Source organism: Denticeps clupeoides, chromosome 15, assembly GCF_900700375.1.
Source record: "Denticeps clupeoides chromosome 15, fDenClu1.1, whole genome shotgun sequence".
NCBI lineage: Eukaryota > Metazoa > Chordata > Actinopteri > Clupeiformes > Denticipitidae > Denticeps > Denticeps clupeoides.
In genome coordinates this window covers 18,920,236-19,049,033 of record NC_041721.1, presented here as the reverse complement: position 1 = coordinate 19,049,033, position 128,798 = coordinate 18,920,236, and the positions used below count along the sequence as shown (strand labels likewise).

Genomic DNA, 128,798 nt, shown 5'->3' with positions numbered 1-128,798 from the left:
TTGATATTGACATCGATACTAAATTTGAGTATCGATTAGTATCTATTAGTATCTAAGAACAGGGAGACATAGTTTCAAGATGGGGGTCCACTATATTTAGAATTTATATTTTGAACTTGCACAAACTGCCTGATATAAAATGTATATCAGCTTTGTTTATCTTGATCTATAAATGTTTTTTCTGTAAGATGATTTCTCAGATTCTTGTATGTGTGTGCGTGTGTGTGTGCACATGTGTTCCTCTAAGAAGAAGTTCTGTGTTCTGGCCATGTGTAGCCCAGCATGTATCAGATTGAGTTAAGTGGGTTTGACAGTCGTCTAAGAATGGGGGAAATATGGTGTCCCCTGAGGAATGTGGCTTCAGATGACAAAGATGAAGATGGTTTATGGCAACATTTGTGCCAATATGAGATACCAATTTGGCTGTAACATCCCTCTCTCTCTTTCCCTGTTAGCCTTGAGTTATGGATATGACATAAGAATGGTATTTGTGCATCTGTGGAGTCATCCCAATTTTTGTATTTAGTAACATAAAAATGAAGCTAGAATAGAACTTGATCCAACTGATTGGCCGAAAAGCAGTAGAGATCTGAAAGTAATTTCATATGACACTGACCTAGTATTTTTCAAAGTTGTATACCTGTCTAAAGTATTTTTTAACTAACTTGCAAAACTTTAGAATTAATTATCTTCTTCAAGGGTTATTAGATCTAGAATTCCGGTTGTGGATGTGGAGTGTGTGCAAGTAACAATAAATATTGTTGTTATTCACAGTAGGAGCTCAGTGCTGTTTGCATGTGTTCCTGTGTTGTAGACCACCACCATAGACCAACAATGAGTTTTGTCCCATAGATCCATCCAAGTTCAAGTTCATGTCAAATTGTCATTTCAGCTACGACTACATGCTAGACAGAAAAAAGCAAGTGTTCACATGTCTGTGGAAAGAAGCTGTTGCATAGACTGGGAGTGAGGGTTCGAATGCTTTGGTAAATTTTTCCGGATGGCAGGAGGCTTTTGCATGACAAAAAGACAGACTTTCATTGCTGTTGAGTTGTTGTTGAGGGTCCAGGAGAGGTTCTACTCTAGGTGAACAGCAGGGAACTTTGTGTTATTGAAGATATCCTCAATGTTCAGTGGAGAGTTGTCCCTCCATTCTCATCTGAAGTCAACAATCATCTCTTTCATCTGTCCACGTTCAGAAAAAGATTGTTGACCTTAAGGGTGGTAGTAGCCTAGTGGGTAACACATTTGCCAATGAACCAAAAGACCCAGGTTCAAACCCCACGCACTACCATTGTGTCCCTGAGCAAACCACTTAACCCTGAGTGTCTCCAGGGGGGGGGGGCTGTCCCTGTAACTACTGATTGTAAGTCGCTCCGGATAAGGGCGTCTGATAAATGCTATAAAAAATTGTACACCAGTCTGTCAGTAGTTCTCTCACATCCTCTCTGTAAGCTGACCCGTCGTTCTTGCTGATGAGACCCACCACGATTGTGTCATCGGTGAACTGATTCACCCCTACTGACCACTTGCCTCAACCACTTATCTTACAATGGAGCAAAGTTGTGAAAAGATATTTATATTGATAAATCAAATTATTTATCAAATTATAAATCAACTTAACTACTTAAGTGTAACCATTCTACACGTGCTATGCAGAAAATTTTACAAATTACCAAAGCAGAAAATTTCATTTTATTGAGCATCACTACTGACTACAGTTAGTTGTAAAGTCTATGCCCCGCTTAATTAAACAAAGGTGGTGCAATGATCACCTCATTAAAAGACACACCCACTTCACTCACCACACCTGTGCACCCCTTAATCGCCACCCTTTAAAGTTCATGTGCACCCACAAGTAGGGGTCTGAACTGCAACCAGTGGTTTCAGTTTACGTATGTCCTTCGCCTTCACTCTCTCCCCTCGGCATGACGCAATGTCAGCTGCAGTCATAGATGTGAGTCCAAAGGAGTTCAATCGACCAACTTGGTAGTGTTATCTTCACTGCTTTCATGCAACTCAACTATAGTTTAACTGTTTACCAGAAATACACCAAGATAGCCTGTCAAATTGAAGAAGGTCTGACCGTTTTTTTTTTGTAATAGAGTCTAGGATGTGGAGTGCACTAGTGGCTGCGGCTAGTTGTTGACCCGCTGCTGCTAGGGAGGGAGCGAGCAGTCTGTGTAGTGATACTGGAAGGTGGCTGGCTGTAATCGTCATCTATAGGCTTGGTTGGTCTCGGGGGCAGATGCAGTATCAGAGAAGGCGGAGGGATAAAAGTCATGGTCAGAAGAAGTGGTCGGCCACATCAGGGTCAAACAGAAGACAGAAGGTTAATCCAAAGTCGTGGTCGGGGTCAGAAGGCAGTCAGAGGTAAGGTCAGATCAGAAAACTGCTTAAAACAAATGGAAGGTTAGTCGACAAGTGAGTTCACGCCTGCTGTCTCTTCTCTGTTCCATTTTATGCTGCCGGTTGTCCTAGGCATGGTGTCTTTGTCTTGGGCATGGCACCCAGTTCGGCGATGCTGAGACTGTGCCTGCGCCCTCTGGTGGTCCAGCGGACAAGTGACATTTTTCCTTCATTGGTGACTAGTTCTGAGATTTAACTTGTAATAGAGATGTAATAGAGAACTAATAATTTTAGTACTTCATGTTAGTAGATTTAGTTTATCAATAAAACATTGAATTATGCCAAACATCAGTTAAAAAGAAGTGAAGCCCACAGGGCCTGTAGGGTTTCCAACAGGGACATAGAAGAGCATCAGTCCCAGTTCTTTCCATCCTTGTATGTAAACCATTTCAGGAGTAAAGTTTCAGGGACGTGTTGATCTGCTGTTGCTTTATGGGTGATCCCTGACCGTCCCTGAGCAAGACAGTCTCCAGGGAGACTGCCCGTTGTAATTATTTATTGTAATTTGCTCTGGATAAAGACATCTGTTAAATGCCATAAATGTAAATTACCCTGCAGGTAGGACAATACAGGCTACATCTCTAGCAAATTCTGGAATCATTTATCAATTAGTAATGGGAAAGAAAGCAGTCAATCCCTGGTCAGCATGTCAATGCACCACAACATTGATAGCAAAAGAGGTTCACACCAGGGTTGTTTTAATGGGACTGGTGCAGAAAATGACTAGCCTGTGGCAGATATATTGCTGCCCCTTTTTTTTCTTATTTAAACAACCTTTCCCTCAGTATAGGGTGGTAGTAGCCTAGTGGGTAACACACTCGCATATGAACCAGAAGACCCGGGTTCGAATCCCACTAACCACCACTGTGTCCCTGAGCAAGACACTTAACCCTAAATTGCTCCAGGGAGACTGTCCCTGTAACTACTGATTGTAAGTCGCTCTGGATAAGGGCGTCTGATAAATGCTGTAAATGTAAATGTAAATGTATAATTTGGCTGTCGACAGTATAGTCAGTTGGGCGTGAATGGTTGGCCAAATGGTTCTCACTTTCATCTCACAGAGATCCTACAACATCTCCTACTGCTTTCATCGACTGAGCAATTAAAAAAAGAGAGAGAGAGAAAAAATATATTATGCCATACCTTTGAACACATAGGCTGTGTGTGTTTAAGGAGGGTAGTAATTGTAACTGGAGCTGATGAGCAAGCAGCGGTTCCCTTGTGACCGGGAGCTGTCGTTTGAAGTACCCCCAATGAGAGTTGAGCAGATTAACTCTGAGGTCAGGAGGCAACTCAGATGGGGAAAGACGAGAGATGACAGGGGAGGAGGAGCAAAAATGTCAAGAATCCTCCTCTGTGGAAACACCAGCACCTGCCTGGACTAACCTGACTTTGAACACCTGTCTCATGATGTTAGTGTCTGTGAGCCTCATCATCTCCCTTTCAGATTTGACCATTTATATTGTGCAGGGAAAGCATGTGTTGTAATTGTTGCACTTTACTGTTAAAAGCTAAATATTATTTATCTACCTAATGTTTTAATTCAAGCCTTCTAATGGCTGATCTAGTGGACAATGGAGCAATGTCACAAGCTGCGACCAAAACAGCACTCCAATGCAACAGCCAATAGCTGGAACAATTTCTTCACTTCATCTAAAGTGTTACTGCTGGGAGCAGATCCCTCCGCAGTTGTGGAAAGGCTTGCCGGTCAGTGTTCGGAACTCAGACTCAGACTCACAAATCTAAAGTGAAAACCCATTTGTTTTCTCTGTCCTTCAGTTAAAGTCCCAGACACAGTGTCAATTATTAAGTTCACTTTATCACACAGTCACCCTGCTAAACACAGACAGTGCTAAATTTATCCTAGTTAGGCTGTCCTAGTTAGGGTACCGGGCCACTGTTGCACAAATATACCACTATAACCACATATTTCAGTATCAGTCATACGATGCCACCGTCTGCCGCTGCTTCCGTTTGTTTTCTGAATCAAGACAGCCTACTGGCAGACTCCAGTGAAGAGACCAGCAGAAACGACAAGTTTTTTTTTGTGCGCAGAAGGGTCAAGTGTGGGGGGTGTGAACTGTAAGGCCTGGTAAAGCCCATTGAGACATACTGTATGTGATTTTGGGCTATATAAGAAATAGATGCAGTTGTTGTTGTTGTTACTGTTTCAGTAGTCCTACATAACTCTTGTTAAGTGGTGTTTAGTGAAAGTGATAGTTTTGTAATTGTGATACATTTTGTTGTGTCACCGTGTGCTGTGCTCTGTATATCACAATAATAATCACTATTACATTGGGACATGGCACTGTTTTTCTCTTGTGTGTTAGACAAAATGTGTGGTTTGCCTAATTTTGTTAGAGAAATCCTTTTCTCATATAAATGAGTATTTATGCCACTCTTGGTTTTTATATTATATTGGAAATTACCTGCACAGTAAATATAGATGGTAGTAGACTAGTGGGTAACACACTCGCCTATGAACCAGAAGACCCAGGTTCAAATCCCACTTACTACCATTGTCCCTGAGCAAGACACTTAACCCTAAGAGTGAATAAAAAGGTCCTAATGAACCAGAACTGATCACTTCAATGATGATAACTTGAAAGTCGCTCTGGATAAGGGCAGCTGCCAAATGCCTTAAATGTAAATGTAAATGTATTACTTTTTTCAGTAAGCTAAATTGCAGTCTCATTAAACATCCATCTGCATTGGCAATCACCCCCTTGAAGCAAGGATCTGCTCTCCATCAGCAGTTAAGGCAGTTAATGCCTCACATTTTTGGTCTGATAGGGGTGGTGTCCACGTGACAAGTCACAATTCATCTGTATAGCAGCACGCAGATCCTGTCATGAAATCACCCTAATTTCTCCAGACATTTTTCTATGCCTCCCTCTTTTTTTTCTTATTTGCAGTTCCCCTGACTTGACCTTTGAATCGACATCACCATCATATTATTACAATAATAGTAATCATAGACCTGGATGATTTTCTTACATACACATACACATGCTGAAAATCATGTAAATTTTTTGTTTCCATCTGTCACGACTACGGACTTACGGGGGATGGAAGCACAGAGGTTTGACATACTGGGAATGGGGTTTTATTATAACAAACAATAAAGAAATACAAATAAACAATGGCCGAAAACAATTTAACTTAAATTACGAACATAAACTAACCCGTAGGCGTGTGGCGATTGCCAGAACTCAAATTACAAACACTGTTACCAACTGAAGTTCACGAAAATGCCGGAGACCTAGAAGGGGCGGAAACATCCGGCATTTATGGGGTGTCAGGATTGGAGTCAGGTGTGGAGCCCAGCTGCAGGCAATCCTGACACCATCTGGAATATGGAAATACTTCTGTAAAGGTTGTTTTTTTTTACGCGGTACAAAATGAAATATCAGAATTACCGCTGGGAACATGGAAATTCAAATGGAAGGCCTTGAAATGTGCTGAGAAGTCTTATTGAGGGTTTGCACTGAATGTAGCTGAGCATTACGGTGGAGTTATGTAAACCAATGAAACTAACCAAGGCCACAGTCTTGAGGATTTTCCTGCAATTAGTCCGTAGGAACACGGATTACGTATCTTGGCTATGTAATTTCTTAAATGTTCTCTGGAGCTTGACGGTGTTCTGTACACTATGAAGAACATTCATTAAATCAAGTATGATTCTTGAAAAACATTAATTGTAAATTAATTGTCATTAAAACTTCCACAGTCACACAGGTAAACATGATATTCTTTGCTGATTTCACAAGTCCCATGTGGATGTCATGCCACAGGGCCTGGCATGATAGCCGAACACACAGTATAAATGATTGGAAAAAGCAGTATGTGTTTGTTTCATTTTGACCTTACCCAGCTGTATGTATATTTAAAATATTAAGCATATTTTTGTATATTTAATAACTATGTGTGTGCAGATCTGCTATTGCAATTGTAGTAATAATATTGTGGCCATTATAATTTGTTGAAAGGTACATTCAGGCGAGCTGCAAATGTTAATAATACTTCAAATATTCTTTAAATTATTTCTGCATATGTTTCATCATGCCTGGATTATTGTAATTTGTTGTATACGTGCCTGAGTCAAAAATCTTTGGTACGGCTCCAGTTAGTGCAGCTGCTCAGCGTTTAACAAAGATTAGGCATTCTGAGCATTTTAGTCCAGTGCTGGCTACTCCAGTAAAAGTCAAGTTTGACTTTAAGATTTTAATGTTTGTAAGGCTTTTCTTTGTGAAACTCCATAATATCTGAAAGAGGTGTGGACTGATCATGCGAAGAGCCAGTATTTAATGTCCTCATGTTAGGGACTCCTGACTCATAGGACAAGGTTTTGGTTTTCATATGTTGAATGTGCCTTGTTGTGCCAATCTCATTTTCATCTGTACTTCAGACTATATAGTAAGTACTATATAATTAAATTTACTTACTTACTAATTTGGCAGACTCCCTTATCCAGAGCAAATTACTTGCTTCCATGTTACCTTCAATGAAGTAATCAGTTCTGGTTCACTAGGACTCAAACCATGAGCACAATCATTTTATTTACTCTGTTGTAGTTTTTCTTGAAGAAGTCAGAGTATGCACGTTTCTGGCTGCCACAATATGTGCCTGTAGCCACTGTAGCTCGGGATTTGTCATCTCAGAGCCAATTTAAAAAAATAAGTAAAATCTCGGCCAGCTTTGATCAGCAGTCGGTGTGATAGTGGAGATGATGTAGGCTATGCAGCATTCTTAGTTCATGACTGAATGGTTCATGACTGAAACCAAATAATATGTGAAGTCAGCTGAATAAGCCAATTATAGAGTTCTGTACCTCTGTGTGAACCTCATTCTTTATCTAGTGAACAGACCTTTGGTACAATATTTGTACAATATTTTTCACTCAATTTAGCACAGAAAAAAAAAAAACATTCTAGGTTTCACACGAAATACCAGGACCATCAAACATAATTGTCACGGTGACCGGTGCTGGCCTGGACCTGGAGGATGCAATCAATCAGGGGAGCACAAACCACAATCATCTCATGGATCCCGAGCACTCTGCAATGCCAGTCCATGACAGTACCCCCTCCTCAAGGCACGACTAGTAATTGGTATTTTATAACATTATAAAATACTATTTTATACAATTTTATGGCATTTATTGCACTTGAACTTCAATTAAAGACTTGAACATAAACACATAAACTTTTTCTTGAATTAGCACTAAATCACCGCTCAACATTTGAACTGAACAGAGGAACACATTTGTGTTTCTCCAGCTGAGTATCACAGGAAGTTACAGGTGCTTTAAAAGTGTGGAAAGGTTCCTTAGTGCTGAAAGCCTCCCTTGCACACTGGGGTAAACTCAGGAGGAATATGTCTGGATGCCAGAAGAATGATGACAGGGGTTTTATATTTCATTCCCATCTGCCTGTCAGATGCACCATTTTTTAAAATATTTTTTTTTGTCTTCATGCAGATTTCATGGTGTTCGGGAATCTCTGGTTGTAAATCTGATTGTGCCTCTGTGGAAACTGCGTGTGTGTGTGTATGTATGTGTACATATTCAGATCATGCTGTTCCAATTTAGCTGGGTGGAAATGTGAAAGGGTGGTAGTAGCCTAGTGGGTAACACACTTGCCAATGAACCAGAAGACTCAGGTTCACACCCCACTTACTAGCATTATGTCCCCACTTAACTACTGATTATAACTCGCTCTGGACAAAAACGGCTGAGAAATGCTGTAAATATACATGAGGAAAATGGTGTATCAGGTGAAAATATACAGCATGCACACTGGGCGTACTGGCCGTTGGTATGTGTGTATAAGTGTGCCCTACGGTGGGCATGAAAGAGACTTCAGATACAATACTAGGGGACCACTAAGACCCATATAAAAGCAAAAGAACATAATAGTGGACATTTAGCATTCCTGCCTATATCATAAAGACTGGCATCAATCATTTGCAGTTCTGGATACTAGTGTTGCAGTCAAGACCGCCTAAATAACAACAACAACAACAACATTTATTTCTTATATAGCCCAAAATCACATACAGTATGTCTCAATGGGCTTTGACAGGCCCTACAGTTGACACCCCCCACACTTGACCCTTCTGCACACAAGGAAAAACTCCACACAAAAAAACTCTAGGAGAGAGAAAAAAAAGAGAAGAAGAAACCTTGGGAAGGAGTGATACAGAGAGGGACCCCCTTCCAGGGTAGAGTGAGCCAGCAAATGGTGTCAGTGCAGGGTTTGATATGATATAATGATAAGTCCTACGGTTGTAGGGTTGGAGAAGTCCAGGATGTATTCAGTGTCATGGTCTAGATTACGTATCCATAATCATGTTACTGGTCCATTTGAAGATCCCTGAAGCTGTAGTTGTAATGGTGGTGGTGGCTGTGGTGACCCTCTGGTTTGTTTCATGTTTTGTCCTTGTAAAGCAGTTGTCAGGAACCAGGATTTATTTGCTGGTCTGATCACTGGGGCGCTTGTCTGGGCGCTTGATTCCGTGTCTCGGAGAAAAACAAACAGAAGCAGCGGCAGACGGTTGCACTGTACGACCGATACTGAAATATGTGGTTATAGTGGTATATTGGTGCTACAGTGGCCCGGTACCCTAACTAGGACAGCCTAACTAGGGTGAATTTAACTCTGTCTGTATCTAACAGGGGGACTGTGTGATAAACTGGACTTTATAATTGACACTGCGTCAAAATCAAGTGAAATGAGGGTCTAGGACTTTAGCAAAAAGCCAGAGAAAACAGATAGGTTTTGAGATTGGATTTAAACACTGAGACTGTGTCTGAATCCCGGACACTGACAGGCGAGCTGTTCCACAACTGCGGAGCTCTATAGGAGAAGGATCTGCTCCCAGCTGTGACCTTCTGCACCTTTGGTACCAGTAGTGACCCCGCACCCATTGATCGAAGGGGGCGTGGCGGTTCGTAAAGAACCAAAAGTTCACTCAAGACCAAGACATTGCAGAGACCGGAGGGTATTAAGACGAAGACACTGTCAAGACTTGAGGGAACTGAGACCAAGACAGAGACAAAGACAAACTAAGGCGAGACCTAGATCAAGGTTGGTCAACACCAACAGACTAGGGCTCAGATCAACTATAGAGAACTACTATCAGTAGTTACAGGAACAGTCCCCATGGAGCAACTTAGGTTTAACCCATCGAGACTGCTATGTCCGAGAGCATGACAAGACCGAGTCAAAATAGACAAGACAACAAAAACTGGTGTCCTTGAGACCAGTCTCGGGAACTACAAAACTACTGGATACCGCACACCCAGTGAGATCACCCTTCTGGAACTTATAGAAGCTTTATATAATGTGAGTGCCCAATGAAAAGGGTTGTTTGGCTGGGATTTCACAGGAGTTTGTGCGTGTCTGTGTATGTGACAGTTGTGCAATAAATATTGAAATATTTTAAAAATTTACAATTGTCTTGCAGAGGCTTGTCTTGCAGAGTCTGGTTGATGTAACAGTTTCTCAGAGGATTGATCTCATCTAACAATCCCCTGACCCTGTCACAACTCTTCATACTGCCAATCTTCTTCACTGGCTGTGATCAATCTAGTAAAAATTTCATTTTTTTGACAGTATGGAAACAGTTTAGTTCCAGGTCCAGTAAAGAACAATAAAATTAATTCACCCCAGTTTATGAAGTTGGGGTGTAAGTGTGATAGGATTACCTTAACCTCTGTTGCATGGTACAAAAGCCTCTGTTTGGGATCAATGGAAGTGTGAGTGCAGGCCAACAGGGTGAGTGCAGGCCCTGGGACTAATCGCTGCCTGATGCCGACTCTGGAGACTTTTCCATCTCACAGCAGGAATTGCTGCAGGCGTGCAGCCTCCACCGCTGGTTATCATTATTTTAAATTCCCACAGGTTATTCAGGGGCACTGTAATCAGCTCCACTTTACAAATTCACTGTTGTGGCCTATGCATCAGCCACAAATTCTTCCAATGCTCTGTTCTCTGCTGGGAAGATCAAGAACAGGCGTTCAAGGTTGGCAATGTGTCTGGCAGGGGGTCAAAGTCATACTCCAAGGCTGATGAGGTGGACATATTGTTGCCTTCTTGCTTAAAACCTCTGCCAGGTCCTGATATCAAAATGGAATAACAGCAAGGTCAGTGGATACAAGGGTCTGTGGTCCACAGATTCAGACTGGGGTAATAGACAGGTGTCCCCACTGGAAAATATGACCAAATGACCAAAAGATGTGGGGATGATGGTGGTGGTGAAAAAAATGAATTTCTTTATTGGTGGAAGTTGGGTGATAATGTTCAAGAGTTCAAGAGTTGATGGAAAAAGACTGGCAGAAGTTCTCAGTCACCAGACCCAACTGGTCAGTGAAGTTCACAGTTATAATAGTTTTGGATTTTTCATTAGTTTTATTTTTTATTTCGTTTACATTTTTTTTTTTCAAATTGAGTTTGTTTTAATTCGTTTTTTGAGGCAAATTTACTAGTTTTTATTACTTTTGATGTTTTGAAATTGCTTAGTTTTAGTTTAGTTTTTATTAGTTACAGTGTTAGTTTTTTTTTTTTTTTGTAAATTAGGATATTTGTCAGGTGCATGAATCAAAATCACCAGAATAGCCTTATCCATCTTAGCTCCGATGAGGTTATTGACTCTTGCAGCTCCGGGTGTTTTGAATTTTGGTTCGAGTGAAGTGGTGAACTTTTTGAAGGCAATCGAGTCACACAGTCGTGTAGACATTCCAGTCTTAATAAACATATTTACCAATGCTTCTTCTCATTTGTGGTGTTCCTGCGTATTTACTAGCCAGCAGCTACTTGGTCGGCGGTGGAAGCAGTCCATTATGGATGCTGTAGTATCACGTTCCTTTCCCATGTTACCTGGCCTGGCTACTGTACTTTCAGATTCGTGGGGTTTTACCCCTTGAGAAGTATTCCACATATTGTATCACCTGCTTCTACAACAAGGCACTTACTTTTATTTTTGACACTGTCATAATCAAAGAAATGCCAAATAGGACTCTGCCGCTTTCTTCCGACTATCACTGCAGCCATCACGCTAGCCGGCGTCAAGGACAGACTATGGACACATGACATCACAGACTACGTGTTGCCATACTGGTCAAAAACCTGGCTTAAAACTGGCAGCGTGAAGTAAATAGATTTTAATTCAACCCAAATGGCTTATTACAAAGACGAAAACGAAGGACGTTTTTGCTATAATATTAGTTCATTTAAGTTCGTTTTGTATACACACAAAACGGTTTCAGTTAGTTTTCGTTTTTTTTTTTAACTCTCGTTGTTATTTTTGTTTCAGTTAACGAAAATGCTTTTTCAATTCTAGTTTTAGTTTTTTCGTTCGTTTTCGTTTACTATAATAACCTTGGTAAAGTTCCCTGCTGCTCCAGAGTCAACGAAGGCAGCATTTGGTGTGCAGGAATTGGTTGCCCCCCCAGTTCCCGATGGAAGAGGAAAGTGCAGAAAGAAGAGCACCACGAGAAATTTCTTTTATACATTTGACTCCCAAACAGTTCCCACAGACAAATCAGGATTTGTTCTTTGAGGTTTCTGCCCTGTCTCTCTCATCGCAACAAGCCATTTGTCCAGCCCTTGATGCCTCCAGTTTGGTGAATGCCTGGATCCATGACCGAGAAACTCCCCGAACTTGTCATCATTCCTCAAGAGGCAGCTGGAAAACAAAAATTCTGACAAACTCCAAGCCCTGATTATGAAGGAATGGGTTGCCATCAGTCAGGATTTGGCTCAGAAGTTGATTGACAGCATGCCAGGGTGAATTGGTTTTGGCGGGGAAAAAGGAACAACACTGCAAATATTAACTCTTTGCATACGTTAAGAGAAATGCAATGCTCGATCACTTCTCAAACCACTGATATCTATGCTCAAGTGTACAAGTAAGAAGGCACAAGAACAAGTTGGAGATGTAGATGCATGGTTTCGTAGTCAGTTAATCTTTGCAAATGGTTATATACAAGCATGCTACAGTTAGCACAATGAGCCCACATTTAGCACATTTTACAAATAAATAATCTTGCTGATTCTCAGTCAAATTGTTCTCTCCATGTCAGCATGATTTCTTTGTGTAAGTCATCATATGCAGAATAGTCTGTTCAATTGTAAAAATTATTAAGCATAATCCTATGAACACCATATATTAATTTCTTGGAACATTTGATAAATTAATGACAGTAATAGACAGTCAGCTGAAATTAAAACTTAACTAACGAAGGATGAGTTTCACACATCTCAGATGAAAAATCAAAAAGTTTGTTTAGTTACCTGACAGGTATGAATGGTTGTAAATGCTGAATGCCAAACAAATATTTGGCCAGGGCCATTACCATTTGCAGTATGAACATGGAGATGCCTCGCTAAGTACATTAAAAGGACAAATTCCTGCAAGATGAGAAGGAGGAAGAAGAAGAGTAGGAGTGAGGATTCGTGGTGGTGGAATAGGGGGAAGGGCCACAATTATAGACCATGTTGTCAACCATCGCCTCACAATGGCAGAGACATGTCGCCGAGACTTCAATATGAAAGAAGGAAAAAAAGAAGAAAGTGAAGTGATTGTCATTGTGATACACAGCACAGCACACAGGGCACACAACAAAATGTGTCCTCTGCATTTAACCCATCACCCTTAGTGAGCAGTGAGCAGCCATGACTGGCACCCAGCGAGCAGTGTATGGGGACGGTGTTTTGCTCAGTGGCACCTCAGTGGCACCTTGGCGCTTTGGGATTCGAACTGGCAACCTTCTGATTACAGGGCCGCTTCCATAACCACTAGGCCACCACTGCCCAGAGTATACAGTACTATGCATACTGTAAAGCAAGACATGTAAAAACTATTCATTCTGGTGTGTGTGTGTATTACATTGATAACTCATTCTGTAACAAATACATAGAGCATACAGTACAAATTGACATACAGTGTTGTCTTCTATGTCTATAGGCTTGGACAACAACCTTGCAGAGGAAAAACATCTAAATGAGTGACAAGAACAAGAGACATGTCCAAGGTGATTGGAAATAATACTATCACATTGAGACAGATCCGTGATGCAATCCTGCAAGACAATGCTGTATTCCAAAATGTCAACTTTATCAGTATCTCCACAGTAGAGTAAACAATGGTATTTTTGGTATCTTCTTTACCTTCAGAATCCAGCTTTATCTGAGTACAGCATTTTGCCAAAAAACTGCAACAGACTTCAGTATTTCTCCCTCCTCTTTGTGTCAAATACTCCTTGCAGTATCTATGCCTAAGCCTTAACCCCAGGTTTGGAACCAAAGGACTAGTGGCCAGTATTAGGCTATATTTATCTGTTGTGTCTGACTCCTCTATATGACTTTGCTCTATTGTAGAGAATAATGACATTAGAAGAGAATAAAACACCTCACATCCTTGTCATTGTCGACGAGGCTGGGTTCAACCTGGCCAAGGGCCTCAGACGTGGTTGCAACATCATGCATCGGTGGATGTCCCAGGCCAGCGAGTGGGCAATTTACAAATGCGTACTGTAATATCTGAGAATTGCGTGGCCTGGTCCCAGAAAATGAGAGAGGTCTCAAAGGGCCTCACCTACCACATTGTGATTGTGAATGTGAAGTGATTGTCATTGTGATACACTGCAGCACAGCACACAGTGGCACAACAAAATCCTCTGCTTTTAACCCATCACCCTTATTGAGCAGTGGGCAGCCATGAAAGTCACCTGGGGAGCAGTCTGTGAGGATGGTACTTTGTTCAGTGGCATTTTGGCATTCTTCTTCATTCTTCTTCATTCAACTTCCTTGGCCACCACGGCCTTTCTTACTGTAAAATCTTTTCAGTTTTATACATAATTGTATTCTGTTAGCTTTTTCCATAATGGCAAAACATCCAGCCATTTTGACTAGTAGTGCTTGCACAATGGTCAAGCTGTAGCAAATTGTCAAAATTCTTTCAGAAATACTTTTGTAGTCAAAGCGCCAGTGGAAGATTCCTGGAGCGGTATTACTTTTTTTTTTTTTTTCACTCTTTCACCTTCTCAAGCTATAGGAATGATTGTGTGGACTTGTGCTGGGAGGATGAGAAGATTAGAGAGGCCTGTACAACTCTGTTTAGTGGTTTAGCAGAAACAAGAATAGCTGTGGGCACAAGGACTGCTTGCCTGATCTGATGTCTGCAGAGCCGGGATTACATTGCTCGGGGTCACGGCGCTGTTTAATGCAGTGCTTTGATCAGATCCGATCACCACCCTGGAGCTGCTGTATGACCTCAGCTGCCAACTGTAGCGCCTCTCAAGAAGGAAGACACAACTGACACAGATAAGAAACTGTCATGACCCGAACTTTATCTGGTACTCTGGGCCAGGTTTTCCTACTGTTTTGTGTCTATTGTGCTCTTGATTACCCTGTGTTACCACATGTATTTTAGTATAAATATGAAATTGTCCAGTATTTGTGCCAGCATTGTTTCTGGCGCCCGGTATGTTTCATGTTCCCTGTGGTGTTTCTTGTAATTAAATCCCTGTTTTTGTTTGGAGTCGAGCATTTGCCGCACGATTGTGACAGAAACTCTGTCTCTGTCTGAATCAGGTTTCAGTGTTTAAAATGATTCACATTGCAATATTGTTAACAGTCTTTTTAAAACATTTTGGCCCATTTCAATGTCTGTAAATGCATTTACATCTTCCTTCTTTCTCTCTCCTTTTTTGTTTAGCAAAAATTTACTGGACCTTGTTATTATGTATTTACAACATCCAAAGGCCATTTAAAAAAATATGTAATACTATGTAATATTATACAGTACATAGCGGATGCACAAGACACATAGTACACTTTTACTACAAGGTTCATTTTCTTAATCTTTAATTAATCATTATTATTATTAATATTTTGTCAGAAGCTGTGTTGAGATCTAATATTTGAGAGAGTCTATTGTGTTGAAATCCCAATAGAGACACCTATAATAATTATGTGGCTTTACATCAATTTAGATTTTTTTTTATTCAAAGCAGCTTAAAGCAGTTTTCAGAAACAGGATTTTGAAAGTGAGGGAGAAGAGGAGATATGGATGAATGGGGGGGTGGAGACCGGAGACACCAGTGGCGCACAGAATCATCTTTTTTCCTGCTTTCTTGCTAAGTATGCTCTAATTATACACACATCTCTCTCACACTCACTTTCTTTTACATTTCTGTGAGAGTTTAAAGATGTGCAGGAGAAGAAAGGGCCGCCTGGTTTCCGCTGAGCCGATTCTGGGCCACTGGCCCTCGCAGGCCCTCTGAAGTGAAACTTCAGTCTGTGTTTGCGTGTATACACTGTGCGCAGGTATGTACAAGAAAATCCCTGTTAAGTTGTCTTGTGGCACTTTGTTGAGAGCACCATCGGGCCGGTGGGGAATGTGAGGTTGCCGTGCGAAGCCCCCTCAGCAATGTGCAGTGGGGTGGGAAGGGTGTACCACAGCCCCTGTGTAGTGCTGCCAGACCTAATGGCTCCCGTGGGGGACCCCAGAGGTCACCGACATAATCGTGTGCCGTTGTTCATCTCGTTTGAGTTGGTTTGACCCCTGACCTGTAAATGAGGTATGGCTATGAGTGGGCATGTGCTTGACAATGTGGACGTTTCACCCCTTGAAGCCAGGTCAGAAGGTAAAAAAAAGAATGAGAGTGGTGGATGGGACAGAAAAATTGGAATCACTATTTGAAAATAGTGATGGCAAAGGAAGCGATGGTTGGAAAAACTTTCATCTTTAGTGTTAAAGCTGAAAGATCAAATCCCATGCAGCAGCTCAGATGTGGCTTTTCCCCATGTCTCTCCAGGACTATGGCCTTGTTGTTTGGCCAGATCAGGATGTACATTGACTTTATTTGTCAGGAGATGTAGGTAATGAGTTCAGGAGTTATAGATTATGTGATTATGGTTCCAATGTCTTTTTTTACACAGTGACAAACCGCAAACATGCACCTGAAATAAAATAGTCTCAAAACGAGTAGAGAACCCTGACAATCAGATATTATAATTGGCAGAAAGGTAAGCTGGGCAGCAGGTCTGCCTTTGACCCTTTGACCCATAACCCCTTGGGAAGGAAGAGGTGTTCAGGTGACTCAGTTAGTTAGATTTTTCCACATTGTCATTACATAGCATTAGCATTTTTTTTTAATCTCAGGAACAGGAAGCTTATAAAATGGTCTATATCAGATGAGGCTATCAGGGGAGCTATATTATAATACCTATTTCAATATATGCAAATGAATTGGGAACACTTAAGTATATTACAATCAAAACATGAGAAAACAAGAGAACATTATAATCAGCATGTACAACATTTCCTGCCTGCATTCCTTACAAAAGGACTGTAACTGGCACCTGGTTCTTAACAGAACATATTAGACACCCACTAATTGTAATTATTTCATTACACAGAATCAGTGTCATGACACTTGGTAAAAGGAGGTGGTACAAACGCTCGACATTGAAAATTAAAGGAGTTATTTTAATAAGCAAAAAGAAAAGGGCACGGTGGCCAACAGAACACAAACTTAATAAGATCACAACATTAATAAGGCAGAACCAGGGGGTGAAGGAGAAAGGGTTCTAATCACTCACACCAAATGAGCAGCAGCAGTGGATGATTATAAAACAAGAGAAAATCATTAAATTTGTCTTATTCCTTTACCGAAAATGAAGAAAATGGCTGTCCAAAAAAGAATAGTGTCCAAACTCCAACAATCACTGCATAAACTGCTTTGAATCATTCCTTTGAATCATTAAACTCATATTTTGTTGTGCAACCACCGTTTCTGGGAACAGCTGTTTGTTGCACGGAGTCGATTAACTTCTGGCACCTGTGAACAGGTATTCCTGTCCAGCGTGATTGGACTACATTCCAAAATGTTTCTGCATTCCCTAGTTTTGTTTCACTGTCTTCACAGTGTACTGTGATTAGAATTCTCCGGCCACCGGACCCAAAAAGAACAATATTGCTTTTGCCAAAAAGATTCACCTTTTTTTCTAGGCCAGTCAATAGTAAATTTAAACACCTTCAGAGTGTCTTTTTTTTCTTTACAGTGGGACTTTGTGGGGGCTTCTTGTCTATAGCTTGGCTACAGATAGGCATCTTCTAATTGTAACAATATTCACAACTTTAGACTTTATCTGGATTTATCGGGAGCTGACCATTGGCTGAGTCTTTTCCATTTTGGCTATTCTTTGATCCATTCAAATAATAGTTGTTTTTATCCATATCTTTCAGATTCTGGTTGCCACTTTAAAGCATTTTAAAGCATTTTCACACCCACAGAATTCTGCCTTTGAGTAGCTCCCCTTCAAACACCGGCTCCAATGCCTAGGCTGCAGGACACAGAGCAGGAAGGTCACCTTTGTTCTGCACCCCCCCCCCCCCCCCCCCCCCAATCCACTATTATCACCTAAATTTGGGATTATTTTAGCCAAGCTAATCCTTTTCTGCACTATATGTTCTCCCTGCTACGATCAACCTGTTATAACCAGCCTTATAACCAGCATGTGCAACATTTCCTGCCTGCATTCCTTATATAAGGGCTGTAACTGGCACCTGGTTCTTAACAGAACATATTAGACACCCACTAATTGTAATTATTATATTACACAGAATCAGTGTCATGCCACTTGGTAAAAGGAGGTGGTGCAAATGCTCGACATTGAAAATTAAAGGAGTTATTTTAATAAGCAAAAAGAAAAGGGCACGATTGCCAACAGAACACAAAGATCACAGCATTAATACTGCAGGACCAGGGGGTGGTGGAGAAATTAACTTAAAAAAGGGTTATAATCACCCACAGCAAATGAGCAGCAGCAATGGGTGATTAGAGCCCTGGTGTGCATAAGAACTGCCTTGGCATCACAATTTCATGCCTGTTGGGTCTGTTGCTTTTCTATTACTATACTACACATTCTAGTAAATTACTTGTCATGTAGAAATATAATTTCTATCTGCGAAAATTAAAAAATTGTCTGAAAATATTTTTTTTAAGTGTAACTAGTGCCATTGTGATGCCTTTGGCATTTTTACTAGGCCCACTTGTCTTCCTGGCAGTACTGATGTGCCAGCCCTTCAGGCTCTCTGTTGGAACCCCCAGACAAAAGGCTGTCTGGCTGTCTTGTGAATATCATAAATTGTCCATTGTCCATACAAGGTTGACTGTAAAGTGAATACATTTAAGTTCGACAACAAGAAAATGACAAAATATTCTTTAAAGAGGAAGGTCTTGAGCTGTCGTTTGAAGGTGCTCAGTGACTGAGCTGTTCTGACCTCGAGGGGAAGTTCATTCCACCACCGAGGAGCCAAGACGGAGAAGAGTCTAGATGAATGTTTTCCTTTTACCTTCAGAGATGGGGGGACCAGGCGAGCAGTACTGGAGGCTCGGAGTAAACGAGGTGCAGTGCGAGGTGTAATAAGGGCTGTGAGGTAGGATGGTGCTACTCCATGTTTGGCTTTGTAGGCCAGCATCAGTATTTTGAACCTGATGCGTGCAGCTACTGGGAGCCAGTGGAGGGAGGGTAGAATTTGGTAGGTGTGGGAGAATTTGGGAAGGTTGAAGATCAGTCGTGCTGCTGCATTTTGTATTAATTGTAGAATACATGTTTCACTGTGTATCAATTAGTAATAAATTGTAACATTGTAACTATTGTTACATTGCATTTAGCTCATCCAGGTGGACTTACACCTTCTAGTTATAGGTTTGGGGGTACAAAGTTAAGAGGATTTTGTGTTGTCTCATTCTTAAAGGAGATGTGGTTAAAATGTAATTTGTCAAATAGAATTGTACCTCATATCCAGTCTGGTTAAAGTTTCCATAACAAACCTATTAAATTCCATTAAGTAGGACTATATGCCATACAATAATATATATGTTGTGTGAATGGTTTCATTGCTCAATAGGGTCCTAATTGTAATTTGGGATTTTCACTGTTTCAGATTTTTTGTTTTAAATTCTGTTCTATGTGTAGAACTGATTTCTGAATTTAACAGCACTTACACAGCTTTCATAATGTTTTAGTTTTCGGTTAGTACTTTCACTCCACACGCTGAATATTATAACATGTTTAGTTAGTTAATTTATTCCTAATTAAGTGATTGTCATAGTGAAACACTGCAGCACAGCACACAGTGACACAACAAAATGTGTCCTCTGCATTTAACAATCATCCTTAGTTTGCAGTGGGCAGCCATGAAAGGAGTCAAGTGTGTGGGGAGGATACCTTGGTGTTTCGGGATTCGAACCTTCCTCACCCACTAGGCCATCATTGCCTGAGCGATATATAAGTGATGCTCATATGAGCTATTTAAATAAACCAAGAATAATTTACATGTTTGATTTACATTTATATCTTACATTTATAGTTGCTTACTGTCACGCCCGCAAGCTGACGTGGGAACGAAGCGCAGAGGTGGGACATACTGGGAAACATGGCAGTGGAATACAGTGGAAATAAAGGGGATAACAAAAACTAACCTGCAGGCATGTGGCGTGTGAAAACAACTAACAACTAAGTCGTACGGTCCAGATAAAATATCACAGCCCCGTCCAGCTGCTCTGAAGTTCCTTATCACCTGGCTCCAGCCATGTCCCTAAGTACTCACACCTGTTCCATGGCTGGAGCCCTGATGTCAATCAGATTGGTGCCAGGTGAGTCCCCAGCCGCACCCAATTGTGACACATACAATCATTATTTACAGTATTTGCGATCTTCTGGTTCAGGCGAGTGTGTTAGATAAATAAATACATAAATACATAGTCTGTCATGAATTATTTAAACCAGTATTAATTAAAACCGAAATATTTCACAACTGATTTAATTTGGGCACATTCATCACATAAATTACTTTTATCTGTCAGTCTGACCCATCCAAAGTATGTGGTCTGGAAGTGGAATCCAGGAGTCATTTTAAAGCATTTTCACATGCATTTTGCATTGAGAATGGTGAATGTTCCATGAGCTCAGTCCATGGTAATGTTTTCAACCCACATGAGGGAATCAAGATAGTCCAAGCTATGTTGCAAACATAAAAACATCCTCCACACCCATAGCAGCCTCCCTTCTTTAATGAAACATAATTGTGGATTTTTTCAACCACATACTGGTTATAAAAAACATATCATTTATTACGCAAATAGAACATGTTAACAATGAGGTAGTCTGCACAGTATCCCAGTATTTGGACTGAGCAGCGGTCTTTGGCGGTGCAGTCAAAAAGTAAAGGGCAGAGATCCTTCTTTAAAGAGTATATTCAACAATGTTAGATTGCTGTCTTGTGCCAATCACATAAATGAACTCAGATGTCTCAGACATGCAAGCTTTCTGTAACATTGTGTTGCGCTTTGCATTCTCACAGAGCTTCTGTAGAATCTGTAGAAGCTTCCTAGAAGAATAAAGTTTTATTGTCACATTAATATATTCATTACATATAATCCTACATAATCATAATATAATAATTACAGTTTAATCATATATCAAGGAATTACCAGAAAGCAGAAAAATAAGATATGCATTATCAGGACATGGATTTGTTCGACAGGGGATTTACTTTCACAACATACAGGACATGGTATGAACAGAAATAAATTGATCCAATGTGGACTACATGACATGAGGCAGTATTTATACACAGAACATCAGGAACAAGACAGTCAGGAAATTGGGACAACAATATTGACCCCACGAAACTCCAGAGCGCCCCCCCAGTTTCCTACCTCTCTCGAAAGCTATTGCTTCTGCATTTATTAATGTAAATTATTTGAGTTTGAATGAAGCTCTTCTGACTGGAAATGAGGGCCTGGACCTCTGATAGTAATCTTTCCTGCTAAATAATACCCATCCTCACTGACAGCTGTGAGTGAAAGTCCTTTATCAGCATCTGGTCTGCTAGACTGTGCAACAGCTTTTTCCCCAAAGCATGTCCACTTGCTCTCTACAGTCACGTCATTGTCTTAACCAAATGCGTACTTGCACAATCTGATCAACATTGCAGTGTTTACTGTGTTTGCAGAAATTTGCACAAATATTTGCAATATTAATACATGTTTAAATTGTCATCTGCACATAATGTACATTATTCACCACCTGCTGTCGTTAGCTCATAGTTTAGGAGACCAACTGTAAGAAAAATATGCTGTCCTGATTTTCATTGTTATCATTTTTATATATATATGTATGTATGTATGTATGTATGTGTGTGTGTGTGTGTGTGTGTGTGTGTGTGTGTGTGTGTGTGTATATATATATATACACACACACATACATACATACATATATATATATAAAAAGGATAACAATGACCAGATCTTTTCAGATTTTAATAATGTGTTTTAACAATACTTAACAGCAAGCTCAGATTCTCATTCTCTCCAAGATCTACTCCCTCCTCATGAATCATTTTCAAAAGAGTCAGTTAGGTTTTATTTAGCTGTAAAGTTGCCCTTATGACAAATCAGCAGTTTGGATGATTATGGAGGTGCTGTAAAGTGAGAACTGGTAGCAGATGTTGTGTGCGTGCAGGTAAGCGAAAACACATGCTCTCTTTTTTGCATTGTCCTAACCATTAAAACGTTATTGTTAATTTGAGATGCATTATTCTGAATTTTATCAGTGCACAGTTGCTCTCTGAAGAGCCTGTGTTCTGTTTGTTGGCATTTTATGTGTGGACACCTGGCAGATGAACCAGGGACGCTGGAGGGAAGCAGCAGTCCAGATCCTTTAGATGTAAGGGGACCTGTGAACCAGGTCTACTCCGAGATCCGGCTCAGCAGGCTGTTTGCAAACAGCAGATGATAATAAGTTTCACGCCAGTACTGAAAATGAGAAGCTGTGCAGGAGAAGATGGAACTCCCAGAGTTGTTCCATAAACTGACTGAAGGGGGTGTGAATAAAGAGGCCAATGATAAAGAGGGCGGGGCCTCTGCAGTGATTATGGGCATTTAATACATCACTGTGATCTACCTATGATCCCTTCAACTTACATTTACAGCATTTATCAGACACCCTTATCCAGAGTGACTTAATATCAGTGGTTACAGGGACAGTCCCCCTGGAGCAACTTAGGGACACAATGGTAGTAAGTGGGATTTGAACCTGGGTCTTCTGGTTCATAGGCGAGTGTGTTACCCACTAGGCTATTACCACCACTGAAGATTGATAGTTTTCAAGAGTAACTTTCTCTCCCTGCACTTGATGTCAAAATGTAAAGTTTTCTACAAATGCTATATTAGTATGTGCTTTTCATACATACCACATGGTTTATCAACAGCTGTATTAATCTTTTTTGTGCAGTTGTGTGAAAATCTGAATTTTATGCTGCTTGGTTGGCTGCAATGCGTGACCTATTTGCATTGCTGTTGAGTTTTGTCGCTAATTGTTACATTGCTATTTCAAACCAAATATACATAATTTCTGATAATTATGGGTTTGTGGAAATTGTTCCAGCAATTGTGTTTTCTATGCATACATGTCTGCTGACTGAGAAGGAGGAATATATTTATTCACAACTAAAATATTGATGATGCACCATTTGAATTTTGTAACATTATCACTTTAGTTTTTGTTTTTTTTACATATTTGTTGGTGTGCACAAGTAATTATATTAAAAGTCTTAATGTAATTGCTTGTACACATCATGAATATGTAAATTTTTGTGATTTTTCCCAGAAGATTTAAAATCTGCATTCTGTTGTCTGTACTATCAATTAGTCTTGTAAATTACTTAAATTACTAATAATAATTCTGATTTAGCTAATGGTGTTCATGAGACAATATGTAAGCACATATCACACATCTTACACTTTACAGTTTAAGTTTAACATTTTGAGAAAATGTCACAATTTCACAACCCCCCACCCCCACAACCCCCCACCCCCCAAAAAAGATCTTACATTACCATAATAATTATTATCATAAAGTAGGAGCTGCTATATTGCCCTAATTTCTGTTTCTAATAAAACTGAACTGAACTTGTCTTGCGATAACCCTCTAGCTTTCATAAGGAATTTAACGGAGAAGATGTAGCTGTCTGCCTGTTCATGGCCGTGACCCCATGACTCACTTCATTTACTCTTCTTCCAGCTACTCACCATAAACAAAAGCAGCACAATAGTTTTATAAACATATATTTAGTGGGTAATAAGAATCATTATACAGCCCAATATGCATCATGAAAAACTTCAAATGAGTGAATGTGTTAGCCTTTTATTTCCTGGCAACACTGACAGTTGTCAGACAGTAGGTCCTTCAGATTCCTGCACTGTGTCAACAGAACTTCTATTCGTTTAAATACTATTACTTTTTCTATTTATTTATATGCAATGCACTATGTAGCTACCATTTAGGTACAGTACATAGTTCTATTATATTTCTAATACAGCCACATTTGCACGTTATTCTTTCTACTTGGCACCTTCATTATTCATTTCACTGTTTTTAAGCCCTGTCTGTGTTCTATGTTGTCTGGGGGGGGTTGTTTTATTTAAATGTACTCTTGCACCGCCTGCATTAACCGTGCACCGCCTGCATTAACCGTGCACCGCCTGCGTTATTCGTGCACCGCCTGCGTTATTCGTGCACCGCCTGCGTTAACCGTGCACCGCCTGCGTTATTCGTGCACCGCCTGCGTTAACCGTGCACCGCCTGCGTTATTCGTGCACCGCCTGCGTTAACCGTGCACCGCCTGCGTTATTCGTGCACCGCCTGCGTTAACCGTGCACCGCCTGCATTAACCGTGCACCGCCTGCGTTAACCGAGAAACTGTCTAACATGTATGTAGCTGAAATGACGACAAAGCTCACTTGAACTTGAACTATTGGTTCCTATTAATCTATTCCTTTATAACACTAAAATTGCTGGGTTATAGTCTCTCTACTTGATTACATATTGCTGCATTACGAGTGAGTTTGCCTTTATTGAATTGCTTTCAGATTTATTTTAGATAGAACAGTACAATTAAATTATTGTTTCATTTCAGGAGATTAAAAATAAAAAATAAATGGATCGAATTTACAGAATAATTGTCTCGCTACATAAAACACACACATTATAAGTAGTTGATAAATGCAACAGTTAAATTAACAAATTAAATAAAATATTATAACAATAATAATCATACAAAGAAACCCCGTATTGTATTGATTTAGGTATATATGATAAGGATAATTATTTTAAATGTTTAAATTACAAAATTTCTTTGCAATAATTGTGGTAATTGTGCGTAAAGTCGTCCTCTCCGTCTCTCCGCCTCCGCCGCCTGTCTGTCCAATCAGCGGGCGGAATGACCACCGATTCCGAATCGCGCCAATCAGCTTGTGGGCGTTCCGCGGGAGTTCCTCCGCGAGAGGATAAAACTGTTCCGTGTCCGTCGCCGCCTGCACATCCCACGCCTCGGAATCGGCTGCCGCGGCCGTGGAATTCCTCTCCGGTCCCCGCGCGTGGAGCCCGCCCCCCCCCCCCCACCGACGTGTGCGGGTATTACCATGTCACGTGGGGGTCGTGGAAACTCACATCAGCCGTGGAATGTTCCTGCACTACCTTCTGAGTCTTCTTCTCCTGTCGGACTACCCGCTCTGCTGCCGAGGACGCTGGGTGTAAGTACGCAATAGAACAGAATAGAAGTTTACTTTCGGAAATATAAAAGAATAAAGCGCCGTTATTATTGCAGGTGGTTGGCCGCGACGTCCGTAGGGCCGAGCGGAGAAGACGGGATGTGCACACCTGCCCCTGTCCAGCAGGCAGAAGGAGCTGTGTAAGAAGAAGCCGGACCTGCTGCCCAGCATCAAGGACGCCGCGCGTCTGGGCGTGGCCGCCTGCCACGCCCAGTTCCGCCACGAGCGCTGGAACTGCTCCACCGACGGCCACCCGTCGTTGTTCGGTATGCGACGCCATCCACGCAGCGTCTTCTCTTCTATTCACCTCCACGCAGCAACTACTTTAACATTTTACTCTTCTATTCATCTCCACGCAGCATCTTCTTCAATACTTTACTCTTCTATTTACCTCCACGCAGCATCTTCTTTATGTGGTCGGGTTCTCCTTCTTTCTGGGTTTACTCAGAGACGTTTACTGTTTTATTTTCCCTTCACACATGGGGCTGAAACATTTGTCTGTGTTTGATTTTTGCGATTGACTGTGATCCCAGTGCCAGTACTGCTCAAACACACACACACGCGCGCAATGGAAAAAGTGAACACTGGCTGAACCTAAAACGTTTATCACACCTAATATTCTAGCATTGCTTTAATGTTAATAAACCAAACAAAACCATCATGGCTAGTAATATTATGCAACAGATCATTTAAACTTTAACCAGTGTTTAATTTTTTTTCCAGTGCACACACACAGTCTTAAGAACCAATACATCTTATCTAAAACGTCTTTACCCATAATCTTATTGATTAGTAAGATTATGGACATAGAGATACAGACAATCAAGGTCTCCACAGATCTCTTGATATCCACAGTTTTAATAATATTATTAACTGTAATTATAGTATTGTTATATAATTTAATAATATTATTAACAGTAATAATGTAAATGTGAACTACAAGCATGTTATCTGTGAAGGTTCTCAGTCATCCAGGTCATGGTTTTCCAGGTCAACTTTTTGAAACGTTGTTGCCAGTGAAATTACCTTTTTAATACAAACAAGTTTTGCTAATAGGGAAAAAAATCATATAGAGTTGAAAGGAAAAAATATAGAGTTGAAAAATGTACATACACTGTATAAAAAGACATTGCGTGGAGCCCCAGATCGAGGGAGATTAACAGTGGTCTTGTATGTCTTCCATTTTCTAATAATTGCTCCCACATTTGATTTCCTCACACCAAGCTGCTTACCTATTGCAGATTCAATCTTCCCAGCCTTGTGCAGGTCTACAATTTAGTTTCTGGTGTCCTTACACAGCTTCTTGGTCTTGGCCATAGTAGAGTTTGGAGTGTGACTGTTTGAGGTTGTGGACGGGTGTCTTTTATACTGATAATAAGTTCAAAGAGGTGCCATTAATACAGGTAATGAGTGCAGGACAGAGGAGCCTTTTACAGAAGAAGTTATGGGTCTGTGAGAGTCAGAAATCTTGCTTGTTTGTTAGTGACCAAATACTCATTTTCCACCATAATTTGCAAATAAATTATCTAAAAATCAGAGGATGTGATTTACTGGATTTTTTTCTCATTTTGTCTCTCATAGTTGAGGTATACCTATGATGAAAATTACAGGACTCTCTCATCTTTTTAAGTGGGAGAACTTGCACAATTGGTGGCTGACTAAATACTTTTTTGCCCCACTGTATAACATTTTTTTCTTACTGTCTGATATTAAATCATACCAAACTCTTTCAACTTTAGGCCCGTTCGAATTCCCAACATAATTTCTATTTGCTAAATGTCAAAATAATGTGTGAGAGAATTTTTATTACTTTCTTCAAAGTCAAAAGTTTACATACATTTGCTTAGTATTTGGTATAATTGCCTTCCAGATGCCTCTCACGACAGTTATTGGCCATTCCTCCTGACAGAACTGGTGTAATTTAATCAGGTTCTATGGGATTGAGATTAGGGTTTTGTGATGGCCACTCCAAAACATTGACTTTGTTTTCCTTAAGCCACTTTGTAACCAATTTTGCGGTAAGATTAGGGTCATTGTCCATTTGGAAGACCCATTTGCGCCCAAGCTTTAACTTCCTGGCTGATGTCTTGAGATGCTGCTTCAATATTTTAACATACTGTTCTTTCATCATGATGCCATCTATTTTGTGAAGTGCACCAGTCCCTCCTGCAGCAAAACAACCCCACCACATGATGCTGCCACCCCCGTACTTCACAGTTGGGATGGTGTTCTCAGGCTTGAAGCCCCTTTTTCCTCCAAGTATGACAATGGTCATTATGGCCAAACAGTTTCAATTTTTGTTTCGTCAGACCACAGGACATGTCTCCAGAAATTAGGGTCTTTGTCCCTGTGTGTATTTGTGTAAAGGCAGGTAATCTGTCTTTTTTATGTTGCTTTTGGAGTAAAGGCTTTTTCCTCGCTGAGTAGCCTTTCAGCAGGACTCGTTTCACTGTGGATAGTGATCCACTCTTACCAGCTTCAGCCAGCATCTTCACAAGGTCTTTTGCTTTTGTTCTGGGAGTGATACACACATTCCGCACCAGAACACATTCATCTCTTGGACTCAGGAGCCGTCTCCTTCCTGAGCGGTATGATTCCTGGACAATGTTGTTTATACTTTGTGTATAATTTTTTTAACAGATAAATGTGGCACCCTCAGGCATCTGGAAATTTCTCCCAAGGATGAACCAGTCTTGTGGAGGTCCACAATTCTCTTCCTGATGTCTTGGCTGATTTCTTTAGACTTTCCCATGGTGTCACAAAAGGAAGCAGTGTGTTGAGGTGTGCCTCCAATCAACTCAAGTGGTGTCAGTTAACCTATCAGACGCTTCCAAAGCCATGACATCATCATCTGGGCTTTCCCAAATAGTTTAAAGGCATAGTAACCTTATGTATCCGTATGTATGTGTATGTAAACTTTGCACTGTAATAACAAAAAAAAATCTCTAAAAAAGCCTCACACATTATTTTCACAGAAATCATTTTGGGAATCCAAACAGGCCTAAAACTGAAAGGGTTTTCTATGATTTAATATCAGACAGTAAGAAAAAAAGTTATGTCTTTTTGTACAGTTTATGTGAACCTTTGGTTTCAACTGTATTTGTGCAGTATATCTGGGCCGTTTTAGAGATTTATTGTGCAGCTGTATCCGCATCGCACAAAACCCCAACATCTGTTTCCAACTCCGCCATTCATCTAGCAAACAGCGAGCTACCGATCCGTCCCAGCAGAGATCCCGTGAAATTCCCGGCCGTGTCAACCAATTTCACACAGATCACAGCACAATGCTTATTTCTGTTAAAGGGACGTCTGGAGTTCTGTTTGGATTTGGAACAGGAGAACGTGGCTCTGGAGAATTTTTTATCCTGCGATATCTGGGTTGTTTTACTTAAATAATGGGTTTAAAAAATTAATAATTAAAAAAAATATTCTGTGATATTCTCATCTCTGATGTGATTCTAGGCAGCTGATCTCAGTTCTACAATTGAGTGAAGGACCATTTGAGTCACTGCACCTTTTCTGACCTTTCTGACCTCTCCATCAGGCACGAAGGAGAGCGCGTTTGTCTACGCAGTGATGGCGGCAGGCCTCGTCCACGCTGTGACGCGTTCATGCAGCTCGGGCAACATGACAGAGTGCTCGTGTGACACCAGCCTTCAGGGCAGCGGACCTCCCACTGAGGGCTGGCACTGGGGCGGCTGCTCTGACGACATCAAGTACGGAACCTGGTTCAGTCGCCGCTTCATAGACCACGCCGCCACCGTCAACGCTTCCAGCGGGCGTGCCGCAGACGCTCTGCTCACCATCAACCAGCATAACAGCGAGGCAGGGCGCCAGGTGGGTGTGTGTGTATGTCTTTTCATCCACTTTTATAGCTGGTCTGGCTGCTGCTGGTGTTGGTCTATCAGGAGCAACAGCCACAAAGGCTCATGGGATTATAGAACCATTCAAACATGTAATTGTTTATTTCATGTAACAATGAAATATAATGAAATATTTTTCAAAATAATGTTGAAAAATATATGTTGTATAAAATGTTTTTTACATTTAACTTTGAATATTCAAATTGAACACAATAATAGTATTAAATGCAAAATTCTTCTCAGAAGGGTCTTTCACATTTATAATTTCATGTCCTTATTCCAAGCAGTTGCTGCAGCACATCAACTTTGTCGTTTAGCAGAAATGCAGAAAGTACACGGAACTAAGAGTATTTAAATAATAGGGTTATCATATCTAGTTATGGAATAAAATTATGGGAGTTGTTTGTGGTACTGATACCAGGAGTGTCGCGTGGTTGAGTTGGTGAGACCTTTTTTTTAAAAGATGTCTTACTTTGCTGGTTCAAGGAATGACAACAATGTCTGCTGAAAGCTTGGAATTAAGATATTAGATGACACTTTATATTTCCACAGGGCCTAATAGTGAAAATTTCATCAAGAGACCGGAGGAAGAGGGCAATGCTAATCCACTTCATGTTTCTTAATGCACAGGGTGTGACTGTCCTTCCTCACCCAGACACACATTCCTTTCTCACTTTCATTTTTACTCACTTACTCACTCACTTCATTTCAAAAATCCACTTCCTTTTGAGAGTGCTTGAAACTCTTTGATAAATAGAACCATTATTGTGTCAGTGATATATCAGTCAATGTGTCCAATAAAAAATATCAGGATAAATGTTTCCTTGACTAAATAACATTTTTAAAGGAAATAATTCTGTTGAGAATGACTGACAATTACTATTTTAAAAGGTAGGACTCTCACACCATTTACCAAACCTCACTAATATGGTACAAAAGAAGGTTGTGTCCAGTTAAATTTGACTCTATGACCATGATTGTTTTTATGTTTTGAATTTATTATACATTTGATTCATGTGCCCTAAACTTTTATACTGTTCCTTAATATGTTGCTTCCTCATTGGATACAAGTGCATTGTGCCTTCAGTTCTTTTAGCTATTTAAAATGATCTGTTTTACCAGGTTTTTACCAGTAAGGCTGGTAGATGAGGCCAGTGTAAGTGGATTGCTTTGTTAAGATTCACCAAAATGTCCTCTCGCCGTTCCCACCACAGGCGATCGTAAAGACCATGTCTACTGAGTGCCGCTGCCACGGGGTCTCGGGCTCTTGTGCGGTGAAGACGTGTTGGCAGACGATGTCCCCGTTCGAACGTGTGGGTCGCTACCTGAAGGAGCGCTACGAGCACAGCGTGCAGGTGACGGGTCGCTCCAAGCGGAAGTTCCGGCGCAAAGAGAAGGAGCAGCGGCGCGTCCCCGTCACTCGCGACGAGTTGATCTTCCTCAACAAGTCGCCCAACTACTGCCTGGAGGACCGGCGCCTGGGCGTGGCCGGGACCCGGGGCCGACGCTGCAACCGCGCGTCCGCCGGGCCGGACGGCTGCAACCTGCTGTGCTGCGGCCGCGGCTACAACACCCACGTGGTGCGGCGCGTCGAGCGCTGCGAGTGCAAGTTCGTGTGGTGCTGCTACGTCCGCTGCCGCCGCTGCGAGACCATGAGCGACGTCCACACCTGCAAGTAGGATCCGGAGATGAAGGTCCAATCAGATCACTTACCTCTCAGGCTGAGGAGCTCAGATCGGATTTTCCCGAATTAACTCTGAGAGCCGAGTCAGCTGAGTCGGCTCACTGGAAATGGCTTTTGTCCGGGACACAAAGGGAGTGTTTGTTTCGGAGGGACAGGCGGCGGTTCAGCATTTCAAGCATAATAATAGCCTTTCAGCTTGGCAGGCCGAGTATTAAATCATTGAAATGTTACGGAACAGGACGCAAAATGACCTCAATAAAAAAAAAAAAAACAAGTCCACCCTGGTTTTTATCAACGACGTGATAGAATTAGAATTTGAGAATCAAATCAACATTCATTTTGCAATGTTTCCACCCCCTTATTACAAAGCCAGTGAAGTAAGTTTTTTTTATCACCATATGGGCATTTCTTTTGGTTTTATGATCAGATGCAAACAGAATACTAATTGTAATAAATGAAATGATCATTTTAGACCATTCTTCTCTATAGGGCATTTAAGACATTTTGACTGTGCAATTTTTTTTTACAAAGTTCAAGTTTATTTGTTTTAATGTTGGTGCTGAATTATATTTCGCGCAAAATTGCTTTTAGCCATATTCATAAGAAAAGATATGTGATTCATATGAAAAGCAGCTGTGATTTACAACATGTTAAATATATTTTGTAAAAAGGAAATCAATATATTTTAAGATGTTGTTTATAGATTTTGTACATAATGAATATTATAGAGTGTTATATGCGAACCAATCTTTTTTGGCGTCCTCCGTAATCTTTTCGGTTCTAGTTCAAGCAGAAACAAGCGTGAGACCCCCCCCACCCACCTTCACCTCAGTAGACAGCAGTGATTTGTGAGAACTCGCAGTGTTGTGCTGAATACCACAAGACCTTTCATTGTTAAAGCTAACAGTGGCGGCCTCCTAATTCCACTGAAGCTGAAGATAGGCGCATGTCATGCCAAAATGTGTAGGACTATCAGATAGTATGAAGCAGTTCATGTTTCCAAGCAGTTTATGGTAAGATATGAAATTCTGACCGCTGCCTTATGGTTGCGGTTTTTAATTTTACTTTAGAACCTTCTGTTTGTGCTTATGTGTCTCATGTGTCTTTCTGATGCTTGATGTATTATTTGAATGCTAACACGTTCCTGCTTTCAGTCTCTGAACCCAATAAATGATTTATTTTGTAATATTATATACACAAAACAAGACTTTTCATTTTTCCTAATCAAAATGTTCTAAGCCTGAGCTGCACTTGGGAGAGAATTAGATCATGTTCTAAGAACACAAAGCTATGGAAAATGATACCTATGATGCACCTTCTTTTTTTATGTTTTACATTTACATTTACAGCATTTATCAGACACCCTTATCCAGAGCGACTTACAATCAGTAGTTACAGGGACAGTCCCACCCTGGATACACTCAGGGTTAAGTGTCTTGCTCAGGGACACAATGGTAATAAGTGGGATTTGAACCTGGGCCTTCTGGTTCATAGTGTGTTACCCACTAGGATACTACCACCACCATTTTTAATACTATAATACTAGTACTACTAATAATACTATACAAATACTATAATACTAGTAATATTTAATACTACATTATTATTTTATTATTTAGGCTCAATGACCATAGAGGCACTTTTAAATTATTAGAAATATCCTCAGTGTAAAAAGTAATCCTCTTTATTTGTGGTTATAGTGACATCTTGTGCTCAACTTTTGTAACAGGCAGACTTTGTGGCCTGTGGCACAAAGAGAATATTCAAATGTCTTAGGTGGACCAAACAGGACCAAAATGACTGTTTTGCACCCTGCTCCTTCTTCATTTAAATGTCCAGTTTTTTACAGAACAGGTTAGAAACTTGTCGGAATCAGTGATTGTACACTTGAATTCATATCTAACTAGTCAATATCAGTGGTGGGTGTTCTGGAAAAGCATTGGTTAAATATGGAGTTCCCCAAAGATCCATACTTGAACCAATATCAGATGTTCCACCACAGCCACAAACACCATACCTTCAGTTGACCAATCAGTTGACCAATACCATCATAATGGATATATCCATGACATTGGAGTAGTTGAAACCTACTCTGCAATGTCCATTACCTGGAAAGGGGGATTTATTCCGTCCCAAAATATTTCCCTTGCATGCAGAAAGGTTTAAAGTGTGTGGGGTGTCAACAGTAAGGCCAAGTCAAAGCCCATTGTGACAAACTGTATGTGATTTTGAGCTAACAGAGGAATAAATGTTGTTGAATCTTTATCTTCCCTCCCTCATCCCATCGTTTTGCACTAAAGCTTCTGTTTGGACCAAAATGAAGCCCTTAATTTCCAAGGTACCCACTTGAGAATGACTATAAAATGTTAACAATTTGTACCGACATGAGCATTTACATGTACAGTTTTGGCAGACACACTTGATCCAGATCAAGTACTTTAAGACTATCATCATATACCTGAACTTGCAATGTTAGTTTAATAATGCAGAATCCTTTTTACATAAGTACATAAGTAGTTCCTGAAAAGGAGGTATTTTAGCTTTTTTAGTGACTCATTGGTTCAAACCTCTAGTGGAACTTCATTTCACCACCTAGAAGAAAAGACAGAGAAGAGTCTAGAGGAATGCTTTCCTAGTACCTTGAGAGATGGTGGTACCTGTGGAGCAGTGCTGGAGGATCAGAGAGATCAAGGTTCAGAGCAAGCAGTGATGAGAGAATCTGATGCAGGGGCAGCTACATGGGGCCAGGACGCAATTCCTGTCGCCAGCTGGGGTGACCACCTTGACGCAGTTTCTCCGCTGCTCGGCGAGACGGGCGATAGCCTCACTACTCGCTACTCGGCGTGGAACCACGGCCTCAGAGTCTGATTCTGATGACGAGTTCGCAGCCCTCATTTACGAAGAGGAAGAGGCAGACGATGAGTCCGTCATACCCCCACAGCAGGCTGCACAGGTGCGACCGCCAGTATGGATCTGCACAACGTTTCCAAGAGGGCAGCTGCATCCCCTGGCCAGAGGTCCTCTGAGAGGCCACCACATCTCGCTATGATGGCAAGCAGTGACCGAAGGCGAAGTTCCTGGAGGAGGCCACACATTCATGGAGCAATCCGTTTTCTGCCAAGAACCCCATCCAGGGAGGGTCGGCGCTGGAATGGAGAACAGCAGGTTTTTCCCACCTGCCTCCTGTTGAGCCCCTCGTGGCATCTCATCTCCACCCCACGCAAGAGGCCTCGATGAACATAGTGGGTCCCACCCTGCCATCCAGTCCTCCTTGACGGTTGTGGCGTTGTCTGTGAGGGATCTGAACGCATCTTCACTCCTGATGGCCTACCAGGCTGAACTGGAAGGAAGAAATGTCAGCCTCTGGTCTAGGCTGTAATAGATAGTCCACTGGGGCATGGTTGCGGTTGTCCACTCAGACGGCCTTGGGGTGAGATGTGCGCAGGCTGTGAGCCGACCCCCGGCTTACCGCATCGTGGAGTATCTGGTCCTCAGGTTTGGGCTCTCCCTCAACCTTCGGGTGTTTGTGAAGTGCACGGAGGCTGCGATAGCGCCTCTCTGTGATATAACGCAGTGAAACTAGCTGCGCTGTAAAAAGCCACGCACAAGGTATAGGAGGTTTATGGTATCGTTTGAAAGCCCAATTCTTTTTAAGGGAAACCTTGTGTTCAGCTTAGTATTTCATTGTCGGACCTGTGAAGGACATTACTGAATTTAATCAGGTACTACAGCAATTCAAATGTAATTCAAAGATATTATTAATTTAATGTAATGTGTTAATTTGCCTGTGTACATATACAGCAAGTCAAATAAAGAAAGTGTTCACAACCTCATGATTTTCTTAAAATGACATAATGACCAAACCACTACAGGTCCACTCACTAGCTCTCATACCTTGTTCATACCTAACATGGATTTAACAAAGAATGACAGCTGGACCTGCAGTTGTTTGGTTTTGAAACTATCTCTTGTAAGATAGAAATGTGGTGTCAAAAAGAACATAATAAGAGATGAAGTTTGAAAGTGCTGATTTCAAAATGTATTTATTTATAAATTCGCCAGTAAAAAAATCCATATTAGATATGAACAAGGTATGAGAGCTAATAATGAGGAAATAAACACTTTCTTTATTTGACTTGCTGCATTTGTACACAGGTAAATAAAAAAATCTAATTTTTTGGCGTTCCTGATGACGGGTGTTCCTGTGGGAACGACCTTAAGCAGGAAAGTCAACTGGTGGGCTAGGGGGGCCACCCCAGGGCAGGTCAGGGAACGGTGGAATGGAGGAAGAGATGTGCTTATTTAGACTGAAGCAGTGAAGCAGCTTCGCGGTATTTATACTCGTGCTTCTGAGTTACGACACAATGGGGCGTGTTCCCATAGTGATATACCTCACTCATGCTTGAAACCTTAAGTTTTGTCAAAGATGGGCTCTGTAATTCACACTGGAAGTCAGAAAGGCAGTTAAATTAATACAGAGTGTAACAACAACTCTCACGACCACTATTAAAGTGCTAAATGAGATGAAGACTGAGTTGGCCACCCGATCACCTGAGTGGAACATGTAATCACTTTTATTAGTTTTAGCAGGTAACACACTCGCCTATGAACCAGAAGACCCAGGTTCAAATCCCACTTACTACCATTGTGTCAAGACCTATTGAAAGTTGTCCAAGTCACATTGTCTGACCAATAGAAGAGTTAGTATAAAAGGTTCATGCACTCTATTCTGACCTCTACTATAACCAACAAAAACCATTTCAAGCGTACATTTATCATTCTCTATAAAGTCCTTTCTTGTTTCTTAATCTTATGTCATAAATCTCCTGAAAGAGATTTCTGGAACTGGTCTAATAAATTAATGACTAATGTTCCACCCAGGGTGTCTTAAAGACGTGCTGCCACTCACTAATTCAGGATAATTTACTGTTTCGAGCCCACATATGACACAACAGTATCCTATAGCGCCCCCAGGCTGTAATTCCCTGCAACAACACTGTTGTGTTCTGTGCATTCACCAGTAGGTGGCGACAGATGCTGCGTTTTGCTTAAGCTGTGTGCTGTGTGACATTTTGTTTTACTTTACTTTACTTTACTTTATTTAGCAGACGCTTTTATCCAAAGTGACTTACAATGGGAAGACACCAGCAATTCTCGTTCGATTTCTATAGAATATCGAGTCTACAAACTAAGAGCCCTGATAAGGCTTAGACTTGTCATTGAAGAGCATGCTCAGAGATTGTTGGGTGCTAGACTACTTCTTGCGCTTGCTTTTACTACCTCCTGTCCGCCTCCACGCTGCACAACAATCACCACACCCAAATCATTGTCATTTTATGGCATATGAACAAGAAAGTGTCACCCCCGGTGACAACATCAGTGGGCCTGGCCTGCAGATGTTTTTCAGGTCCATCTAGACTGCAATGCCAAGTTTCACTTTCTGTATTAATGGAAGTGCTCACGTGAAATTTATTTCAATCAAAGTTATTAACGCGCCTTTTTAAGACTTTTTTTTTATTCATTCCAAAGATGCACTACTGCCTGCATTCCAGCAAGAAGTTTTGCTTCTTCTGTCTTGCTTTTAAATCATGGTCAGGGTTGGAGATGATCTTGACTGAAAACCCGACCTTCAGCTCTCGCAGTTAATAGAATAAAATATGAGAAAAGCCAGTGGTGAGATGAGGAACCTTCTGTTGCGATGCGGAAGCTTCTTGAAGAGGAACCACACCGCGACTTCTTTCTTCTCCGGTCCTGGTGATGCAGCTCCGTCTCTGCGACCTGCCATGGCGTCCACTTCTCTCGGATTCCTGCTGGTCCTCTGCACCTGCGGGCTCTGCGAGGACCGCGTCATCACGCTGGATGGAGATGTCGAGAACTTCGTGGTCGGATCGAATAAGGTCTTCGTCCTCTCCGACTCTCGGCTTCATCAGCTGACCCTCGACCTCGCATTAGAAAAAAGCAGGTCCGTCTCAAACGAGACATTCACCAACACCGTCAACATCCTGGTGCCTTTCGAGAGCAACAAGACCCTGGTGGTGTGTGGATCGTGGTCCATCGGATACTGCGAGGTTCTCGACATCAGTGACATCTCCACGCTTTTGTACTGGGAGAGCATTCCCGCTGGAGTGTCTCCTGGAGTGTCGTTGGTTGTTGAAATTGGGAACGGGAAATACCTGCTGGTCGGGAGGAGTAAAGTTGCAAAAGAACATTCGAGTGACGCATTAAGCGTGAGTTTACGCAACACTTTGCACACTCAGAAAGGAGATATCTTCTCTTCATTAGGTCCAAACATGACTCCAGGAATCGAGTCTGTCTCTGATGGTGACTTTGACTTTGTGGACGGATTCCAGTTAGAGCCACGCGGGTCTATATATCTGTTTCTGAATATCAAGGGCAGGGTTCAGATGCTGCTGCTTCATAGCAAGAATGGCAAGGCAGAGACCTTCAGGAGTCTCCAAGGAGCCGTTCTTGAGTGTTACAAGAACCAAAATCAGAGTCTGGTCTCCTCAGCTTTCATTCCAGGGGGTTCTGTGGTCCGCTGGGCTGGTATCTTCTCTCCATGCAATTCCAGTGGCGACACAGTGCTGGCTGTATTCAATATTGATGGAAGTCAAGCAGGAGCTGTGTCTGATGTATGCATCAATGGCCAACCCTGCAAAAAGGTGAGTTTTGACATTGCGGATGTCAGATATTTTAAGTTATTACTGAGTGCATGTGTGCTTTTGGTCCAGTCAACTACAGACAAAACTCTTACACCAGAAGCAGTGGTATTCACCTACAGAGACATGACATCTGTGGCAGCCATGAGGACAAATAACTGGATTTTTCTGTTCATTGGGACTGGGAACGGCCAGCTTCTAAAGGTCTGTACTCCATCTTGTAATCTATAAACTTATTTCCACTCATAAAACACAAATGCTGTTTAAAGCCCATTGAGACATACTGTATGTGATTATGGGCTATATAAGAAATAAATGTTGCTGTTTTAAGCATTAAATGAATTCATTGATTGCTTGTTTGAATTTTCTCCTGCTACTTTTGTAGTGAAAAAACTGTCAGTTCCAAAGGTAAAAATTGAAGTATCTGCTTTCTGATGCAGCTCCCTCTGAATGGATCCCTGACACCCGGTTGTCCAGTTGTGCTCTCTGATGGGGACCAGAAAGTGTTTCCCAGGATGCTTTTTGATCCAGCGATCCAAACCCATATTTACATAGCCATGGGAAACCAGGTGGGAAGCAAACGTCCTAGAAAACGTCACCCAGAATATTATGTTAAATATTACTATTTAACATTATTATTATTATTAAATAAATATTATGTCTCACCAAGTATTTACATTTACGGCATTTGGCAGACGCCCCTTATCCAGAGCGACTTACAACGTATTTACAAAGTATTAAGCGTAAAGCCCTTCATGGTGTAAGGAGAGAATGTGTCATGGTACAAATTACACAATATGTGGTGCAGGGAAGGGTACAGTCTGAAAACAAACAAAAAAAAATACTGAAATGTTGAGTGCCAAAGAATTAATGATTTTGTTAATCAGTAGCCTGTTTATTAAGAAGATGTATCCATAAAAACAAAAGTGTAAATCAACAAACTATTTAAAGCCTTAACTGAATGGTGCTAATAAATAAATAAGTACATCTTCACATTTTTTTAAGTTTCATATAGAAGTATTCTAAACTGAAATAAATGATTAGTATAAGTTATTTTAGTAATTTATCTATATTCATTAAAACATTGTTCTTATTGTTTTAAATTGTAAAGAGGATATGTTATAATTCTGTAAGGCTATGAGTATGTCTATATAGGGCACTAAACCTTTAATTTACTAACGTGGGTAAATAATTTTGAAGGAAATCATAAAAATAAAATCTGTAATGCAAGACTTGAATCCCTAAAGCCATGAATGCACTCCAGATAAGAAGAGTTCCTGTGGCTAACTGTGGAATACACATCAAGCTGAGGGACTGCTGGTACGCTGCAGACCCCTCATGTGGTTGGTGTCTGTCTCAGCACAGGTCAGAGACTTGGCACCATCACATTTTAAGACTCTTTTAACTCCATACATTATTTATCATCAAATTAATAATATATTAGATCATACACACAATGAAGCACCTTGTGAATAATCTCATGCTCACTACTGAGTCACCCTCCTGTGTTTGCTGCTCCATAGATGCACATTTCATGATCAGTGCAACAGTTCTGACTGGATTTCTGGTTATGGAACCCAGATGATTTCTGTTCAAATGGTGAAGGATCCGTCAGAACAGGTACCAGTTGCTTCTACATGTTTGCATTTATTGCTGATTACATTGGTAATTCATCAAATTTCTAATTGTGCATGTTCTTCAAATAGAACATTACTGTGAAAGTTGTACCCAACCTGAGTGAAACCCTGAACGTCTCCTGTATTCTAGAGGGTTGTGGAGCACGTACTCCTAAACAGTGCTCCTGCATCTTGAGTCCCAATTCTGAAGGTATCAAACCTCAATCACAACCTTTTAACATGATGTTTTACTGTTAAAATGTTCTAAATGTGTTGATTTTAATGCAGATTTCAGTATTACAGCCAGCATCACAATAAAGAAAGAGAAGATAACTGAGATGCTTCTATTGAAAAATTGCACCAGCATCAAAGAAAGGTGAGCTAGTGAACAGTCAGTTTCACTCAGATATAAAATATCATAGTAAATATCATATTTCTGGCTGTTTAAGCCTTTATAATGACCTATTACTAGGAACACAACTGTTGCCAAACTTCCTTGTTTCATTCTAGTTGCTCCCAGTGTCTCTCAGCTGGATGCATCTGGTCAGTAGGCAAGTGTGACTGGAAAAGTCCCTCGTCCAACCCTCAAATGACGCAGGTGAACAGGAGGAACAATTTATTCACATTCATAAGAGAGGCCTTTCAATGTGTACATTTTATATATTTGTCTCCCCAACAGGACAACTGTACAAAATATGCATCTGAGCAGAACCACACAGTAAGTTGTATTCTAATTCCCTTTCCTGTCAGAAAAGCCTGCAACCTGCCACATTTAAAATCAGAAACAGTTTACCATTAAAGAACATTTTATGTCAGTGAAATAAGAATAATTTGACTGTAAAAAACACATTTTTACAGTGCAGCTGTTGTTCGGTGTTGTTTCTATTTCTAATCCATTTTTGCATAAGATACAAAATGAGCTGTGTTCCAGTAATATACTTCTCTTCATCTTCCTTTAAGAAACCAGAGAATTTAACCCTGAAGCCAGAAGAGGTTTCCATCCATGGCAGGAATGATGCTTGGATAACTGGGAGGAATTTGAACTCTGTCACAATGGTCCGCTTTAAAGGGAATCTGTACTGCAGTCCAATAGAGTATGTGTTATGCAGCCGGTGTGTTGATGCATTTTGGTCAGAAAGAAGCAGCCTGAGATCCAGCCTCCTGTTTTATCACAGGTCACCAGTGACATGGAAAGATCCTTCTGGAAAGAAGATAAAATTCCACATTCCAAGTGGAAACAAAGGCTCTGTGACTGTGTGTGTGGTAACACATGATGGTCAGTGTCATGGCAATGCCACACTCACCTACATGTCCCAGCCTGCATGCCGTAGGCTGAAGCCAAATATCAGCTGGTCCAGGTAAAACACCTACTGAGATAAAGATTTGCACTGCGCTTTTTTTTACATTGTACATTGGCACAAAGCACCTCACATCATTACAGCAGCTCAAAGCCCCATAGAGCAGCCAAAGACATCGGTGGCAAGAAGAAAATCCCAGAAAAAGGATGAAACTTTGAAAAGACGTAAGGCTCAGCAAGGGGAATCAATCCTCCTCATATAAGCACTGGATTATTCCGAGTTTTTCAGTGAGATTCATCCCAAAAACGATGGCATATAAAGATTATGGAATTGTTTAGTTATGTATTATGAGGTAGTACTGAAGTAGTAGAAGTAGTATGTTCCAGGAGATGCCACAAGATCACTCTGCACCAGGATGCTCTGCAGGAGAGATTTTCCATTTGCATGAGAGTAGATATTGAGGGATAAAATGCCGTAAATGTAAATAAAGAAAAGAGAAGGGTGTGTTAGTCATAAATTAGCTAGAATGACAATAGGTAAGTTAACAAACCTAAACATTTCTGGCAGTACCAACTACTGCAGAATTACTAATGGCGGTAAGAGCTTGACTGCATAAGTAGTTTTCATGCCTGAATTATTTGTCTGAACTGTGTCTGAATCCGAATATTCCTTGGTTGCTGTTTCTGGTTGTGACTTTGCATACACAGCAAGTTGGCCAGAGAATGAAAGGATTTTGGTGGATTATGAGGGACTAGTACTGTAGGTTACTCATATAAACTGGAGCATCACCATGCAAGGCTTTATAGGTGAGAAGCAGAATCTTAAAGTTAATACGGTACATAATTGGAAGTCAATGCAGAGAACACAATACAGGAGTAATGTGTTCATCCCGTCTTGTGCATGTAAGAACCCTGCAGAGGTTTGAAATTCAGTACAGGGTGTCAATGCAAAAGAATGCAGTTAGACTAATAGTGATTTGATTCAAGGCTTGAACAAGCAAATAAAATGATGTATTATTTGCATTAAAATATTAACAAAATAATGATTTCATGATTTTAATATGTTTTAATACTTTGATGAAGTATCCTCTAATGAGACGCTTCCCAGCAAAAGAGTTTCACTTCTGCCCTTCTTTCTCACCATTATTCCTGCAAGTCTGACACTCGGAAAGCAGAATGTCTTCTTCTGCTTTCTGTGGGAACTGGCCAGGAGTTAGGCTGCTGACGTATAAGTTTCACGTCACCTGTTTGTTCATGACTTTGATTCTGTGTCTGTTTTTCAGTGGGAAGAGAAAGATCTTTTTAGAGGGAAATAATCTACATTTCATGGAGTCACTTTCACAAGACAACATCACAATGATAAAGCCCAATATCACCCCAAAGGTAGAAGTGACCATCTCTTTCCTGTATGCGGATTTCTACACCCACGTTTAGTTCAGAAAATACAGCACAATGTTTTTAATCATATACAATAACACTGTATTACCAGAAACAATGTTAAACAGCAGTTACAATCATTTCCAAAATGTGGGCTGAAATCTTGACTCATTCTAGACTTATTCAGTTAGAACTCACAGAACAGAAACAAGATTCTGAGGATCGCTGCGTATCATTTCCTATGTTAAATGGAGCTTACTAAAAAAGTATACTTCTCTAATATAAATCACTGCTCATATGAACAACATTTAACATGTTGCACTTTTCATATAATTGGTGTCATTTTCTCTAAACACCGGTTCCTCTTTACAATATCCAGGGTGTCTTCTTCCTCACACCACGTGTGGAGAACCCCGGCAAAGAGAAAGCGACCTCTGTTGAGTTCAGAGTGGGAAACCACACAGTGGCATGTGAAGAGAGCATTGCCTACGTTCCTGACCCAGAATTCACCGGTTTCAACACAGCCCAAGTTGGGAAAAGCATGCAAGTCACTATACAGGTAAACATGATGTGCTGACATGGAGTGTTTTTACCACACTGGGGTCATATTAACCTATTTTTTTTCTTGGCAGGTAAAGAGGAACAAGCTGAATTTAAAGGAGTCTGAGGTGAGGATTTTGGCCATAGCTGGGGAGGTCCAGGAAGAGTGTGACAGCGTGGAGATTAAAGATAGCACAGATAGGACATCGGTGCTTTGTAGCATTAAAGATCCAGGCATAAAAATTGACTCCCTGGAGGTGAGTTTTAAATGGCTCATCTTTAATATGCTCTCAGAAATTTATGATGGAATTTTATTTTCACTGAATCTGAATTCTCATTTGTTTCAGATCACTGTTGGAGGATTAACAAGGGAACTAAAAGCCAATCATAACTGGCTTGTCATGCTGATTCCTGTCGTTGCAGTGTTTATTTTAATTGGTGAGATTCTTTTTACATATGGTAGACATGAGTGGATAAGTGAAATGGAAATATCAGTGTTTATGCATATTAAACGAGAAGTGCTCCTACTGTAGATGTCTGCTTTCTCAATGAGCGACTGAGTTTTGGACTTTGGACAACATTGCCTGGTCACTGATGCTGCCATTGCTTCATCCCTTTGTTCTTTTGGGGGGTCCCTCTCTGTATCACTACTTCCCAAGGTTTCTTCCCTTCTTTTTCTTCTCATGCACCCCCTGGCCTTCCCCGTGACACATCTCACTGAACTTCTTTGTTGTCTAGGTGTTTATGTTTAAATACCCTTGCACTCCCTTTGTTACTCTTGCACTGCCTGTGTCCCATGTTTGCTCTTTATATAGCCAGTTTGTCGATGTTGCACACGTCCACTTTAGGCCAGTATGTAGCTTTGCTTAAATGAACATGAACTTGAACATGAGGCAAAAACTAATTTGTGCAGGGCTGGTGTCTCCAGGACCAGGGTTGGTGACCCCTGACCTAGAGTTTAGCTAAGGCAAAATTCTCATGACCATCAAATTGAAACTAAAACATGAATGGATACTAAAGTGTTACAGGTTTCACTTAAGCCCATGCTCTGTTCACCAATTTAATTGGCTTTACTACTCTGTGTGTGTTGTCTTATATCCAGGGCCTCTGGTTGTATGTTTATACTGCAAAAAGCAGAAAAAGATGGCAGAAGAGATGAAGAAGCATCTTGAAGAGATAGAGTGTGGTATCAGAAATGAAATAAGACAAGGTCAATGCAAAATCCTACATACTTTTAATATGTCTAACATGCTGAAATATGATTTATGACTATGAATATGCTTTGCTTGCCTGTAAGATAGTGAGATGGTGACATTGTTTTTTTTATCTCTATTTAAAAAGTATTTTAATTGTAAATGATCACTTTATAGGTTTTGTGGACATGCAGACAGAAAAAACGGAGTTAATTGCAAACGTTGGTGCGATCCCTTTCTTGGACTATAAGCATTTTGCTTCCAGGATTTTTTTTCCCGAAGTATGTAAACATATGTATCATATATATATATATAATATACTGTATACATACACACATACATATGATATTAGAGTTACTCTTTGTTGAATGAATACACTTTTGGAAGCTCACAGTCTTGTTTTTCATAGGCTGGGCCCTTGACAGGACTGGTAATAAAGGAGATCGGTGAGGTGAGCAGAGAAACTACCAAATAACACATTTGTTATATTTGATAGCGGTTGCCAGTGTCACCTTTAGCTCAAGTAAGTAAAACTGCTTTTAAAACAACAATTCAGCACAGTGAATGTGTACAGCATAATTTACAGTCTGAATCTTTGGAGGAAGAAACAACATGAATGCTTTACTTTACTTTACTTTACTTTACTTAGCAGAAGCTTTTATCCAAAGCGACTTACAAGAGGAAGACACCAGCAATTCTCATTCGGTTTCTATAGATTTTGAGAAGCAAAACTAAGAGCCCTGATAAGGCCTAACTTTTCAGTAACGAACATGCTAGGTAATTGTTAAGTGCTTGACGAATATTATTTTTTTAATTTTGTGCAGTGTCTGTGTGTGTGCGTGTTAAACTCGTCTGAAATACTTTTTAAACAAGGGGTTTTCAACTGCTTCTTAAAGGTGGAGCAGGGCAAGTTGTTCCACCAGCCAGGGACAACAAAGGAGAATAGAGTTGATTGGGATCGGAGACCCCGTGAAGAGGGAATTTTCAGTCTCATTTTGTTTGCAGATTTGAGAGGGCATGCAGGAGTGTAGCTAGCTAGTAGTGTGTTGATATAACAACAGATGAAATAAATTACAGTAATTCACAGTAAACATCCATTGTTTTATTACGTTTTATTTGAAAGTTACAAATGTTGGTGCTTCTATCTGAATTTTACAAACAGGCATTGCTGCTGTTCTGACAGAGTTGGCAAATTAATTAAAATTTCATTTTTAAGAAATGGTTGAAAACGAGTACCTAGCAGCAGTCTGTGTTTGCACATTGCACATCATAGCAAATTTTCTTTGACACAATGGGTTTTTAACCCATAATATATAAACAGACAGTAGGAGCAGTGGTCTATTGCACAGATTATTGTGTGGGTGTATAACTGAGGGAGGAGTTGTAGAGTCTAATGGTGGTGGGCAGGAATGAGCACTGAAACACTTTAAGCTGGTCAGTCTGTGGCTAAATGTACTTTTTAGTTTGTTCACCACATTGTCAAGTGGGTGATCTATATTGTCCATGATGGACTGAAGTCTGGACAATGTTCTCCTTTTCAGCCACAGTTTCCATGTTCTCCAGTTCCTTACTCACCACAGAACCAGCTTTCCTGATCAGTTTTTCAAGTCTCTTCCTGTCTGCCAATTTCATGCTACCACCCCAGCACACCACAGCATAAAAGATGGCACTTAATACATCCATTTATTGCTGAGTCATCTGAGACTCAGCAAATCTTCTTTACCTTTCTCACCACGGCTCTTCTTCCCCGTGAGCTCAGCCTGGCCAGATGGCCAGCTCGAGGAAGGGTTCTGGTTGTCCCAAAGGTCTTGCATTTAAGGATTATGGATAGCACTGTGTGCTTAGGAACCTTAAATGCAGCAATAATGTTTTTGTAACCGTTCCTCCTCTCGATGTGGAGGAGCAGCGATTCTATTCACCGAATGTCAAAGCTCCTCACCGTATCTCTGAGGCTGTGCCCGGCTACCATACGGAGGAAACTAATTTCGGTGTATCCACGATCTTGTTCTTTTGGTCATTAACCATGGTCATGACCATAGGTTAGGATTGGGACGTAGATTGACCGGTAAATCGAGAGCCTTGCTTTCTGGCTCAGCTCCCTCTTCACCACGACAGATCGGTTCACTGCAGATGCTGCCACAATCCACCTGTATATCTCCTGCTCCCTTCTTCCCTCATTCTTGAACAAGACCCGGAGATACTTAAACTCCTCCCCTTGAGGCAGGACCTCTCTCCCGACCCGGAGTTGGCAAGCCATCATTTTCTGGCTAAGAATCATGGTGTCAGATTTGGAGGTGCTTCTCAGCTGCAAACCTACACAACAAGAGCTGAAGATCAGAGCCTGATGAAGCTAGTAGGACTACATCATCCGCAAAAAGCAGAGATGCAAAAAGCAGAACCGGTGACAAAGGGCAGCCCTGGCGGACACAGGGATCAGGTCCAATTTACTGCCGATGTGGAGGAGCATGCTGTTGGAGTACATTTACATTTTACATTTACAGCATTTATCAGACGCCCTTATCCAGAGCGACTTACAATCAGTAGTTACAGGGACAGTCTCCCTGGAGCAATTTAGGGTTAAGTGTCTTGCTCAGGGACACAATGGTAGTAAGTGGGATTCGAACCCGGGTCTTCTGGTTCATAGGCGAGTGTGTTACCCACTAGGCTACTACCACCAAACTCACGCTCCTCTGTAGGAGGAGGCTGAGGAGTGTGATAGTTGGAACACACCCTCTGGTCCACCTTCTTAAAAACTGGGTCCACCACCCCAGTCTGCCACTCCACCCGAACTGCCCCCGATGTCCATGCAATGTTGCAGAGACATGTAAACCATGACAGCCCTACAACATCCATTACCATGAGATACCCAGGGCGGATCTCATCCACCCCAGGGGCTCATCTGCTGTGTAGTTGTTTGACTACCTCAGCAACTTCTGCCCCTGAGATTGGACAAACCATACCCAGGTATGCCAGCTCTGGTTCCTCCTCGGAATGCGTATTGTGGGATTGAGGAGCTCCTCAAAGTATTCCTTCCACCGCCCGACTATAGCCCCAGTCGATGTCAGTTGCTGCCTTCCTCTCCTGAGCTGTTGGATGGTTTGCCAGAACCACTTTGGAGCAGATCAGTAGTCTCACTGAACTCCTTCCATGTCTGAGATTTTGCCTCGGCAACTGCCACTGCTGCACCCCACTTGGCCATCCGGTACCTATCTGCTTTTTCTTGAGACCCACAGACCAGCCATGCCTTGTAGGCCTCCTTCTTCAGCTTGACGTTCCCCTAACCTCTGATGTCCACCAGCGGGTAGGGGGTTACCGCCATGACTTGCACCATCCATCTTGCGACCACAGCTTGCAACAGCCACCTCAAAAATCGCAGAATGGAACAAGGTCCATTCAGACTCAATGCTCTCAGGATGCGGTCAAAGCTCTGCCAGAGGGGGGAATTGAAGACCATCTTGACAGGTTCTTCTGTGAGGCCTTCCCAGCAGACCCTTACTTTACGATTGGATCTGCCAGGTCTATGTGGCATCTTCCCCTGCCATCTGATCCAACTCACCACCTTTGGGTCTCAGCGGAGTGCCGTCGGCCGCCGGCCGCGTCCTAATTTGGTTGGGTCATTCTGTCACGATGGCACCTGAACCTGCATAGCAGGCAGCTTCCGCCCCAGTCAGGCTTTATGAATGGTGTTGAAGGCACTGGAGAAGTGGAAGAGTTTTTCAGCAGTACTCAACATAGATAGTACTTGTGAGCTTAAGTGAAAAGTGAAACTGAAGTGATTGTGAAACACAGCGAAATGTGTCCTCTGCTTTTAACCCATCATCCTTAGTGAGCTGTGGGCAGCCATGAAAGGCACCCGGGGAGCAGTGTGTGGGGACGGTGCCTTTGCTCAGTGGCACCTCAGTGGCACCTTGGTGGAACCAGCAACCTTCCAATTACGGGTCCACTTCCTTACCCCGTAGGATACCACTAAGCACAGCAATGCTATGAGTCTGTGTTCTCTATAGTCACAATAGCCACCTCCTAGCTCCGGCCATGTGTATCTGGTGTAAAAAAAATCGAGCACGCTTTTCACTCACAATCTGTGTATGCATGTGGAAACTGTTGGACTGTGTATGACTGAATGTGGTTTGTATACTATATTGATTACCCCAAATGATGCATTACATAATAATGCTCTGCTGGGCCCAACCAGAGGACTTTAAATTATTTTATATCAGATGATGGCAGCCAGGAGCTCGATGAGGGCTGCCGGCAGAAAGAGAGCAGCACCCTGGTGCACCCTGGTGACCCGGTGGAATGACTGCCGCCGTGACATTTTAATTCATTGTAGACTTTGTAGAAGTCATTGCTTGATATAGACATATATACACACCCGATCACCACTTGCACAGCATTCAGAACAAATAAAAAGTGGTACGTTTCATTTACTAACATCTAAACAAATAAACAAGACATGTATTTTTTTTTCTATAATCTAATTATGAAACAATAAATGGAAAACAGCCTGTTATTCAATGTCATTTCACATGTGACAATTAGAATACCTGTTTTATTGTTTAAGCCATTTGTATATATGATCTTGATCCATGAGTTTGATCTATTCATATACTTATGTATATATAAAGTAGAAATGTGGTTTTGTCTTTGTACATGCATATACTATTTGATTCAATGGTTTTTGATAATTCAATAAATTTGCTCAAATTAACTAGTAAAGTAACTGGTAAATAGTACTAGTTTTTGGAGAAGATTAATTTGTACTTTTTTTCACCACATCTAATTTTAGTCATGTAACAGTAAATTTTCATTATTTTTTTATTTTTTTGGCATTGTGCTCAGCAGTTTGAACAGTTGTAAATGAATTAATTTGATTAGTCATCAGGTTTTCAGTAGAAGCAGGTCAGTTGTTTTTTCTATATTGCTGCCAGGAGTCTGAAAAGGAGCAGCAGGACAAGAGTTGCCAGGCTCTATCACAGTTAATAAGAGAAAAGCACTTCCTCACCCTGTTCATCCATACCCTCGAGGAGCAAAAGTCTTTCAGTGTAAAGGATAAGTGAGTGATGATGCTAAGCATGCCAAATAAACATGTTCTTTCATAGTTTTTAATCATCAGTGTCCAAAAACATACAACAATCCTGATCTCTTTCTCTCTTTAGATGTACTGTGGCTTCTCTGCTGACCCTGGCTCTCCATGATGACCTGCCCTACCTTACAGAGGTGATGGAGGAACTGTTGAGGTCACTGATGGATCAGCCAAGTAACTCTCAACCCAAACTTCTGTTGAGACGAACTGAGTCTATTGTGGAGAAACTCCTCACCAACTGGATGTCAGTTTGTCTCTACGGTTTCCTGAGGGTCTGTATGAACACGCTTTACTTGTTATCTTGAGTAAAAGTGAAGTGATAGTCATTGTGATACACTGCAGCACAGCACACGGTGCACACAACAAAAAGATCTTTTAGTTGTTGATATAAATACAGCTGGAAACGGTGTATTCACCAGTCTACAGCAAACAATCTAGAAATGAAGACACTTAGGGACTGTGGCTACTATGCCAAAAAGGTAAAGAAACAACAGTCTACAGTCAAACATTGAACAAGCAGGGTAGTTTTACTGCAGGACATCATGAAGGAAGCTGCTCTTTACTAAAAATAACATTACTGTGAGCCTGACGTTTGTGAAGAGGCAGACTTACACTTCACAATTGTGCTGGAAAAATGTTTTGTTGACTGAAGATTGAACTGGAATTTGTAAAGAACATGCAGCTCTCTATCTGGTGTAAAAAGGTCACTGCATATCACCATGAAAACATCATCCCAACTGTGAAGTATGGTGGAGGAGACATTATGATTTTGGCCTGATTTGCTGTATCGGGGCCTGGCCAGCATGTAGTCATTGAGGGTCAGTCTTTTAAACAATTCTGATATTGAATCTGAAGTGAGTGTCGTTGTGAAGCACAGCACACAGTGCACACAACAAAATGTCTCCACTGCATTTAACCCATCACCCTCATTGGGAAACCATGAAAGGCGCCCGGGGAGCTGTGTGTGGGTGAGCAGTGGATAATTTTATGGGCACATTAGTGGCACACAGTGCGGGTTCGGGATTCACACCTTCTGCAACCTTCTGATTAGAGGTCTGTTTCATTACCCGCTAGGCCACCATTGCCCCTTAATGTCTTTACTGGTGATACCCCGCTAGGTTCGCTAGGCCACCACTGCCCATTATCTGAATTTGGAAACTCTGTAGAATTTGGGTGATGCAACAAGACAATGACTTAAATGGAATGATGCAGAATGGCTTCAGAAAAAATAAATCCACCTTTTTGAGCAGCCAAGCCCAGTAGAGATGCTGTGAAATGATGTCAAGAGAGCCATAAAGAATATGCCCGAGCTAAAGCAGTCCTGCCAGGAAGAACCTCCTCCCAATAGTGCCTGGTTGAGGTTATTGCTCCCTAGGGGGGATTCAACCAGTTATTAATTTCACTAGCAATATGAGTTGTTTATGTTTGTTCTCAATAAAGACATTAATTATTAAAGATTAATTATTTTTATTATTTTAGGCAATACACTTTGACTTAACATTTTATGGCAAATTAATGCACAAAGCTCTGAAATTTAAAAGGGTTCACATACTTTTACTTTCCACTGTACATGCATTTTTACTCACACAATCATGTATATGGCAAATTAGTATGTGACCACATACAATTAATTTGATTCCAGTCGATGGTATCTCTCAAGCAAATATTATAAAAACAACATACACATACAATACAATCAAATGTACACAAAAATGACAGATTACTGCGATAATACAGGTGCAATTCTGAACATAATGTAAACAATTCTGAATATAAATTTACTGACTCATGTGCAATTCTGAAATGGTAACAGTTCAGTTGTTGAGGAGGGTGATGGGAGGGCCGGCTGGTCCTGGTCTGCAGCCTTCTGTATCGTCTGCCAAAGGGCAGCAGATCTATGTCCAGGTTATGATGGATCTGTGATGATCTCCCTTGCCTGTTTCCTGGTTCTTAAGATGGAGGGCAGAGGGGCACCAATGATCTTTTCTGCAGTCTGTTTCTGTCCTATTTGGTGGCTTCTCCATACCCGGCTGTGATGGAGGGCCTAGGGTAGACTCAATGACTGAAGTGTAGAACTGGGTCAGCAGCTCCTGTAGAAGACTGTACTTCTTAAGTTGTCTCAGGAAGTACATCCTCTGCTGGGTCTTCTTGAGAATGGAAGAGCTGTATGGCAGTTTCTCGTAGTCTGCAGCTATGCAGCACAATGCACAATAAGCTGTTCAGCATTGTGAATCCAGACACATTCTATAATAACTAGACTTAAGGTGCTCAGTAAATTGTGCTGCAGTTGCACTTCTCTAGAATCAGACCAGACTTTTACCTGGTGGAATTGGCCATCTGTGTGTCCAATGTGCAAAATGAACTCTTGTTGTTGTTTCTCAGGAGTCAGTGGGACAGCCTCTGTACCTGCTGGTGTCCGCACTGATGCAGCAGATCTCCAAAGGCCCAGTGGATTCGGTTACAGGGAAGGCTCTGTACACACTTAATGAGGACTGGCTGCTGTGGCAGGCGCAGGATTTTGCCCCTCTGGTAAGTAGACCCCTCACCATCATCACAGATTATATCACTGTCTTTCTGACTGTGGATCTGACAGAGATTAAGATCTCCATTCAAATGTTTAATAAGTAAGGGTTTAATAGTATGCGACCAAAGCACAACAGAAATAAAGCTCAGTGGAGGCTCAAACTGAACATAAATTGTTAGAGATGTAAATAAAGGGTAATGTGCACTAGACTGGTGACAAGGGCATTGCAAGACATGGGAGCTGAAGTAAATTAGAATAATTAGATACACGCAAGGATGTTCATTAGGACTAACAGGACTAAACAAAACAAAGGTGTGACGCAGCTGCGACTGCAGATTATCGTTTTGCTTTTGAATGTCATTTTTATCTAAACTTGTTTTAATTCTCACAAATTCATAGATAATTTTAGCTGGGTGCAACTGTGCATCACTAAACCCCTAGGTGTTAAATTGGTGCAATGTAGAGCATTTAACAGGGGTGGGATGACATTTTAATGACGCGGAGAGCATCTTAGTATAAATTTGAACAGAAGAGTGGACAGAACCAACATATCGGCAATTCTCAGTGTTGTGCTCTGCTTGCATGCTCAGACCTTTAAAATTGCTATGCTTACATCAGATGACCGGTTTATCAGAAAAAAATGTGCATGATGGAGCTAAGAGAAATACTGTTTGTGACAATCATATCTACTGTTGTATTAATAACTTTAATTGCCACAGACATGTCATGTCATGATCTTGCCTGATATAATAACTCCAACATTATAACCTGATATTGTAATAATTTCAATAATGCAATGTCATGACACTATTGTATAAACTGTGCAGAACCTAGTAACGTTAGTCTTTTACTTTTACTAGTATACTAGAAATTGAAGTATGGTGATTTATTCTGATCTTGTATTTCTTGCTAATGTTTCACTTCCATCTACAAATAAAATGTTGGGGGTTAGTATGGATGGTATATGTAAAATATGTAAGACACAGTTGATCTGCTTCCAGTTTGTTTTTTGTATTTATAACTTACATGGAAGTTTACTTACTGAAAGGAGAAGAAAAAAAAATCAAGTTACAAAGCAAGGCATCATTTCGAAACAGAAAGGAAGTAAGTGAAGCAATGCTGGAAGTTTTTGCAGTTTCACTGAGCTCAGCAATACCCTGACACTGTGCACAGAGGTACTCAGTGTGTGCACCAGATTAAGAATGTAATCCATGCAAAAATCCCATGCAACACCACAGACTTTGGTGGGATTTATTGCTCAGTCTTGCATCTATCAACATCAGGAAGTGGTCCTCAGGTTTCACAGGTTTCCTGTTAGAGCATCTAAATGGAGAAGTAAAACCCACTAGAATTTTGATTTTATCAAAGAGGTCTGATTAGATGAACACATACCCTTATGTGTTTATGTTTCTGTTTGTACTGACAAGGGTGAGAACACAATTACCAGGAAAAAGACAAGGTTTTCACAGTTGTTTGTGGGTGTTAGGGGGTGTGTCTAAATCGTCTGTAGAGAGAGAAGTGTTTGAACACTGGTTTCACATTCAAAGTTCCCCTTTCCAGCTCAACAGTGAAGGAGATAAAATGGGGAGATTAAATATGTGTGATGGTAGAGATATTATTATAATTTGCCTGTTCTTTGTGGAACCCTTTAGAGGCTGAATGTGCTGTTTGCTGTGGGGTCAGAGGGCGAAGTCAGTGAACCTCTTGAGGTCAGCACTCTGGATTGCGACACCGTGGATCAGGTCAAGGAGAAGATCTTGCTGACATTCCAGCGCAAGTTTGGTTTTCCATACAGTCAGCAGCTTCGGGAGATTGACATTGGTCAGTTTTCCTTTTATTCATGAAACAATGACATTACGTACGTAAAGAAAGAGACTCTTATCCTATTGTTCTGTATTTCTCAGTATTACAATCACCAGCTCCATTTACAGAATTGCAACCCCAAACTTGCAAGCAACCTCCACCATGCTTCCCTGTTGCCTGCAGACAATCACTCTGCTTTTTATATTTTTCTCATCAGTCCAGAGTACCTTCTGTCATTTTTATGCTCTCAAGGTGCTGTTTTCAGGCATAGTTGAGACCACTCTGGACAGTAGATGGGTGTACCTGGATCACACAGATTTCTGTCCGTTCTGAGCTGATGATACTGCTGGACATCTTCTTGTTTCCAAATCAAATACACATCTGTTTTTTGAGCTCCTTGAAAGATTTCAAATGTTTGCCTGGGAAAGAGCTTCCTCATTCAATATAACTACCTTGCATCTTATGTTCAGTCTTGACAGACCTGATGTCATGAAACTGTCTAACGTTGCTTGCAGAGTTGGTCTGTTCCCCTAGACAGCTTTTAGTTTCAGTAAATAAGTGTTTCAACTAATATAGGAAATTATTGATCATTAGCACCTGTCTGGTATAATTGAACGATAAAACAAATTCCTACAAAATCCCTGCCTTTGTGCAAGTGTACTAAAAAAAATATGCTGGTCTGAAAGCAAATGGTAAAAACACCAAATAATGGTGTGATTTCTTTGCTCATTTAGTAAATTGTTAAAAATGAAGTTATTTAAAATATTTTAAAGCATTTTCAACTCACACACATTTACTTATTCATTTATTGTCATTAACTCATCACCCTTAGTGAGCCATGGGCAGCCGTGAAAGGCACCTGGTGAGCAGTTTGTGGGGACGGTGCTTTGATCAAGGGGACCTCAGTGGCACTTTGGTGGCTTGGGTTTGAACCCACAACCCTTTGGTTGCTCTGCTTTCTTACCCGCTAGGCCACGACTTAAATGTGTAATTTTGTGCCATGACGTGATGTGTTCTTCTTTAAGAGTATGAAAAAGATGGAAGTTATGCACCTCTTCGGGAAGTGGAGTCCTCGGGAGTGACGGATCAGGTTACCATGCTCAACACTCTCAAACACTACAAGGTGTGTGTCTGTGTATCTGAAAAATGATGTGTTCACATTCATGTAGGGTCTCTGGATATGGTGAAGTTTGCATATGTCAGAGGTCTGACCCACATAAAACACTGTTCTATTAATCACATTACAGTAACACACCAATATGCCACCTAGCCAAAAGTAAGGGGTGGATTTTTTTTTATTATTCTGTTCATTTTAAAAAGATTTTTGCTTAAACTGAAATACATACACATTGTGACCATAAAATAGTACTGATTTTGACTTGGTGTCCTTGCCTCAGTCTCTTCAGTTTAGTTTCTGAATAACTTGGTTCCACAGTTCACATAAATGCATTTGTCTGAACAAAACAAAAAAGAGATATGATGATCATGAGGTTGTGCTGCTGAACTCACTACTCTTCATTTTCAGATACTTAATGGAACTACAATCAAAGTGATCAATAAGAAACTCAATTCTCCTCTAAGTCCTCAACTTAGTGTGAAGGGTAAGTAGCAACCCTGCACTGCTGTTCATTTCCTGTCTTGGTGCTGAATGAATGTTCTTATGCGATGAGCTGTTACTAGACTGAGATATTAATTTATCTCTGAATTCGAAATCAAGTTCTGTACCTTGCAGTATAAAGAAAAAAAAGACAACACAATGTGACAGTGTGCCAGACTCTTTTACTTCCTTTTTCAGATGATTTGGACTTTGCCGTTAAGTATTTCCACTTGGTGAGTTTTGTGGAATTAAATTTGTTTTTGCATTATTCCTGTTGAGATGTTTATTTCTTGTTAGAATGATGCAGAATGAACTCAATTTTTATCAGATTGACCCAGATGAGGACCACAAAAGCCCAGAGAAAAAGAAACTGAAGGTCAAAGAAATCTACTTAAATAAACTGGTGACCACAAAGGTTAACATCCATCCATGCCTTTATTCATTCATTCATTCATTCATTTCTTTCTTTGTTCTGTTCAGTATTTGTTCTGTCATGTAGCCATTCTTTCAGTAGTTCATTTCCCTCTTAGGTTGCTGTACATTCATATGTGGAGAACCTCTTTAAAACCATCTGGAGAACATCAAGCAACAAAGCTCCTCCAGCAGTGAAATATTTCTTTGACTTTCTGGACGAACAGGCAGAAAGCAAAAAAATCTATGACCCTGATGTGCTGCACATTTGGAAAACCAACAGGTGCCACAACCTAAAGAAAACCTGATGAAAGAAAATCATTACCACCAATGGCATTATTCTCACTAATATTGCCTTAATTTCATTTTCACCTTGATATAGAATTTTCGATCAGCTTTGTATTTTCATTCTGCACAGTTAGATGGTGAAAGGTTGTGTTGAATGTGTTTTTCCCCCTTTAAGGTAGTATCTGCTACTCACTTGCCATGTGACAGTGTAAATAATGGCTACATTACCCACTTCCTTTTCAGCAGAGCAGTTATCAGTTTTGCGCAACCACCACAAGAATGTGTCTAACACTACAAATCACTCATGAGCCTTTTAAAGCCTTTAAAATCTGCTTTTGTGTTTAATGGCACACATCAACCTTCGACCACTGCTCTAAATGCCTATGTTAACCAATCTTATTAAAGTAATGTGGATGTGAGACGGTTGATTTCAGTTGAGTAAACTGTGTCTCCCGCCTGGGTAGTCTACCTCTGCGCTTTTGGGTGAACATTCTGAAGAACCCGCAGTTTGTGTTTGACCTGGAGAAGACTGAACACTTGGACAGCTGTCTGTCTGTGGTTGCCCAGGCTTTCATGGACGCCTTCTCTCTCAGTGACCAGCAGCTGGGCAAGGTAACGTATGACTGTGGACCAGAACTCATTTTAGTACTTTCATGCTGTGGTTATATTTATATTTTGACCATTGTTGAATTTGTTCCAGCACACGCCCACAAATAAGCTCCTGTACGCTAAAGATGTTGTGCAGTACAAACAGGAAGTGAGGGCCTACTACAAACTAGTGCGGGAGCAGAGCACCATTTCTGCCTCAGAGTTCAAAGCTTTTCTGCAGGAGGAGTCAAAGGTATTTTTCATGGCCCATTTTGGAAGTGTTTTATTAGGAAATGTATTGTGCTTTAATAAATATTTATATTAATTAGTGTAACATAATGTTTTTTCTCCTTGTATTAGAAACATGAAAATGAATTCAATCAATCTGCTGCCCTCAGGGAAATGTACAAATTCTTGCAGCGCTACTATCCTGAGGTAAGTTTCATTTCAACATAGCCATTGCAAATATAAATGAAAGAAATTCTCTCAAGTCAGTATAAGCTGATAGTAAGAGTAATAGAAGAAAAGGGAAGAAGTAATGTCAATAGTGGGAGTCCCACTATGATGAAAAATCAGAACTCTACAAGCCATCTTATCATCATGCAGGGAGGGCAGCACTTTGCACTTTTGTAAATTTCCCACTTGTGGGACTAATAAAAGATCATCTAATCTTATCTAATCTTACCAAGACCAACCAACTCAGTCTGCAACTCCAACTGAGTGAATTTCTCTCTGGCCAAGCTACAAACCACCCAAAAGACCCATGTCTTCCTCTCTAATGTGCATATACTACTTGACCTCTGTAGACTTTTAACAACTCTTGGGTCTTCCCCTGTTCTGAAAAGTCTGTCAGAATGATGCAATGTAATGTTGCTTCTGTCTGTTTGCAGATCGAGGAGAAACTGGAGCAGAGCGATGCACCATCAAGGTTGAAGGAGGGCTTAAAGCAAGTGAAGAGTCTGTTTGAAGACAAGAAGAAAACCACGTGGAACTAAGAGTTTTGTCTATTCTGCTTCCTTGCACAATCATAAGATGGACTTGAAACCCCACCCTCACCCTCAACTCTGGTGGCACTAGCATGGGTAGAGAGGGTTGTACTGCATGTGGACTGTGCAGTGAAGAAAAGGAGTTGTATTTTGGATATTTTGTGTCTGCCAGCAGCACATTCACTAACCGATTTCTCAGATCCTGCAGAGAAGTGAACTAACCCAACACAGCCTGTCAAGAATTCATTCATTACTGTATGGACGCTTAAACTTTCAGTTTCAGTAAAACACTGCACTGTAGTTGACTGTTTTGCTGAACAGATTGACTTTATCTTCTGTGATTTCAGAAGAACATTTATTAAGAAATAAAAAAACAGCAAATATATAAACTGGATCCCTGATGTAATGAGCCTTGTCATATTATTAAATAATGCATTTTTCTTTAAAATTCCAAATCCTTTGGCACATAGTCAATGTTGACTCTTTCAAGGTCAGAGGTCAGGAAGAGCATCACAGGAGACAATGCTGGCATGCAGAGCGCCGCCCCTGTCCTGCAGTCTGTCCTACAGTCCATCACCTGTGTCCTGCTCTCTCTCCAGAGAGTTGGCCAGCTCCTCCAGCTGCTGCTGCTGGTTGCACTCCAGCTCCTCGAGCCGCCGCCGCAGAACACACATCTCCTGCTGGTGCTGCTCATCCTGGGACACGAGACAAACAACTAACCAATACTGCTGCAGAGGTCATTTTTACATTTTTACAAAATTTCTCTCAGCGAATATGCCTCAGCACAGCACACGGTGCACACAGTGTACACAGTGAAATCCAAAAGATGATCCAAAATATGGCAGCCCGTCTCATTTTCAATCAGCCAAAATACACCCATGTTACACCTCTTCTTACCTCTCTCCACTGGCTCCCGGTAGCTGCTCGCATTGAGTTCAAATCCTTGATGCTTGCCTACAGGGCTGTAAATGGAACTGCGCCCTCCTACATCAACACACTACTACCTAACTACACTCCTGCACGCTCTCTCAGATCGGAAAACGAAAGGAGACTAAAAATTCCTTCTTCACGGGGTCTCCGATTCCAATCATGTCTGTTCTCCGTTGTTGTCCCTGGCTGGTGGAACAACCTGCCCTCCTCCACACGACTAGCCGAGACCATCACCACTTTTAAGAAGGTGAAAACCCTCTTATTCCAAAAATATTACAGACAAACACTTACACAAGCACATGCGTACACATTGAACAAACAAATACAAAATGTATAAATACATTATAATTTTTCTTAGTCTAGCACCCAACAATCTCCGAGCATGCTCTTCAATGACAAGTCTAAGCCTTATCAGGGCTCTTAGTTTGTAAACTCGATATTCTATAGAAATCGAACGAGAATTGCTGGTGTCTTCCTATTGTAAGTCGCTTTGGATAAAAGCGTCTGCTAAATAAAGTAAAGTAAAGTAAAGTAAATTTGTCCTCTGCATTTAACCCATCACCCTGAGTGAGCAGTGCACAGCCATGACAGGCGGCTTCCTTAACCACTGCCTCAGAACAGGCAGAACAGCCTAACTGTTCCTGCCATATTTAATCAGCGGTACAAATTATGTGATTGCTCAGTTATGGATGAGCTAAACTTGCTTGATGCTTCAAAACCAATTCGAGTGCGACCACACTTCTACTTAGCATCCTGCTTTTACCTGCAGGTTGGGGATGAGCGTCTCAGAGCCAGGGATGAGTACAGAGGGGGGCGGTGGAGTTGAGGTGAACTGGTAACCCAGCAACAGCCTGCGGAACTCGCTGTGCCTGCGCTGCAGCTCCTTCAGACGCCTGTACGTCTGAGCATGCTCCTCAGAATAGGAAGGCCTTCTCAAAGACACAGAGACCAGATTTTTATCACATCGGCCAGTTTACTTTTAACCTTCTCTAGTAACAACCTAGTAACTTGTACTTTCATCACTGTACATTATATTAATGTGTTGAAGCAACAATTTTATATTTAGATTCCGTGTGGTAACTGTGGAATACTAGAGAAGAAGAGGACATCCTACTTTTTAGCTGTTTTGGCTTCAAGCTCCAGCTCCTCTATTTTAGCCTCGAGCAGCTGAATTCGATCTTGGAACTTCTTCTCTTTGGCCTCAGTCATGGTCTTCCTCTGAAAACAGCAACACGTCTCAGAATGGAGACGTGCTGAGGTGGAATTAGAAGAACAGGCTGCATACCTTCTTCTGGGCCAGTGCTGCCCTCTGCATGCGCTCTTTGGCCTGAGTGTATTTCTCCTGCAGCTCTGCATTGCGTTCCTGAAACTTGTGTTTATCCTCCAGCCATTCAACTCTCCTCTCCTCTACAAGTCTGCAGAGACAAACACATGGAAGGGAAGCACTTCGGTTTGCCTTGCTGTGGTGCTCTCGCCACTGAAGCAGGGCTTTAAAGTAACACCAGCACAAAAGTTAGGTGCACAAAGTTTTGACAGTAGCGCATTTAAAAACACTGTTTTTAGTGTTTTTACAATATTAACTTGTAAATGATAAATCTGGTTAAGATAAAGTTCATTTTTGAAGCACAATTCCGTAAGAAAGCTAACTTAAATTAAAACAAAATAAATAAAATAAAAAGAAAATCTAAATTAGTGCATTTGTTTTAAGGGACTTGTGTTTTGGTTGCATAAAACTTTGACTATGAACTTTGACTTTGACTATGAAAATGTATGTTTTCAAATGCAGAAAAGGCTCATAACATGTGCAAAGCATGTTCATACAGTCACGTAGGCCGACATCCGCTGCCACAATAATGTAAGGTTTGGACCTTTAAAAAGTTGCACTTGTCTGGCTCGGGTCTAACTTTTAAGGCCTGATTAGAGCTGTAACCCATAACTATGTCTATCTGACTGGTCCAGGCTACTCACCTCTCTGTCTGAGTGCAGCATGCCCACTTTCAAACGTACAGCAATATCTGGACCTTCACAATCTCTTGATTGGTTTAGAATATGACATGGACCTAATATTTGTCTGTTGCATGAACCACAGGCAGACTTTCAGAGTTATGGAGACAACCAGTTACAGCTGGTCCCACTGGTGCGATCTCAGATATATTTTGTCGCACCATTAAGAAATAAGGTTGCATGGTTGACCAAATTGGTTGCACACTAGAGCCCTGTGAAGTGTGGATTAATGCTGAGGTTTATCACAAATTTCTCTAGTTTTACACAGCATCCTCTGAGCATTTTAGTGAACTCACCTTTCAGCCTCGTGCTGGGTCTTCTCTATCTGTGTACGAGCGTTCCGTAACTCCTCCCTTATCCTCTCCAGGCTGTCCCGAAGTTTCTGATTGGTTTCAACCAGTTCACTCTCAGCTTGGGAGAGTGTGTGCAGTTGCACATTTATCTCCTGGTTTCTCTGGAAATGAAGATGAAGTTGTAAGTCATCTCACAAGTTCAAACACAAAACACTGAAGCGTGTGTGTGGAGACATACCTGCCTCAGTTCCTCATTTTCTGTGTTTAATCGGTCTAATTCCTCAATCTGAACCCCCATCTGCTGTATCTTCACTCTAAACACACAGAATTAAGATGTTATTTTTAAATTCATTAAAATGTCATCCTCAAATGTAACTACAGTAAAGCATTGCAAGCCAAGTTCAATTTGGAATTACAACTAGGTTTTTTTTTTTTTGGCTGTTGACATTCTCGTCTCTGCTGACCTCACTCGACAACACCACCCGGTGGACTACATTTGTATAAAACATATGGATATTTGATGTCCTTCTATCGCTACAATATCATAATGTACAACATTGTGATATATTGCTGTATCAATATTTTCTAGCCTACCAAGGTACATACTACATATTTTAGTTTTACAGAAATTCTAAAGGAAGTGCATGTACAGTCACGAAGAATGGAAAAAAAAAAAAAAAAAAAAGTCACTTTAAATCTATTTTATTTTCCAAGCGCGGTCAAATGAGCACTCAGGAAATAGAGGAGGAACTACTTGGTGGTTGACTATCTTGAAGATCTACTACCCTTATCCTGGGGTGTGATTATTTTTTGAGAGGGAAAAAAAAAGTTTTTAAAAAATGCTATAGATCATTTTTAGCTGATGGAATGAGTGGGAGGGGCTTGCCTCAAGGTCTGAGTTTCTCTGCGGGCAGATTCCTCCCCCAGCTGAGCACCACGAATTTGCTCCTGCCACTCGTCCCTCTGTGCATCTCTGGACGTCTCCTGCAAAGCCCACTGCTGCTCCAGCTCGGCCAAGCGGCTCTCCAGCTCAAGTCTGAAAACACACACCCCCATACACACCTAACTACTCATGTCCATGTGGACAAAAAACGAGCATGCGAACAGAACCCAGTTCTCACTTCTCCTCCTGTGCAGCAGCCATTTTGTGGAGTTCCTCCTCACGAGCAGCCTGCACCCTGCGCACCGTGTCCCGCTCCTTCTCCGACACCAGATCCTTATTGCGCTCCACAGCGAACCTCAACACCTCTACATCAGACTGCAACCCTGAGACAGACATTGGGATATTGCTGTTAACAGCACATGTATTCTACAATTCTTGCACACTCAAGATGACTTTACCTTCCACTTGGCTCTGCAGTGCATCCCTCTCTCTCTCCAGCCCTCCTCGGGCTCGCACACATTCAAGTTTGACGTTGGTCACCTCCAGTTTGTGTGTGTGTTTCATGTCCTCCACCTGCTCCAACATACAGTACACACACAGGTTTTGTGCAAATTTAATGGTGCAAATTTCTCAATTGCTGACAATTTCATTTATAATAATAAGTTCATGCAAGCTGCCCCAGTCCTTCGTGTAATTCTGCCCGAGCAGCATAGTGGGAAATAAACCTTTTCAATCTGACGTACTTCTACTATTTATTTTTTGCGTTGTTGCACTTTTACTTGAGCTGTATCCAAAAAGCACAACACAGGATTAACTAAATTATAGCCTAACTAACATTTTTATCATTTGTAGACCCTTGCATATTGTAATGATCATGTGACGCCTTTGACAGAGGAACAGCAAAATAGGGAGAGGAGCCTGTCTGGACTGTTAGCAACAGGTAAAGAAGAATGCCTAGGAAAGGCCAAAAGTCTTTTCTCGATTGCTTTGGTGCAGTTTTTACGCTTTTGTTTCACCAGGACAGCAGCACTCAAACAAATAAGCATTTGTTAAGACATTTCAAGTTTCTGAGACACTTTTGCATGGACTCTAGACAGACCACAATGCATAATGGTCTAAAGGACTGGTGCAATGTACTGTATAAGAAATAAATGTTGTTGTTGTTTCTGTACACTACTACTTGGTGTGTGCATTGTGACCAAAGCCCTATATAGCAAATTAATTTATAGGGGATTTTGAATATCCCTACAAAACAGTTGAACACCACTGTAGTTTGTTTAGAGGTCTGAAATGTTTTAGTTCTTAAAATAAATGTATTTTGGCATTTGTCTATTTAAAATGTTTGGTTATGTACATTTTAAATAAATGTTGAAATTCAATACAATTTAATACATTGCAGTAGTTTAATAGTTAAATTTGACTTGTAATTATAAAGTAACTGGACTGTTTCTGAGGATTCCCCCACCACTGCAGGAAGGCTGTTTGATAAGACCTGACCCCGGTTGTATATCGCCCCCTAGTGGTCGGAAAGGATAGAGCGGAATTCAGTTAAACTGATCCATTCACAACTGGTCCATCATCACCAGTACAGACAAATTCTCTAACCATCGTCTTCTACTGTCAGCTGCTTCCATTAGGGGTCACCACTGTGAATCAACAGTCTCCATTACACACACACCCCCAGCATCCTCTGCACCTGCAGACCAACCACCTGCTTGTCCTTTCTCACCACATCAATAAAACTAGGCCTTCCTCTTCTTCTACTGCCTGGTAGCTCCATCCTCAGCATCCAAGCAATTTCTTTCAGGATTAATAACGTTTTCTGATTCTGATCTTTCTTCCAACATCTCGTCAGCATCCTACTTCAGATCTCTCGTCACTCCTTGATCTGCACATCAATCTCACCGATTCTGCAGCATTGCTACTCTGGTACCACCATCGCTCAAGCTACTAAGAAAGCATTCGTCTAGATTCTTCTCCGTCTTGGCTATTAGGTGGTTGAATGAACTTCCACTAGATGTCAGCTGGGTCATTAAGGGATCATTAAAGATGCAAACTTCAAATGCAAACTGAAAACCTTCCTGTTTAGGAAATATTTGGCCTAAAAGAGGGCATTTTCTATATTCAATATTTATTTCTTTAAAATTGGGTTCTGTGAACGAAATGTACAGATCGGGTCCAGGGTAGAAGTAGCCTAGTGGGTAACACACTCGCCTACTCGGGGCAGTGGTGGCTTAGCGGTTAAGGAAGCGGTCCTGTAATCAGAAGGTTGCAGGTTCGATTCCCGATCCTCAAAGGTGCCACTGAGGTGCCACTGAGCAAAGCACCGTCTCCACACACTGCTCCCCGGGCGCTTGTCATGGCTGCCCACTGCTCACTCAGGGTGATGGGTTAAAGGCAGAGGACAAATTTCACTGTGTGCATCGTGTGCTGTGCTGCTGTGTATCACATGTGACAATCACTTCAGTTTATAGAACCAGAAGACCCAGGTTCAAATCCCTTTACTACCATTGTGTCCCTGAGTAAGACACTTAACCCTGAGTGTATCCAGGGTGGGACTGTCCCTGTAACTACTGATTGTAAGTCGCTCTGGATAAGGGAGTCTGATAAATGCAGTAAATGAAAATGTAGTGAACAAGGGTTTACAATGATGGATATTTAAAGCACTCATGCAAGTCGCTCTGGATAGTGTCTGCCAAATTCTCGAAATGTAAATGTAAATTTTAAATGCATAAGTGTAATAAAATATAGAATAAATACAAATACATTGGAAAGAAAATAGATGCATGTTTATGCAGAGTATCAGTATTAGTGTATGTATGTAATTTTTTTATATTTTAAGTATTTGGTTTGATGCATTGGGAACAGCGTAAATCCTGACCTGGCTGGTGAGTGAGTTGACCTCTCGCTCAGCCTTGTGAAGTCGAGTGGTGAGCTGAGTGATCTGTTCATGGCTGAGCTGCAGCTCACTCTCTGTCCTCTCCAGCTGCATCTTCACCGACTGCTTCTCGGCCTGAGAAGGTGGATCCGTACCAGCCAGTTCACCAGACCAGTTCACCGTTTTATCAACAACAAATCAGACTCGACCTCTCACCTCTAAGGCCTTGACTGTAGCCTGGGTTTCCGCCAGCTGACGGACCTGGATGCGCTGCACATTTTCAGCCTGGGCGCCAGAACTGTCCCTCTCGGTGCGGACCTGGGCCACTTCCCTCTCCAGACCTTTAAGTCGCAGATGAAGCTGGGCCTTCTCACGCAGGAGGGTCTCTACACGTTTCCCGTCCCGAGCTGGGTCAGTGTTCTGCAGCTGCGCAGTCAGCTCCTCCTTATCCCTCTCCAGACATGAAATCTGGGAATCGAGTGCACACGCACGCACGCATACACACACACACACACAAACACACACACGAATATGCATCCTAAATAGAAAGCTACACACATACACAAGCAAAGGAAACATCTACACACCTCAGCATCATAACGGAGCTTCCACTCTTCTAGCATTCGAGAATGTTCTTCTCTGTGATGGTCATATTCAGACTTGAGAAAGGTGTAATCATATCGCAGCTTATTGAAGTCAGACCGATACTTCTCTGCCTCCTAGGTTGAGAGGAGACATCTGAGGATCAGATTATAGACAGAAAAGCAGATTCTTTCTGACCATATCAGGTCAAATATAAAAGGGGACAAACATAGGATGCATTGAATGACAGATTTCACTTTAAGGATTATTTATTTTACCTTCTTAAATATCGACTTGCTGTGCTCCACAAAAAATGTGCAACAATGTAAATGAACGTGATATAAATCAATTATTATATAATTGGTCCTCTCTTTATACCAAAGCAAAAAAAAAAAAAAAACTGCAACCAAAGGCAGTTGGTTTCTATGGTGACAGCAACAGCCTCTCACCCCCTCCAATTTGTTGAAGCGCTCTCTCACGGGACCCTCCAACTCCTGCTGCACCTGAGCTCTCAAGAGCTCCAGACGCTGGGGAGACAGGACCTGTCAACAGCAGAACAAATCACATCAACGCTTCGCTCGACAGGGTCACCAGCCGAGGTACTGCCGAGGGACTGTCCCCTGCTCGTAAAACTCCGAGGACACAAATCACGTCATCGCTTCGCGTGACAGTGTCACCAGCCAAGGTTCTGCTGAGGGACTGTCCCCTGCTCATAAAACAAGCTGGTCCACATGAGGCTTCGTTCACCTGCATTCTGAGCTCCTCCACTTCTCGCGTTTTGTCCAGCAGTTCTCCGCGCAGCTGAGCCAACAAAAGCTGCATGTTCTCCTGAGTGCTCTGCTTCTCCATGACATGTCGCTTCAGCTCATTCTGGCTGCGTGTGTATTCGTCCTGCAGCCTGTAAACACACAAGGACACACACTGTAACCGCCTTCACACTATTACAGATTTGAATTGGGCAATTCGAACCAAAAAAAAGAAGATACAGGCATAGTCCCCACCTTGTGTGCTCTGCCTTCAGGGTCTGGTAGTTGGTCTTGTGGTGTTCGCAGCGCATCCTCTCATCTATTAGAATCTTCTGAAGATCCATGTCTGCAGAGCCCAGAACCTGAGGTCCGGCTGGGACCTGCTGCTGGGCAGGCTTCATCCTGGCTTCACAGCTCCGAGGTACGATCAGCGCCGACTGATGACTACAGAAGCAGAGCAGGCTTTCATCCCGACCACTCAGAGCCCACAGGCTGCTCTCGACTGCTGTTGTGGATACGGCACATCTCCAGGGAAGCGTGGCCGATCGCAGGCATTGCTGTGCTGTGTGCCATTTATCCGATACAGACAACTGATGCTAAATAAATAAAAAAATAAAAGCTCACAGTGCGATTCATGTGAAATGCATCTGATATGCTGCTTATTGTGGCTTAAGATGAGGACAGGGGGACTCAGAGGGGAGTTTGTAAGAATAATGCATGTAGATAAGATCGAATATCGGCTGTCAGGTCAACTTGTACTTGTCTATGCAGTTAGTTTTGAAACAGGAGCTGAATTAAACCGGGATGCATCTGACCGCCGGGATAATTTTTTTATTGTTTGCTACTTTTCTGCGTCTCCCTTACCTCCAGAAAGTCCCCTCTGATTAACTAGCATTGTAGCAACTAGCACGCCCGATTCAACAACTACAAAACACAGACGGGATCGAGGGACTTTTCCCTAGACACTGCGGGGAAATGTCACGCTTAGCGCCACCTACTGGTTTGGTGGTCAAATGGCTCAACGTGGGCACAGTTAAAGTCGTTTTATTAATGATAAAGGTATTAATTAATTTTAATGTATTAATCAGTGCCATAGCTTGCAAATTTTATTTTGGGAAAATTATTTGTTCTGTATCTTAACAGTATCATGAGCAAACTATGGACACACACTCACAAAATGACCAATGTAGTCTCCAATCAATCTAGTTGCAAGAGGAAACTGAAGTAAACCCGTGCCAACATTTACATTTACAGCATTTACCAGTAGTAAATCAGTAGTGACAGGGATAATAGAACATGACAAAACATCCTCTAATTTCTTTCTTTAAACAGTAGGTGGTGTCTCATTTAGTGGCACTATATCTCTGAAGGTGTGCTGCAGTATCTGGCACCAAGCATTCAGCAGCACATCCTTCAAGTCCTGCAAGTAAGAACCTGGCTTTCCAGCACAGATGCAAAGTTGGACTGAGATCTGGAGAATTTGGAGGCCAACATCTCTGAAGATGCTATGCATGTTTGACAGTCATTTGATCTAAAATCTAATATAAAGATTATTTTTTGCCTCTAAGACTATAGTGTGTCTTTTCATAATAATTACTTGACACCGGATAATGGTATTTATGCTTTTATTTTGCAGCACTTAATGGAATATTATTATTACACAAACATAAAGGGAGACAAGAAAAAAAGCATTTCTAGGCATTATTGTACTGCAACACCATTTCACTCTTGACTGCGGACATAGCTGCACCTTTACATATCTCAGAACACATCCCTCCATACTTAAGGCACTTGTCCTGCTAATATGGAATATCATGAAATAAAACGGGACTTCAGGAATGTGAACACTGCCCGCTAGTGTTTCTACGGTAACCTGCACATAAATGCACATGCAGTAAACGGTGGTGTGCTGAGCATCAATGCATTAAATGCAACATGTTTAACAGTGCAGGAGCAAATCTAACCACCACCCAACAGCATTTTTTTTTAAAGTGTTTAAGCTTTTTGTTGCGGGATAAAAGTCTTCATGGCACTGGCAAGTTTTAAATAAACGATTGGCAGTCACAGCTAAACATATCTGTCAGGAGGACAATTTCCTTCATTTATGCTTTGCGGCTAAATAAACCTTCAAGCATCTGGAGGAATTAAATTCATTAAAGACTTTGTACACAGAGCGCAACTAGATAAAAACATCACATCAATTATGTTTAGTGCAAGTAGGTTTAATTTAAAGCTTTTTGAATCCCCTTAACATTGCAGAAAGACAAAAGAAAGGCCTTGTTAAAGGCACCATAATTAAATGTGCAAAAATATATCCCATATCCAAAAACGCAGGACCTACTAAAGTAAATGAAGCAGTGAAGGCATTTATTAAACCTAAAGTCTTACTACAATGCAAACAGAAATACGCAGGCTGCAGATTAATTTATTTTTCAAAAAGCCTTTCAGCCTGCACTTTGGTCGTAGAGTATAGATTATCCTTCAGCAGTCTGCCTCACGGAGGAGAATGGTCAACTTGGGTAGGTACAGTTGCTAATTTCATTGAAAAGCCACATAGGATCAGTGATTGTAAGACATGTGCAGACTGGATCCCACAGGCGCACCACCTGACGGACTTCTTCCAGGCCCACAGACTGCCCTCATGTGCTGTAGCGATCCTGTAACAGACATGAGAAGCAGCGTTATCGCTATATTGCCAAATGTGATGCCTTTACACACACACACACACACACACACACACACACACACACACACACACACACACACACATCTAGTTTAATGACACCCCATTCATAATCCATAGGCTTTAATATAAGATAAGATATAAGATAATTATTTATCCAGAGGGAAATTCTTTTGTCAACAACATGCTCAATGCAGTAGGAGAAACAAGAGGAATAAATTATATTTACAAAATAAAATATGGAGCTGACCAACTGTTTGCAGCTATACCTCTGCTGATAAGTATTTCCACAAGGTTTAAGAGTGTGTTCATGGGAATTGTTTACCTTTCTTGCAGTCTCCTATTTTTTACCTAAATTAGTTCTGTTAAGGGTTCTGTGCAGGCCAGTCAAGTTCCACCCCTCCAAACTCAATTGTCCAGGCTTCATGGACCTTACCTTTTTGCACTGGCGCTATCAGATTGGAAGAGGAAGGTACCATCACCAAACCCACAATGTTGAGAACAAAAATGTCTTGGTATGCTGAAGCATCGAGTGTCAGGCAAGTATCGTACACCACCACAGACAGAGAAGCCTGGTTCATCATTCCAGAGAACATCAACCCAACATGTTGCCATGGAAACCAATTCCATGAAGCTCTCTCCAACCTGTTATTCAGCTACTCTGAGCCACACAGTTTGAAGTATCAGTAGTTACTGACTTTTGTGCTCTGGGCACCTCAGCACGTACTCACCCTGCTTTGATATAAAACAGATTACCATGTAACATTTACTAGGGAGGACATTTCTCAAATGGATACTTGACAGCCCATCTTTCACAAACAGTCTGCATACCCAGGTGCTTCAGTTTATACACTGGCAGCCTTGGAAGTGAATTCACTGATTGGCAGCAGTGTCCCAATACTTTAGGCAAAAGTTTGAGCATCGTATGTAATTCTGAGACTTTAACAGGAAATTATTCTTTCTATTAATTTACACACCTGAATGGAGGACACAACACCACTGGCCATGACTGAGAGTCGACCTGCCACTGAGCGCACGCCCAGCTTCAACTGCGTCATGTCCGGGGCACTGGGCAGGACGTTGGTCAAACTGTAAGAGCCTGTGGAGCATGTGGTACACACACACACAAACTGTGAGAGACAGACACAGTGAAGGCACCCAGTATGACCTTCAGATGTTACTTATCTATATCCTACCTGAGCTGCTCGGTTTCTTTGGATCATCAAACAGGTCTGCAGAACTGATAGCGGAGTTGCCAGAGAACCTTTCCAGGCGGGTCCTCACCTCATACTAGCAGGAGATCAAAGGCAATGTACACTCTACAGTGGCCACACTATTGTCACCATATTATTTTTAGTAGCACTTTATAAACAATGGTTTTAGTGACAAGAGGGCTACAAGACTCGTGATTAAATAAAAATCAATTTTATTTGTATTTTTTTCGGCCAAATGTCTAAATGCATTTTGTTCAAATCCCATTGATCTATACACCTTTATCATTGACTCAGTGAGAGGGCATCACTAAAAAACTGATCCCACCCCACCCTTGCCCCTTAGTACAGACAACCTTGACATCCCTAACTATAATCAGCGAATCAAAGTAAAGGCGTTTGCCAGGTTTTGTGTAAAGTGCTGTGCTCAGTGCTACTAATGATTCAATACATTTCAAAACCAGGTGAAGGTCAACCCAGTTAAAATGACAACTGGGGTGTAAATGTCAGCATACTTCTGAATGGTCCTGTTTGCCAAAGTACATGTCAGAAGAAATGGCCTTGGCATCACCAAATTTCTTCTGAGCCTCGTCAGAGGTGGACATGGGGCTGGGATCTGGTTTCCTCCTGGACGCTGGCCTAAATCAGGAAATCAGCTATATGAGTACTAAATTCCTACTGCAGCCAACCATCACTGGTTTCTGTTATCCTCACTGTAAGAATGATGCAGTAGTCAGTAGTACAGACACAACTCATACTCACTGTTCATCCAGAGATGAATTCTTGGAGCTGAAATAGAAGTCTGCCGCTGGACTCTTAGACTCCCCCAAACCTCCCCACTGAGAGAAGAACTTGTTTGAGGAGTCAGATGAATTGTCCTGGTATTTTGAGGAAATCCTTTAAATAGACACATCATTAGACAGAAAGATGATTTTGTTTCTTGATTATGGTTTTAAAAGTGCTGTTTTGTCTATATGCATAAATTTAATATACACATAAATGTTCTCTTGCCCTTACAAGCCTGTTTTTCAACAAGGTACTATGTTTTAAATGAGATTGTCATATAACCATAAATGTCCCAAACACTGCATTTTCTCCTAAATGCACCTTCCACTAAATATATTGTGACTGATTCAAGATCAGAATTCCGTCTCACCGTGAAGAGAAGGAGCTGTGTTCTTCATTCTCATCATCCTCTGCATACCTTCTGACCCTAGAAGGCTGCAGGTCTGCTGGGGTTTCTTGTTGGATGGTCTGCATGTCGGACAGGACCGAATGAGACACACCACTAAAGGAAAGGAGGACAGAAACGTGTTACTAAGCAACACAGACTTCAAAATGATTCTGTTCTCAACTTGGATGTCCTGATGAACTGTCTAATAAGCACACATGTATTACATATTTCAGATTTCCAGAAAATTCTATGGGTTCCCCCTTCACCTCCTGGCGCCCAAACCCATGCCCAGCCGTTCAGCTTGTTCCTTCTTCTTCCCCTCGAAACCTCGCAGCTGATCCTCCCCCCTCTTTCTCTGCACCTCCAGGTCCTGGTAGGCCAGCCTGAGAGATGATACCCTTGGAGAGGGAACACACAACAGAGACGGTGAGACTCCGATTGCAATGAAAGCAAAGAGAAAGAGGTAGCTGTTCTCTGGCAGGGAAAGACACAGGGGTTACATACAGGGGTTCCTCGGCAGGTCTGGCACTCTGATTGGCGTTGGACTCCTCTCGGAGTTTGTCCACGGCCTGGGCACGTTTCTCCTGCGCTGAGAAGCTCTGGTTGCTCACCTTCTGGGCGCCCAGCCCCACCTTCTTAGAGCCCAGCTGAGAAAACATCAAACACCAACCACACGCTTGAGAGACTGGCCACACCCAAAGACTTCTTATGGACACTAATGCAGAGTGTCTAAACCGCCACACACACACACACACACACACACACAGTTTCACACACCCAGCAGGGTACATACCACTTTTTTAGCTGATGCTGGCTTCTTCTTGATTAAAGATGAAGGATCTGAAACAATAATAAGACAGATTTTATAAACTAATAATCAAATATGTGCAATTTTAATTTTTTCAATACATGAAGCACAATTCTATGCTGTTATACCTAAAGCAGCTTTTGGAGAAACACTGAGCATGTCCACACTGGGCCCTTCCTCTATGAGAGAGAGAATAGACATATGTTACATGATCAATGTTTTATCATATCAAATACATCAGGTGACTACTAGAATACCGCTGTTATCCAGGTCCTCAGATGACGGGGCAAGGGTCACCTGGAACAGACCTGCATCATCAGGGGTGGCCTGGTAAACAGGACACAGTCAACATGATGAACACGGTTCTGTAAATCCTGCTCGGCTACACAGTGAAAACAGACACCACGGCACACACTCTCCACACTCTCGCTTTACCTGCGTGTGCTGACTGAAGAAGTCTTCATGCTTGTCTCCGGGTGAAGTGGGAGAGAGTGGTGCTTGGCTGTCCAGCCATAACTGCAAAGATCAGAATATCTAGAAAACCCCGGTCCATTCTCTACAGGATTATCTGTGTGCGACAGTGTACTTCCATACCTCTGTGCCATGCAGTCTGGTGGCCTGTGCTGCAAGAGTCTTGATCTTTTCTCTGTACAACTGGGCAGCTCTGCTGTTGTACTTGGCATTGGCCGCGCTGGTGGAGCAGCTGTGCTGTCGGAAAAACGCCAGCTGTGGAGAAACATGGCGAGCAAGATCAGCTCTTCAGCCCACAGCTGGGCGGAGTCCGCCGTACGTACCCAGGGAGCGAGGGACACTCACCGCGCTGGCGTTACCCCCGACCTGCATGCAGCGCAACTGGAACCAGGACCAGTTTGAGTCCAGCTCAGTGGACCTGCGAAGACAGCAGCCTTGATATATCATGTGTAAATAGAAATGACAGGTACAGCACTGGTGGTGTTGTATTTCTCTACCTGATGAAGGAGAGGTGGACCCCCAGTGACCGGTGTGCTCCAGAGCAGTCGATGCACAGAAACACCCCATAAGTGATGCTGGCCCAGCTGGGATTTTTGGCAGCGCAGTCAAAACAGGTCTGAAAGAGTCACATCAATCTGAAACACGTCCAGGTCTTTCCATTTCATAATAATCAAGAATGGGACAAAATAAAGAAGCAGTGGAGGAGGAGCGTGTCCAGTGACTGCGTATGTTGGACAGTCACATATGGCGGTACAGCGACGTGTCAGAATACTTCTTATTCAGAAAGGTTAAAAACAACACCGTGGTGTCTTAAAGCTCACCTTGTTGGTGGGGACGGAACGGAGGCGCTTGAAGATGGCACATATGTCTTGTTTGCTCGGGTCGGACATCTTTACACCTGTTGCGGGTTCACCTGACGGCCAAAAGCTACTCACAACGTCAACAACAGGCTGCCGGGCTTCCGCGAGACGCTACTGTGACACGTCGACGTCAATTTCATGCTGTCTTTACGCTCATTGGTCAACCGTGACACGTGGGCAGAACAGGGGCTTTTGGGTAAAAGAGTTTTTGATGTGGACTCAGGTTCAGAATGAGACTACAAGCACGACGAGTCAGAGCAATCTTTAAGCATTTATTCATTTATTGCAAACTTGTGGGACATTTATAAACTGAACTGTGAAGATACAATTGCTGTGGTACCCTAAATATGCAAAGCATAATACAGTGAGAAGCATTTGCCAGCAGGTGTGCTAGTTCCCGAATTGTGAAATTTGAATTTGGAGAAGCGAATTTGCGTTGTATTTTTTAGGGACGTAAAATCCAGTTTCAGTTTCCTTGAAATTCAGATGCAATTTAATACATTCACTTTGTGATTTTATTTTTTTTTTTTATGAAAATGTCAATTTCTCTAGCCATACGACGCGCACAGGGCACCCACACGCGTCACGCGGGGTCTGTGATAAACAGGAAGGAGAAGGCAGAAACCTCTCTACAGAGAGTCTGAAAGTTGAGTCATGGCAACTGGACTTTCTTTAAAGTAGAGACGTTTCATTCTGCATCAACAGAACTTTGTGAATCTCTCTACAGAGAATAAAAGAATAAAACACTTTGAGGTGACACTGGCTGTGAAGTTTGAAATTGATACTGGATGTGGAGTTAGAAGTTTAACAATCTGTTGGAAGAGAAGACGCGGCTCACACTGAAGTCGTACACAGGGGAACCAATCACAGTAGTGGCCGGCGTGGAAGTAGAATATGCGTACATTACCCCTGGTGGTAGTACATGGTACTGCACGCAGTTTAATGAGAAGAGGATGAAATAAAACATGTAAGGTGTTCAAGGAAGAACTAGGCGTGTTGAAAGGCATGGAAGCACAGCCAAAGTTTTACAGACCCCGAGCAGTTCCCTACGCTATGAGGGAGGAGAGTGAAAGAAGAACTGGAGAGGCTTCTGAAAGAGGACATCATTGCACTGGTTAAGCACGCTGAGTGGGCGGTGCCCATCGTACCAGTACTAAAGCCAGACGGTATTGTCAGAATTTGTGATGACTGCAAATTGATCACTAGAACAATATCCTCTCATGTTTTGATGATTTGTTCAACGCTCTGGCAGGAGGTGAGCAGTTCTCCAAGCTTGACCTAAATCATGCGTATCTGCAGATAGTGATGGAAGTCTAGGAAATACTTAACAATAAACACACACTGGGGCTTATTCACCTACAGCAGGCTAGCTTTCCGAGTATCGTGCGCTCCAGCTATTTTGCAAAGAACAATGGACATCTCGCTAGGCTTGCCAAGAGTGGCTGTACACTTTTGACATTTTGTGACTGGGAGAGATGACGTGGAGCAGGAAACACTGAATAACGTTATAAAAAAATGTAAAAGAAGCCAGTTTGCGACTGGGCTGAGCAAGTGTGCATTTTTTTCAAGAGGAAGTAGAGTACCTAGGTCACACGATCAATGCTGAGGGCCGGCACCCAGTGCAGAGCAAGGTGAGAACCATAGATGAAGCTCCCCCCGCCAACCACAGTGACTGAGTTGAAAGCATACCTTGGGTTGCTGAACTATTAGAAGATTCTTCCTAACCTGGCACCATTACATGGGTTGTTAAAAAAGGACAGACACAGAACAGAGAGCAAGACGAAGCCTTCCTATTCAGCATACCACAATTGCCCATTGTTATATTCACTGTCCTGAAATACCACCATCACCTCAATATTTCATACTCAGACCTTCTGTTAAGTTAAACAATGTGCTGATCTTGATCCATCTTTTGTGATTATATTTTTTTCTTAAGTGGTGCACTCATATGCCATTTATCTATAATTCATATTTTATTTTGTAAGTCAAACAAAAACAACGGTCTTCTGCAGCAAACCAACTGTCAAAAGGCCACAGGAAGCACTTTAAAACAACTGCAATCTGAACCACATTCTGAAGTCTCCAGTGGAAAAACAGCAACAAAGGGAAACAGGTTTCTGTACTAGACGGTGTAAAAACAGGGGAGAAAATTCTGAGGCTGTGGTGGGTCAATGACATGAACAGGTGAATAGATAAAGAGAGAAAAAAAACATATATACAAATGCTACAAAACAAATTAATAGAACCTCAGCCATAAAATATACAAACTGATTCATAAATCACAGCATTTGTCCATTGGATAGAAAAGAACTAAGAGGCATAAATTAACAGTCTTTCCAACTAAAAGTGTCCTCATAACCTTTTCCTAAATTTGTTCAAAATTCATTGCTATTTACATGCAAAAATACTTTTTTTCTTCTTCACATCAGAATCTTCCTAGGGGTGAGAACAATCAACCTTGGATTATATTCATTAGGCACTAGAGCATCCACCCATACAGTTGCATGCAAAAAAAAATGCAGTACAGGCTTGGACAAAGTTCAAGTCAAAGAGTTTTCCCCCAACCAAAGTATTTTTTTTTTTTACCCAAAATACAACAAGACACATCAGAGCGAGATGCGCAAGTGCTTAAAAAAAACCAAAAGCAAAGTCAAGTCCTTCTGCTACAGGATTAAATTCCAACTCTTTTTTTTCACCATAGCAAAAGTACAATCAAGAGGTGAGTGAGAACAATCAATCCATCCATCAATTGATCAACAGTCCTGCTGTGGGCATGCGGACCATCACATGAACAGGAGCATAAGCAGATGGTGTTAATACTTGGCATGAAGGTAATGTTTTTGTAATTTATTAGACATAAGTGGATTTTGAATTTGGAGAATACCTTTTAAAACTAAAGTTGAATTGAAAAAACTGTAAACTGGCTTTACAATGAAACCTGTAAATAAAAAATAATAATTCTGACACTTTTTTTGACACAGTGTGCATCCTACATCATGTTGCAAATAAAACATTTCATCCAGAATGAAAACCAAAGGTAATTGATGCAGAATTTGTATTTCAGAATAGCACACCAGCATATGAGTTGAGTGACTTCTACTGTAGCCTAACCTAATATACTTTCAAAATAAATCTAGGAAGGATGGAAATATAAAAATAAATCAGAAAAATAGAATAAAATCTTTTTTTAAAAATGTATAAAGCTTTGAGTTAAATCAAAGGCAAGATTTTGCCTGTTTCCCCACCCCCTAAGGTTTCATGTTTTCCTCTGACTGATCAGTTCAGAAAAACTGATCACTGATCAGGTTTCATTGCTGACTAACAATGACTGTCCTTGTTTTATGCTACAGCATTAATACGAATATAAATTGTGATTTGAGGTGTTTGTGCGTGTGTATTTACCTGCTCATCCTCCCTGGCTGCGTTCATGACATTTGTACATTTGTTGGATGGTTCATATGCAATGTGTTTTGTTTTAGATTATAATTTCTATTTGAAAACACCTAAATTTGTGCAACGGGCACACAGTGAACAGTCTTTTTTTTTTTTTTTCACCCACTGCCTTCAACCGTCTTTTAAATTTTCTGCATTTTCTGATGTTCTCTCCCTATGCCCTTTTAAGAGTTACTGAATTTCTTCCACGTAGTTCGCAGGGTAGAGTCCAACATGGCCATCCTTCATCCTCCCCTTGCACCAGCCCTGATCATCTTCATTTCCAATCTTGGTGAATTCATCCCCTTCAACAGATCAAAAGGCAAAGAAAACGAGGTCAACAGATTCATTGTGGCTGAACACCATTGCATCTTTCTGTAACTTCTCCACATTCAAAAACAATGTTTTAAGATAAGCCATTCATGATTAAACACATTCACTAGTTAACTGAACAAAGCACAGTCCACAGACACTGCTCCCGGGCGCCCATCATGGCTGCCCACTGCTCACTAAGGGTGATTGGTTATGTGAGGACATGTGTGCTCTGTGTGCTGTGCATCACAATGACAATCACTTCACTTTCTTTCTTTCTTTCTTTCTTTCTTTCTTTCTCATTGTGAAGCACAGCCAGAACAGCACATGGTACACACACATTAAAATGTGTCCTCTGCCTTTAACCATCCACCTTGGTGAACAGTGGGCAGCCATGAAAGGCCCCGGGGAGCAGTGTGTGGGGACATTACTTTGCTCAGTAGCACCTTGGCGGCTCTGTAATCGGCAACCTTCCTAACCTTTCTAACCCACTAGAAAGTCACTGCCCCAAATTTGCTGATGTTAACTATTTCACATATAATCAATCATAATAATATATACCTGCTTTGAAGGTCAGTTCATCCTGTTCCTGGCCTTCGTAGTCGTAGAGAGCCTTCACCGGCACAGAGATGGCAGGAGAGGACGGCTCATCCTCAAACGGGTTCCCATTTCCATTAGAGTCAGAACCAAAAGGGTTCCCCGAATCTTCATCAGACCAATCCTGGGCCTTCTCCACACTGATGTGAACCAAAGTACAACGCCGCAAATCAAATGGCACTCATCACAAAGCATCACCATTTCAATCTCTAAACCTAGCATGCCAGGAAAGAGTAGCAGGAACAAAGTAAAGAGTAAGAGGTGTAACGGCCTTTGTTGATCCACAATCCATACAGATGCCTCCCCACATGGTTCAGAGTTTAAACAGACCTGTGGCTGTTAAGGGCTTAGCTTCAGCAAATAGTCAGAAATGGAAACACTTTTCTTAATTTAACCAACTAAAACATTTTCGTTGTAGCTGTAGACAATATGGCGAGGTGATGGGAAATCTGTTACTACACAAGTTATTATATAAGTAATGAAGGTCATTTTTATCTTTATTAATATTGCTGGGCATGGTAAGAGAAAAAAAGTTCCCTCTTTGTTTTGTTCTTCAAAGGGGCAATATGGAGTAGAATAGAATAGAAAAAAAACCCATAAAAAAACGTATGTATCGAGCTCTTTACTGAAGTAAGCAAGCTAACCAGCTAGCAGCAGCCCTACCGGTCTTGTAATACTACGGTTTGGTACAAGAGGTGATTCAGTGTAGTGAATTTCTGCCCTCAGCACCACCTGAGAGGAGACGTAACGCTGCCCAAAGGGACATGGCCGGTGCTGCGGATTGAAACCGTTAACACAGTGCAACCTCGTATTTCTCATCAGCAGTACCTCAAAAAAGGCTACATTTGAATTGAAAATACAGGCGCACAGGGGAAATACTGCCCCCTAACTAAAGGAATATTTTGTCACCAGGAGGCAAAAACATCCACATTGCTCCTTCAATACATGCTTCCTGTAAAACAGAGCAAACTGTTCTGGGTCAGCCATTCTGGCAGAATTTAGGGGTTACTTTGTTAGAGCTGAGACGAGGCCACACAAACACAAAACACAACAGCTGGCAGCAGGCCACAGCGCTTTCCCATGAGCACCTGGGGCCTGCCAGCAAGTCTACTCTGCTCCCAGTAGAGAGCGACAAATACACGTCACCATGGAGCATGACAGAACATGAAACAGCGGCACAGTAAGACTCTGTATGACTGGTGAGATCCACATCCTCATCACTGTTCTGTCATCAAACCAAATGCCTCCTGTGGACCAGAATTTAGATATACATCATCTGCAAGTTCAGAGATGATGGATGAGGAGACAGCCTTGCCTGGTTTAAGAGTCTCTGGATATCAAACATCAAGATGAGAGTTAGTCAAAATCCAAATTCAGAATAAAAAGGATTCTGATAGGTCACAGCGGACACTCTGATCCAGACTTTGAACGACCAATCATGCCATGTGACATTTTCAAAAACTAGCAGTATTTTAAGAATATAATAAAAGGAGAGTTCTGATGTTCCTGCATTTCACCAAGCTTGAGATCTTCAGCACACTAAAGCATGTTCTTCTCCAGTAGCTCCTCAAGAACCAGCTTGAATTACAAACATACCATCATGGTGCAGTCTCACCTCACTTCATTTACTGGAGGCATGGAGAATATCCATAGTGGCTATGAAACCCACGATATATGTATATATTTATATACACTATGAAGCAAAGTAGTTGTTGGATTTTGCGTGAGATGATGTTTGAGATCCACAGCACAGGACAGTTGGGGTGGGGGCGGTTCTCATGCACACCAGACAGCACATCAACACACGGGCGACTCTGCAAGACAAAACCCCTTTACAGAAACTGGACACACCAAGAGTTGTGTGTTTGTTTGCGGCCATGCAGATTAACACACAGCCATTTGATGGAGAGGAGAAAAGGAGGGAGGGAGAACGGAGAGGAGGAAGGAGGTAGGATGAACAGACGAAAGGTGGACACCAAAATGCATAGATGTGGAGGAGAGCAGATCTGAACACATCTGTTCACCAACGTTTTAACTTCCTCTTTTTTGACAAAGACTGGACTGCTGTTGGCTTGTTCCTCGGGGGTTTCTTCCTCATCCTCATCATCCTCGAAGGGGTTCAAACCCACAGGCTGTGTGCTACTGGGCACAGTAAAGCTAACATGGAGAGAGACAGTATGGTCACAGACACACACACACACACACACACACACACACAGCTGCAGTGCGAGGTAACCACACCAGCTATGATGAAATCACAGGGGCAGTGACATTTCATATTAACATAAACACTCTCTGATTTACAGTAAACATGATGTAGCATATCAGAAGCGAAATTATCCAAATAAAATAAATAAATAAATACATTCAGCACCCTGAACTCTAAATCAGTGAAGAGACTCCCTTGTTGAGGAAGGTGTTAATGAAGGACAAGCCATGTCTATCCAGCCACAGTTCTCTAACATGTGCAGCGCATGAGAATCCCCACACTCGAACACAGGTTTGTTCAGACCTTCTCACAACTTTTTGCTTTACTTTTACATTCTTCACGTATAAAAATGAAATGGTAATCATGATAAAACTTGGGGTCTGAATTTTGTGGTGCAATGTAATTAATATATAGCACATAGGAAGGGTCACAAAAATTCTTCAGGTCTTCAGGATTTGTGTAATTATAAACTGTTTCTTACACATTAACCTAAAATGAACAATTCAAATGTTCTGTATAAAAGTTTAGTTTAAAGCTGTGGAGGTCTGCTGGAGCAGATGGAGTAGCTGGCTGTTTGGATTTGGGGAAGAAGGTGAGTGATGCAGAACAGGTCACATTCTTACTCTGACTTTCTTATACACACAGTTAGTCAGAGTAATAAAACAACATACAGCACATGTAGGACTATGCTTAGTAACAGTAGGAGTATTAGTACTTTAGATGAATCATGGAAAATTAATGGATTTATGTTAGAAAAAGCAGAAACGTTTCATGGGAGTACTACACTTTGCTATTTTCAATTGGACATTTAGTCCAGTGCAATGAGGGGAAAATAAAGACATTCGAGAATATTGCATATTAACACGGAATAACAGATTAAATAGAGATACATGAGTGTACATGAGTAAAAAGGTTAAAAGAAATAGTAGAGGAACAGGTTTAAACAGTAAAAGCAACACTGTCAATTGTTAATGGGAAAGGTTCGAGTACAGAGGACAGACACGCTGCACATGCATGGAGAGAAGAGGGTGCTTTGTGATGACATTTCCAATAGAACAGAGCGAAGCATTTCAAATGGTCCTTGATAAAATTAACACAATATGAGCAAATACTGACTAGAAAATAATCATTTTAAAATGTACTTTGATTCATTTCCACCTCAACTTATATTTAAAATATGTGTATTTTGGTACATTTGCATTAATCTGTACAAAGGGGTGAAACAAATTGAACCGTATTCTACTGGCAAACCTCAACTTAAGGCTCTAGTTATAGGAGCAGAAATTGGAAATGCAGTATTTGTGTAAAAGTAAATATTCATGCAGGGTTACCTGCTGGTCTTGGTGGGCTGCTCTCCCGTCTGACTAATTCCTGTCAACGTCACGCCATCACTGGGCTTCTTCCTATCTCTGCGGCTCAGGGTGCGGTTTAAATCGATGGACCACTCCTGTAACAGAAGAAATTAGCCAATCAAGCGCATGAACAATGGCATAATCGTGACTACAGAATCTCACATGTTTAACTGGACAAGCTGCAGAACATACTGTTAACAGTATTCAATCTCAATTGTAATGTTTAAAATTTTTTTTTTTTTTTTTTTAAATCAGATCAGCGTTTTCTTTTCTTTTTTTACAGCAGTGCAGTGGTGAGCCAAGCACATAAACCCACTGTGCTACATTCAACTCAAACAGCCATGCACTGACATGATGATATCAGATCAGAACAAGATGACTGGCATGAAGAACAGAACACATTTGAAAAGTATAAAAGTGATTTATAGAAAAATGTTAGCCTGACATCTGTTCATTTCATTCACAAAATTCACATTGACAGGAAGCTATTACAGAACAAGGTAATAAAAAAAAATGACTTGATGACCTCGACCTGACCCTTTCCAGGAGTTGGAATTCTGAAGTGGGTTACACAGAGTTCAGTCAGTACTCCAGCATGCTAAAAATGCTTTTAAAAAGAAGGAAAAAAATCTATACAGATTCATTTCATACCACTAGCAGGATCTTTTGTTGGGATTGGCTATATAGCAATGGCTATCCAATCAGAGATGCATTGATTGTGTTAATACGATTATATCCCAGTCATTTGATAAAGAAAAATGGTTTTCTTCAGATGATCTGATCCTCACAGGAACACAGGTGGGCGGTTACAAGTATTTATAATATTTAAAATATTTATTTCAAAATAAATCCTGCTGATTGTCCCTTTGAAGTGGCATTAAATAAAAACCTATGTTGGTCTTCACTGTGGGGGCATTACAGCATTCAGAGCTTCTCTCACCAGGATGTCCCAGTCACTGTTAGTCCATCATCCTGTCTTGTGCAAAAACCTGCACTGTTAAATTAGGTGGAAAAAGCAACATTCTTTGGGCAATGTTCTTCAGACGTCACTCACGAACCATCTGCAGGAAGAGCTGGAAAAACAAGACACACCCATGGTATCCCCACCTCACATGTTACAAAGTTACCTTGATGGTGAGAGATGTTTTAGTGGCACATGGGGCAGCTACACAATATTAATCAGGTGGTCATAATGTTCTGGCTGACTGGTGGCTGATTTATTTCGAGGTGCCTCAACAGAACAAGATTCCCACTCTCACAGAGTCACACACACATGCACAGACTGTGCCAGACGGAGCTGCTGTGGCGGTAGGTTTTCATGCAGAACTCACAAATTTGGACCATCTCTTACGAAGGTGCACAAGGGAGCGGTCCACACCCTGTCAAAATCAACGTGAGCAGCAGAAAGAATTTGGTGTGCTTGTATATGAAATATGGCTTGACGTGTAACATCAGGACCTGTCTTAATGTTAATTTCATGTATACTTAATAACAAGAATAAAGAATATACTCTCAAAAAAAACAGTAAATAGAGCTCGTGTCCTGTCCTGGCTACATGGTACTGACAGTAGATGGTGATAATTGTGTGCAGGGTCTGTGAATTTAAAATGGAAAAAAAAAAAAAAAAAAAAAAAGCTTTCAGATGGTTCTACTCATATTTGGCCAGCTGACCCATTTTCATGTACTTAACAGTGCTTTGGTGTATTTTTGTGAATAGATTTTGATAGTGTTGGGACAAATGACTTGTGTTTCCTCAGTCTATGGTAAGGACACACATTTTGCAGTGTTATTGCAGTCTGCTTTAGTGAAGTTGCACTTCCACAAAAGGTCACAAACTGAGTGCACAGGATTGAAATCACTGCCATGTTGGTTTGGTTTTGCAGGTATTCCTGGTTGTTTCATTAAAAAATGAATTAAGAAATGCCTGATTCTCGTTTTCCATTCCTACTGCATTTCTTTTGCTGGAATGTGCATGGCTCTATAAATCAGACTTCAGTGTTGTGGGATCTTATAGAGTCCAGTGCGACCTCAGCGAAATTCAGCAACACATAATTTATGCAAACATTGTCCTTGTGCCCTCCTTATGTCAGAAGTGACTGCTCAGCACTTACTGCTCATTTCCTGTTGGGTGAGAGGGGAAAACAGGGACTTTTTCCTGATCTGAGCATCAGATCATTTTTAAATATTCAAGCTGTTTTGGGAAATGCATGGCATCTCGTTTTAACTTTGATCCTTCCTTAGATACTGGAGAAATGTGCAGCTCATTCAGCCCCTTTAAATATTTCTATAATGTGGTCTGGCAGGAAAGAAAAAAAAAAAAAAAAAAAGACACCTGCTGCGAAAGGAAGATAATGGCATTAGTTTCGGGCTCTAGTGACTGTGTGTACACTATGAATGCCTGGATGCGCACATGTTGTGTGATTATCTAATAAAACACGAAAGACGGGTTCTCTGGCTGGCACATAGGACCTGGATTATGTTCCAGCCCAGGAAGATGCGAAACAGAAAAACATACAAAAAGGGGTTCCAAAAACGACAATTTGTGATTCTTCACAGTGACATTGAGATCTATACCTCAAACTGCGGCCAATTCATGTGCATTCCTGGGCCGTGAGTCATACGGAACCATTTCAGGTCCTCCTCGACATCAGCATTTTGGATGACATCCTCCAGGTCACGGTAGACTGACTGGAACCTGGAGTAACGCATACATTCAGTTCTCAGTAGAACATGGAAGCGTCACTGTTCTGGGGAGAGGAACTTGTCTCACTTGTGACTGGTGGAGAGGTCAAGGTGTTTCTTCACATCAACCAGCACCTCTTTAAAGAAGCTGATACGTTTGGCCTCAAACTGCTGCCACTGTTCAAACACATGCTCCATGTTCTCCATGTACTGAGGGGTCACCTTCTCCAGCTCGTCCAAGGACTTCACATAGCGGTCCTTAGTCTGGAACAAAACAAGAATGTGTGCTGCAAGGAAACTGACAGTCATCTGAATCAAGCAATGACAGATGCTTCTGACTGGGCGTGGGGACACATTCAAGTCACACACCTTCTGCACTTCCTGCTGACACTTCTCCACTTTGTCCTGCAGTTTTTTCTGGGCCTCTGGGTTGGCATTGTTCTCCATCTTGCTGCTGTTTTCCCTGCTGGTGGCCAGCTTCTCCTCTTTACATGCAGCGTGGTATGCCTTCTTCATCAGGTCCACCTGCATAGGACAGAGTCACGTTTTCGCAGTCACTGGTTATACTTAACACCTCAAACATACACTACTGTTCTAAAGTGAAAAATGGAATACGCTAGATACTGTACTCATGTGAGTTTGGCCAGTTTTATTTCTTCTGAAAAAGGTTTTGTGATAATGAATGAAGTTTGATAGCCTTTTGCTAATGAGCACAGCACTGGAGCTCAAGACGAATTGTTGTTGATGAAGTTCCTCTCTATTCATTCCTTAAACAGATTACACAGCACCGGGGAACAGCGTCTGGGGACTGCAAAGCTAGTTATAAATTTGAGTATAAAAACAAATATTTCCTGGACACACACAATTATTTGTTCTTCTCTTGGATAAATAGAATGGCAAAACTGCAAACAGGTAAGAAAAAGTACCACATGGTGTTACATTCCCAAATTCATATGCAGAACACGGTAGGGATGGTGCCAAAGCACATCACTGACTGACCTAATTCACATTTAAATATGTATAAAATTTTCCTTTTAAAATCACCACCCCTGCTCAGGAATCTGCAACATCCCTGACCAGTGCATCCCAAAAAATTGTGGAAAAAATGGAGTTTGACACTGACATCCAAACCCTTTTCACTGAGGATGTGAGTGTTCACCGCACATATAGGAGGCACAGACAGTGCACGAAGGCACTTTTATGCAAAATACACGAACACAAAGCAAAATACTAACAGGAAGGTCAAACTGTCTGGTAAACAGACACACAATAATGCATGCTGGAAAAAGTATAGGTGTTCCGGAACCCTGGTAGGGGGCCAACGTATCAGCAATAAACATTCCAGACTCAGCATGGCATCTCTCAGCTGATCCGGTTCCCTGTAGGGCCACAGAACAAATCAAGGCTTGCAAAGAAATGTCCAGGTCGAGGGTTCCTTGACTACAGTGAGCTATCAGCGAGCATGATGAAATGACTTGTTGACACAGTCCCTGCACTCAGGCTAACCTTGACAGCACACAGCAGATAGAGAACAGAAAATGGCAACCAGTAGCAAGTATCATCCAGTGTCCAATCTCCAATACGATTAGAATTTTTTATTTTTTTTTACTGGCCCTTGTGCTTGTTCTAAAACAAGCCCAAAGTTGCTTAATAATGAAATAATCTGGCAATGTTGGCAGATTTAGTCATCACTTTGCTGGTATTGATTAATTAACACCTTTGCTAGTAATCACATGATTTACAGTGATGCCTGATTCAGATTATAACATTAGCACAGGCATACAACACAAGGACAATAAACCTATTATTATAGATACAACAGACACCCTGTGCATGAATTAAGCCTAGTCCTGGACTAAAAGCAGTTTTGAATGGAGAGGTTCTCTTTTAGTCTAGGACTAGTCTTAATTCATGCACACAAAAAAAACAGACCCCTTATGTGCATCAAAAAAAATGTTGAACCATGCCTGCCATGTTAGAACACAAATGTGGTTTCTTACCCAGTCTAGTATCATATTTCGGCTCATTAAAATGAGAAAGTCTAAGTGCTACCCTTGAACAGATAATCAAGATAATTGAATATAGGCCTAGATATTACATTATCCTCTAGTGGTTTCTGAAAGCTTGTCTCTGAGTGCATTAAATGGACACTACAAATAATTATGAAAATGCAGATTATTTATTACTGCCTCAAAAATGTAAAACAAGGCCATTAATAATCAATGTTGTTGTACCTCTTTGAGTTTTTTGGCCCATGGTTTTTGGGCCTTGCGGAAGCCATCGTCTGACTCTTTGGTTTCTTTGAAGCCACCGATCATCTGTTTGTGGTAGGCATCTTTTTGCCAGTTTTTGACCTTTTCAAAGTCCTCTCCCATGAGTGCTGATTTCACGTCCATGTGCAGGTCACTGACCTTCTCTGCTTCGGACATCAGAGCGAGCCAACCCTGCTCTAGGGTTCCGTACTGAGGGCCTATGAAGCCACAAGATGACCAGATCAGAAAAAGGCCAAATTCCCATAATGACAAATGAAAAAGGAAGAGGAAAATGCAACAGTTATCTCATTTAAACATCTCATGAAGGCATGACCTTAATCTTGAGATGCACTCCACAAAACAGTAAATAATAAAGTCCGTTGTGTACCCATGATAAGTGGATTTCTCTGAAATACCTTTATCGGTGAGCTGTCTCCAGCGCTTGGCCCAGTCTGTGAGCTGCTGGGCGTAGGCCTTCTCGATGCGTGCCCGCTCGTGGATACAGCTCATCAGGTCATTGCACAGCTTATTCCCATCGTCCACGCGCTTCACGGTGCGCTTGTAGTTCCCCAACTGACAGGGCAGATACGCAAAAGCATCAGCAGCTTGTCGTACACGACTGTGTGATCGGTGCTTAACTCGTCAATGGAGTGAAAAATTAACAATCAGGAGAGTCTGTAGTTTACAGAAGTGTGAGCTTTACAGACAATCAATACTCTAATATGCCAACTAACTAGGGTGTGATGAACAGTGGTCACGTGCTTGTAAATTCACCTCCCAAAAGCTGTCGCTGCTGACATCAGTTAGGGAATCACTGTATGTGCTGGACATGGTGAATTCCGTCTCCACCCAGTGGTCTCTGTAAGAGAACAATTAAAAACAAATTCAATACATAATACAATAATAGATCATCAGTAATGGAGATTAAATTAGTTCATCCTCAGTATGCCACCAATAATCCCGACGAAAAATATTGCATCATACCCACAAACAACTGTTGACAATATAAATGTGCGTGAGTGTGTGTGTGACTTCTCACTGTAGTGTCAGACCTGGCGCCGTGGTGCAGAACATGACCCGCCCTGCCTGTTACATTTGGCTTACAAGAGTGGAAAAGTAGCCACATCTAACAATAGCCACAACCTGTCCGCCTGTAGCCTGTTCTCTGCGAGGGTGAAGAAGAACTTTTTTTTTTTCTTCTATGGGAAGTGATGAAAATTCCTGCCATTCTTCCAGTCACACTGACCCCTGCACCGGCTCCCTAATGCAGTTTTATCCCCAGGGCTGCTGGGCTAACTTTACAAAGCATGGGGCTTACGCAGGGAACTCATACTTTCCATGATTTAATTCTTCAAACAATGGACACACACACACACACAAGCTCCTCAGACAAACATGCACAGTCCAGGAAGGGTAGAATGAATCGGTCACACTTAGCTGCGCATATGGTGTAAAGCAGCTTTTCTACAGCTATGATCAAGTTGGACACACACACACAATACATGCACATAAAAATTTTCAAAACACCAGCAAATATATTATGCGCTCAGGACTCCCAGGTATAAAGACTAAATGAGACCCATGGTTTTCTGTGACATCACGTCCCTCTGCAGATGTGAACCAACAGGCATTTAAAATTAATCATGGGAAATCTAAGATGGAAAGACCCAGACGAAAATCTCAGAAGCACCACAACACAAACAACCGTGCAAAAGACAGAATATGTGTGTGTAGCGGGGACCATAATGAGCATAGAAACATTATATTTTGCAAAAACAGGGAGACTACACTGGTCCATTAAAAAAAAAAAAAAAAAAAAAAACATTAATTATAAAAAAATGTGACAGTTTGATGTTTAGGTTTAGGATTAAAAACAATCATGTTATATTAATGTGCTCTTACACATATTGCATTCATGCTAAACTAAGATCTGGATGATCTTACACTATACAGGTCTTTTCCTGCTTCTGTATACTGTGTGTGTGTGTGTGTGTGTGTGTGTGTAGCATAGAAAATTCACATAGAAAAATAATGTAAACAAAACTAAAATGTTTCATCTTTAGGCTCTTCCAGAAAGACATTACGGTCTTCAGTAAGACGTTACGATTAGACCGTATCAGACTTCTGATACAACTTGAACTCTCACACACACAAATTCTGCAAACGCACCACAGAGAGGTCATTATGGGTAACTTCCAACCCCAACAAGGGTGGTATTCACCACAGCCTGGCAAACGCCACTATAGTGATTTTATGGCAAACACACACACAAAATTGGGACTTGAACTCCACATCATCTGGCATATTCATCCAGCTGAAGCTAGAGAGTAAATAACGTCCTATGCTTTTAACCCATCACCCTTAATGAGCAGTGGGCAGCCATCAAAGGTGCCCGGGGAGCAGTGTGTGGGGACGGTGCTTTGCTCAGTGGCACCTTGGGATTCGAACCGGCAACTTTCTGATTACAGCACTTCCTTAACCACTAGGCCACCACTGCCCACTACACCCTCACAAAGCAGAATCCAAGCGTCCTGTTCAGACTACATACTTCACTGCACAGCACGGCACAATCTCAACACATCCTGGTTCAGACCAGTGAAACCGAGGGGGTGTTACGCAATAAACCCCCTATCACACACTACTTCCATATACAAAACACGTTTCCATGACAGCACACTGCTGTTGTCTGGAACCCTCCGGGCTCAACAGTTGTTGCCTCGGAAACATCAGAACACAGAACACCTGGAAACTGGTGTAACTGGGGAAAATAAAGGCTTTTTTATTCCCATGTTGCATTGTGGAATTACAAAATGCTTCTTTCTGATTAGCTGACTAGATGGCATTAACCCATTACTGTGTGAACCCTCAAACCCTAGAAATGTACGTCGTAACCATATCATTACAACAGAAACCACAGATACGGAGGGGTCTGCACGATAAATAAGATAACCATTTACTACTTTATTCTGGTCCATATTAAAGTATTATTGGCAACAGAACACAAGACAAGAAAGGAGCTGAAATTCCCATCCTATCAGCTGATTAAAGTGAGCAGAGGACTTCATTTAACCCCACACTCAACAAACTGCAACCGACTGTCCTCTGAACCCACCCTTCTGCTCTTTAACTCCACTGAAATTCATCTGCTGTACAGTGAGTAAACACAAGTGTGTACAGATGGGAGGACTTCGGAGGAGAGGGTGGGGCTTAAAAGAAGAAGACCAGAAGAAGTCTCAAAAAAACAGGCTGATGGCCAGTGACTAATAAGAAGATGGTACAGGGAGAATAGTAAAAGCAGGACGACAGGAGGAAGTGGTGTAAGCGCTGGTCATAATGGTTGGAGAAGCAAAGAGTGGAACAGGCAACAACGTGAAATCCATTCACAATCACAAAAAAAAAAAAAAAAGCAGCACTAATTTCATACATCTTAGCACAGACCAACTTGGATACAGTGGAAGATGCCACAAGATGAACACACAGCACAAACCACCAGCAATGCAAATTAAATGCAGAGTTATGAAAATGAGGCAAAAATGACTGCCCTCCCATTCCCACTGAAAAGAATATAATACAAAAGGCACAATGCATGAGGTCATAGACTGGTCCGAGACGTGTTTATTTCTGCCCATCCCCATGTATTTTACTGACTGCACGTTTCAGCCTGATACTGCTGCTATTATAATAATGTGTTGCTTTAAAAACAAATGTAAAAAATTGAATAGAGACAAGCACTTTGGAAGCACAGTAAAACACTGCAAGGCTGTTTCAATCACAGTTTATGTAGACTTAAATTAAATATTACACTGAATATTAAGCTCACTGCCTCTGAAAAAGACCGTAGTCCATCAGCTCCACAAACCTGTAAACTTCAGAATGTGAAGTTATGTAGTGCTAAGACGTGGCTGGACGAGTAATACGTTGCCTGAGGTGATAAACAGCCGGTGCTTCACATTATGAAGGAGCTCCCGGGCTTCTAATCCTCTTTTCATTCACCACTTCCTGTCAGTTTTGAGCTAAGAGTGTGTGGAATTGGCTGAGAGAGGTCATTCATTTTGACTTTTGCCATTTTTAACAAACAGGACATTAAGAAGGAAGAAGGAATTTACATAATTACCTACATTGGGATCAATTTAGTGTCACATGTTTGGAGCCAGAAGTATTTCCTTTGTAAGAACTGAGGAACTCTTAATGTTGGAGAAAAGGGCTGGAGGCAAGGGCTGTAAAATCCATATTGCGATATAAATTGAACCTTAGAAGGTAGACAGAATATAATTTCATCTCTAAACTTACAATTAACTTTTAAGTGTAACATGTCCATAGCAAAGGGACTACAGAAGGAAGTTGTATAATAAACTTTTTACACATTTCAAAGTAGCGTAAAAGTAGAATATCTATTAAGCAAATCTGCAATTATAGAAAAAAATCTGATAACATTTGAACATCTCTCCCATAAAGGTCTTGACCTCAGTAAAGTTAGCAGTCAGTCCTGTACTTGACAGACATTCACAGAACGCCGTTGGCCAAAGTTTGTCGGCTGCAGCAATTCAAAAATCAATGTGTGTCCGTGTAAGTTCACAGACATACATGACTTTGTCAAAGTGGAGATTTCTAGAAAATACAGCAAAGATCTGTGAATGTCTGTGGAATACAGAACTCACTGCTAACTTTACTCAGGTCAGATTAATCATGTTTAACAAGCGGCTCTCATCCATTTTCCTGAAATAATTAATCATGCCACAAGTAGGCGTGGTTTTGTGCATGTGATGCGTATATTTCTGTGGTAGGCCGATATAATCAAAATCTCTCCCATTGGCCATAACGTGCCGTTTATATCGCACGGTACTACTGGAGGCTGTTAAAATCTTTGAAGACTGGAAAGATGTAGAGGGTTTCCATCTAATAGCAGCTGTGTCTGTACTGGACCTATCAGTTTATTCTACTAACAAAGGTCAGAATCAGCCAGCATCAGTCACCGTGTGTCGCTCTGTTGACGTGGTTATTGAACGACTGGGAATGAACTTTCCATGCAGCTGACGAGCTGGGCCTGAGCTGTAATCAGCATTCTCTCATGGACCTTTCCAAATTCCATTCGAACCCCTCCACGGCAGGCAGGAGGCACAGCCCAATATACACATGGACTTCCCAAGACCAGGAATTTGTACCGTAAGCGGCGTGCCATGCATGGCTACAGTACAGGCCCGATTGGTGGTTAAATATTGTCTAGAATATTATGGATATTTGTAGTGTAGAGCTTGGGTATTAATAAACGTAGGCGTCGAATATATATTTGATTACATAGCATTAATAAGTGTTGCCATGACAACATGACAAAAAGTTGTGAAGTACAACTTTTTTGTGGAATTGTGTCAGCGGCAGCTTGTTTCCGGAGCAGCCCTAGTCCTTATTGCCATGGATACAGGCAAAAAAACACAGAGGAGAACTCTTTGGAAATTTACTGAAAAGTAGCGTCTTCTAAAACCTGGACAAAGCCTAAGGTGAGACGCACGGCCGTAGACAGAGATGGAAAACGTCTAAAGATCAAGGTAAGATGTGCAGGAATGATTAGTGGTGATATTATCCTAGGCTCTGAAAGCAATAATGCTGCAAAGATGGACAAAAACAATACATTTGAAAAAATCCTCGCATTCGCATTGTTTTTATGTGATTTCGAATAAAGAAATACTATGTGAACATCAATCCCCAACTTCTACACAAAATAAATTACTCATGCAAACGTGGGATTGTCTCCTGTCGTTTTGTAAAGGATTTACCTCGAGATAAAACATTTAAAGAATTCATGTGCTAATACGTTTCCTCCATGTGATTTGCAACCAATTCCAATAGTTCTTCATAATGAAAGGTAAGGAGGAGTGAGTGACCTTTGACATTCTCAGCCACCAAAAGAGCCCAGAGAACAGAGGGCAATCGATCAGCAGGCCAACTTTTAATCCGGAATGCAGACATCGACTGACATCATTATTATCATTATTAACTGCGTTGCTTTTCGTGACATCGCTACCATGTGACTGCATTACCGCTTTGTTCAGAGGCACACAAACAGAAAAAAGCAGCACATCGATTTTACTGAAAACAGAAATCAACACTTTCCTATCGAACAACTCTGACCTTTGAACTTGAACCGCTCGGTTTGTGTCGGGGAAAATTACGCAGTAGTCGACAAAACAGATGGACCAGCAGGCACGTCAGCCCTGATCCAGCACAAGCTCTGGATTTAGAGAAAGCGGGGTCCAGTCACAGCACGCCCCCCTGGACGTAGAAAGTACTCGTTCTTCCCCGTACAGGCATACAACGAGTTCAGGTGCCCGGACAGCGCCGTTACGGACCTACCGCAGCCCGGAACGGGAAGCTTCCTGGCCGTCAGCGTCCGATACACGTCTGTAATATTTATGAGGCTGTAGACTTCAGATGGCGGTTATCCGCACGCCCGTCATGAACCACATCATCTCACCAGAAACCAACGACAAGCGACAGTTCCCGTAGATCGACCCACACGGTCACGACCTGTCGCCTTACCTCCCGGGCCGAGTCCAAACGAGACAGCGGGCGAATTCTTAACGGAATTCGGCTCTCTGCTCTCTTCTCCTTTCTGAGCAGCAAGGCGCGCCTCTCTGACGTCACATCCGCCCTCCCGCACCCGCGTCAGCACACTAAATATGGCTTTTTCGGCAAAATCTAAATCTGCCTTCATAAATTAACTATTTCATAGTTGCTCATTTAATAAATAATTGAAATCAATAAAAGTAATGCACATCATTATAACCTCAAATTATAAACGTCATTACAATCCAAACGTTATGATTTTCTCACCAGAGCAGTCAGTAGTTTTTATACAGTTTTATTCCCACTCTGCTTCTGAAATGCTTTTGCGGTAACACTGCAAAATTATACACACGTCAAACATTCACATAACCAAACATTTCATAATGCCAAGTATTTATTTTCATAATATACATCATTTACAAGATATAAGCTATTTAAATAAAGTAGAAAAAGTATATATTGGACTGGAAGATCACCTCAGTTATGCACACTGTAGTAAAAGCATAAATCACTGTTAACAATACCAGTATCTGTAACAGTGTTACACATAAAAAGAAGACTTTTAGAAAGTTATTCTTAGAGACACCTCAGCCTGTGGTAACAGATGTCTTAGCAAAGTCAGCACCAACAGTACAGAGTGGATAAAATTCCACTGTCCTCAGCCACACAAAAAGCCATGTGCAACCATGTGCATCCAGCGTCTGAAACAAGGAGAGGCGTGGTCCTGGCTCCAGTTGTCTGGGACCTCTAACGTGCAGCTCGCAGTTAGAAATCAAACCCAAGGTCACTAAAGGGAACAATGAGCGGAGCCATGCTGGGCTGGGTCAGCATAGAAACTGCAATAAAGCTGACGCTCAGAATCAAATTATTTTCCCCTGGAGCACAGCAAGACTCAGAAAATCAGAAAATGTTTATGTGGACAGATTTAAATTATATTTATCATCAACATCATTCGTTTGGTGCTGAGGGCTCTAAAACTAAACTTCAATTTTAACACGTAATACTCCAAAAAACTAAGCCCCACACATACTGAAGGCAACGGATGGGCGACCGGTCAAAGAGAAAGGTCAAAAAATTCCTGTTAGGAATCAGAGTAAAAATATACATTTTTTTAAAACTGCTCAGCTCAACCTCCAGACTGGCAATGGTGATTATAGACTCTCTGTGGTGGAACAGAGGAAAAAGTTCCGGCATGTCGCCATTCAGTATGAAAGATCTTCATTCTGTAGACTGCTGAACTACAGGAGGATGAACCTTCCTGCATTTTCTGCTTCAAAATAGTCAGTTGGGGCAAGGAGGGAGGAAAGGAGAAAAAAAAAAAAAAAAACCTCACACGCTCCCACCAGTTTTACTCTCTATCTTCCACCTGATCAGTTCGTGAGTTTGAACTGTGCTGTTAAAAATGAACCATGCTTCTCTCGGTCAGTCAGTCCTCACGCTGAAAGTGTCTCTTCCCCTCCTGCATCGCAGGCATCTTAAGAATCATGCAAACTATGTGTGTGTGTGATCACTCTGTCCAGTGATCTTGTAACAGTCCGCGTGGTCCAATTTTCCTCCTCCTCTCCCCAACTGACACACTGCCACCTCACTTCCAGGTGGCTGGCGTAGGGCGGACACTGCTGGACCTACTGCCCTTTGACCCCAAGGAGTGGCCCGAACGACTACGAAGATCACGTTCCGCATTCTCACTCACAGCTTGTTCCTCATCATATCTGTCAGAAACACAGCAAGGGACATTAAGAGGGTGGAAGAAAATGGACAAAATAAACACTGTTATCATCCACAGTAGTGAAGCTTCATATATGTTTCTGTCTGCATGACGTGAGGATCTTTTTTCGATAATTCAGGGAAGCGTGAATTTTTACAGTAGAAACATCATGTTGAGCAACACGACTACCTGCAAAATGATGAGTGAAATGCAGAACTCACAGGACTACGTAATTCCCCAGCGCCTCTTTCGGTGGGCTGCGGTTCCAACGGGAATCTGGGATCTCGGCATTGGGGGTGACAATATTAAGAGTGTCATTGATCAAATTGTACTTAAGGATGCGGTCATTTGCCGTACTGGATGTAAGTGATGGAGATGCATTTACCTGAGAAACAAAGAAATTCAGGAATCAGGTGTTACCATAAACTGAGAGTGTACAGATGAACACAATGTCACACAATGTCCAAGCATTTACATTTACAGTATTTATCAGACGCCCTTATCCAGAACAAATCAGTAGTCACAGGGACCACCCCCCTGGAGCAACTTAGGGTTAAGTGTCTTGCTCAGGGACACGATGGTAGTAAGTGGGATTTGAACCTGGGTCTTCTGGTTCATAGACAAGTGTGTTACCCACTAGGCTTCTACCACCCTGCATACCAGTGTTCTGTTATAACCTCAGGTGCATTATTTCTCTGAGATTTTCTTTAAACAACCTATATGCTTCAACAGAGGTTTTGTTACATTTTCAATTCTATGTATATCACCCATTCTTGAGATTTGGGAAAAACATGTTGGGCCAGAAAACACACTTGTCCTAAATGCATTGCATAAATAAATTCCTGTTCTTTCTGAATGCAAGTATAATTGTACTTTTGTATTGATTATTGTATTAAAATATAGTTTAATATAGGCTTTTTTCTGTCCAAGGTTTGTGTCAAGGACAAAACAGTTCTTAGAGGACAATAAAAGCAGACCAAAAGCATCTGTCAAATAGATGGCTGTTAATTCAATCATGCTTTATGTTATACTTTTCCCAGCATAACTGAAGACTAAAATTTAAAATCAGAGCAAAACAAGCCTTAGCAGCTATTCTTAAGAATGATTAACACATATTTTAGTAAAATGAAGAAATGTAGGGAATCTCTTGGTGGGGCTGCTTGTATGTAATCAGCACTAACCTGAAGCAGACGCAGGAATGACAGACACAGAGAATTCATTACATATTAACTACAGGCTGGGATTGTTACAGAACGTACAGCCTTGTGACTAATGACCTCCACTTAAAGTTTTGTAACACACACACACACACACTTCACCCTCTTCCTAAATTCTTGAAAATAACCCCTTAGGCAAAAATCTCAGTTGCATGAGGTAAATACAGACACATTCATTCTCTCTCCTTGTTCCTGTATTCTGAAGTTTCGCTTGTGAACCTAAACTATCGTTTAAATTGTGTGTGCCGCCAAAGTGAAAAACACAGAGTAGGTGTGTGTGTGTGTCTGAATGTGTAACAGAAACTTACTTCAATAAGCCAGGGTTTCAGTTTGTCGTCAATAATGATGTCATATCCATAGCATTCAAAGCAATGCTTATCATTATTCATTACTGGCTGAAAGAAAGAGAGAGCAGTGACTGAGTGAGAGGTCTTAATGAAAATCCTTTTCTCATCCAGAACTATCAGATTTATAAGTAACTGTGTGTGTGTGTGTGTGTGTGTGTGTGTGTGCAGACTGAAACCGACTGTATGTACAGGGGTTCGAAGTTATAACAACAGCAGCAGTCATATTCCATATCAACACATGGTGCGCATTGAGGTGTCAGTTAAAGAGCCAGTTTGACCTATGATCCTTTTTTTTGAGAAATAGGAGGGGCTCAACTCTAATACAGCCACTAGAGGGCATCAGTGACATTCTGGCATGTGAACCCTTTTATGAATTCTGATGAGTTGCTGATGTGTATATGTTGTATGGGTGTGTATTTCACTCACTGCCACAGCCTTAAGAGACTGGACCATAATCCAGTGGATCTGGTCAAAAAGCCTGCTGGTCACTTCCTTTCCCCGGGTGCTCTCCAGATAGAGGCGGAGGTTACTGACCGTCCACTTCCCTCCATGAACGTGATTGTAGTCGTCCTTCAAACATCAAACCAGTTACTCCCAAACCAAGTAGACAAAGCTGCATACAGAATGACTGAAATCAACATCGTTACCCCATGTTTCTGAATGGCCACGTTGGTCAGGTGGACAAACATGTTGTTCAGTTCACTGGTGCTGGGGGTGTACTTCACCGTACAGAACCTGCAGAACCCCAGTTTATATCTGCACATAAACCCATAGATATTGAAAGGTGGTCCATTAAGGGGGAAAATGACCCATGAAATTGGTCCATAGTTCAACTTTACTCACAAGTAACACTTGAGTGGCCGGTAGGTGGTGACAAGGACATAAAGACGCAAGTCAAACTTTTTCCCACCAATTAGAAGAGGGTTATCAATGTACAGAGAGATGACATATGCCTCTTTTCCACTTGCGGCAGTGAGAAATCTAAAGGAAACGATGTGCATATTATATTGTGGACATCACAATCTCAATGAGCTCACTGTAATATTATATATATATATATACACACACACACACACACAGAGAGAAAACTACAAGTATATGTATTTTACACTGGCGGATTATAACCAGCAATCAATTAAACGTCCCCTATAATGAAAATTTCACAATTTATTTTCGGATCTGGAATTTGTCCCCTTATGTCGTCAAAGGTTATCTCCCGTTTCTCCCCCCATAGCATTTCCCATCCCTCCTCTAAAACATTATCTACACCAACCGTCATGGCTTCCAAACATGCAAAGCATTGCAGTTGCTCAGTGTTTGGGTGTAAAAATAAGCACAAATGTTTTTCTTTTGTTCAGTCATGCGAGCCAGTGGGTTAATTTTATTTTTATCTGGAGAAATGCTGACACGACTTCCAGTCTGCACCAAACATTGTGTTCGGTGAACGGTGTTGATGATGTCATTTCCGCAAATGCCCGTTTTCCAGGGGAAATCTCATTGTGGGAGTGCATAAAGTGTCTGTAACACAGCTGAATATTGGAAAGAGACTTGGGATACAGTATTAGGGGACCTATAACACTCATCAGCTGATCAAAGGTTTAAGACCCAAAACATAGCGAAAAGTGTCAAAAAAGGACTAATTAGTCAGTAGCCCCATGCAATTGTTCTTTTTTTTTATTTTAAACATCTACTTACAAGCTGGCTACAATCCACCAGCATGGACTAGAACACAGTAACACTGATTAGATGGTACTGAACTCCAGAATAAACTTGGAGCTCATTCCTAGAAGAGCACAATGCAAATCCCATGCAAACAGCCAGAAGCAGGTGACTGGAAAAGAGCACACTGTCCCAAGTGTGTATTTTTTTACAGTGTTGCACTGTAAAAATAATGTACTAGTTACTCCATTGGATAAATTAGTAGAAACCGACATTTTAATCATTGAACTTTATCTGTATTCATTGTCTATAGCTGTATACTGGCTCATTTTAACACAACTTACGTGGATGTTCGGCTTTCCCGGGACCACTTTTTAATCTGTGACAGCTTGTTGATGAGGAAGATGCCTTTCCCCTGTGCCTTTCCACAAGGCTTCATAATCCAAGTGCTGGACGGACTTTTACGGAATTCTTCTACAAACAGATTATAATCTGCAGGAAGCATGAACGTGACGGGCACAAAGTCTGGAGTAGGGGCAGGAGACAACAGAGAGCACATAAAGAGAGTATGGAGGAAAGGAAACAAATAACTTGGGGTTATCACATCCGTGTTACCCACCCAGATAAAGATATTTCCCATTCTCATCTTTCTCTGCCAGCGGACCACCCTCCTTCTCCAGCTCCTTCCGATAGCGCTTGATGTTCTTGATCATGAGGTCTTTCCTGGTCAGCTCATAGTGGTTGGGGAAGTGGTTGACCATCTGGTCATCAGAGAGACGATAACCCGTATCCACACTGAAAACATTTCTGATGGTCTGGATGCTCATCCTACAGTGATCGAAACAACCAATAAGACCCAATTAAAAGCCAAAAGACCTTCCTCATCAATACACACCAGTAGAAGTTCCAGTCTTCTTTCTCTGCTACTTGGATCCATCCCCTCTTCTCAAAGTTGTTGATGAGCACAGATTTCTCAATGTCTGTAACCCACTTCACCTTCCCGGCCATGGCACCGCCCCTGGCTGGAAAACACCCCCCACCACCAGCTTAGCTGCATGACATGACAATGAAAACAGACATGAGACCGACAGCACCGCGACAGGAGGGTCCCTGCCCTACCTGCTGCAGCCGGGCGTCCCGCTCATCAACTCGGCTTGCTTTCACGCAGAAACCGCCAGCTGCAGAGATTTACCGACCCCCTTACTCAGCCGGCAACAGTACACTTCCGGGTCAATCACCTAGCAACCAGGGACGCGCTGTGTTCCCTTTCCTCCCCGAAAAAGGAGAGACCAGAAGTAAATATGTTCATTAAACACAGTGTCGACATTTAGAGAAATAGACATCTCTCTAAAATTGACGTAAAAGTCAGACGATGTGTAAATTGTTTTATTTAATAATTGATCTGCTTCGTCACCTATTCGGCGTTCACTGCCGTTTTGTCCAATCGGATGCTCCGAATTCAGCACGTGACTTTCTTTTAACGGAGGAAAGTCACTAATACAATCTGGAGGGAACAATACAAATTATTAAATAAATAAATAAACATTAATGTTTTTTAAAAGTGGGCGACATGGGAAGAAGAACCAATATAATGCATTCAACAGATAGTTTCTTACTGAGAAAAAATACTGCATTTTGGGTTAAATGTCCTCTGCATTTAACCCATCACCCTTAGCGAGCAGTGGGTAGCCATGAGTGGGGACGGTGCTTTGCTCAGTGGCGGAACAGGACTCGAACCGGCAACCTTCTGATTACGGGGCCACTTCCTTAACCACTTGGCCACCACTGCCCAGTATGGGATATTGTGATGGGGTATTGTAGGTGAATTTGCACTGATTCATGTAGAATTTACCAAAGAGCTACATTAGGTTCTAAAATGATGTGTCTGCATGAAAGATTGACCCCTTATTTAATTTATTTTGTCCTTCCAGAAAAGGCTAAACTTCCTAAATACCAAATCTGAGTCTAAATGTCCAAATGAACTGTTGGTATCCAGCAATCCACAGAATCTGTTGAAACAAAAAAATCCCCTCTGATGTTCTTTATCTACAATCCAAATTCTGCAAAAGTTAGGATGTTCCTTATACTTGAGTCAAATGTAAAATAAAAACAGTGAGCCTATGTTTTAATCACATAGATAACATAATTGTTGCAACTAATTAAGTTAATTGATATTAGGTCTCTAACAAGATTATCAATAAAAGGGATGACTTACAAAGGTACGGAAGTAAAGATGGCCTAGGATCACTGGAGATCACTCTCCTGTGTAACGGACAAGACCAAAGACCTTAATTCGAGTCACATGATCTTTGGCTTCTCAGATGACATTTCATCACTCATTGACATGAATAATTGGTCAAGGAAAACTTCCAGAAGCCACTGTTGCTAAACACAATCCGCCGTGCCTTCTATCGATGCCATTAAAAAAAAAAGGCATATTTGAACTTTGTTCAAAAGTGCCATTGTGTCCTTTGACATTCTTGATTGCAAAGATGTATGCTGTGTCCTCCAGAATAAGATTAGATTAGATTAGATTCAACTTGTCATTACACATGAACAAATACAGGGCAACGAAATGCAGTTTAGGTCTAACCAGAAGTGCAATAAGCAGCAAGTGGTCAAATAAGTTATTTTGACCAGGACACAGGTCAAATAAGTTATGTGTATACATAAGGTGATATGTACAGGAGATGGATAAATATGAACATATTTATAAAAAGTTTATAGTCAGAATTCTATGTACAATGTAGTGCAATGATTCTGTGCAAAAATGTGCAAGATTAGGTAGTACAGTGGTTATCAGGAGTGTATGGGGTGGGCAGAGGAATTCAGCAAGGAGACAGCTCTGGGAAAAAAGCTTTTCCTAAGTCTGCTGGTTCTTGTCTGTGGTAGCCTAAAGTGTCTGCCCGAAGGCAGGAGAGAAAAAAGTCAGTGGGCTGGGTGGGAGGAGTCCTTAAGAATACTGCGAGCGCGACGCAGGCAGTGCTTCCTCTGGATGTCCTCAATGGATGGAAGTGGAGTCCCTGTGATGCGCTGGGCAGTTTTCACCACCCGCTGCATCGCCTTACGCTCAGCAACAGTGGAGCTTCCATACCACATAAAGAGGAGAGAGTTCATAAGCAGCATCTCAGATTATAAGTACATACTGTCCACTTCAATGTTTTGGAAGGAACTATTAATGCAGAATGGTATATATGGTTTGAAGTGCAACAGGTCAGCTATTGCAGGGACAATGCAAACACTCCAGCTATTACAACAGCATGGCTGAATTGACCAGCATTCGAGATCTTTCCCCTATAGAGAACATTTGGTGCATCACAAAACTAAAACTATGTCAAAGACAACCACAAACTGTTCGGCAGCTGGAAACCTATTCTGAGATTTGTAGCTCATTTTGTGCATAAAATTGTCCTATTCCTCATTTCAATAAATATTGGCTTGTGTGTTTTGAAAGTCTTTCAGTGTTCATTTTATTCTAATTTAAAGAAATTTTCTTGAATTTAGGCTGTAAATGTTTTTTAATATAGTCTTCTTTGGGTGACAAAATATAAAAAAAAAAAAAGTTAAGTACATGAAGAGTATTCAATTTCTAATAAGTAATAAGGCAGTAAAATAATTGCATCTGTGTGAGTACTTTAAAATAGACATTTAGCTTGAATCTTTAGTCTATTTTCTTTTTGAATTATTCTGATGATTTGTATTTGTTACATGTCACCCCTAGCGGTCGGAGAAAATCCCGACTTCCTGGACGTGAAGCCATGGGTGTGGCTCTTGGCAATTCATGACTGCGTTTTTGTTTTTTTCCAGGTACCTGAAAACGTGAAGATTAAAGGACGCTGCTGTGAGTGCTGAAACTGGCTTTAAATTATTCTCCTTCTATTATATTCCTAAATAATGCCTTATTGTTTATTGCAGGGCGGCGTTCGCTTTAATCTAGAAGCAGGTAAGTCAGTTTTCCTTCCAAAAGGAAAGGGCACCTGCCCTTTGTCACCAGAGACCGAATGCACTGCGCCATTCCACATATTACACTGAGCTGGAGCACAAATATGATCTAAGGTGTGATCTTGTGTTTGAGTTGTGGTTGATAATTATATCACCCTCATGGTTTTATGTTCTTTTGTCTGGTGTCATTGAACACATCAACATGTTGTGTGATAATACAGCTAAAAAAATACAGATAAAACATTGAATGTGTTTGATCTTTGCCATTGCTGATGTTTTAATAAACTTAGGAACATTAAAAATGGCATATTAGTTTAAAGGAAAAAGGCTGTAATATAAGATCGGTCCTGGTTTTTGTTGCACAATTGGGATTTGTGCGCATGCAAATAGAAAGAGAACAATCCTGTTGGAGACATGCTGGACATACAGGAACTAATCCTGTATGTCCAGAGAGCTGGAACCATAAGTCACCACGCTAATGATCATGGGGGGAGAATCTGACGGAGTGATGTCATGTTTTTTCAATTATTTCCATAACAACAACTCTCACTTTTGGTCACATGATGTCTTGTTTACATAAGGTTCCTGGCAGTTGAAACTGACATCCTATGCGTACACACACACACACACACAGAGCGAGCTGAACTACAGAGAAACAAAATCCTCTTAAAGGACTCACACAATAAAACTGGATTAAGCACAACTAGTAAAATTGAAACGTACTTTTTAATTTCCTGTTTCAGAAGAGAAAAATGGTGGAGCAAAATAAAGAAGCATCAAGCACCCCCTCCATGCAGGCTGGTCCTGCTCATGGAAACAATGGGGTCCAGTCTGACATGGAGAGCAGGTAAAAAGAAGAAAAACTGAAAACAATAATTGTCCTCATCCAGTCTCCATGGCTGATGATTTCTCCTCTGTGCTACTGGGCGGGGCTGCAGGGTTATCCGCACTGTTGGACGCCAGCTGGCACAGATAGGAGACGAGTTAAACCAGCAATGGGGTGACAGACTGCCCCAAGCACACCAGAACATAAGAAGATCCAACACCACCCTCCCCCAGGGCAGAATTTACAAGTGAGCTGAGAATTTGAGAAAAATAAATTGACTCCAGTCCTATTGTTGTCGTTGGTCTCACATGCAAATTCCCTCCCCACTCCAGGCTTTTTGTGAGCGAGTGTTGGAAGGGGAAGTTCTTGGCTGCTTTGGTTAAACTGTGGTCGGATGCTCCAGTTCACAACCAGGCCGGCAGGGTGAGGACGAACAGTTCTGCTTTCTAACATGACCCCCGTGACATGTCCTCGTTGTTTCAACTGTCCAATTCCACACAGATCTCCGGTCTGCCTTCTGACTGGCCATGCTGGACTACAGGTCTGCTGGTGTCTGCTGCACTTGTGGCCACTGCTGCTGTCTGCATTGCATTCTGGGAACTGAAGAAAGACTTCAGACTGTAGCACTGAGGGGCCGGAAGCTGGACTTGGGCCACGGCATATTTAAAACCATTACAAAATTAATATTGTCATTTCTTTTTTCCCCAGTGAATAATTATATGGTATTGAAGTGCTGGCTCACAAGTATGTGTATTTGTACGTCACAGTATGTGCTTGACGAGGCTGTTTCTGGTATACAGTCTCTTTTTATGAGGGCAAAGTCTGTTGCTAAGTGATATAAAGGAGTTGCACCGACTCTTTATATGCTGCTTATCAGGCATTTATCACACAACGGGGAAGCTGGACTTTCAATTCCACCTGATTTTGAAATGTGTGTTTTTTTTTGTTGTACCTCATTAAACCTTGTTTTAAAAAAAAATTCTCTTCAACTCGATTATTTGTTTTTTCCTCCATCAGTCTTGCTCCAAGGCGACGTCGATATGCTGGTAATTTCGGTAGGCTTTCAGGTTGCACCTCTGCAGCATGGAGCCCAGCTGCTTGCCGGGTCCCACCTCGTAGGTGATGGGAAACGGTTGTCCCTCGGTCCTCTCATACACCTCATGCATGGTCTGCTCCCACTTCACCGGCGAGACCAGCTGCCTGGCCAGCTGCCGCTGGATGTGCTTGCTGTGCATGTAGCGCTTGCCGTCCACGTTGGAGTGCACCGCGATCTCCGGCCGCCGGATTTCCAACTTGCTCAGTACCTCCCGCAGGGGCTCGACGGCCGACTCCATCAGAGGAGTGTGGAAGGCCCCGCTCACCGGAAGCTTCCGTGTGTGCAGAAAGTGCAGCTTTCGAGAGTTCATCTGGAGGAAGTCAAGTGCCTAAGGAATGAAATGGAACAAGTTCATCTAATATAGAACTACATCATACATTGATCAGCCATGACATGAATGACACGGGAATATGACTGATCATCTGTTCACATTTAGAGCATTTATCAGATGCCCTTATCCAGAGCGCCTTACAATCAGTAGTGACAGGAACAGTCCCTCTGAAGACACTCAGGGACACAATGGTAGTAAGTGGGGTTTGAACCTGTGACATTGTGGCCTTCTGTCCACTACTGTTAGCTACTGTTACAGTGGCACATGGCAGAAAGCAACCAACCCGTGATGAATAGACAAAACTGCTGCTGGCGATGTCTCTGCTCTAACATCAAAAGAACCAGTGAGTAAGCGCCTGTGAGACGTACCAGAGAAACAGTCTGATCCATGTAGGCACCACCATTTAAATGAATTCGTTTCACTGATTTATCATTTAATCAAGACAGAAAGGTCACAATTTGGCAAGACAAACGTTTTGTTGCCTATACAGAAATTGAACACATTTACTGCAAATACAAAAATATGTCAGCAATTTAAGTAGTGGTGCTGTGAGATCCAAATTTAATATCTTGTATGACTTCCATGAGCTTGAAGGACTGCACCCATGCTCACTGCAAGTCATCAGGAACAGCAAAGAAAGCAAAAGAAAGCACATGCCTCCCAGAGTTCATCAATATTCTTTGGTTTCGTCTTCCATGCTTCCTCTTTCATCCTACCCCACATATGCTCAATGATGTTCATGTCTCGTGACTGGTCTGGCCAATCCTTGAGCATTTGATCCTCTTTGCCTTGAGGAACTTTGATGTGGAGATGGAAGTATGTGATGGCGCACCATCCTGCTGCAGAATTTGGCCTCTTCTATGGTTGGGAATATAAAAGGTAGCTAAGATTTCTTGGTATTTTAGACTATTGATGTTGCTTTCCACCTTGCAGACCTCCCGCACACCCCCATACTGGATGTAACCCCAGACCATGATTTTTCCGCCACGAAACATCACTGTTTTCTGGGTGAATCTTGGATCCATGCGGGCTCCAGTAGGTCTCCTGCAATATATTCAGCGACTGTGGTGTAATTGAACAGAAGATTCATCTGAAAAATCCACCTTCTGCCACTTTACAAGCATCCATCCTTTTAGCAGGCTATTAGAACAAACTGTTCTGGTTGACACAGGGACTTCGGGTAATCAGGTCTCGTGGAGCTCTGCTGCAGTGGAAAATTGGATTTTCGAGCCAACAAACGGCAGTTGTCGTGCGGGGTCTGTCTGACCTGGGCTTGTCAAAAACCTCGCCAGTCTCTTCAAATCTTTTTTTTAATCCTCTGTAATCCGCTGAGACACATTGAAGGTGTCGACCACATCAGCACTGGATCTGGTCTTCAGCTTCTTGATAATCAACACTTTAGTCTCAGGGTGAATCTTGCAGAGGTCTAGTTGCAGTTGATGTGAAGGTCTAGTGTACTGGGGTTCTTTTTATACACACCTGACACCTAATTCATCCATTTTTAGTCACAGGTGAAGCTCATATGACAAGGCGCCAACACTTATGTCTTTACAAATATTGACTCGATGGGCTTTACCAAGCTTTGAATAATAGAATACTTTTTGGCAGTTTCGTTTTGCACTGAAACATTATTACAAAAGCTGTTGGGAATAAAATGAGCCATTTCTTGTAAAAAAAGAAATATGGTAATTATGGTAATTATGGTATATATACCCTATACCAATATATGACCACTGGACCATGTTTGACCATGAAACATTTTATTCTACACAAACTACATGTCCCATATTAAGCAGTGTCACACATGAATTCACTCTTTTAAGTTCATAATCTTGTGTTTGATTTCCCACCTCTTGATGTCCAGCGATGACCCTGCCATCTGGGAAGAGGTAATTTGCCACCATGCACACGGGATCCTTGATCCCCTGGGACTGGCAGTGCTCTCTAGCCTGAAGACACGCATGCTTGTAGTTGGCCTGGGGACGGCCAACGACGGACAGCATGCCGCTCGGGGTCTGCTCGGAGGCAGCCTGCATTGCCCGGGCTCTCACGTTCACTGCATACAAAGCTAAATAAATACAGAATTAAAAGACAGGCACAAAACAACAGAATATGATTTTACGGGTAAAATCCTGACCTTCAGTAAAATCCATAGCTCCAGAAAACACCAAGGCAGCAAACTCTCCCACACTAAATCCTGCAGTAGCAACACAGTTCTCAATGGCCTGGAAAGTAAGACAGACAAGTCAGTTCGGGTCAGGTCGCACTGGGTCTAACTTTTAAGGACCTCAGTGAAGTTAACAGTGAGTTCAGTATTCGACAGACATACACAGATCTTTTCTAGATTTTCTCTTAAAAAATTTAAAAAAGTGAAGTGATTGTCATTGTGACACACAGCACACAATGTACACAACAATGTGTCCTCTGCTTTTAACCATCACCCTTGGTGATCAGTGGGCAGCCATGAGGGATGGTACTTTGCTCATTGGCACCTTAGTGCCAATGAAAGTGAAAGAAAGTGGATGGAAAGAAAGTGAAGTGATTGTGAAACAGCACACGGGTGGGGCAGTGGTGGCCTAGCGGTTAAGGAAGCGGCCCTGTAATCAGAAGGTTGCCGGTTCGAATCCCGATCTGTCCCCACACACACTGCTCCCCGGGCGCCTGTCATGGCTGCCCACTGCTCACTCGGGGTGATGGGTTAAATGCAGAGGACAAATTTTACTGTGTGCACTTTACTTTACAAAACAAGTCCTCTGCCTTTGGGGTTTTCTTGACCATTACACTTAGTGAGCAGTGGGCAGCCATGAAAGGCGGGGAGCAGTGTGCGGGGACACTGCTTTGCTCAGTGGCACCTTCGCAGCTCAGGGTTTGAACCGGAAACCTTCAAATTACAGGTCAGATTACCACTGCCACAAGACAAGGAATGGTTTAATAATCATTAACATAGTGCCTTTCAGCTTTGGTACAAACTACATGTGTAAATTAATGTACATCATGCACTTTTACACTTGTGACTTGCGTAGAATTACGTTTTGGGTTTTATTTGAAATATCGCATACAGTCAAAAACGCAGCCAGTGGAAGACTTCCCACCTCTTGATGTCCAGTAATGACCCTGCCATCTGCGAAGAGGTCATTTGCCACCATGCACATAGGATCCTTGATGCCCAAGGACTGGCAGTGTTGCATTATTCAGCATTTTTGCAGCTATTCAAAAATCAATGTGTGTGTGTAAATTCACAAACGTACATTACTTTGTGAAAGTGGACATTTCTAGCTTTTTGTTTAATGAGTATGAGAAAATCCACCACAGTTCTATGGATGTCTGTTGAATGCAGAACTGCAAAATTAACTGAGGTCTTTTCAGGCCAGATCACAGCTCTACTGTGAATATGAACTTCCAGTCTCCTGGCACCTGAGGGCCACAGTTTCAGATGCCCTGAGAGACCAAATTTCAGGACAATCATGAGCCTCGGTGTGGGGACTTACAGCGGGGTTTTCTTGGCCGAGTCTCTCTACTGCAGCCAAGGAAGTGACGAACACAGCCGGCTGGCAGTGGATGGTTTTCATCAGGACCTCCTCGGGTCCGTTCAGGCACAGCGACAGCAGATCGTAGCCCAGGATCTTCTGTGCTACGGAGAACATGTCGCGAACAGCCCCGTACTTGACAAGTCCGCGCCCCATGCCCACGAACTGGCTGCCCTGGCCGGGAAACAGCGCGACGTGCGCCTCGCCTGGGCGTCTCCTCGCTCCGGGCTCTTGGTCGGCAGTGGCACTACAAGGCTCATGTTGTGTGGATGGTGAGGACCGGTTTTTATCGGCGGCGTGTGACCCATGCTGCCCGCGATTTGACTCGATTCGCCACAAGATCCGTCCGGATTTATGCATGGAAACTACTACAGGCGTCAATCGGGGAAACACACTGAAACTCATATTGGAAATAGGAAGCAGATTTTTGTCCTTTCATTCATAAAGCGTAGCTCTTAATATCAACACGGTTGTGCACACGGGCGCAGCCATATTGGCTCTTCTTCGATTCAAATGGCAGAATTAAGTGGCTCATATGTCGCTGCTGGCCTCTGGTGGTGTTTTTGTGCAGTGCATGTAATCAAGTACAGGTCACACTGCATAAATCAGAATCAGAATATCTTAATTGTCATTGTAACAAGTACAAAGAAGTTAGGTGCAGCCCCTGAGCCGGAGAGTTATCTATGAATATATTATTAGAAAAATACTGATATTATAAAAAATATTATACAAAACATTATTATTTTTTATGAACTGTACTTGCAACCCCTCATTTAAGCAGTCTCTGCGGCTGGGGTCAGACTTTCAATTAATTTTTTCTTCCTAGGCTACCACTGTCATATATTCTTTTTTTGATGTTTTCTTTGTTCTTGCACAGTTTAACTGAGCATTTTTATTCCAAGTGGTTGAATATGCATACATTATATGATAATAGGAATAAACACCAATTCATATGTTAGACCCAGTAAGTTGGGTCACGCCTTCTAAACTTATTAAAACTGTTCTATGAGCATACCCAAAAAATAACTGCAGAATTTTTGGCTCTTCCGAAAGAGTTCTGGTTTATACGTCTGAAGGCTTGTGGGAAGAAACTGTTGCCCATCCTGGCAGTGACGGTCCATATGCTTCCAGAAGGCAGGAGGGGAAAGCAGGTGGTATAAATGTCTGTGTAAATGTGATTCTGGGTCTGATGTAGCTGCTCAGGATGATCTCTCTAGTTCTTCATTAGAGCATAGGGTTGATGGGAGGAGGGCCATCCTCAGTCTCCTCAAAGATTAATTGTACAATTTTTAAAAAAATAAATTATACAGTTTATTTTGTGCAGTGTTGATCTGCATGTACAAATAATATCACATATTTTATATTTACATTTGTACTATCTCTTTTGCCGTAAAGGGAGAAAATGATACAAATTCTTATAAAAAATAAGAATAAAATAAGAAAAAAATAAAATTAAACGCATACAGCCAAAGACTATTTTAGTTATTTAAATGACTCACAGGTGAAAAATACTACAGTCAACATTAAACTACATAAAATACTCTGAATAATATAGTCAGTTTCATATATGTCTGGAAGATATATTAAGATGCATCCACTTTTTAAGCAACACTTGCTAATGTGAAAATGCACAATACGCCTGTTGATTGTCGTAATATCCTGAACTTTCGTCTCACCTCTCTGCTGATGTGCTCCTGGGTTCAGCCATGAACAGAAAAAAAACATTTAATTACTAAAACAAAACTAATTTTATGATGAAAGGCATAGTTCACATTTGCATTCAAATTTAAATGTAAAATGCTTTTGTCACTATAGCATGACAACAGCAATTGGCACTTCTCCAAATCCTTTATTTCGAGATTAAATTGTCACGCTTATTGCTCTTGGATATTAGCTGGTGCCTCAAGAATCTCAGCCTCTGATTGGTTGACTGTGTCCGACTCCTCGTGAAACTCCTCCCCCTCTTTCCTGCTGCTGGGCTGGAGTTTTGTGATGAACTCGGTGCTGGTTAAGGCTTGGCCCTGCTTGGGACAGATGGCTTTTATGGGAATCCAGTGCTCCAACCGGTCTAAGAAAGATAAGGAGAAAATCCTTGTGAAAGGTCAGGAGCCGGTCACTGTGGCCCAGTTCTCTTTTCAAAAGGAGTGTGTGCACATGCTCTTTCTGTCGTGTGTGTGTGTGTGTGTGTGTGTGTGTGTATGTGTGAAATACCTCCAGGTGTAATTGGTTTCATGAGGCAATTCAGCCGAACATTCCACTGTTTGGCGTTACGCAAGGCATCCTGGTTTGAAGGTTTCTGCAAACAGATTTGAGAGAATGTGGGATGAAAACACCTACTTGGTAGTTTCTAAGATCCTTTTTTAAGGTCAGAAGTTTATTAGTGCTGTTAAATATTTTACGTCACTTGAGTAAACAGTCAAAGTTTGCAGACACAGATCCTGAAAACATTTCACAACAGCATTTTAACTGCAATGGAGCACATTGAGCAAAATAGTGAAATATCTCTATTTGATCCTGTTATGTTATGTGCTGAAACCATCTGGCTTTTGCTCCTAGCACACAATTGGGAGGCCATATATTATATATTATAGATTATTATAAACTACAGCCAATCAGCGCTGAGGTAAATGAAGTGATGAAGAAAAAGTTTAAAGTAAAGTGAAGTGATTGTCACATGTGATACACAGCAGCACAGCACACGGTGCACACAGTGAAATTTGTCCTCTGCATTTAACCCATCACCCTGAGTGAGCAGTGGGCAGCCATGAGAAGCGCCCGGGGAGCAGTGTGTGGGGACGGTGCTTTTGCTCAGTGGCACCTCAGTGGCACCTTGGCGGATCGGGAATCGAACTGGCAACCTTCTGATTACAGGGCAGCTTCCTTAACCGCTAGGCCACCACTGCCCCGCTCCGTGCATGTTTCAGTAATAAAATATCTGAGATAAAACACCAAGCTTAATTTGTGGTTGCACAAGGTATTATTCACACTGCTAGCACATTGTACCCTACATTGTTGGTTCTCAAACTGTGGTACCCTGGCTCCCTCTGAGATCATTGCTGTTCATTGCAGTAATTATTCTTCAAGGTCCCCTATTAAGAAAATGTCACTTTGTGAGATTATGCAACATTAATACGAGTTCCCCTGGCCCGTCTATCGTCCTAATACTTTGTCCACCCAGAGAATTTCCCATCAGTCCCCTAAAAAAGTCCACCGACCGTCATGGCTTGAAAACATGCAAAGCATTGCAGTTGCTCGATGATTGTATGTAAAAATGAGCACAAATGTTAGGGTTAAGTGTCTTGCTCAGGGACACAATGGTAGTAAGGGGGATTTGAAACGGGGTCTTCTGGTTCATAGGCGAGTGTGTTAACCACTAGGCTACTACCACCCTTATATAATGATGCACGTTATGAATTCAGTTACGTTGTCTGTATCCTCAATCTGGCCTTTGTACCTCCTTTTGTATGTGTTTTTTGTGTTTTTCAGGCAGGGCAGGGACATCAAGAGGTTCTGGTGGTGGCTTCACCGAGCTCTCTGCACTGAGCTCCAGCTGACCATCTTTCTGAGGTGGAGAGCCCGACTGAGGTGGAGGGCTCCTGCTGGGGGTGGAAGTTATACTGCCAGAGGAAGTGTGCTCCTCTGTAGAGCTGTGCTTCAGAAGTGTGTCTTCTTCCTTTCTGCTCTCATGCCCTTGCTCCTCCTCGCTGCTCCTCTCAGAGTTCCTCCAGTCGTTTAGGAGCTGCTGGTATTTTTCCTGCTCTTCCTGCAGCTGCCTGGCATAGACAAGTTACAACCTTGTAATGAAAACCACCATAAAGTGCGTGTGTTTGTCTGTTTCTGTGCGTGTGTCAGTATGACCTCTCCAGGTCACTGCGTGCCCTCTCCTCCTCTCTGCGTGCCTGTGTCTGAGTGGAGAGAATATTCTCCAGCTCATGCTGAGTGATCTCCAGCTCTTGAATCTTCTCCTTCAGCTCCTTAGCCTCTTGCTCCATCTCCGCTATTTGAGTCTGCATGGTCTCTTTCTCCTGTCACACCACAGAAAGATGAAATCTTTATCATTCGTGGCTGCAAGCAACCATCTTTGATTTATTAGTGACAGGGTAGCAGTAGTGTTGGTGTCATTCTAGCTGAGGGACCAAATTCCTGTCGTCATCTATCAACATGGGAATATATAAATCAAAAAAGACACAGATTTATATATGTGTGATGACCATTACATGTTAGGGAATGATGATACTTGCCATTTGTACTGCTAGGACAATAGTTTAAACGTGAACATCAACTAAAACTGTTACAAACTTGACTTTCTGTAAGTCAGCCACACATGAACTATAATAATGCAAATGTATGATGACTCTAATGGGAGGTTCTTTATCCCAACAGAAATATACAGTCCCTGACAAAATTCTTGTCACTTGTGTACAAATTGACCTCAAGTGCCACTGAAATATATTTCTAATCAAGATTTTTTTTTACAAGAAATGACTCATTTTATTCCCAACAGCTTTTGTAATAATGTTTCAGTACAAAATGAAACTGTCAAAAAGCATTCTATTATTCAATCTAATATTCAAAGTAATCTAATATTCACATCAACTGCAACTAGACTTCTGCAAACATGCCTAAGATTCACCCTGAGACTAAAGTGTCAAGAGACTGAAGACCAGATCCAGTGCTGATGTGGCCGACACCTTCAATGTGTCTCAGCGTCAAGTACAGTGGATAAAAAAAAGATTTGAAGAGACTGGAGACGTTTTTGACACACCCAGGTCAGGCAGACCCCGCAAGACAACTGCTCGAGAGGACCGTTTGTTGGCTCGAAAAGCCAAACCTGAAGTCCCTGTGTCAACCAGAACAGATTGTCAGATTCTGTCAGTGGCCAGAAGCCAGCATTAATCAAAAGACAATTGAGAAACCGTGTGGCATTTGCCATGGCCCACAGCCTGCTAAAAGGATGGACGCTGGAAAAGTGTCAGGAGGTGGATTTTTCTGATGAATCTTCTGTTGAATTACACCACAGTCGCATCAAATATTGCAGGAGACCTACTGGAGCCCGCATGGATCCGAAATTCACCCAGAATACAGTGAAGTTTAGTTGCGGAAAAATCATGGTCTGGGGTTACATCCAGTATGGGGGTGTGCGAGAGGGTGGAAGGTAACATCAATAGATCAAGAAATCTTAGCTACCTTTTATATTCCCAACCATAAAAGAGGCCAAATTCTGCAGCAGGATGGTGCTCCATCACATACTTCCATCTCCACATCAAAGTTCCTCAAGGCGAATAAGATCTAGGTGCTCCAGGATTGGCCAGACCAGTCAAGAGACATGAACATCATTGAGCATGTGTGGTGTAGGATGAAAGATGAAGCATGGAAGACGAAACCAAAGAATATTGATGAACTCTGGGAGGCATGCAGGACTGCTTTCTTCGCTATTCCTGATGACTTCATCAATAAATTATTAAATTTGGATCTCACAGCACAACTACTTAATTTGCTGACATATTTTTGTATTTGCAGTAAATTTGTTCAATTTCTGTATAGGCCTTGCAAAAATTTGACCTTTCTGTCTTGATTAAATGATAAATCTTTTTTCAGTGAAACAAATTCATTTCAATGCATTAAACATCATTTGGTAGGGTTGTAGATTTTCATATGAGCTATTTATTGATATTTATTTATTGAACACCAATTGATTAATTAAAAGTCAGGTTAATAGTAGGTGTTTCTACAAAATAGACAAGCGGCAAGACAATTGTCATGGACTGTAAGTTGGATGTAAGTACACTTTATATCAAAATCTGGTCACCTCTCCCAGGAAAGTACAGGCAGGTCATCATCTGATCTTCTGGCAGGAGTATGATCAGAAGCAAATGTTCCAATCAGTGATAGGAAGTGAAAGTATTTAACCATCACCCTTAGTGAGCAGTGGGCAGCCATGAAAGGTGTTAAGTATGTGCAGGTTTTGAATCCGCAACTTTCTGACTTTCAACTTTTTCAACTTTTCACTGATGGGTTAAAAGCAGAGGACACATTCATTGTGTGCAGCATGTGCTGTGCTGCAGTGTTTCACGATGACAATCACTTCACTTTCAAAATGACTTTAATACTTCATTTCAAAGTCGAAATTGTTATATTATGGAACATCTTAGCTGACACTGTACATATAAACAGGAGTCATAGTTCTCTGGCAAAAAAGAATCAGTATGCAGTTTTCATAATTTTTCTGAACCTACTTGTAGGAAAACCGAGCACCCACCCACAAAGAGGGATCTCTGCTTCACTCACCATCTTAAGCTCTTCTAGCCTTTCCTCCAGGCCTCTCTGTATCTGCTTCTGTTCTTTCTTCTCTTGTTCCTCCTTTTGCCTGCGCTGCTCCTCCAACTCTTTCTGCTGCTGTGTTCCACACAAGCACAATTAAAACACAGTGATGCACTCAAGTTCCCTCACTCTCTCCATGCCTTACTTTGATGATGCTGTCAATCTTCTCTTGTATGTCTTTCCTCTCTGCCTTCTCCATGTTCTCCTTCTTTGAAATATCTTCCTTGCTTGTCTTCTGTTTTGTGTCCACTTTTTGCTTGATGTCCTCTTTTTGCATCTTCTGCTTAACTTCATCCTTGTTGTCTTGAACTATGGGCTCATCAGCCTGGTTTCTCTCAATAAAGAGGTCCTTCTGAATAAGCAGGTCCTTCTCCCTCTGCTCTCGTCTCTGGAGCTTCAAGTCCTGGTGCAAAGACCTCTTGTTCTCCTGGGTGAGTCTGAGGGCTGTCTGAACCGCTGAAAAAGAGAACCATGGGATGTCCCCGGGTCATGACAGAAATTTGAGATATGTCAATAATGGCATATGTAGGAAGATAGACAGACAGACAGACATACCTTGGATCCAATCCACCCTCTGCTTTTGGTCTGTGGCACTCATCTCATATGTCCTGTTTGGAGTCTTCACAGAGAACAGACAACGCTTGCCTTCCTTATCTGGAATGGACTTGGTGTAGGAGAGAGAAATAAGTGAAAGGTCTTGTCTATTAAACATAAAAATATCTCTTTTGTATTAATCGCTGAAAGCATTTTCAGTGCAGCATCTACAGAGCATCAAGTGTCTCCTCCCGTCTTTGTACCTCTACTGAACAGGACTGATCCAATGCAATCTCTCCCTTTTTCTCCTGCAGATCTTCGCTGACATAGTACGCCATGCTGGAGGGCTTCAGCACAAACCAGCGTTCCTGCCAGTTCCTCCGCACATGGCCCTTCTTCACCATATAACCCTGAGAGAGAAGACGATGAAACTGCATTATTTGAATAGTGGAGAAGGCGGATTCAGGTCAGGTGTGGTCACCTTCTTCAGAACACTGTGGTACATCTCCATGAAGACATCGTTCAGGGCCAGAGTGAAGGCCTCCTTACAGGGAATCTTCATCAGTTTCTCAATGTTCATATACTCTAGGAACTCCCATACGGACATGCCCTCCTGCAGCAGGGAATTCTGGGACAGCAGGCTTTCCAAGGGCTTGCTGTCCCACTCTTGGTTCATTGCTGTGGAAATTTTCTTCAACAGGTATTCCAGCTACAAAATAATAGAAAATTAATCTAGCACATTCATTCCACATTAAAACTATCTTGCATAAACATATGATACATGCTGGGAACTCCTCTGTTATTGGTATCCATGGTTCTCGTTCTCTGTATCAAACATTAAATAAGTTCAATAACAGGCCACAGTCCTGGACCTAAACTCCCTCCTACCCCTGCCATATTGGCTCAGTAAAAGGAAATTAGGGCTGGGTGCTCCGCCCCTCACACTCCTGTATCCCAGAATTCATATCTGTGAAAACCCTCCATGTTGCTTATTGTTTACAGAAACAAGACGCTGGCTCTATGGCATCCAGAGCAGCTTCTTCCTCTTCTCCACTGCACTCCATGCACCCCACCCCATGTTGTGAAGATGATGGGCATATGACATAACCTGTGGACTGGTGGCATTTCAAAAACCGAACTCGGTTCTATCAGCTGCATCTTAGCTGTAGAAAGCGAGTCAATGTGGTCCCAGTCCTGCATGTCAGGGCACATCAGTGTGGTGATCAGCGTCATCTGCAGCAAATTCCATCATTAGACGTCTCTACACATGGCTCCCTTTACCTCTGGCTGTATGATGACGAGGGGATAGCGGTCCTCCGACAGCAGGTTGAACAGGCAGAAGAGCTTGAAGCTGTTCTTCTTCTGGCTGCAGACCCCTGTGTCAGTGCTGAGCTTGAAGTTTTTCTTTGACGTCATCATCCAGCACAGGTCATCAAACATCTCCTTATCGAATGTGCCCTCTTTGGTCTTGAAAAAAAAGGGATAAGCATAAATGTACAGCCCAGTTTCCTCATCACTTATTTGATGTAAGACTAATGCATGTGAAGCACTTAACTAAAGAATCTTGACCAGATATAATAACTTGAAATGTTTTTTATTACTTGTTAATGACTACTGGACGTCTATTTGAACTTGTCATTAAATGATTTTAAGAAAAGTTTTTTTATGATAAAAAGGGATCTACTGCATGGTCTGACTTCCCTCTGCCTTAATTAGACGGGAAGTTAACAGAAGTTGATAGAAGAGCAGCGTCACCTTGGCCAGGATGTACTTGTTGAGGTAAGGCATGTAGCCGTGGCTGGACACCGGGCCATTGTCATTGTCCTGAAAATGCTCCTCCAAAGCCACAGGGTCGTGAGGGATGTTCAGGACGGTGTACAGGTTATGGGAAAGCACCTGAACACACCAACACACACATTTAAAGTACAAACCGAACTCTTCTTCCTTGTTACCGTCATGTCTGGACACCTACTGTTGCCTGGGCTTTTGGCCAATGGGCTTTAAGCAAACATGCATCAACATGTGGCAGAGGGTGGGAGAGGGTATCTGTTAGTTCCATGGCATCAGAAACATGGCATTTGATCAGACACGGCTGCATTTCAGCAGATGCACAGAAATGGGAGGTTTGAGGTCTGTGCACGTCGAGTCCCTGCTGCTGTGGAGATGGTGCATATTTCTCCTCATGCTTTACATTCCTGAGCAGGTCCTGACCGCCCGAGCTGCTCATCTCTCGCACAAAAACACAGCGACGTCTAACATAGAGCAGAACTCCTACCGGACCAGGATCCATGAACCAGATCGTCTGTTCTGTTTGTATAAACGCGGGGATGAAGATCTTCTCACCTTCAGCTGCGACTTCGACACTTTGCCGCTGTGCTCCGCGTCCAGCGAGGTGAACGCGTACCAGATGGACTTCAGCAGCTCCGATTTAAAGTCCATCGCGAGGAGGAGCAGAAAGAAAGTTAGTCGAGCTCCATTGCGGAGTGAGGAAGGAGTAGAAGGCGGTCAAAGATCGCGACCAGACTGCGGCAGGCAGGCGGGGTGCAGGAGGGTGGAGAGAGAAGCGAAAACCCGGCAGCGCGCCGTTCCGTTCCAGTCCAGTCCAATCCATTCCATCGTTCCGAAAAACATCGTTCCTCGATCGATAATAATCGATGTGTGTGTGTGTGTGTGTGTGTGTGTATATAGACACACACATATATATATATACACACACACACACACACACACACCATATTCGTGCATTCGTGCAATGTTTGTAATGTGACGTGGCAAATGATAAGGGTCAGCTTATAAAAAACAATAAAAAAGTTATCTTGATCAATGCTGCATATTAAAACTGTTGAGTGGAAAATGTATGGCACCAAAATAAGACAATAAATTATATATGAAGGATTAAGATCGAAATAAGTTGAATATTTAGGCAAACACGCACTGCAGTATGAAGTATTATTTTCGCTCTCGAAAGAGTGAGGTGATAAACAACACCATCATTATAAATCTCTTTCGGGCATTGCTTGCATGAATGAAAGTCATTTAAAATGAAGACATCTAATTTGTCTAACAATATGTTTTGCCCGCTTACTACCACTGTGTCCCTGAGCAAGACACTTAACCTTAAGTTGCTCCAGGGGGACTGTCCCTGTAACTACTGATTGTAAGTCACTCTGGATAAGGGCGTCTGATAAATGCTGTAAATGTAAATGTAAATGAAAGCTCCTTTCATTGTGTAACGTCCTGGCACCTCTGGCCCATCAGGTGGCGCCATTGCCTTGTTTGGTTTCATTGGTAGTTAATATTGATTACTGTTTCAACAAACTTATCACTCCCTCCAGGTAATACACGACACCGCCGTTCATCAGTCAAAGATGGATTTATTCCTTCGTTACACTTCTCCGCCAATCCACCATAAAATCCACCGTCAAACTGTCATTACATAAATGTACAGAATGATCAACATAAATATAACAAAATAAACATTTAAACTAAAGTTGACAAATGCACAATAAAACAGAAACACAGTTAAACACAGTACCTCGCTGGCTGCACGTAACCGTGAGGGAATAAGTTCGCTTCAGAAACAAAAACTTAACAAGAAACACTTCCAACTTCTTCTTCCTCTTCTTTACAGCTTACTTTCACTTTGAAACAGCTTATTTAATATTCTTCATGCCTTCTTTAATTTACGGCTTCTCCTAGCTTCTTAACCTTTTTCTTAACCTTTCTTGCGTCACTTAAAGGTGGCTGTGTGCAACATGGTTCCTACCCATAAAGGAGACAATGTTTATAAAATGAAGAAAATAAATAAACACAATAAACTAAACATAATTTACATAAAGAAGTACTAAACATGGATTATTTCCAAACTCATTTGAATACATGAATTAACATTATTATAACTTAATAAAGACAGCAACCACATGGTCAGACTTCAATATTTGTCAACGGTCTTGGTGGTTGATGGAATTAGGCAGCAGAGAGGCATAATGTAACATGTTAAACTCAGAAAAAAGGTTTATTGTTCCCTTGGGTGGTCACAGCCATTGGAGAAAAGAAAATCCTTGGCACACATCCAGAAAAAGTGTTTTGGTAAAAAACAAAAAGACAAGAAACAGTATCATAAATCATATAAAGAACCAACAAGAAATAAACCAAAAAAAGCAGCAACATGTACCCTCACAACAGAGCTCCAGCAGTCCCCCACCTGCAAGGTGTACCCTCCTAAGTGACTTATGTAGGAAAAACTATAACAGAGTGAATATAATGGTTTGTATTCATAGTTGGGGTCCTACAAAACCAGAACTGATAACTTCAGAGTAACACTGATTGTGATCATTCATGCACCTCAAAGGTTAGTTTATATTAATGGATTGCTCATTCTAGAGTCACCCTGTCTGTTAAAAAAGTTTAAGGCCAGGGAAAGATTAAAATAATTCCTAACTCATAATAGCCGGTGCTGCCTCCTGCATTTTGGAAAATATAGCTGAAAGGTCGTAGGTCTCTTATTTCTCACACAACACAATCACAGTCTATAGGATTATAGTAAATTGAGACAATTACTTGCTGATGCATTTTTGTAAAAAAAAATTGCCTAAATTGCAGGAGTCATGTTCTTACAACTTTGCATTTTTATAGACCCATTTTTGCTTGCACCCATGCAAACCTGACATCTTGATTGCATGGCTATTATTCCCAGTTTGTGGGGAGTAAGGGAGCTCTCATTTTGCGAGGTGCGCCTGCTGCTTCGTGGGGGCAGCAGGAGATTCTCTACATAGCTGGAGCGGCATCTAATAATCAGCTAAGAAAGTAAAACATAACGCTGAAGTGACTCCTTATTCAAATTTTCAGTTCCACCTCAAATGCTGCTCAGCAGGCTGCAGTACCCGTTTTTACTTCAGCCAGGCTTACAGCCAGGAAATCTGTTCCAGAAATGAAGAACGTTTTTAATCTGTATGTGGTGATGATCTCTGTGCCCACTCAACATCCTGAACTATTAGAAATGGTTAGAAAGTTACCTGTCTGGCCCAACACTGTTTTCACAGGAAGTTTCACATAGGAACTGTGCATTTGATTGATGAATGTGCTTATTTTAATTCTTTGGAGAATTAAATTCATCCTTCCGGAGAGAGCAGTTTGTCCTTTCTTGTGAATTTCACTCAGCTTTTATCCTTACTGCATCTTTTATTATTTAAAAAATCTTGCGTTGAAGTAAATAAAAATTGTAATTTTAATAAAAAAAGGTATTTGCTGTTCTCAGAAAGAAAATCGGTATCAGCCAATCATACTCATGAAAAACCGCAAATCAGCAATGAAAAATTGCACTCAGTTCACCCCTAATAGGTGCAATACAAATTTATTCAAAAAAGCAGTTCCCAAATCCAAGGCTGGAGGGCCAGGGCTTGAGTGAAACCAGGTCTGGTAACCTGTGTAAGTTGTGCAGGGCTATGGCCCCCAAAAATGTATTTGTCTTTTGCATATATCATAGAGTTTTTGTTCATTTGTAAAAATTGTACAATTTATGGCTTTAAACATCAAAACGACTAATGAAACGAGTCAATATTACATTTATTATTATGTACATATGTTCCTAGAGTTTAGCCTGATGCAAAAAATCTTGGTGTTTGTAGAGATGCTGCTGTAGAAATCTTCTCCCAGGAGTCTTCCTGTGCATGTGCATGTGGTTCTGTGCATGCTCCCCACAAACAGCAGGACTTTAGTGTGAATGGACTCTGACATCACTTTGTTCTAGGAAGTTATAATACCTGCCTTCACAGGCTGCAAAATGGGGATCAATGCAAGAGCCGCCCTAAATACTTACAGACCAGCAACTCTCTCAAAAATTTTATGCAAAACAACATAAACCTGGTGAGGCACCTGTATGTGAACCTGTGAACCTTGTGCCTGTTATTTACTGATTATTATTAAGGATTATCAGTATATTCAAAAGTAAATAAAATGCTGAATACATCTTATGAGCATGCTTCACCTTCAATCACATGTTAGTGACTGGAGCTTTTGGCCAGAAGATATCGTAAGGTGGTATCACTGGCCATTTCCACCCCAGGTCGCCCAACACTGCCCATCTCATCCTGGATTCCAGTTCCACTCTTCCCTCCTACTCTTTTTTGACAAATTCATAAATTCATCATTTAGTGGTTTTAAATGATATCCCACTTTACAAACATAAGTTTTGAGGTTTATTGAACACAATTTCAGTGTGCCTCTGAGTGAGTGTGTCTCACTTACCTTTCTGGTTTGACCCTTGTGACATGAAATTAGTAAAGTGGAAGTGGGGTGTGTACAGGGGCTCAATCAAATGACCAGCCCCTGGGTATGACAGCACTGTCAGGAGGTGATCATTACCCGCCTTACTCATCTGTAGTCTCATTCAACAAATATTAGCAGAAACAAAATTACAGAAGAGAAATAAAACAGCTGTGTTAAAATTTTATTTTAACGATTTCTGCATAAGGGCATCTTCTGCAGATTACAAAGTAGCCCAGCTCTGATCATCCTACATTTACATTTACATTTACAGCATTTATCAGACGCCCTTATCCAGAGCAAGTTACAATCAGTAGTTCAAATTAGCTTTCAAATTATAGACCGATATCCTTCCGTTCATATCAAAAATCTTAGAAAAAGTCGTAGCCCAGCAGCTGAGCGCATACCTAGACTGTAACAATATCCATGAAGTATATCAATCAGGATTTAGGCCCCATCATAGCACTGAGACAGCGCTGGTTAAAGTGGTTAATGACCCGCTGATGGCCTCTGATCAGGGATGCATCTCACTGCTTGTCCTGCTTGATCTGAGTGCAGCGTTTGACACTATCGATCACGCTATTCTCCTTGCCAGGTTAGAGAATGTTATTGGGATTAAGGGAATAGCCCTTGAATGGTTCAGATCATATTTAACCAACCGATATCAGTTTGTGGACATCAATGGTGTTTCGTCTTCACATAGTAAAGTAGAGTTTGGTGTTCCACAAGGTTCTGTCCAAGGTCCGTTACTTTTTTCTCTATACATGTTACCTTTAGGCGACGTCATCCGCAAACACAGTATTAGCTTTCATTGCTATGCTGACGACACACAGCTGTATCTGTCAGCATTGCCAGATCAGAGGCAGCAGCTGAACAATATAGAGAATTGTCTGAAGGACATTAGACAGTGGATGCTCACCAACTTTCTCCTGTTAAACCCTGACAAGACAGAAGCGCTTGTACTTGGGCCTAAAGCAGCCAGGCATAAACTGGCTGACTACACAATAACCCTGGATAGCCTTTCTATCTCACCGAGTATTGAAGTGAAGGATCTAGGTGTCATCATTGATGCAGGTCTCTCATTCAATTCGCACATAGATAATGTCACTAGGATAGCATTCTTTCACCTTAGAAATATTGGTGTTTGTAGAGATGCTGCTGTAGAAATCTTCTCCCAGGAGTCTTCCTGTGCATGTGCATGTGGTTATGTGCATGCTCCCCACAAACAGCAGGACTTTAGTGTGAATGGACACAATTTCAGTGTGCCTCTGAGTGAGTGTGTCTCACTTACCTTTCTGGTTTGACCCTTGTGACATGAAATTAGTAAAGCGGAAGTGGGGTGTGTACAGGGGCTCAATCAAATGACCAGCCCCTGGGTATGACAGCACTGTCAGGAGGTGATCATTACCCGCCTTACTCATCTGTAGTCTCATTCAACAAATATTAGCAGAAACAAAATTACAGAAGAGAAATAAAACAGCTGTGTTAAAATTTTATTTTAACGATTTCTGCATAAGGGCATCTTCTGCAGATTACAAAGTAGCCCAGCTCTGATCATCCTACATTTACATTTACATTTACAGCATTTATCAGACGCCCTTATCCAGAGCAAGTTACAATCAGTAGTTCAAATTAGCTTTCAAATTATAGACCGATATCCTTCCGTTCATATCAAAAATCTTAGAAAAAGTCGTAGCCCAGCAGCTGAGCGCATACCTAGACTGTAACAATATCCATGAAGTATATCAATCAGGATTTAGGCCCCATCATAGCACTGAGACAGCGCTGGTTAAAGTGGTTAATGACCCGCTGATGGCCTCTGATCAGGGATGCATCTCACTGCTTGTCCTGCTTGATCTGAGTGCAGCGTTTGACACTATCGATCACGCTATTCTCCTTGCCAGGTTAGAGAATGTTATTGGGATTAAGGGAATAGCCCTTGAATGGTTCAGATCATATTTGACCAACCGATATCAGTTTGTGGACATCAATGGTGTTTCGTCTTCACATAGTAAAGTAGAGTTTGGTGTTCCACAAGGTTCTGTCCAAGGTCCGTTACTTTTTTCTCTATACATGTTACCTTTAGGCGACGTCATCCGCAAACACAGTATTAGCTTTCATTGCTATGCTGACGACACACAGCTGTATCTGTCAGCAATGCCAGACCAGAGGCAGCAGCTGAACAAAATAGAGAATTGTCTGAAGGACATTAGACAGTGGATGCTCACCAACTTTCTCCTGTTAAACCCTGACAAGACAGAAGCGCTTGTACTTGGGCCTAAAGCAGCCAGGCATAAACTGGCTGACTACACAATAAACCTGGATAGCCTTTCTATCTCACCGAGTATTGAAGTGAAGGATCTAGGTGTCATCATTGATGCAGGTCTCTCATTCAATTCGCACATAGATAATGTCACTAGGATAGCATTCTTTCACCTTAGAAATATTGTGAAAATAAGAAATATAATTTCAATGCATGATGCAGAAAAGTTGGTCCATGCATTTATTACATCAAGGTTAGATTACTGCAATGCATTATTGTCTGGATGCTCTAGTAGCTGCATGAGTAAACTCCAGCTAGTACAGAATGCTGCAGCCAGAGTTCTAACCAGAACCAGGAAATTTGACCACATCACCCAAGTCTTACAATCACTGCACTGGTTACCCATCAAATTTAGGATTGACTACAAAATCCTACTTTTAACCTATAAAGCTCTAAATGGTCTCGCCCCACAGTACCTGAGTGAACGCCCCCTTCGATCAATGGGTGCGCGGTCACTACTGGTACCAAAGGTGCAGAAGGTCACAGCTGGGAGCAGATCCTTCTCCTATAGAGCTCCGCAGTTGTGGAACAGCTTGCCTGTCAGTGTCCGGGATTCAGACACAGTCTCAGTGTTTAAATCCAATCTCAAAACCTATCTGTTTTCTCTGGCTTTTTGCTAAAGTCCTAGACCCTCATTTCACTTCGTTTTGACACAGTGTCAATTATAAAGTCCAGTTTATCACAGAGTCCCCCTGTTAGACACAGACAAAGTTGAATTCACTCTAGTTAGGCTGTCCTAGTCAGGGTACCGGGCCACTGTAGCACCAATATACCACTATAACCACATATTTCAGTATCGGTCGTACAGTGCAACCGTCTGCCGCTGCTTCTGTTTGTTTTTCTCCGAGACACGGAATCAAGCACCCAGACTACTGGCAGATCCCAGTGAAGAGACCAGCAAATAAATCCTGGTTCCTGACAACTGCTTAACAAGGACAAAACATGAAACAAACCAGAGGGTCACCACAGCCACCGCCACCGTTCCAACTACAGCTTCAGGGATCTTCAAATGGACCATTATGGACACGTAATCTAGACCATGACACTGACTACATCCTGGACTTCTCCAACCCTACAACTGTAGGACTTATTATTATATCAAATAAGAAATATAATGCACCATCCGACCTCTACAACTCATACAAAATGCAGCATCACGACTGATCTTCAACCGTCCCAAATTCTCCCACACCACCCCTCTGCTACGTTCCCTCCACTGGCTCCCAGTAGCTGCACGCATCAGGTTCAAAATACTGGTGCTGGCCTACAAAGCCAAACATGGAGTAGCACAATCCTACCTCATTACACCTCGCACTGCACCTCGTATACGCCGAGCCTCCAGTACTGCTCGCCTGGTCCCTCCATCTCTGAAGGTAAAAGGAAGACATTCATCTAGACTCTTCTCCGTCTTGGCCCCTCGGTGGTGGAATGAACTTCCCCTCGAGGTCAGAACAGCTCAGTCACTGAGCACCTTCAAACGACAGCTCAAGACCTTCCTCTTTAAAGAATATTTAGATTAAATTGTAATTTTCTTGTTGTCGAACTTTGTGTACAGAATCTACAACAGAGTGAATTAAATAGATGTATTCATAGTTCGGGTCCTAGTGAACCGGAATTGATCTCTTCATCGATGGTAACTTGAAAGCACGTTGTAAGTCGCTCTGGATAAGGGCGTCTGCCAAATGCCATAAATGTAAATATCATCCCCAACCCTGCACTGACACCATTTGCAGGCTCACTCTACCCTGGAAGGGCGTTCCTCTCTGTATCACTCCTTCCCAAGGTTTCTTCCTTTCTTTTTTTCTCTCTCCTAGAGTTTTTTTGTGTGGAGTTTTTCCTTGTGTGCAGAAGGGTCAAGTGTGGGGGGTGTCAACTGTAGGGCCTGTCAAAGCCCATTGAGACATACTGTATGTGATTTTGGGCTATATAAGAAATAAATGTTCTTGTTGTTGTTGTAGTCACAGGGACAGTCCCCCTGGAGCAACTTAGGGTTAAGTGTCTTGCTCAGGGACACAATGGTAGTAAGCGGGATTTGAACCTGGGTCTTCTGGTTCATTTCCGGACATTTTATGCTTCCAACCTGAACACGAGTGCAGCAGCAATAAATAAATCACAGAAGGCTAAGTTGCATAAAGTGAGTGTGCATAATTTAACACTAGAAGTCCCAGGTTTTTCTGACCCCTCAGCTCTTAGCAGAGGTAGGTCAAATGGCCCCTTGGTTGGGAACTAACAACTCAATCACCGACAAATGGCTCCCATTCATTTGTAAATTGGTGGCCGATTGGAATGTGTCACTCCCCTTCCCCCCAAGAAGTGTTTGAAAATGGAGTGTTTGGTGTTTTTGAACACAGTCCACTCCAATGTATGTTTGTTCACAAATGTCATAACCTGAGTGAAGTCATTGTCCATGGTTGATAAACATGTATAGAATCATCACTGAATTATAAAACAAAAAGTGAATTTTGTTTTTGTGTGCTCTCTCCTCTGCCTGTCCATATAAAATAGCAAAAAATAAAGTCAAATAAAAAATAATAATAAATAAACAAATAAATAGATAAAGTAAAAAAAATCTCAGTCCCTCAGTTCCAATTCATCATATCAGTGGTTACTATCCCACGCAGTCTGTCTGTTTCAAAATCTGTGTTTGCAGCGTTTGCAGACCCAGTGACCATTGTAGAGATCATACAATATTCATTGGAGACTGATGTGTGAGTGTTCTATTTTTTCATTTTCATTCTATTCATTTCATTCTATTAGCAACTTTTCATTCTATTTTCAGACTATTTTTAATAAATAAAACACACTTGTGTTTCTATATTTTGTGAATTTTTCAATGTCACACACATACTGTAGCTTTGGCCTGTCTTGCCAGGGTTCACAGGTAACTAGTGTTTTGGCACAACAAAAGCAGGAGGACAATGGAGCCGATGGCCCATTACTCAGAGTTCCCTCAGGGCCAACTAGAATCATATACATGTGATGGATAGGCAACAGAAGTCAGAAAAAACATTAAAAAATCGCTTGCTAAAACTTTGCTAAAAGGTTTTAATAGCAGAGAACTTCCTTTTGTGCTGAACTGGATAAAATATCACTGCACATAGCCTACTACTTCAGTGGCATCAAGAATTCTGTGGTGTACGAACCTCCTCTCCAAAGAAAGAACATGCAGAGAAGACTCGCCACTCAGCAGGCCTTGCAAATTCTCCTGAGTGAAGTAAACCCTTGTGACTCGGATGGAGAAGACATAGAACTTCAACCGGATTCAGACTCAGAGCCGTCTGATCAGTCTTCAGGTTCATTTTTATTTCATATTATTTTCATTTCATTTCATATCTACTCTGCCTTTTTTATATTTTCCACTTTTTTGTTTGTGCACCGTAGCAGACTTTCACTGCCATCTGAAGTGCAAGACATTTTTCTGTCATAACCTGAGTGAAGTCATGGTCCATGGTTGATAAACCTGCTCATACATGTACAGAATCCTCACTGAATTATAAAACAAAAAGTGAATTGTGTGCCAGGGTTCACAGGTAACTAGTGTTCTTGCACAACAAAAGCAGGAGGACAATGGAGCTGATGGCCTCTCCACAGAAGGTCGGGCCAAAAATCGCCTGCTAAAAGTTGCTCCCTTTCACCCCAATAGAAGCGTACACTGCAGATAGAGAGCCAACGGCTAAGGCCAGAAGAAGTATCTCGAGTCGCCTTCGTGTTTCATCACTCTTGACATGCTTCGTAGAATTCAAGAATGGACTATTCCAGTGTGTGGGGATCATTTGTCACCAACTGCATCACGTCCTACAACCCTGGTCTACATATCACCATTGATGAACAGCTCTTCCTGTCAAAGACTCACTGCTGTTTCCTGCAGTATATTGCAACTAAACCTGATAAGTTTGGGATCAAGTTTTGGGTGGCTTGCGACCTAAAATCCAAGTACATTTGCAATGTCCTCCCATATCTTGGCAAGGACCCCAGTCGTCCCAGTGGGGAGAGACTGTCTGAAAATGTAGTGATGAGGCTGATGGAACCATTCCTAGACAAGGGCAGAAATGTTACCACGGACAATTTCTTCACATCGCTGTCACTTGCACAAAAACTGCTTAGCCAGAAAACCACCATCCTCGGCACAGTCAACAAGATTGGGCGGGAAATTCCACAATCTGCCAGACAAACAGCATGGCCCGCCTTGTTTACATGACAAAAGCATCAGTTCACAGGTGATTAAGGATATTAGTTAAAAGTCTTCTAGTCAATTGACTATTCTGTGGGTTTTATAGGTAGAAAAGCCAAATGACTAATCTCTGGGACTTCTAGTGTTAAGTGACAGTGCATAATGTTACATAAGTTAAATTCATTGAGCGTAAATCGATTTATTGCTCATAAGAGAGCCACAGTTACTATGTGTTGAATAGCCTGATGGTACTGGGGTAGAAACTGTTCCTGAATTGATGGCAGGATACATTACAAACAAGAGAATAGACGCAAAACAGATAAATCTATGAGGAGCGGCACTCAACACGTCGCCACTCTACGGCACCGTCTTTGTCCCACATACAGATACAAAAATATATTCTGATTATCAAGACATTTAATGCACAAAAAATAGAAATAAGTAAATAAATAAACTGACCATAAAAGATTACCACTAGTGCTGGGTGATTATATGATTGATGATCGCAATATCAGCTTTTGCCATTTTTCATGTTCACAGTCTGAGTTATTGTAGTGGTGGAAGTCGACCAACCTGACTACCAGCATGCTTTGCACATGCTACAAGCGCTAGACTAAAAGGGGCAGGAAATGTGCTGGGAATGTGAAAGTGAAGTGATTTTTCATTGTGATACACTGCAGCACAGCATACAGTGCACACAATGAAATGTGTTCTCTGCTTTTAACCATCACCCTTGGTGAGCAGTGGGCAGCCACGACAGGAGCCCGGGAGCAGTGTGTGGGGATGGTGCTTTGCTCAGTGGGGGGGATTCAAACTTGCAACCTTCTAAGTACAGGGGTGCTTCCTTAACCGCTAGGCCACCACTGCCCCGATAAGCAAGAAATGAGCGGGTTGGACATAAATAGTTGAATGTTGGATGATGAGATGGGAGTTAAACACAGTTAAGTGTAGGTGGGTGGTTCAGCACTGTCTCCATTGCACAGTGCCAGAGAATAAGAGCAGACATTCAGTATTCATTACTCAGTAAGCATTACTTGTTAGATATTCAGAAAGCAAACTGTGACTCCGCCTACCCTATTACAAATAAGTAGCTCTTATTCCAGCCAGAATGAGCCGCAAGCATTTCTTCCTCCCAGTGCGGTGAAAGAAATCTATATTATTCCAATTTCAGCATGCAGACAGCTCTTTTTGGTCAAGAATTAGTAATTTAAACATTTTAATATTATTTATTCATATTTTTTCCAAAACATATAATTTGTTTTTGCTGGTACAACCAAAATGCAATCGGCATAGGCTAGCATTCAATGACCTAAATAACAGCTAAACCAGAAGCAGATACCTCAGTCCAGGTCTGCTCCCTGGGATGGGCTTCAGCTCCAGAGAAGACCCATGGGTTTTCTCCCCACGTATGTTCCTCCCACACTTGCATCCTCCACAACTACAAAACACAGTGGACACAGCCTTCCATAAGACAATAAAATAAATCCAGCCACTAATGTGGAGTCTGACAGTAAATATAGGACTTTGGAGGAGGGCGTGACTGTCCACATAAACATATGGACACTTTACTTTACGCTTAAACACAGCTCAGCAAGCTGCAATACTATTTATTTTACATGAAAATGTCCATATTCATCAGAAATCTATGTTCACATGAGTAAAGATACCAGGTCAGTGAAAAATGTTTTGGGCCAGAAAAGTATTAGTTGATACTATTTCTACACATCCTATTTTACCCTTGAGTGCTTTTCAGCGCTTTTAAACTAAGGAAAATTTAAGGGAATGCCATTCATCAATCCAATGCACAGTTTCAGTGTGAAATGTTCATTAAAAACAGTGTTGGGCCAGACAGGTAACTATTTCTAATAGTTCAGAATTTTGAGTGGGTACAGAGATAATTACCATATACAGATTTAAAATTTTCTTTATTACTGAAACAGATTTCCAGTCTGTAAGCCTCGCTGAACTACATCTCCTCCTGGTTCAATATGGGTACTGCAGCCTGCTGAGAAATACTTAAGGTAGAACTGAAAAATCGAATAAGAAGCTACTTCAGTGTTGTGTTTTATTTTATTATATTTAATTTATATTTTTACCCTGAGCAACCGCCCACGTCAGCCATATAAAAAAACACCATTGAGGCCGAAGCTTTCCAGGCTTTCATATGTTTACTCTGCAACATGAGCTATATGAATTCCACCTTTTTTGGCATTTATATGAATATGAATTTCATGAGGTCCTCAGGGTTAAAAGCATATAGAATTTGGGGTGAAATTTCAGATTAACTAGGAGAGATATTGAGAGATATTCTTGCCTGCTGGTTTTTTGTATTGACAAATGCTCTCATTTCGAACAAGTCTTGCTTTTTCCATTTTATTTTTAAGATGATTATTTCACTCCATCCTTCGGGTAGCAAGCTTGAGTTCATGAATATTTTCATCATGTTTTCTTGTTTTTTGTTATGATTCTCTTTATGCCACTTCATCCAAGGTTTTCATGGTATCTTACTTTCTATAATAAGCTCATGAAGTTTATGTAAAAACTGTTTTTATTGCATACGTGATAAGAAAGTAATCTACACAAGCAATATGAACATGTTGGATTGCCGTACTTGGAAATGTAAACATTGAATTTAGCATTTATGCAGTGATTTAGAGGAAATGTTAAGATATTGAGATATATATTGTGCATAAAAAATGTTGTCATATCGTTTTTAGGCCACATTGTTCAGCCCTTTCATGTACCTGGATGCAGTCGAAAAGAGGAAGCTACCAAATCTAAGAACTGCATCGTTTGACACCCTTGAAGTAGCTTGAAAAGACCCCCTCATCCTCACAACATTTCTGCATTACCAGAACCTTCTTTCTTGACAAGATATCAAAATGATGAACCAGTCATGCCATTCTTAGCCACAGACTAACACAGAGCTGATGAACATCTTCCTTGCATTGAACAGGTCGGTGTTGCAAATTAATTTGTGTTTTTTTTTTTCAGATTAACATTTTTTGACACATACACAATCATACAGGGGCAGTGGTGGCCTAGCACTCCCGTAATCAGAATG

At 41.7% G+C, this 128,798-nt stretch overlaps 8 protein-coding genes across 13 annotated transcripts; 2 read left to right on the top strand and 6 right to left on the bottom strand.

Moving 5' to 3' along the window:
* Positions 1-24,823: 24,823 nt before the first annotated feature.
* On the top strand, positions 24,824-31,777 carry wnt16 (wingless-type MMTV integration site family, member 16). The gene is given in 5 exon segments (XM_028954868.1): positions 24,824-25,021; positions 25,096-25,123; positions 25,125-25,305; positions 28,584-28,876; positions 30,117-31,777. Coding segments are annotated over 5 exon segments (1,038 nt in total). The 5' UTR covers positions 24,824-24,950; the 3' UTR covers positions 30,582-31,777.
* Positions 31,778-36,249: 4,472 nt separating this feature from the next.
* On the top strand, positions 36,250-56,942 carry plxnc1 (plexin C1). Its single transcript, XM_028954231.1, has 31 exons — positions 36,250-37,248; positions 37,318-37,449; positions 37,686-37,814; positions 38,510-38,610; positions 38,769-38,865; positions 38,952-39,072; positions 39,150-39,237; positions 39,372-39,459; positions 39,541-39,579; positions 39,822-39,955; positions 40,037-40,219; positions 41,442-41,541; positions 41,915-42,094; positions 42,168-42,332; positions 42,423-42,513; positions 43,178-43,285; positions 43,446-43,549; positions 43,678-43,719; positions 48,197-48,321; positions 48,425-48,623; positions 50,734-50,880; positions 52,528-52,696; positions 53,704-53,801; positions 54,204-54,279; positions 54,474-54,508; positions 54,604-54,690; positions 54,806-54,969; positions 55,439-55,586; positions 55,675-55,815; positions 55,923-55,997; positions 56,453-56,942. The coding sequence occupies exons 1-31, from the start codon at positions 36,265-36,267 to the stop codon at positions 56,555-56,557; spliced, it is 4,455 nt and encodes a 1,484-aa protein (XP_028810064.1). The 5' UTR covers positions 36,250-36,264; the 3' UTR covers positions 56,558-56,942.
* On the bottom strand, positions 56,855-65,822 carry cep83 (centrosomal protein 83). Of its 2 annotated transcripts, none has more exons than XM_028954232.1 (16): positions 65,729-65,822; positions 65,120-65,460; positions 64,866-65,016; positions 64,568-64,660; positions 64,124-64,255; positions 63,753-64,004; positions 63,540-63,671; positions 61,117-61,231; positions 60,897-61,041; positions 60,662-60,811; positions 60,014-60,089; positions 59,779-59,936; positions 58,764-58,893; positions 58,593-58,696; positions 58,242-58,410; positions 56,855-57,243 (listed from the first exon to the last, which is right to left on the bottom strand). In XM_028954232.1, the coding sequence occupies exons 2-16, from the start codon at positions 65,263-65,265 to the stop codon at positions 57,112-57,114; spliced, it is 2,085 nt and encodes a 694-aa protein (XP_028810065.1). In that variant the 5' UTR covers positions 65,266-65,460; positions 65,729-65,822; the 3' UTR covers positions 56,855-57,111. The 2 variants fall into 2 exon arrangements, with proteins under 2 accessions (XP_028810065.1, XP_028810066.1); XM_028954233.1 differs by having other exon boundaries at positions 58,242-58,407.
* A 1,248-nt stretch (positions 65,823-67,070) lies between these two features.
* On the bottom strand, positions 67,071-72,455 carry arfgap3 (ADP-ribosylation factor GTPase activating protein 3). The gene is made up of 16 exons (XM_028954117.1): positions 72,033-72,455; positions 71,709-71,827; positions 71,557-71,629; positions 71,335-71,466; positions 71,176-71,256; positions 70,998-71,067; positions 70,869-70,919; positions 70,726-70,772; positions 70,437-70,579; positions 70,199-70,330; positions 69,915-70,046; positions 69,521-69,655; positions 69,274-69,397; positions 68,744-68,837; positions 68,525-68,646; positions 67,071-67,521 (listed from the first exon to the last, which is right to left on the bottom strand). The coding sequence occupies exons 1-16, from the start codon at positions 72,099-72,101 to the stop codon at positions 67,504-67,506; spliced, it is 1,542 nt and encodes a 513-aa protein (XP_028809950.1). The 5' UTR covers positions 72,102-72,455; the 3' UTR covers positions 67,071-67,503.
* Positions 72,456-75,574: 3,119 nt separating this feature from the next.
* Positions 75,575-91,557, bottom strand: pacsin2 (protein kinase C and casein kinase substrate in neurons 2). Of its 4 annotated transcripts, none has more exons than XM_028954118.1 (11): positions 91,442-91,557; positions 85,682-85,766; positions 85,324-85,480; positions 84,890-85,125; positions 83,025-83,180; positions 82,744-82,919; positions 82,548-82,668; positions 79,953-80,068; positions 78,441-78,569; positions 76,377-76,552; positions 75,575-75,808 (listed from the first exon to the last, which is right to left on the bottom strand). In XM_028954118.1, the coding sequence occupies exons 2-11, from the start codon at positions 85,736-85,738 to the stop codon at positions 75,696-75,698; spliced, it is 1,437 nt and encodes a 478-aa protein (XP_028809951.1). In that variant the 5' UTR covers positions 85,739-85,766; positions 91,442-91,557; the 3' UTR covers positions 75,575-75,695. The 4 variants fall into 4 exon arrangements, with proteins under 4 accessions (XP_028809951.1, XP_028809953.1, XP_028809952.1 ...); XM_028954120.1 differs by lacking the exon at positions 91,442-91,557 and adding an exon at positions 91,256-91,403; XM_028954119.1 differs by lacking the exon at positions 91,442-91,557 and adding an exon at positions 91,034-91,127.
* Positions 91,558-91,856: 299 nt separating this feature from the next.
* Positions 91,857-97,615, bottom strand: ttll1 (tubulin tyrosine ligase-like family, member 1). Its single transcript, XM_028955000.1, has 10 exons — positions 97,519-97,615; positions 97,295-97,421; positions 97,019-97,227; positions 96,744-96,924; positions 95,584-95,721; positions 95,388-95,496; positions 95,167-95,310; positions 94,702-94,788; positions 93,398-93,561; positions 91,857-93,180 (listed from the first exon to the last, which is right to left on the bottom strand). The coding sequence occupies exons 2-10, from the start codon at positions 97,405-97,407 to the stop codon at positions 93,054-93,056; spliced, it is 1,272 nt and encodes a 423-aa protein (XP_028810833.1). The 5' UTR covers positions 97,408-97,421; positions 97,519-97,615; the 3' UTR covers positions 91,857-93,053.
* Positions 97,616-101,048: 3,433 nt separating this feature from the next.
* On the bottom strand, positions 101,049-106,619 carry mcat (malonyl CoA:ACP acyltransferase (mitochondrial)). Its single transcript, XM_028954854.1, has 4 exons — positions 106,083-106,619; positions 104,732-104,819; positions 104,445-104,662; positions 101,049-102,591 (listed from the first exon to the last, which is right to left on the bottom strand). Exons 1-4 carry the CDS (start codon positions 106,524-106,526, stop codon positions 102,181-102,183), a joined length of 1,161 nt encoding a protein of 386 aa, XP_028810687.1. The 5' UTR covers positions 106,527-106,619; the 3' UTR covers positions 101,049-102,180.
* A 973-nt stretch (positions 106,620-107,592) lies between these two features.
* def6c (DEF6 guanine nucleotide exchange factor c) lies at positions 107,593-115,534 on the bottom strand. Of its 2 annotated transcripts, none has more exons than XM_028954437.1 (12): positions 115,320-115,534; positions 114,732-114,872; positions 114,258-114,443; positions 113,458-113,685; positions 113,240-113,386; positions 112,998-113,106; positions 112,588-112,898; positions 112,410-112,514; positions 109,980-110,146; positions 109,576-109,894; positions 108,333-108,417; positions 107,593-108,189 (listed from the first exon to the last, which is right to left on the bottom strand). In XM_028954437.1, the coding sequence occupies exons 1-12, from the start codon at positions 115,413-115,415 to the stop codon at positions 107,996-107,998; spliced, it is 2,088 nt and encodes a 695-aa protein (XP_028810270.1). In that variant the 5' UTR covers positions 115,416-115,534; the 3' UTR covers positions 107,593-107,995. The 2 variants fall into 2 exon arrangements, with proteins under 2 accessions (XP_028810270.1, XP_028810269.1); XM_028954436.1 differs by having other exon boundaries at positions 112,410-112,517; positions 115,320-115,531.
* Between the last annotated feature and the right edge of the window lie 13,264 nt (positions 115,535-128,798).

Coding starts and splice junctions, on each gene's coding strand:
- plxnc1 (XM_028954231.1), top strand. CDS start 36,265: ATGAGGAACCTTCTGTTGCGATGCGGAAGCTTCTTGAAGAGGAACCAC. Junction 50,881..52,527: donor CGCAGGATTTTGCCCCTCTG/GTAAGTAGACCC, acceptor GGAACCCTTTAG/AGGCTGAATGTGCTGTTTGC. Junction 53,802..54,203: donor ACACTCTCAAACACTACAAG/GTGTGTGTCTGT, acceptor CTTCATTTTCAG/ATACTTAATGGAACTACAAT.
- cep83 (XM_028954232.1), bottom strand. CDS start 65,265: ATGAAGCCTGCCCAGCAGCAGGTCCCAGCCGGACCTCAGGTTCTGGGC. Junction 58,411..58,592: donor GAAGCCAAAACAGCTAAAAA/GTAGGATGTCCT, acceptor TGTGTCTTTGAG/AAGGCCTTCCTATTCTGAGG. Junction 57,244..58,241: donor CGCTCATCCCCAACCTGCAG/GTAAAAGCAGGA, acceptor CTCGTGTCCCAG/GATGAGCAGCACCAGCAGGA.
- arfgap3 (XM_028954117.1), bottom strand. CDS start 72,101: ATGTCCGACCCGAGCAAACAAGACATATGTGCCATCTTCAAGCGCCTC. Junction 69,656..69,914: donor CACAGCTCCTTCTCTTCACG/GTGAGACGGAAT, acceptor GTCTATTTAAAG/GATTTCCTCAAAATACCAGG. Junction 69,398..69,520: donor AATTCATCTCTGGATGAACA/GTGAGTATGAGT, acceptor TTCCTGATTTAG/GCCAGCGTCCAGGAGGAAAC.
- pacsin2 (XM_028954118.1), bottom strand. CDS start 85,738: ATGTCCAGCACATACAGTGATTCCCTAACTGATGTCAGCAGCGACAGC. Junction 78,570..79,952: donor CAGCCCACCAAGACCAGCAG/GTAACCCTGCAT, acceptor TCTCCATGTTAG/CTTTACTGTGCCCAGTAGCA. Junction 76,553..78,440: donor AAAAAAGAGGAAGTTAAAAC/GTTGGTGAACAG, acceptor GGTTCACATCAG/TGTGGAGAAGGCCCAGGATT.
- ttll1 (XM_028955000.1), bottom strand. CDS start 97,407: ATGGCCGGGAAGGTGAAGTGGGTTACAGACATTGAGAAATCTGTGCTC. Junction 97,228..97,294: donor GAAGACTGGAACTTCTACTG/GTGTGTATTGAT, acceptor CGATCACTGTAG/GATGAGCATCCAGACCATCA. Junction 95,311..95,387: donor TGGCCATTCAGAAACATGGG/GTAACGATGTTG, acceptor TGATGTTTGAAG/GACGACTACAATCACGTTCA.
- mcat (XM_028954854.1), bottom strand. CDS start 106,526: ATGAGTTTCAGTGTGTTTCCCCGATTGACGCCTGTAGTAGTTTCCATG. Junction 104,820..106,082: donor TCGGCCAAGAAAACCCCGCT/GTAAGTCCCCAC, acceptor CTTACTTTCCAG/GCCATTGAGAACTGTGTTGC. Junction 104,663..104,731: donor AGCTATGGATTTTACTGAAG/GTCAGGATTTTA, acceptor GTATTTATTTAG/CTTTGTATGCAGTGAACGTG.
- def6c (XM_028954436.1), bottom strand. CDS start 115,415: ATGGACTTTAAATCGGAGCTGCTGAAGTCCATCTGGTACGCGTTCACC. Junction 113,387..113,457: donor ACCACAGTGTTCTGAAGAAG/GTGACCACACCT, acceptor CTTCTCTCTCAG/GGTTATATGGTGAAGAAGGG. Junction 112,518..112,587: donor AGATTGACAGCATCATCAAA/GTAAGGCATGGA, acceptor TGTGGAACACAG/CAGCAGAAAGAGTTGGAGGA.